General features: G+C 49.0%; 1 protein-coding gene, 1 long non-coding RNA gene and 1 other non-coding gene across 5 annotated transcripts; 2 read left to right on the forward strand and 1 right to left on the reverse strand.

Annotated features, from left to right (window-relative positions):
• Positions 1-43,232: 43,232 nt before the first annotated feature.
• On the forward strand, positions 43,233-89,759 carry WSCD1 (WSC domain containing 1). Of its 3 annotated transcripts, XM_081575815.1 has the most exons (10): positions 44,272-44,561; positions 54,746-55,448; positions 61,999-62,113; positions 62,476-62,660; positions 64,380-64,501; positions 66,562-66,663; positions 78,946-79,105; positions 80,105-80,269; positions 83,607-83,807; positions 85,412-89,759. In XM_081575815.1, the coding sequence occupies exons 2-10, from the start codon at positions 55,022-55,024 to the stop codon at positions 85,762-85,764; spliced, it is 1,830 nt and encodes a 609-aa protein (XP_081431941.1). In that variant the 5' UTR covers positions 44,272-44,561; positions 54,746-55,021; the 3' UTR covers positions 85,765-89,759. The 3 variants fall into 3 exon arrangements, with proteins under 3 accessions (XP_081431943.1, XP_081431942.1, XP_081431941.1); XM_081575817.1 differs by lacking the exons at positions 44,272-44,561; positions 66,562-66,663 and adding an exon at positions 43,233-43,345; XM_081575816.1 differs by lacking the exon at positions 66,562-66,663 and having other exon boundaries at positions 43,728-44,561.
• LOC145540739 (uncharacterized) lies at positions 58,363-64,439 on the reverse strand. Its single transcript, XR_014078527.1, has 2 exons — positions 64,355-64,439; positions 58,363-58,584 (listed from the first exon to the last, which is right to left on the reverse strand). It is a non-coding gene; the product is annotated as an uncharacterized LOC145540739 (long non-coding RNA).
• TRNAW-CCA (transfer RNA tryptophan (anticodon CCA)) lies at positions 78,108-78,180 on the forward strand. The gene has a single exon. It is a non-coding gene; the product is annotated as a tRNA-Trp (tRNA).
• Positions 89,760-143,279: the final 53,520 nt, after the last annotated feature.

The following is a 143,279-nucleotide window of genomic DNA, read 5'->3' on the forward strand; positions in this document are numbered from 1 at the left end:
ATTTGGAGCCCCTGAGAGCTCTGTGGCCAAATACTGAACTCATTTTCATCTCCCTGAACCTGCTCCTCCCCTTAACATCTGTTTTTTTCCCCCCAAAATCAACTTCCCCATCCATCTGTTCATCCAGACAAGAAACTGGGCCACCAGTCCTGACACCTCCTCTTCCCCACTTCCTACCTCACTTCTAGAGGAATTGAGTGGGTGGCTATACCTTGGCACTGCCATTTGCCCCCAGGTTGATACTTGGGGTGACAATTAACTACAACTCTGAAAACAGACCCAAGAAGCCATATAAGGATCAATATATAATATCCACTGTACAATCAACGGAGGAGGATTGATGAACTCATCTTGGTCCGAGCTCAACATATGACATATGAGTTTTTCTTTTCTCTGAATTTCATTTACCCACCTAGTGAGGGCAGGAATACCTAGAGAATCTGAGCCTCCCCTCGGTGACTGACTGTTTAGTGGAGTGGGCACGGGGCAAGAAGCCCTGCCCTGGAGCCTACTGCATGGAGGAAGCACCTGGAGGCGAAAACAGTCAATGAGAAAGACTGGGTAATGCTTGGCCTGTGGTCTTTAATCTCATCTCTCCAATATGATAAGGCTTTCCTCTTTCTGGAGAAAGAGTTGCATGTGTGTGTGTGTGTGTGTGTGTGTGCATGCATGCTCAGTCACGTCCAACTCTTTGCAACCCTATGGACTGTAGCCTGACAGGCTCCTCTGTTCATGGAATTTTCTAAGCCAGGATACTGGAGTGATGAGAAATATTCCTCCAATCCTGCCCCATCCTGGCCGGTGAAATGGAAGCTTCCTTTCTCTATGGAAACTTGAGGAAACGATGATAAGCATCTCATTCCACAAAAGCCCCATGGATCCTTGAAGGAGCTACTGTCCTGCTCTGAGCCTCAGTTTCCCCATCTGCAAATACAGGCCTTTGGAACAAAGGCTATGAAGTTCTTCCAAGCATTCAGATTTGATTAAATCCTATGAATATGGAAAGGCTGTGCTCCTATAGGTTTTCCAGCTGAGAGCCTGCAGGTAATTTGTCATTTAATTACTCCATGAGAAGTTGGCAGCCCAGCCCTCTCTGGGGGCCTAGAGGATGCTCCTGCAAAGATCAGTGTGGGTTGCATCCTACACAGATGAAAAATAAAAGGGGTCAGAGCACAATACCATGCAGTTGCTGACAAAGAGGAAGACTCGAGTTTCATTCATTCTGTCATTTCCCGTGTATATATCGGACATCTACCAAGGATCCTTTATTAGGGGATGGGGTGGCTGGAATCCACACAACTCTGGCTGCTGGCAAGGTCTTAGTAGAGCAAGGGAATTAAAGCATGGATACAACAGCTGTTGACAAAACTACAAAGAGTGTTCAAAACCAGAAGAAAGATCGGGGAAAAAGCCTCCAAACTACAGGGTCAATGCTGGAAGGACAGTGTCACTGCCACCAGGTAGGGGGAGAGCAGGGAATACTTCCTGGAGGAGGGGGATCTTTTTAAAAGTTAAAAAAAATTTTTAATAAAAAAAAATGGGTCTTCATTGTGGTGTGTGGGCTTTCTTTAGTTGAGGTGTGCAGGAACTTCTTTAGTTGTGATATGTGGGCTCGAGAGTTGCACCTCATGGGCTTATTGTCACTTGGCATGAGTTCAGTCTAGTCACTTAGTCCTGTCCAACTCTTGCCATCCAGGATGCCATGTGGTCCGTGATGCCATCCAACCACCTCATCCTCTGTCGTCCTCTCCTCCTCCTGTCTTCAGTCTTTCCCAGCATCAGGGACTTTTCCAATGAGTCAGTTCTTTGCATCAAGTGGCCAAAGTATTGGAGCTTCAGCTTCAGCATCAGTCCTTTCAGTGAATATTCAGGACTGATTTCCATTAGGATGGACTGGTTTGATTTCCTTGCTGTCCAAGGGACTCGCAACAGTCTTCTTCAACTCCAGAGTTCAAAAGTATCAGTTCTTTGGTGCTCAGCTTTCTTTATGTCCCAACTCTCATATTCATATATGACTACTGGAAAAACCATAGCTTTGACTAGACAGAACTTTGAGAAGTAATGTCTCTGCTTTTCAATATGCTGTCTAGGTTGGTCATAGCTTTTCTTCCAAGGAGCAAGTGTCTTAATTTCAAGGCTGCAGTCACCATCTGCAGTGATTTTGGAGCCCCCCAAAATACAATCTGTCACTGTTTCCATTGTTCCCCCATCTATTTGCCATGAAGTGATGGGACCAGATGCCACGAGCTTTGTTTTTTGAACGTTGAGTTTTAAGCCAGCTTTTTCACTCTCTTCTTTCACTTTCATCAAGAGGCTCTTTAGTTCCTCTTCTCTTTCTGCCATAAGGGTGGTGTCATCTGCATATCTGAGGTTATTGATATTTCTTCTGGCAATCTTGATTCCAGCTTGTGCTTCATCCAGTCCAGCATTTCACATGAGGTACTCTGTGTATAAGTTAAATAAGCAAAGTGACAATATACAGCCTTGATGTACCTCTTTGCCAATTTGGAACCAGTCTGTCGTTCCATGTCCAGCTCTAACTGTTGTTTCTTAACCTGCATGCAGACGTCTCAGGAGGCAGGTAAGGTGGTCTGGTATTCCCATCTCTTTAAGAATTTTCCACAGTTTGTTGTGATCCACACAGTCAAAGGCTTTAGTGTAGTCAATGAAGCAGAAGTTTTTCTAGAATTGTCTTGCTTTTTCTATGATCCAACGGGTGTTGGCAATTTGATCCCTGGTTCCTCTGCATTTTCTAAGTCCAGCTTGTACACCTGGAAGTTCTCTGTTCATGTACTGTTGAAGCCTAGCTTCGAGAATTTTCAGCATTACTTTGCTAGCATGTGAGCTGAGTGCAATTGTGCAGTAGTTTGAACATTCTTTGGAATTGCCTTTCTTTGAGATTGGAATGAAAACTGCATATGGGATCTTACTTCCCTGACGGAGGAGTGAACTCATGCTCACCACATTGGGAATTAGATTCTTAACCACTGGACTACCAAAGAAATCCTGAGAAGGGGAGATTTTCACTAGGTCCTGGAGGGTAGAAAGTATCTGTACCTGAACACAATGGCTGAGGACGGGATTTCCAGAAAGAGGGAATGGCATGAGCCCAAAACACAGGACTGAATGCATGGAGACAGGAAATCAATCTGTTTGACTTCAACATGAGGCATGGAGGGGAAGAGATGTGATGGATCCAGGACAGGACATTTTTATCACTGTGGAAACTTCCCTGTGTCCACTCCCAGTCAATCCCCCCACTAGAGAGCAACCTCTGGTCTGATATGTATATACATATTTTTTGCCACACTGTGCAGCTTACAGGATCTCATTTCCCTGACTGGAGATTGAACTCGGGTCTTGGCAGTAAAAGTGCCTAGTCCTAACTGCTAGACCACCCGGTAACACCCTAATCTGATTTTGATCACCATAGGAGAGTTTGCCTGGGGCTTCCCAGGTAGCACTAGTGGTAAAGAACCCACCTGGCAATGCAGGAGATGTGAGAGATGTGGGTTCGATTCCTAGGTTAGGAAGATCCTCTGGCGGAGGGCATGGCAACCCACTCCAGTATTCTTGCCTGGTGACTCCCACAGACAGAGGAGCCTGGTGGGCTACAGTCCATGGGGTCGCAAAGAGTTGGACATGACTGAAGTGACTTAGCATGCACACACAGGTGAGTTTGCCTATCCCAGAGTATCATATAAATGGAATCATACTGTATGTATTCTTCAGTATTTGGCTTCTTTCATTTAGCATATTATTATTTTTTGAGACTTTTCCATGTCACAGCATATCTCGATAGATTTTTAAAACTTATTGCTGAGTAGTATTCCATTGTGCAACTCCACCACAATTCATCCATTCTCTTGATAATGGACGTCTGAGTTGTTTCTGGGTAATCATGAAAAAAGCTATGAATATTCTCATGCTGGGATTTTTGTGGACATTGGTTTTCACTTCTCTTGGAAAAATATCTAGGAGTGAAATATCAGATCCATAAGGTAAATGGACAGGGGAGCTTGGAGTGCTGCAGTCCACGGGGTCGCAATGAGTCGGACACAGCTGAGCGACTGAACAACAACAAAGGTAAATGTATGTTTAGATCTTAAAGAAACTGTTTTCTGGGGCTTCCCTGGAAGTCCAGTGGTTAAAACTTCGCCTTCCAGTGCAGAGGGTGCACGTTTGGTCCTTGGTTGGGGAGCTGGGGTCCCACATGCTTCATGGCCAAAAAATCCCCCAAAAACATAGAACAGAAGTAATACTGTCACAAATTCAATGAAGACCTTAAAAATGGTCCATATAAAAATTTTTTTTAAAAAAGAACATAAAATTTTCCAAAGTGACTCTCGGCCCTTTCTATCTAGGAAGTTTTTTGTGCTTCCAAAGTAACTGGACAGACAGATACACATTTTTTTTGTTTTATTTATTTTTGGCTGTGTTGGGTCTTAGTGGCCACATGGGGGCTCTTCCTTGTGGCATGCAGACTCCCTTTAGTTGTGGCATGCCAGCTTAGTTGCCTGGCACCATGTGGGCTCCTAGTTCCCAGATCAGGGATTAAACCTGCGTCCACTTCCATTGCAAGGTGGATTCTTAACCGCTGGACCACCAGGGAAGCTATGACACACACTCCCTATTTCTGGGCTTCTCTGATCCCAGGCACAAACCCTAGAAAAATGTCAAAACAACTCTAAAATTAGGTCTCATTGCAACCTGCAAGTCCAGCTGCTGTGCTTAGCACAAACCTCCCCTCCCAAATGGATTCTCTTCGTGCATATTAAAAATAACTTGTATTGCATCTTTGAAGACTGCCACAGTACAAGCTTCAGTCCTCCAAAGAGACCTGTTGGGGTGTGAGTTATAGACGGAGTAGTTCAAGTACAGCCAGTTAGTTCTCTAAGGGCTGAAGCCTGAAGCTCCAGTGAACTGGCTGGATTGGAGGAGGCTTTTTCTGCCAACCTGAATTTTCTACTGATCTGATTTTATAACCACATGCTTATTGGGTTCTTCCCAAGTCTCAGAGGCGGAAGTGTTTCAGAGATCATTGCTAGTTTCCAAAGGGAGATTTGCAAGTAGAGGAAATGAATGTTCCACTCTGGACTTGTGCCTTTCCAGAGGCTGGTGTCCAGCTTGGGACCACTTCCCAGGAAAGGAGCATCACTCAAAGGTCTCACCCACTCCTTTCACCTCTGTCCTTCTGCTTCCTTCACCCATCAGGATGGAAATCAGATATTGATCAGGGTAGAAGGTGGGATCCTCCTTTCACCATTGGCATTGTCTTGTCTCCTTCATTCAAGAACTCTGTTCTAGGTCAGTGACTCCCTCGATAACCTCGGGCAAGCTCCAGCCCTACTCTCAGCCCTCAGCTCCACACGATTCCATGTGATTCAGTGGGCTGTGAGAGGTTTCACTGAAGCCAAATGAATGACAGGTGAAACTTCCAACTTTGGGAAGGATCGTTATTGGAGGAAATGGTGGCCAGAACGCTCAGTGGTTAGAGTATGGCATGGATGTTCCCAAGGCCATAAATTGCAGTCATGAAGGGCCAGTTCAATTAAGGACCATCACATGCTGTGATCAGAAAGTGCATCCTGATTCTGGCCACCCTAAGCTTCCACCCGGGCCCCCACTAAACCCTGACCCAGGCCATGGAACCAGCAACTGCAAGTCACAGGGAGGCTGTGCTATTGTCATCAGCGCCAGGGACTCAATCTGAGCTCTCTCTGATCTGCCCAGACCTGAAGGTCCCTGCAGACCAAGTCATATCTGTGACTTCTCAGTGTCAGCCTCCCAAGGTAATTTTATTTCATCCTTTAAGTGAAACCCTGTCATGCATTAGAGTCAGGAAATTATACCCTTCGCTGAGCAACCTCTGTGCTGAAAGGAAGTCAGGTAATGTGATGAACTGGGGCCAAGAGCAGCATTAACGTAACTGTCATGAAAGTCACACGAATGCTGGAGGCTGCCATCTAGGCTCATCCCTGGAGATTCCATGGGTACCTCAGACCCCAAGGGGGGCTCTCCTTCAGCCCGAGGGCTGGTTCAGAGCAGGTACATTCCAAATTCTGGCTTCTCTGTCTTCTGGGGCAGAGTGGAGGATTGTAAAAGGCATCTAGCAAAGGTGGATGCTTGAGCTAGACAACCATGGGTCCTGGACACTTCAGTGACCTCAGGAGTTGGGCAGCCCTTCTTGAGCCAGACAACACTCAGATTTGGGGTTACTCCTCAAGGGGGCTGTGCATTCTCTGGCCATTGACATTGCCAAAGAAATTACAAATCTCTATGGTCAATGGTTAGTTTGGTGGGGTAGGGGGAGGGTTTTTTTTCTAGCTCTAGGACTTGTCCCTATAGCATTCGATACATGAGTTATAGATGAGGAGTGAATGAGGGAGTGAGGGAATAAAGCAGAGGAGTGGCCCCCAGAAGCAGGAAGATGACTTTGGCAGCCCAGGCAGGTGTTGGTGGAGAAGGGGAGGAGCAGACCTTTCAAAGTTCAGACTGATCTGTTCTGCATCACCTTCCATGCATAGAGAAACTCCTGACAGTGCATAGAGGATGGACCTAAAACCATGAGGCCCCGCTGGGGCCCATGCTGAATCTTTGTGCCCCAAAGTTCAAATTACTGAATCCATAACAGGATCAAGACTTTCATCATGGCCTTTTTTTGGTCCTGTGCCCACTTGTTTGCTTCCAAAGAGGCAGGAGGACTCAGAGAACCAGCACCTAAGGCTGAGTAAAGGGAGGTACCAGAGAGATTATCTTGTAAATTGAGGCCAACAACATGACACTTAGCAAAGGCATGTCCAAAGAGGATGCAGGATGGGATTTCCCTGGTGGCCCAGTAGTTAGACTTTGAGCTTCCACTGCAGGGGACACAGGTTCGATCTCTGATCTGGGAACTAAAATCCCCCAGGCAGCGCAATGCAGCCAAGAAAAAAAAAAGAAAGTGAATACAGGAAATAATGGGAAGAGCATGGGCTTCGAGGCAGGAAGCCTACCTCTGTGTGTGTGTGTGTGTGTGTGTGTGTGTGTGTGTGCATGCACATGTGTGCGTGCATATGTTTTGGTATAATGTGGAGAAAGACCCAGCATTTAAACTCCTAGGCAGATGGGACAAAGGTGGAGGTGGGGAAGAAAGTATCCCCAAGTCTATATGCACTCAGTGATTTGTTTCACTTTCCAGATTCCAATTCTAGAAATTATTTCTTGATAGAAAGTCATAAGATCATACTCAATAAACTCAAGTCTTCTATTGATTTTCCTCCTCTCCAACAGGGGCTGTGTTTGGACCACAGTGTGATGAAGCACAAAATAAGAAACAATCTCCTCAACTCCCAAGGCAAGAAAATCATCATCAATTCACTGGGACGCACAGCAAAGAACAAGTTATTAAGGATCTATGGTGAGTACCCATTGGGTAACAGCCTGGCTGACAATTTCATCTCCTTGATTTTAAAGGAAAATGTAGGAGAAACTATAGTCTTTTCCCACCATCTTTTTCTTCCAAGTCTACCAGGAAGACTCCTGGCCTGACTGATAGGTGTGTTTTGCCTCAACCCCATGGTGAATCTAAGACCATCATCTTTCTACTCCTTGCCTGTTTACCTTGCCTCCAGATCAAAATTAAGCATACTATTTTTAATATATTTATTTATATAAAAATACTCTTATAAAACATAGATACACCATCTTATTGGAATACAGCATATATCCTGAAAAGTACACAGAACAGATTGACAGTTAGTTAAAATTTCTCATAGTGGCCACATCCATATAAGCTCTATCCAGATCAAGAGATGGTCTTCCCTGGTGGCTCAGATGGTAAAGAATCCGCCTGCAGTGCAGAAGACCTGGGTTCGATCCTTGAGTTGGGATGATCCCCTTGAGGAGGGCATGGCAACCCACTCCAGTATTCTTGCCTGGAGAATCCCACGAACAGAGGAGCCTGGTGGGCTATAGTCCATGGGGTTGCAGAGTCACACATAACTGAGCAACTAAGCACAGATCAAGAGATAAAACATTATCAGCATCCTAGAATCTCATTTGTGTCCCCCTGTTATCAATCTTCCCTCATGGAAGTCATTATCCTAACTTCCAAGACCTTGGGTTAATTTTGCCTAATTTAGGATTTAACATAAATGGGATTATAGGGAATGCATTTTTCTGTGTCTGGATTTTTGTTCAACACTGTGAGATTCATCCATGCTATTGTGACTCTCAGTTGCTTGGTTATTTTTGTTGTTGTTTAATATCTCATGCTATGAATTTACTGCAATTTATTTGCTCATCCCGGAGAAGGCAATGGCAACCCACTCCAGTACTCTTGCCTGGAAAATCCCATGGATGGAGGAGCCTGGTAGTCTGCAGTCCATGGGGTCGCGAAGAGTCGGACACGACTGAGTGACTTCACTTTCACTTTTCACTTTCACGCATTGGAGAAGGAAATGGCAACCCACTCCAGTGTTCTTGCCTGGAGAATCCCAGGGATGGTGGAGCCTGGTGGGCTGCCGTCTATGGGGTCACACAGAGTCAGACACGACTGAAGCGACTTAGCAGCAGCAGCAGCAGCAGCAGCATTTGTTCATGCTGCCTTAATGGGTATTGGAGGTGTTTCCAATTTTTGCCTATCACAGGTAACATTGCTATGGATACTCTTTTACAGGTTTTTTTTTTTTAAAGACTTTTGTTTTTGATGTGGGCCATTTTTAAAGTCTATATTGAATTTGTAATAATATTGTTTTTGTTTTATGTTTTGTTTTTTTGGTCGTGAGGCATGTGAGATCTTAGCTCCTTGACCAGGGATCAAACCCTTTTCATTGGGACTACCACAGGACCATCAGGAAAGTCCCCACTCTTATACATATCTTTTACAGACATAGATGTATATTCTGTTGGTCCTATGTCCAAGACCGGGTTGCTGGTTATAGGGTATGTATCTTTTCACCTTTGATAGATGTTGCTACTCTTTTATAAAATGGTTGTGCAAAATTATATTCCCACAAGCAGTATAAGAGGACTGCAGTTATTCCACATTTTTGTCAATACTTAAAGTCTTTCTTATTTTAGACTGTCTCTTGACAGTGGTTTTAAAATGCATTTCCCTGATAACCAAAGATTTTTTTTAACACAATTTCAGTTTATTTGTTGTTTAAATATCCTCTTTTGTAAAGCACCTGTTCAAATAATTAGCCCGGTTTTCTATTATCTTTTTCTTTTATTTATTTGTAAGTGTTCTAAATACATTCTCTGTTAGTCCTTTGCTGGTTATACATGTTGAAAATATCTTTTCCTACATTGGCTTGTCTTTTTACTCTCTTAATGGGTCTCTTGATGAATGAAGTTTAATGTAGCCCAACCTGTCATTACAAGGTTCATATAGTCAAAGCTATGGCTTTTCCAGTAGTCATGTATGGATGTGAGTGTCCATAAAAAAGGCTGAGCACCGAAGAACTGATGCTTTGAACTGTGGTGTTGGAGAAGACTCTTAAGAGTCCCTTGCACTGCAAGGAGATCAAACCAGTCAATCCTAAAGGAAATAAACCTTGAATATTCGTTGGAAGAACTGATGCTGAAGCTGAAGCTCCAATACTTTGGCCACCTGGTGCGAAGAGCTGACTTACTGGAAAAGTCCCTGATGCTGGGAAAGATTGAAGGCAGGAGGAGAAGGGGACGACAGAGAATGAGATGGTTGGATGGCATCACCGACTCAATGGACATGAGTTTGAGCAAACTCTGGAAGATAGCGAAGGACAGGGAAGCCAGGAGTGCTGCAGTCCATGGGGTCCAAAGAATTGAACATGACTGAGCGACTGAACAACAAAACCTGTCAATCATTTCACTTAAGGGTATTGCTTTGATGTCCTGTTTGAGAGACCTTGTCTACTCCAAGGTTTTGAAGATGGTTTCCTTTATTGTGTCCTGGTAGCTTTATTGGTGGAGAAGGCAATGGCATCTCACTCCAGTACTCTTGCCTGGAAAATCCCATGGATGGAGGAGCCTGGTAGGCTGCAGTCCATGGGGTCGCAAGAGTCGGACACAACTGAAGCGACTTAGCAGCAGCAGCAGCAGCAGCAGCTTTATTGGTTTAGCTTTTCTATTTGAATCTATGCTCCATCTGGAATTAATTTTTATGTATGTTGTGGGGTAGGTGTCAACATTTTCCCATACAGATATCCAGTAGTTGAGCTATCAGTATTTAATGAGATGATTGATTGTCTTCCCCCCACAGTTGTGCAGTTCTATTGTTGTCATAAATCAGTTGTATATGCATACATACTCATCCATACATGTAGGTGGGCCATTTTGTGTGATCTCTATTTGCTTATTTTTGTGCCATACTATATAAACTACTGTCCCTTTATTTAAAAATATCTTGATATCTGATAGTCTTGAACGTTCTTAGCCCTTTAAATTTTGCATACATTTTAGAATTTTCTCAATTTCTATAGTCACAACAAATGTATAAGGACATGTACCCATCATTATAGTGTCATTCAGAGAGTATTTTCACCTCTCTAAAAATCCTCTGTGCTCCGCCTATTCATCACTCCCCACCTCAAGCCCTGGAATCATGCCTTTATCTTTTTGAACCTGTCATATATCTCTTTAGGATAGACTCCCAAGTGTGAGATCTGCTGACTCCAAGTATGACTTTCTGGAAAGTCTCAATTTTCTCTAACCAACAGTTTATGGAAGCAAGATTCCAGAACATTCTACTAATAGGACTCCAGAGAACCCTGTGCCTAGGTGGAAGAGTAGGAATTCAGGCCTTAGGAAAATGCTAATTTGCATTGCTTAGAGTCTTAGGGATAAGCAGGCCCACTACTTGGGTCAGCACGGTAGAGGGTTAAATAACAGCAGAATGCAAAGTGCCCCCTCCTTCCTTTCATCACAAGCTCCCTAAGTCTAGCTAAGGTACTGAAAACAGAATAAATTCATTTATAGAATAATCAGTTGTCAAATCCAGTTTTGGTGTTTCTGACAGGGCAATTTTTTCTAACTGTATCAGCTTATTTGTTTATTTTAGATGGCTGCCTGGACACAAACACTTAAACTTGTGTTTATGAATAATTTAAAAGGAAAATCCAGCTTGGTGAGCAGTAATCAGCACCTCATCAGACTCCCTAATAATGGGTCTTCCTTTCTCATGCCCTTCCCAGACTCAAGAGAAGTCATCTGCCTTTGGACTTTGACCTCAGCAAGTGATGAGAACCTGAAACCCTCAGTGACTTATGGAGGTAAAATGGGGTCACCTCAGCTGACATTTTCTGCTGATGACTTGCCGTCAGAATCCCTGAGAGCCCAGGATTGACTCAGTGGGACTCCCATACGGTTCTACAAAGGTCTCCTAGCCTCATAATCTGGTCTTTGTTGATGGAATTATCTCTGCCCAGAAGGTCAGGTTGTAGGGTCGCCGTAGGCATAGCTCCAAAGGGCACCATTTATATGTATAATACAACGGAGCTGTGCAACCTGATATAAGACCCCAGAGCATGAGGCCTTGACCAAGCTGCTGGGAACTTCTTGTGACCTTCTGGGGGTGGGAATGCTAAGTCTGTGGGAGAGGGATGCAGAGAGGTCTACCACAGAGGGGTGGGTCTGAACATGTTACCTTCCTGTGCTCTTCTTCTTCTGCCTCCCGAGCATCCCATCTCTTCCAATATCCCTCCCAATGTCTCTCCCAGCTCTCTCTGGCTCAGATGCTTGCCCGACAGAACCCTGCACTGCTCCCCATGTCTGCCCCCTCCCCCAGCTCCCTGCCACCACAGCTCCGTCTCCCCTCACATCTCACCCTCTGAAACAACCACATTTAAGCTGGGTTTTGAAGGAAGAGTAGTTTTCCAAGCCAAAAAGGAGGGAAGGGCATCTTCAGATGTGTGTTCCAGAAAGGTACTGTGAAGGGTGCACTGGAGTGGGAGCCAGAAGGAGTACAGACCCTGGCAAGGGAGCCGATGTGATGGTCCAAGCTGGAGGTGCACTGGGAGATCGGCAGTGAAAAGCACCTGGAAACGGCTGGCGGCCTGGAGCTCCTGGGAAAGGAAGCCTCTGGGAGTCGAGCAAAGGCTGAGCAAGCCCCACCCTGAAGGCTGTGCAGGCAGCCAGAACTTGAAGCTGAGCCAGAGGCCTGCGGCTTCCGCTCTGAACACCAGTGTGGCGGGTGGGGACATTTAGGCCTCGGAAGGAATCAGCTGGCGGGAGGGCACTTTGAACGTGATCGTAAGAGATGAAGTGCACCCTTTATTAAGAGCGATGGGACACCTCTGCCCACTTGCTGTGAGTTTGTTTATCTGAGTCTCCTCTCCTCCCTCAAATGGAACATAACACAGAACTGCAATTATTTCTAAAATCCTAAATTGGCAGCTTTTCTCCAGGAAAATGGTTCTTGATGCAATTAATTCCTATCCTGAACAAGCAGTTAGACATCTGATTGGAAGAGGAGTTAAGGGAAAGATAGCAACTCCCCTTGATCCTTCTGTCATAATCCAGTTAAACCCACATTTATCTAGTGCCCATCACAGGCATAGCTTTGGGCAGGGAGCTGCAGACTCCCTGGTGTGGGAACCCCCTACTCTGTGCCCTCCCAGAGCTCACAATCTAATGGGAAACAGAAGTAAACTGACCAACAAATAGCTTCGGTACTAGGCCAGCTGAGCTGAGTGCTGGGTAAAGGTCAGGCAAGGGCAGACCCAACAGGGGAGGGAGGCCCTCCAGGCAGAGAAAAAGGCATGATTAACAATGCAGGGTTGATAAACAAGAAGCAACATTCGGGAAAGAGTGAGTAGATTGGCGGTACATGGCATAATTAACAACACTCAAAAATCTACTCTTTGTGAGCATTTTCATCAACATACAGTCTTCTTGCCTGGAGAATTCCATGGACAGAGGAGCCTGGTGGGCTATAGTCCATGGGGTTGCAAAAGAGTCAGACATAACTGAGCAATTAACACACACACACACATACACACATGCACACTGTCATTTAATCCTTAGACATCACTGGCTTCATGATATGGATGGAGAGATGGAGACTCAGAGACTCGAGTGGTAGAAATCGCAGCTGTCATTTGTCAAGCACTAATTGTGTATTCTGTTTGCATATGTGTATTGGATTTAATTCCTAAAGGAACCTTATGCATTAGGCATATTATACCCATTTTGCAGATGGGAAAACTGAGACTCAAAGAGGTGAGTCCATAGCAAAGCCAAGGCTCTGACTCGGATCCTTTGGCTCCAAAGTCTGTGTCCCTTTCAAAAGCCCATGTTAGAAGAGCCCAGCCTGGAAGGCAGGTCAAGGCAAATGACCAGGGACTTCTGATGCAACTGGAATGTTTAGATTTCGTTCAGCCTAGAGGTGATCTAGAGCCTCTTTGAAAAGGTATGAACCATGGTCAGAGGTAACCAGATCGCAATGTGACTTCCAGACGAATGAACTCCTGCTTCAAGGTGACACCACTAGTGGAAGTACTCACCTCCCATCTCTTCTCTGCCCAGGGCCATGGCTTTTCTAGGCTGTGGTCCCAGGTCCCACCTCTCCTTTCCTTGTCTTCTGCCTGCATCCTATGTGGTTTCAATGGCCGAGAGGACAAAGCCTCAGAAAGTAGAGACTCTCCTTTCCTGGGTCTACTCCAACCACCTCTCCCTCCCTGCCTGATCATTCCTTAGAAGGGCTCCCCTTTAGGAATATCAAACACCAGGGGGCTCACAATTCCTGACCACAAATTAATTTCTCCCACCTTTCCACCAGAGCCTTCTTTCTCCCTGCCTATCAACTCCAAGTGGCTAATAAATTGAAATCAAATCCCCACTCTCATGCAGTTTACATTTTATTGGTGCAAACAGGCAATTCTCCAGGTAAGTCAAATATCACGGATGCTAAATAGTGGCATTAACTTGTGTTTAAAAGAAAAATTAGAGTAAACAACAAGATCCTACTGTATGGGGCTTCCCCAGTGGCTCAGTGGTAAAGAACCCACCTGCCAATGCACGAGATGCTGATTCGATCCCTGAGTCAAGAAGATCCCCTGGAGAGGGAAATGGCAACCCACTCCAGTATTCTTGCCTTGGAAATCCCATGGACAGAGGAGCCTGGCAGGCTACAGTCCATAGGGTCACAATAGAATTGGACACAACTTGGCGGCTAAACAACAGCAACCCTACTGTAGAGCACAGGGACTATATTCAGTGTCCTGTGGTAAATCATAATGGAAAAGAATATGAAAAAGAATGTATGTATATATATATATATAAACTGAGTCACTTTTCTGTACAGCAGTAATTAACACAACATTGTAATTCAATTTTACTTCAATTAAAAATAAATAAATAAAATAAAAGTTAAATCACAGAAAGGGGATCTGAAATATGGGGAGGTGGGTTGGAGTTTTAGAGAGGGTGTGGCCTTGTGAAGAAGGTGACTTGAGTGAGTCCCTGCAGGAAGTGAGGAGGTGGGTCAGGCAGATGTCAGGCAGGGGAGCAGCCAATGCGGGGACTTAGAGGTGACAGACGGGAGTTTGAAGGAACAGCTGGTGGCTGGCGTGGCCGGAGGGGATAGGAAAAGAGGTGAGAAGGAGAGGTGCCGTGGATTTGTCGCCTGGGAGGCTCTCTTCTCGCTGTATGCCCTGGTCCTTTCCTCCGCTTCACTCTGATGGGAGCCTTCGGAGGGTTTTGAGCAGAAGGGTGACATGATCTGACTTCCTTTTAAAAAGAGGCACTATGACCATGGCGGAAGATAGACTATTCAGGCAAGAACAAGTTCAGAGCCTATGTCAATAATCCAAGGGCAAGATAAGGGGCCAGGAGCAGAGGGGGATGTGAGTGAGCAGATTCTGGATGTAGTTTGAAGGTAGCCTGGAGTGAATTTGCTGATGGGCCAGAGAGAAGATGGAAGAGAAAGAGAGGAGTCAAGGGTGACACGCAGAGGCCTGGCTGAGCACCTGGAGAAGGGGACGGCCCCTAGCAGGAGCTGCCTCCGGGGACACAGAAGGGGCTCAGTTCGGGACGTGTTCAGTGTGAGAAAATTATTAGTCACATAGGGTGTGACTGGATCCATTCCTATTACTTCTTCCAATACCCAGGCCAGAACTCCATTTTACTCAGTGGACCAAAGACCCCCATATGCTGCTCCTTCTGCATAGAATGCATTTCCGTCCTGTTTACCCTCCAGCAGCCAGCTCCACCGCCAGGTCCTCAGCAAGGCAGTGAATCCTCTCCAATTGCCCCAGCCACTTGAAGGCACCATCTCTGACAGCACTTCGTTCACTCTGCGTTGCGCCCACCTCATTGTTCACTAAGTGCTCTCTGCAGGTTTGTCTCCCCTAAGACACTGAGCTCCCGGAGGGAGTCATGCCTCATCCATCTCTGGCTGCTCAGCAAGATGTCAAAGTCAAGAATGAGGACAATAGAGGCAGACAAATCTGAGTTGGAGCCCTAGATCTGCACCTTTGTAGCCGTGGCCCTGCAGCAATGCACTCACTGCTCTAAGCCTCGGAGTCTCCATCTGTAAAATGGGGATGATAGCAGCTTTGTTCCAGGGTTGTTCTCAGGTAAAAGTGAGTTAATGTACGTAAAGTGCTTGGTCCTAGGCTTGCAGTGAAATGATCACTCAGTCATGTCCGATTCTGTGACCCCATGAACTATACCCATGGAATTCTCCAGGCCAGAATACTGGAGTGGGTAGCCATTCCCTTCTCCCCGGAATCTTCCCAATCCAGAGATCGAAGCCAGGTCTCCCATGTTACAGGCAGATTCTTTACCAGCTAAGCCACCAGGGAAGCCCTGGGCTTGGCAGATACTAATCCTTTAGTCAATGCTAAACTAATGATGAGGAGGATGACAATGTCTGTTCTTAGGCAGCTTCTCTTGAGGCCAGTGTAGCGGTGGATGGAGGGCCTGGGAGCTCAGTGAGAAAGGATGCTGAGTGACCCTCCGAGTGAAAATGGTGAGGCCAGAGCTGGGGCTCGGTGGATGGCACAGGGGAGCTGTCCTTGGAATGAGCAGGATGAGGTGACATTGGTCTTAAGTGGTTGAGGAAGGGAGAGTTCTTAGATGATCCAGCCCTGAGCTCTTTCCAGACCAGCTTCACAATTTTAAGCAGCTGTGCTTTCTCACTTGGTCAAAGTCACTCAGTGTTGAGATTTCCCTGCCGCGGGCTGCGGGAGGCCTGACCTTTCAGCAGTATTTACAATATCGACCAGCTAATTTTAGACACTCACATCAGCGGGATAACAGGGGGAACGGCATCCTTGCCAGAGTCGCTGCAATGAAGCCTCCTCAAGACGGCATCGCTCACAGATGAAGCCAGTGTTCATTGGGTGCCTGCTTCGGTCTGGCCAGGGTACTGATAGTGTGGGTATAAATAGCCTGTCCTTGGAGGTCAGCAGAGAGAAAGCACCCCTTCAAAGGCGGTGGCCCTCAGGATTCTGGTCCAGGCTTTCTTCTCGGTGGACATCACCTCCAGGTGACCTTCCCTACTCCCCTGCCCTCAGGATTTTCTATCTCCCGGCTAGCCCCACTCTCCCTTCAGCCGATCCTTCCCTCAGGCTCTGCTAAGGCTGGCTCTGGGCTTAGCAGGGGCTTTCTGGAGGTAGAGAGAGCCAGACATGGGACCACAGCATCCCCGGGATGCAGCCACCAGCTGGGGCCAGGTGGAGTGAGTATGAGAGAGATTGATGCGAAGGTCCAGGAGCTGGCTCCTTCCTTTGTTGGGTCTCATCCGTCAAATGTCCCAACCATCTCTGCTGGGCAGGATTTATATTAGGGAGAGGGTACACAGAGTCTGGGGCTTCCCTGGTGGCTTGGATGGTAAAGAATTCTCCTGAAATCCAGGACACCCGGCTTCAATCCCTGGGTCGGGAAGATCCCCTGGAGAAGGAACTAGCAACCTACTCCAGTACTCTTGCCTGGGGAATCCCATGGACAGAGGAGCCTGGTGGGCTACAGTTCACAGGGTCGCAGAGTCAGACAAGACTGAGCAACTAAGCACATACACTGAGCCTAGCTTAGCAGCTGGAACCTACTGGGCCTTTGGCAAGTGCTTGTTCTATTTTTTTTCTAGCCATCCTCACTCACTCTTTGTCTCTGTTCTGCAGGCAGCCACCCGGCCAAGTCCTGGGCACCAGAAAATGCCCTGGAATGGGCTCAGCTTTGCCAGACCACATGCTGGGCTGTGGAATGGGGGCCATTCAGTGTCTGTGCAGGCGCTAAGCTTGAGGGGGTGAAGGGCAGCATGGCCATTTCCTGGGAACAGTTTACGTCATTGAATGACCACCCCCCCCCCCAGGATTTTCTTTCTCCCTCGATAGCAACAAGATGGAGTGAGTTCTGACATTGTGACTTTGGCATTCACATTCCCTCCTTTGCCCTCCCAGGATAGAGGAGGCTTTCTGTCTGAACCCTGACAGAAGGACACAAAGGGATTCACCCGGAAAGTCAGAGTGGAACCAAACTGTGGGGTCTTCACTGTCAAGATTGCGTGCTTTCCTCCATGAGGAGTGAAGATTTCCTTTTTTTTTTTTTTTTTGGCCATGCAGCATGTGGCCAGACCAGAGATAGAACCCATGACCCTTGCATTGGAAGCACAGAGCCTTAACCACTGGGCTGCCAGGGAAGTCCTGGAGAAGTGAAGACTTTTGAGATGGGGCATGAAGAAGCCAACCTGAGCCGAGCAGGATGGGCAGGAGGTGGTTCGGCAGACTGAGTGGGTGGCATTTTAATTATTAACCACAATAACCGCAATCCATGCACTTAAGAGCACTTCACAGCTTATAATGAACTTCCATAATCATTCCTTCATTTGAGCCTTGCAAGAGACACAGCAAGGAATTAATTAGTTAGATGGTTCATTCGTTCATTCATTCGTCCATCCATCCATCCATTCAGTTATAGAGCACTTATTAGATGCCACACAATAGCTGGGCTGGTAGCTTGGTATCATGGACCCCCTTTACAATGAGGAACCTGGGACCCATGAGGTGAAAAGTCTACCTACAGTCCCATCGCTGGAACACTGAACTTCTCCATCATTAATCCCAGCTTGGCACCCAGGAGCTCAGCCACAGACCTGAATCCACAGGGTCCCTGCCCTGAGGATCCCACAGTCTCTCCCTCCCTCTGATGGATGGAGCAGCTTGAAGGAGACCTGGAGAAATAAAACTAGTCATCAACAAGACTGCCAGATCATCTTGCTGCAATTGTCACATTCACTGGGGGTAAAAATAGACGGTGGTTGTGAGCAACTTGGGGGGAAAAAGTTGTCACTGGAACCAATTTCTAGCCTCTTTCCTGTCAACTTGCATTACTTGATTGGGGAAGGGTTTCTGCCACAAAGACATTTAGCTCCAAGATATAATAAAACCACACTTAAAAATTCAGTGAACTTCAGAGTATCTGAAAGCTGATGGAAAAGAGAACTTTTTGAGAAAGTAACAGTAATCCTACTCAGGAGGCAGTTGCCATGGTTACCCCCAAAGTCTCTGGGGCTGTTTTTTTGTTTGTTTGCTTTCTTTTCATTTTGGCAAGAGGTGTTTGTCCAGGGCGAGCTTGGCTGACCAAAAATAGGGTGAGCTCTGGGTCCAAATACCCTTGTGGCAGCCGGAGCCACCACTCAAAGGATGGGCCAAGGTGGGGAGGGTCTGAGACTCAAACAAGGGCACTAGTCTGCTCCTCAGTGAAAGGGGCACAGCAAACTGAGCCCCACAGGCTGACAATAATTGTACAGAGCCCACGAGGACGGCAGTCACAGTCAGCTCCACTTTCTGGGCACTGGGTGGGGGACTACACTGAACTGTTTGCATCATTGAACGCATACATCAGCCTCAGGAAGGAAATATTCTTCCCATGTTACAGATGAGGCAACTGAGGCTCAAGGAATCTAAGGCACGTGCCAGATCTCACAGCAAATGATGGGGCTGGAATTCCAGCCCAGGTTGCCTGGACTCCAAAGTCCAGGGAGGGCACATGGGCTGCGTTTTCCAACTAAAGGGCCCTAGAACTTTGAGGGCAGCCCCTCCTCTGCCTCCTTCCTTCCCAGGAGCATCCTGCTAGTGCCCTCCTCTTAAAGGGATGCTCAGGATTATTCTCTAGCCAGTGATGTCTCCTTCCCTTACCTGGGCCACTTGGGCACCTCAAGATGCTCTGCCAGATATCTAGGGGGGATCTTGCTGCTCCAAACCTGATGTTCCCAGCCAGTGAGCTGCCACTTGGGAAAGGTGTAATCTCCTTGGTTGGCAACAGAGAGGGGGATATAAACTCAGCTGCAGCTGCCCTGCAGGCTCTCCTGGCTGGTGGACCACCAGGTCTGGCTGTGGGATGAGTGGGGGGCCAAGATGGGAGTTCTGTCTGGCTCACTGCTCACCTGCTTCATCTCACTGGGTCTGGGCATTCCTCACATACTCCCCGGGGAGCAGGGACCATGTATCTTCTGGTCTGTATTTTCTGCATCCTAGGTCTCTAGCACATTAATGCTTTCCAATCATCTATTTATTCAGCAAACAGATATCAAGTCTTTACTGTGTACTGGACCCTGTGATGGCCCTGCCTTCAACATGCCCAAAGTCTGGAGTGGAAATTCACAGGCCATTACGAAACCCCTATGGTTTCTTCTGTGATACAAGGAAGCCACCGAGACCCAGAGACCTTGAACTAGCTTTACCAGGGAGACAAGAAAGGATTTACAAAGAGTGTGACCTTTGATCTGGGAAAAGAAATCTGTAGCAAAGAAGGAACACAGAGAAGTTGCTGCTCTCTTTAGAAGAGTTTGCTTGCAAGGTTGGTCCTTGGCTGATGTCAAGGAACTTGGCTTTTGAAATATTCCTTAACTGATAAAGCTGCTTGGTTGTGACTAAACTCTGCAAACAACATGTTTTAGGTGGAACCCTTGCTTTCCTTCTGGGAGTCTGATGTTTTGGTAGTTTCTTGACTAAGAATGCCCATGTGATCAGCTCCTAATAAAAACACTGAAATTGGAGTCTCAAACAGCTTCCTTGGGCAGAAACATTACACACGTGTGCCTGCATTTATGCTGCTGGGGAAGGAGCCTGTTCAGTGTGGCCCCTCGTGGGAAGGAGAGCAGAAGAAGCCAGACCATTTGATATCTTTCTCCCTCATTGTTCCTGTGCATCTTTTCATGATATTAAACAAAAATAAATGGCCAGGAGGACAACTATACTCTGAGTCCCAAGAGTTCTTTCAGTGAATCAGTGAGCAGGTAGATCGTCTCGGGGATCCCTGACACAGGAAAGATGGAGAGACAGAGAGAGGGCACAGAGACAGGGACCAGCAGATGCTAACTAACAGAAGTGTGAAAGGGCACCACTTGGGCAGAGACCAGTGTGGCTCAGGGGAGATTCGGAGGTAGTGTGATATAAACCTGAAAAATTTCAGGGGAAACAGGCCAAGAGTGATCTGGGTGCCAGGCCCAAGTGTCTTGAATTTAAGAGCAATGAGAAACTACTCTTTGCACTTAAAAAAGGGAAATAACATTCAAGGGTTTTTCTGCATGCCCATCACTCCAGCAGTCAGCAGGTAGGGTTGATCATGGGGGAGGGAGCAGGAGGCTGGGAGGCCATGCAGAAGACATCGGCAGTGATGCAGATGTAAGTTGTGTGACCCAGGTGATCCTCATGGCCTCCTTGCCAACCCTCTCCATGTCTTTCCATCCTTCCTTCTGTCCAAGAACTCTGAACACTTGTCCAGTCCATGCTGATGGGGCTAGCTGTGTTCTCTGCTCTTCTATGTCAGCCTGAAGGAACCTGGTTCAGCGCAGTTGTGTCTTTGTGCCCCTCCCCCACCCCTTAGGCGATGCCCATGATGGTCTACATGATCTGGGCCAGTGGGTCTCAACTGGGGACAGTTTTGTCACCACCACCACCACCACCCAAGGACCAATGTCTGGAGATAATTTGGTTGTCACCCTGGGGGTGGGTTTCTTTAGCATCTAGACAGTAGAGGCCAGAGATGCTGCTAAACATCCCACAATGCATGAGATGACAGCCCCCTACAACCAAGAGTGATTCATCAGCCCGAATGTCAGTAATGATGATGCTGAAAAATCCTTCTGTAAATTAGCTCCATCCGAGGGAAATTTTTGGCTTCTTTACCCAGGTGGTAAAGAATCTTCCTGCATTGCAGGATACCTGGATTCAATCCCGGGTTGGGAAGATCCCCTGGAAAGGGAATGGCAACCCACTCTAGTATTCTTGCTTTGAGAATTCCATGGACAGAGGAGACTGTTGGGCTACAGACCATGGGGTCACAAAGAGTTGGACACGACTGAGCGGCTAACACTTTCTTTTCTTTCTTTCTTCAAGGGAACTTAAAAAAAAAAAATTTATTTATTTGACTGTGCCAGGTCTCAGTTGCAGCACATTCGCTCTTCATTGCAGCATGCAAACCCTTAGTTGTGACATACAAACTCTTAGTTGCAACATGTGGGATCTAATTCCCCAACCAGGAATCAAACCCAGGCCCTCTGCATTGGGAGCGCAGAGCCTTAGCCTCTGGACCACCAGAAAAGTCCCTGAGGGAATTTTTTTACAGTCATGGAGACAGTCTACAATTCTGCACTAGCTAATGTAACCGCTAACCACATGTGGCAACCCAGCCCTTGAAATGTGGCTACATACGACTGAGGAATCAGATTCAATTTTATTTCCATTTAATTAATTTAATTTTAATCTTCAATCACCACAAGGAGCTAGTGGCCACTGTATTGAACAGAGCAGGTCTACATTCTCTGCAGGCTGCGGCGATTCTTCCTCGGTTTCTGAGGATTACCTTCCTAGTTTTCACTCTCCAGCTCCAAGATTTCTCCTAGAGCACATCCTCTGGGAAGAGGGGCTTCAAGTCATGGCCACCATCCGGGTCAGACAGACCCACGGCTCTGAGGTCAAGCCCAGCTCACGGCTTTCCTTCGGAGTGACCTCTGAAGCTTTGATGTCCTTTTCTGCTTGCAGACTGAATCAGGACCCTCTCAGACTGTATCACTGAACTTCAGACGTGAGGAAGAAGTCGGGCTATTGAAATATTTTCCCCAAGAAGCCCCTGATGTACCCACCCTCCTCCCAGTCACCAGCTCTGGAATACTGGGAGGTGCAGCCTTGGTCAAACTTCAGAAAAGACCCCTTTGTTCTGTTCTAGGATTATTTGCACCATACTGGCCCTTGTTCCATGACTAAGGGGGCCTCCTTCATGGATTCTTCCCAGGAAAGAGAAAATCTGCTCCAAGATGACTTAACGTCCCTTCACAGAGAAGTTGAAAAATTCAAACAGCAGCTTCTCTGGCTTTTAAAAATAATAATTTCTTCCTAACCAAGCACAACCCTTAGACAGGGTAGAGCTACCAAGATCTGAATGTAAACCATGGCAGTGGCAAGGCACAGATGCCTGTGATGGGTATTCATAATCGACAGTGGAATGAATAAGGGAGGGAAAACCTCCTGACGAAAGCATTATTCCCATTTCAGAGATGAGGAAAGTGAAGCCCAGAGAGATTGAGTGACTTGCCCAAAGGAACACAGTAAGTACATGATAGAATCAAGATTTGGAGCCAAACCCCAAACTATCAGGCTCCACTCCCACCTTTTAAAAAAATATATGTCTTTTGTTTTGGCTGTGTTGCGTCTTCATTGCTTTGTGTGGCTTTCTCTGGTTGCAGTGAGCAGGGCTACTCTTCATCGTGGTGTGTGGGCTTCTCATTGCAGTGGCTTCTCTGGTTGCGGACCACAGGCTGTAGGCTCACAGACTTCTTAGTTGGGGCGCATGGGATCAGTATTTGTGACCTGTGGGCTTTAGAGCTCTGGCTCAGTAGTTGTGGAGCATTGATTTAGTTGCCACAAGTCATGTGGGATCTTCCCTGCCCAGGGATTGAACCATGTCCGCTGCATTGGCAGGTGGATCCCCAACCACTGGGCCACCAGGGAAGCCCCTCCACCCCCACTTTTTAAACACTACAGCACCTATAGAAAGGTGTGTGCCCAGTGGACGGGCAGGTCACAGACTCCTCAAGTACCTTGTCCAAGGAAGGTGCTCAGATACGACCGGGATGGGGGAGCAGAACATCCCCCCAATATCCAAGAAGGGAATGAGCAGAGGTGCGTCCCCAGTTCTTCATGAGGAGGTAGCCATGCCTCTAATTGGCTGCGGGGATAAAGATGTAGGCTGAGCTTGGAGACAGGCTATTTACTGCACAGTGGGAAACATCCATTTCTATTTGCATGATCAAAACCCAGTCTGGTGCTCAGGGGAAACCGTGGCTGGCAGGGAACTGGGGAGCTGGCAGGGACAGCCACTGGGCTGGGCTGGCCAGGGAACTGCTCAGCTTTGAAGTGTTTGCAGAACCTTCTAATTAAAGGACAGGCCCACAAGAAAACAAGAATGAGTGATGTTTAGGAATTGGAATCTGGGCTGCTTCAAATCTTCATGTTGAAAATTAATCCCTTTTCTGGCTCTAAGACGATGTACTTTGGTATTTTCTTCGATGAATGTGGCTTTACCACTATTATCCATTTGGGCTCTCCAGAGTCAAAATGCACATCCTGGAGCAAGGATGGCATAGATGTGGCAAATGTCTGCCAGCTACTGTCCCGTACCCAGGACAGACATCACTCATCAATCAAAACACCATTCCCACAGAAGCTAAACAAAGCTTTATAATAGAACAGTGCTCTAGGCTGCTGCTGCTGCTGCTAAGTCGCTTCAGTCGTGTCCGATTCTTCGCGACCCCATGGACTGCAGCCTACCAGGCTCCTCCGTCCATGGGATTTTCCAGGCAAGAGTACTGGAGTGGGGTGCCATTGCCTTCTCTGGCGCTCCAGGCAGCCACTACCAATTGAATCAAACTGAAACATAAAATAAAATCTACTTGCCATTCTAACACTTAATGTCAGGTGTGTGCTATAAGCCTCTTAGATGTAGCTTGGAGGACAGGTAGATCACCTTTGAAGTAACCTTGCTAGACCAAAACCACTGTCTCAAAACCCATTATGATATTGGGCTCAATATAAGAGTGGGCAAACCCACAGCCAGAAAACTAGAGACTCTAGTTCAGTCTGTCCTTCCAGCTCTTTTGTGTAGTCTCTCTTGGCTTAACCAAGTGAGTGACCATGTCTCTACTCGACTACCACCAGTGATGGGGAGCTCACTACCTGACAAGACTGCTTACACTTTTTTGTCAGGGGAGGGGGTCCACTCTAAGCAGTGTAGGCTATGGAATCAGCTGGTCTTGAGTTTGCATACTGGTTTATTCTGTTATAACTGTGTGACTTTGAGTGAGCCACATCTTCTTCGCCACATCGTCTCTTGTGTCTGAGTGTGGGGAAACCACGCCTGGTTTAGGAAGATGTGAAATGCAACTGAACGCAGGCTAAACAACTTGCAGATGTCTTGTACGTGATTGGTGCACAAAGCATGTAGGTTCTTTTCATTTTTAAATTGTTCCAAAATCTGCCTTATTAAAACTTCCTCCACTGGTTCCTTGGGGATCCCAGAGTATGTCTGCCTCCTCCTCCCATGACAGCCTGGCAGATGTTTAAAGACATTTGAAGACAGACTGTCACATCTCCAATTCCTTCAACATTTTCAGAAATCTAATGCTCCCTTCCTCTGGACTCGCTGTTAGTGTGTGGCCCTAACTCTTGAGTTAGCACTGACCACTGCTGGACAGGTGGGACCTTAACCTCCCTCACAGCACACCATAGATATCTACCCATTCATTCATTCATTCACTCATTTATACCTTCATTCATTCACATATTTGTTCACTTAGATACTTTACTGAGTCTCTGCCAGGTATCAGGCACTTGGCTAGGAACAAAGGACACAGTGATGAGCCCAACAATATACACCATGTCACCCTTCACTGATTCATTCATGTATTGCTTTGTTAATTCATTGATTCAACAAATCTTTGTGTCAGTCTCCCTGCCCAAAGTTTCAGATGCAACAGAAAAGAAGATGAATGTAGTCCCTACCTTTCATTCATTCGCTCATGTAATGATTATTCATTAATTTATTGAGGACCTAATATGTGCAAGGCAGACAGGAAGACAGATAAAAGGAAGAATTATTGGGATAAATGCTATCAAGAAAAGCACATTTCCCTGAGCACGTGCAACCTTTCTCTATCTTTTCACACACTAACTCATCTGGTGGGTGAACTGGGGAAGAGTAACTAGGCAATCTGCTTGGCTTTAAACTTACTCTTGGGGTCAAGTGGGACTCCAAAGGGCAAAAGCTCTCTTCTGATTATAATGGCCCAAATTCGGAACACATATGCTACCAAATACCAGTGAGGATGTGGAACAATAGAAACTGTCATTCATTGCTGGAAGGAATGCAAAATGGGGCAGCCCACCTTGAAAGACAGTTTGGTGGTTTCTTACAAAAACTAGACATACTCTTAACATGTGAACTAACATTGTGCCCCTTGGTATTTACCCAAAGGAGCTAAAAACTTACACCCACACAAAAACCTGTGCATGGATATTTATAGCAACTTTATTCTAATTGCCCAAACTTAGAAGCAACCAATATGTCCTTCAGTAGGTGAATGGATAAATCAGCTATAGTACATCCGTACAGTGGAAAATTATTGAGGGTCAAAAAAGAAATGATGTAACATACAGCACAGTCACTAGAGTTATTTATGTGTGTGAGTGCGTGCTAGGTTGTGTCTGAGTCTTTGTGACTCCATGGGCTATAACCTGCCAGGATCCTCTGTCCATGGGATTTCCCAGGCAAGAATATTGGAGTGGGTTGCCATTTCCTTCTCCAGGGGATCTTCCTTTCTCCAGGCAGTCTCCTGCATTGCAGGCAGATTCTTTACCACTGAGCTACCAGGGAATAATACTGTATTGCATATTAAAAAGTAGCTAAGGGAGTAGATATTAAAAACTCTCATAACCAGAAAAAATGGTTGTAACTATGTATTCTATGTATGTGTAGTGAAGAATGTCAGCTAGACTTATTGTGGTAGTCGTTTTACAATACATACAATTAAACAATATACAAATATACAATTACCAAATCATTAGTATGTTGCATACCTGAAACTAATATAATTTATTTAAAAGATGTTTTTTTTGATGTGGACCATTTTTTTTAAGTCTTCATTGAATTTGTTACAATATTGCTTCTGTTTTATGATTTGATTTTTGGCTGGGAAGCATGTGGGATCTTAGCTCACCCACCAGGAATCGAACCCACATCACCTGCATTGGAAGGCGAAGTCTTAAGCACTGGACCACCAGGGAAGTCCCTAATATAATGTCATATGCTGATTAGATACCTCAAGTGTTTAAAAAGCAGTTTACACAGAAGGAAAAAAAAAAGAAAAGAAATGAGTTTTCAAGCCATGAAAAGACATAGAGGAAACTTAAATGAATATGACTAAGTGAAAAAAACCAATCTGAAAAGACTACATTCTGTATGATTTCAACTATCTGGCATTCTGAAAGGGGCTTGTTTACTATGGAGGCAGTAAAAAAAGATCAACAGTTGCCAGGGGTTGGGGGAAAGAAGGGAGGAAGTGAAACACAGGGTTTTTTAGGGCAGTGAAAACTACTCTTGTGATACTATAATGGTGGGAGCATGTCATTACACATTTGTCCAAACCCACAGAATGTCCAACGCCAACAGTGAACCCTAATGTGAACTATAGACTCTGGGAGAGGGTGATGTGTTGGTGCAGGTTCCTGGACTGTAAAGAACGTTCTGCTCTGACAGGGCACTGTGATAGTGCGGGAGGCCCTGTGCATGGAGGGGGAAGCGGGTATATGGAAACTCCCTGTGCCTTCTGTGCAATTATGCTGTGAACCTAAGACTCCTCTAAACATTCAAGTCTATTTTAAAAACTGATTTTATTCATGTATTTGACTGTGCCGGATCTTCCTTGCTTTGTACAGGCTTTCTCTAGTTGTGTTGAGCAGGCTTCTCATGGCTTCTTTTGTGGAGCACAGGCTCTAGGGCACACAGGCTTCAGCAGTTGTGGCTCCTGGGCTCTAGGGCACAGGTTCAGCAATTGCAGAGCATGGGCTTAGTTGCTCCATGACATGTGGGATCTTCCTATATCAGGGGTTGAACTCGTGTCTCCTACACTGGCAGGCAGATTCTTTATTACTGAGTCACTAGGGAAGCCCTAAAGTCTATTTTTTTCTTTTAAAAAAAAAGCTCTCTACTGCTCCTTGAAGACCTGAGCCTTGCTCGAGGGACCCTCCGTGTGTGGGAAGCCGGCTCTAGTCTGACACTGCCCGAGTCTGAGTGAACACAACTGCCAGATTTAGGAGTTTAGTACCAGCAAGCCTCTTGCATAATACGCCTAAAGCCACATTTTCCATTTCATCTTTAGCAATAGTAAACCTGTATTTTGGCTCGGAGAAGGCAATGGCACCCCACTCCAGTACTCTTGCCTGGAAAATTCCATGGATGGAGGAGCCTGGTGGGCTGCAGTCCATGGGGTCGCTAGGAGTCGGAGATGACTGAGCAACTTCACTTTCACTTTTCACTTTCATGCATTGGAGAAGGAAATGGCAACCCACTCCAGTGTTCTTGCCTGGAGAATCCCAGGGACCAGGGAGCCTGTTGGGCTGCCGTCTATGGGGTCACGCAGAGTCGGACACGACTGAAACGACTTAGCAGTAGCAGTCTTTTTTTTAAACATGATTCTTTTAAGAGTTGTTTTTTTTTTTTTTGATGTGGATCATTTTTGAAGTCTTTATTGAATTTGTTACAATATTGCCTGTTGTTTTTTGTTCTGGTTTTTGACTTTGAGTCATGTGGGATCTTAGATCCCCAACCAGGCATTGAATCCACACCCTCTGCAATGGAAGGGGAAGTCTTAACCACTGAACTGCCAGGGAAGTCCCTGGCTCCTTCTTTCCTTTTTTTTTCCCTCAACTTGTTCAAAATGTGGGAGGGTACCATTTATCAGAGGTCCCTTCAAAGATCCTCAATCTTTGGTGCAATGGGGAATTATTTTTTAAAAGACTGGAATTTAGGCAGTTCCCTGGTGGTCCAGTGCCTAAGACTCTGCACTCCCAATGCAGGAGACCTGGGTTTAATCCCTGGTCAGGGCACTGAGATCACATACGCAGCAACTAAGAGTTCTCATGTTGCAACTAAAGATCTCACATGCTGCAACTAAGACCCAAAGTAGCCAAATAAATAAATAAAAATGAATATTAAAAAAGAATGGAATTCAGAAAGCCAAATATACACATAGAATGGATTTGGGGCAGTCAGAGCCTGCTATGACCTTGGACCTTTGCATATGGGCAGGGCATTTTGAACTTGGTGATTTCTAGAAGCTTAGATCAGGCCAAATGGGTTTGTCTGTTTATTTGTTCACTTTTATAGTTGTGTGGTATCTCTTAACAGTTCTGGAGTGGGCAGGAAGGTTGTGTCCCAGGCCAAGTGTTTTACTGACTTCCGAAGGTGACCTGATGCATGCAACAAACACTGGAGACTCCAGCCCCCTGTAAGAATTGGTACCACCATTCCCCACCTGGGTTTTGAACAAGGTGAGTCAACAACGAATAAAGATGGAGGCTCACAAATCTTCTGTCTCTCCTCTATCAGCCAGGCTGAAGGGTGTGGCTTCTGGTCTGCTGGCTGGACTGAGGCAAGACGTCCCCCTGCACGGGGAGAGAAGTGCAGTCCTACGCCCAGGGGTGAGCTCACTCCCAAGAGGACGAAGAGACAGAGACAGACCAGGTGGGAGTTCTGGAAAAGTCTTCCATGAGGAAACCAGACCAGGGGAGAAGGCATTTCCTTCTGATACTGTTCTTTGAGACGGGAATCCAGGAAGGGGAGCATGAAGCTGGATTCATAGATAGAACGTACGTTTTATGCTCTGAAAGCCGTGAATTCACCTATCAGTGTGTTGCATTTGCTCAAGCACCGTCTTTTCTTGGGGTATCCTGCTCCAGCACTGTCTTTTCTTTCCTCTGCATCCTCAGCAGTCAGGGAGGGGTCAGTAAAAGTCAGGAGGTGCCTGGTCCAGAGACACCTTAGGTGCAGAGATTTGCTGACCACCATGCCCTGGGCTCATGGACTCACTGGCGTGAAGCAGATTCTCTGTTATTTGCTTTGATAGTAGGACCCAAGTAAAAATTTCAGCAGCATTTCTGCTCTTCCAGCATATCTGACTGCGACAATTAGTGTAGATTCTGCTGGGATTGCCTTGTTTCCCATGTTCTCGACCTCTGACCCCTGTGAATTTAATTCTGCTCCTTTAATAATTTCTGAGAGTATAGAATCTGTTGAGCGAGCAGGTTCCCTCCTGCAGAAATCAACTTAAATCCTGAAGCTGCACACTGCATATTCAAGAAGACCAAGCCCTGCTTTGTTTCGGGTGCAAAGGAGAGAAGTTGCTCTGGATGCAGGCTGGGGAACCAGGCAAGCCTGCCTGGATGTTTGGGACTGGGAGGAGGCGGGCTCTCCAGCACCCCTCGGATGAATAGCCTGCCTGGGATGCTTTTGGTTCCAGGACAGGCTCATTTGCTAAGTCCTGGCAAGGGACGGAACAATTGTGAGAGTGCGTGGTGGTGTTGATGCCGAAAGCTCAGCTTCTCTGTACACTGGTGCTGAATTGAATCTCGGAGACAGAGTTTTGGGTGAAGCAGAAAAGGATCGCTTTATTACTTTGCCACGCAGAGGGGACCACAGGGGGCTGATGCCCTCAAAACCATGGGCCGTGAGAAGTTTTATAGTAATTGTTCAAAGAGGGCATGATCAGCTCATGGACATTCTTCTGATGGGTTAGTGATGAGGTCAGTAGGAGTTAGCGTTAACAACCTTCAGGTCCAACTGGTCTGAGGTCTATCTGCTTGTGGGCAGCCTACCATCATTAATCTTTAACTTATCCCACCTGAAGGGGGTTTCAATCTCTGCAAAATAGCTCAAAATTATTGTCTTGTGTATTCACTGATGGGGAAACACGACCCTGCCCCAAGGCTGCTCTTGACTATTTCTCCCTGGTTTCTCATCCCCTCCCTTCCCTAATTAACAACTGCTTGAATCTGCCCACTGGACCTCAGGGAAGGTCATGGAAGCTGAATGAAAGCTGTTTCCTGTAATCAAAGAAATGGGGGACACAGGAAGGCTTTGTGGAGCCCCATAGGTCCCTGCTCCGTATCAGTGTTTGGGTTGGAAACGCAAGCCTCTCCACTGCCATTTACACCCTGCTTTTTTGTCGTTGTTCAGTCTCCAAGTCCTGTTCGACTCTTCTCCACCCCATGGACTGCAGCACTCCAAGCTTCCCTGCCCCTCACCATCTCCTGGAGTTTGCCCAAATTTATGTCCCTTGAATTGGTAATGCCATCCAACCACATCATCCTCTGATCTCATCACACCTTCCTTTACTCAACAACAATTTAGGCTCCAGGCACCAGACTGGAGGAGGCAAAGCTGAGAAGCATGTGGTCTTTAGGGATCCTTTGTGGCCCTTTAGGGAAAGATACACATGTGCGGTAGACAGGTGTAGAGAGATTAAGCCACTCTGGGGTGTAAAATCATCTTGTAGTTTGGGCTCCATCGATGAGCTTGACCCTGGAGGGGCCAGCTGGGGCTCTGTCCACAGAAGTGTGAAACTGAACCAGTAATGGTCCAGCTTCAGGTGGCTAGAACCATACAGCCAATTTAGATGCTGTCAGGTAATACTTTTCTACCTTGTGGCTAAGTTGAGGAAGATGCTGGTTTGTAGAGAGACGGAGAGACAGAGAGGGATAGAGAGAGAGAAAGAGGCCAATCCTGAGATAAAAGCAAGAGTAAAATGGGAAAAGTGGGTACTTGTTGCATTTTCAAGTTTATATTCCAGGTCTTCCTGAGGCTCAGCTACATTCTTGTCCCTCTTTTACTTACAACTAGCCCGTTTTTTTGCCTAAGCTAGTTTGAGTGAGTTCCTGATGCTTGCAAACAAAAGTGTTTGTAACCATACTGACAAATGGTGATCTAGTGGCCTGCTGGTCCTACAGAAGACAGGAGGCTACAGGAGCTGGGACAGGGGATGTCTCACTCTAGGTAAAGGAGTCAGGCCAGGCAAGGAGGGCTTTGTGAGAGGATCAAAATTCAATCACACTCATGAAGGGACTGGTAACAGTGGTGAACACTGTGCCAGACACTCTTCTAAATGCTCCATGATTATCTCAAAGTTAGTTCTCACAGCAACCTAGGAAGTTGGGACAATGGTAATCCCATTCTTTCAGAAGGGAAAACTCAGACTCAGAGAAGCTAAGTTGCTTGCCCAAGATCACGTAACCCAGAAGTGGCGGAGCTGAGATTGGCACTCTGGTCTCTGGCTTCGTTCAGCTACTAGGCTGTGCTATCTCTGCTATCCAAGGCACTTCCTCAGGGTTAATTTCATGGACAAGGAGCAGGCAGGGCTGGGCTGAAGGCTGATGCCTCAGGTAGAGGAAACAGCTTATACAAGGAAATGTAGAGAGGAGTGGGAGAGGATGATCCTATACCCAATTTGCAGAGCCCAGTACAAAATGAGAATAGGGCGCTCCTTGATCAAAAATTATGAAGAATTTCAAGACAGGACTTCCCTGGTGGTCCAGTGGGTGAGAGTCTGCTTGCCAATGCAGAGGACACAGATTCGGTTCCTGGTCTGGGAGGATCCCACACTTCTCATGGCAACTAGCTCGTGCCCCACAACTACTGAGCCTGTGCTCTAGAGCCCGGGCTCTGAAACAAGAGAAAACACCAAAGTGAGAAGCTCACACACCACAACTAGCGAGTAGCCCCCCACTTGCTGCACCACGTGTGCAGCAATGAAGACCTGGCGCAGCCAAAAATAAATAAAGTTATATACATATATAAATCTTTCTTAAAAGAAAAGGAATTTCAAGACAGCCACAGCAGAGCCTTTAAAGCAGACACAGCCCTTCTGGATGTCAGGTTCTGCATGCTGGCCCAGGCTACGCACTCACCTAGAATTTTCTGCCTGGGGTTCAAAAGGGAGAAGGGTGGGTATTGTGGTGGCAGATGAGGGTAGGGTGGGCCTTTTGTGCAAGATCAGAGGCTTTGGGTTTAATTCTAATTCTATAAGGGTTGGATCACCAGTGAAAGACTGAGAAACCAGTGATTCCATTTAAGTTTGGGCTTACACCTAGCAGATCATTATTGGCCCTACAGTAGAAAAGGGAAAATTATCCTTTCTATAGCTAATTCTGACAGGGGTTTTCTGAACACAGCCTGCTTGGGACCTCTTGACTGTTTGAGAAGATCTGGCCAAGGAAGTTCAGAGGCCGAGGTGGGAAAATACTCATTTAGGGGATGTCAAATCCATTAACACAGTACTTTTTTTAAGTCTCAGCTGGAGGGAAATATTTAAATAGAAGTCATTAGTGAGCATATTTCTGAAGCCAACAGCGCCTAATAAGTCAAAATTGCTTTCCCTAAAAATGCAACCTATTGAAGGTTTTTCAACACCCTCCCTTTCTGAAGTGCTCAATTAGGGTGAAAAAAAAATCCATAGCTCTCCCTGGATTGAAACTGCTGAAAGGCCGGAGTGCTTTCTGGTTAAGCATTGTCCAACCACAGTGATACAAATCAGCCCTTTAAGATAATTTATACCTCGGAGAGGACTTCGGAAATGGGCCTGCTTGGAGCTAAAAGCATCGTAAATAAGCTGGGTTGGGTGGCTGCGCCGACCGTGCTGGCTGCAGTGGGAATTCTGGATGGGTCTCCTAGCTCCCCCGCCCCCCGGAGCCTACCTGGTCCATGTGGGCCCCTCCCAACGTCCTTGTAGAGGACAGAGCCTCAGGAAGGTAGGGGGGAACCCATTTATGGTCCCGCAGAAAGTCCCAGGGCTGTACCTCTGGACCACCTAGTGTGTTCAACTGTGTCTCACTTGGTGCTGCCCTCTCTACTGCCCCAAGGCCAGGAACTGACAGTTAGGAGAGAGGGTCCAGTACAGCAGGCCCAAAGACACCGTGGAAAGAACCAAGTGGCTTCCTTGGTGGCTCAGAGGTAAACAATCTGCCTGCAAACAAAACCCAGGTTTTGTGAAAACCCAGGTTTCTTTCCTGGGTGGGGAAGATCCCCTGGAGAAGGAAATGGCTATCCTTTCCAGTATTCTTGCCTGGAGAATTCCATGGTCAGAGGAGCCTGTTGGGCTATAGTCCATGGGGTCACAAAAAGTCGGAAACGACTGAGCGACTAACATTTTAACTTTCACTTCATCAGTATTAAGATAAAAACAAATACACACACAAAAGCATCTGTGTGTTTGTGTGTGCACTTCCAGCTGTGTGTATGTATGTACTCTCGTGTGCCTGTGTTGCAGTGCACTTTCGTGTTCATGTGTGCAGGTGTGCACTGCTTGCATGTGTATATATCTATGTTTGCACCTGCATGCATGTATAATCAACCCTGAATATTCATTGGAAGGACGGATCCTGAAGCTGAAGCTCCAATACTTTGGCCACCTGATGTGAAGAGCTAACTCAATGGAAAAGGCCCCGATGTTGGGAAAGATTGAGGACAGGAGGAGAAGGGGACAATGGGGGATGAGATGGGGGATGGCATCACTGACTCAATGGACATGATTTTGAGCAAACTCCGGGAGATAGTAAAGGATAGGGAAGCCTGGGTGCCGCAGTTCATGGGGTCGCAAAGAGTCAGACACGACTTAGTGACTGAACCACAACCACACCTGGGGGAGTCAGAAAACTTGATTCAGGGACCGAGGGTCAGGTTTGGAACAAAAGCTGGCAAAATGTGGATGGTGCTTTTGGCTGGGTCAGGACGGGTTGGTGAAGGGGTTCCTGCCTGATCTTGTAGAGCCGAGAAGGATCCTAAGGATGAGCGTGGCTTGACCAGATTTTCATTTTAGAGACTGTAAATGCCTGCATGTAAGAGGTAATTATTGTTCTCCAGTATTTCCCTCAGAAAAAGATCCTTCCAAAGTCTGTCGTGTAACAAACAGGGCATTGTAGAGATTGTTTCAAAAAGCAGAGCTGTCTGGAGAAAGACCTGGTAGCCAGAAATCCCTCAATCTGTTGGTAAAAATAAAAAAAGACCAAGGCATTGAACACAGATGGAGTAATTAATTATTCCTGGGAATAATTGTTATTTTTAGGTAAAAATTATTATTTTACCTAATTATAATAAGAGGTAACAATTATTATTACCATCCCCAGAACTGTGGGATGGTATCATAAGCAAACTTTACAAAGGTTATCTTTATTTTATTTTCGCCCATGCCACGCGGGTTTGCAAGATCTCAATTTCCTGACCAGGGAACGGAGAACGGCAGGCTACGGCAGCAAAAGCCCAGACTTCTAACCAGTAGGCTACCAGGGAACTCCCACAGAGGTTGTCTTTCAAAGGCACAGAGGAAAGTCCTTTCTTTTGAGGAGGCGGTCCTAGTGATGGGTAAAGTTACGCCCACAGCTTGCCGCTGATGGGAAGAACTGACTCATTGGAAAAGACCCTGATGCTGGGAAAGATTGAAGGCGGGAGGAGAAGGGGACGACAGAGGACGAGATGGTTGCCCGGCATCACCAACTCAATGGACATGAGTTTGAGTAAACTCCGGGAGCTGGTGATGGACAGGGATGCTTGTCGTGCTGCAGTCCGTGGGGTCGCAGAGTCGGACACGGCTGAGCGACTGAACTGAACTTGCGGCTTGGTGTGGAGGAGCCAGATCTGTGTCTACGGGGCGGGGCTGGGTCTGCGGATGGACACAAGGGTCCAGGGTCGGGGGTGGAGGGGAGCCGGGAGGCGGGGCTGGGGGAGGGGCAGGGCAGCAGGGGGCGGTGCTAAGGCCCCAGCTTGGCTCAGGTGGTTCCTGCAGGGACAGGAGTGTCTCTGAAGTGCTACCTTCGCTCAGCACCAGCTCCGTCTGTCTTGGAAATCGAGGTGACAGAGACTTGGTGACTCCTGGCATTGGCTGTCACTTCCCATTTCCTTGCTCCTCAGAGCGTGGTCGGGAAGGGGTGGAAGCTGGTCAGATGCACACCTGAGCCCTGCCATCCCTCAGGTGAACAGGGAAGGGGACCAAGAGAGGCCCTGGGGTCACTAGCCAGGCCTTTGCTTGCTGGGAGTGCTGAGTCGGCTTCCTCACCTGGGGACTCTAAGGGAGGCGGGTGGACCCACTGTTTGTCTGAGACTCAGCTTGAGATGCTCAGGGTCGAACTCATACATATAGAAACAGAAAGATCTCTCTCCACGCTCCCCCGCCATTGGTTGCCATGGTAACAGGCAGGCCTGGGGATGACAGTCAGGATGGTCAGGACCCACTGTTCCCTACCCTTTCCCCATATCGCTGATTCTACCCACGGGTGAAAAATTTCCCTGGCTCTTCAGCACCTAGCTCCAGGATAAAGGCCAAATCTCTCCGGTTCTCCTAACACAGTCCCAGCCTCCTACCCCCATCCGCTTGCCAACCACAGAGAATTTCTGCCCTCCCCTTCAGCACTCCAGGTGCGCTGCCCTGGTCTCAGCTCACTTGCACCGGCCCCTCCCCATCCCAAAGTATCCTTTCCCCTCCATCCATCACCATTTATTCTTTGAAGTCTTCTCAGTCTCAACACCTGTTCTTCGAAAATATACTTGCTCTCTTGAGCTGCTCCAACTGGTGAAAGCAGGGTCAGCAGCGACAATCCGAATTAGACACTCTCAGTGTCCTCAGGTCCCCACCAGCATCCAGACCTTACCCACCATCCTCCAGCTCTCTCCCCTCCCAGGCACCGGTGTACACCCCAACCTTAGGTACAATTCCCGAAGGCCTGGATGAAGTCAGAAGTAAGAGGGAGCTCCAAGCATCATTCACTGCTCTCGTCTTTCCCTGCCCCATAGCAGGTGCTGTCCTAGGTTCTGGGAAAGCAGCCTTCATGAACTTTAGAACGACCTCTGCCTTCGGGTTTCAAAGTCTAGTCTCAGAAGTGGAAGTGGAAGTGTTTGTTGCTCAGCTGTGTCCACCTCTTTGCAACCCCATGGACTGTAGCCTCTGTCCCTGGGATTCTCTAGGCAAGAATACTGGAGTGCGTAGCCATGCCTTTCTCCAAGGGATCTCCTCAACCCAGGGATTGAACCCAGATCTCCTGCATTACAGGTGGATTCTTTACACCCCAAAGAAAATATGACTAAAAATTGTGAGAACACATACAAAGGAAAAAAAGTAAGTAACTCGGTGCGTGTAAGGTGGGAAGCACAGGACCAACTCCCCCCTCCCCAAACATACATGTTATCTCCTCTCATTCTTATTATCTCCATTTTACAGATGGGAAAACTGAGGCTCCAAGAGGTGAAGAGCACTGCTCAGGGACACACACCACATGATTAGTGAATGGCAGAATCTGTCTGCTCTTCCAGAGACTGGTGAACTTCTTGCTCCAGTGAATTTCTGTTCCTTCTTAGCACCTCTATCCCTTGGTTCCCCTATCCCTCAGATCCCCTTGGGAAACACACATAAAAGGAAGCAGAAGGAAATGGATGAAACATGCGGGAACACTTTATTTATCCAGCTGACTTTGCTCCCCTCCCGTGTGTGTCCTGTTATAGAATAGTTTCCTCCTGTGGGTGAGCCCACACATCTGGGGTGTCTGGCACAAGGGTGCATGCAGTGCAGGGCTGGGAATTCCATTCCTCAGCAGCTCTTTTCTCTCCTTCTCCCTAGAGGATCCCTTGATCCCACTCAAGGATCTCTAGGAGAGTAGCAGCTCTCCCTCCCTCCTTCCATCCCTCCCCCCTTCCCGTGATCCCCTGGGCTCTAGCCATGACATTGGCTGTGTCCTCTTTTAGTAACAACTCAGCCAGCACCCTTTCCAGAGAATTCCTTCATAATCTGAGATGGAGGACAAGCACATGTGTGTTGGCCTTGGGATGACTGTGCAGGGGCAGGAGGCTGTCCCTGAGTGCCCCCTGGGTGGGTTGGGAGGATGGACAGGTGGGTGGACATGAGTGAACAAGTTAGAGCCCATGGAGGTGGGGCCCTTTGAGGCCAACCAGATCTGAACTCCAACCCAGCTCTTCTGCTTTCTGGGTATGTGATTTTGGCTCAGTCACTTAATTCCTCTGAGCCTCCGTCTTCTCATCTGTAAAACGGGGCTGCTGCTAAGTCGCTTCAGCCGTGTCCGACTCTGTGCGACCCCATAGACGGCAGCCCACCAGGCTCCACCGTCCCTGGATTCTCCAGGCAAGAACACTGGAGTGGGTTGCCATTTCCTTCTCCAATGCACGAAAGTGAAAAGTGAAAGTGAAGTCACTCAGTCATGTCCGACTCTTAGCGACCCCATGGACTGCATCCTACCAGACCCCTCCATCCATGGGATTTTCCAGGCAAGAGTACTGGAGTGGGGTGCCATTGCCTTCTCCAAAATGGGTCTAAAACAGTACATATTTAATAGAGCTGTTAAGAGGATTACATGATCAACATATGTAAAATGCCTAGCTCAGGACCCAGCAAGCCATGATTCTTCCTAAGTGACAGCATCTTCCCCTGTCATGCTCACCTGGGGCAGACAGGTGGTGACAGATATTTCCTCAGGCAGTAAATCTCTGAATGTCTCTACATGCCCCCCGCCAACACACACACATGCCCAAACATCTTCTCCTCCTACTTGGCTTCTGTGTTTCTCCATCCTGGCTTTTATCCCAAGCACAAAGCTGTGGGAACACTGATGAGGGGCGGGGGTGAGAGATTAAATTTGGATGTGCAATCTGGGAAGACTTCAAGGAGGAGGGAGAGTTTGTTCCAGGCCCTGAAAGAGTAACAGATTTCAAGGAGAGGGGCGTTCCAGGCAAAGGAGACAGGGTGAGTGGACTCCAGAGATGGGATGACAAAGGCTGATGGGGGGGAGATGACAAAGAGCTTGGGAAAACCTCGAGGGGGAGGGCCAGAGGAGAATGGAGAGGGGTGGATGGTGACCTGGACAAGATGGGGGCGGGGCTGCCACGTGAAGGGGCTTTGAGTAAATGAGGCTATTCAGGGCAGGGGACAGGAGGGTGCTGGGGTGACAGCCGTGAACTTGAAGACAAATGAGCTCCCTGCGGCCATGGAGCTCAGCATCTATACAATCCAACCTTTCTGCTTACCCTCCACCTCCTGTCTGCCTGCTTCTCCATATGTCCATCTGCACAGCCCTAGCCCTTCCACCCACTTTCCACTCATCCACCTGCTTGTACACCAAAGCTTCCAGAAGGGAGAAACTCAAAATATGCAGGATCTTTAGCGTGCCACTCACTTGGTTTGCAAACTTGTTTATTAGGACTTTGCTGTTCCTATGCTGAATATTGGGGGCTCACAATTTGAAGGATATAAGCGTATAAGCGAGCAGGGTGTGTTTCTATACAAATAGATCTTATTTTTCTAACATGTGTCCACAGGGAAGGGGGTCATCCATTGGTTCACACCTGGGTCTCTTCTGTCTTTGTGCTCTGCCCCACATAGAGGGTTGGCTTGTCATCTCATGGTCTTGAAGTGGCCACTCCACTTTCTGGCATAGCAGCACAGCTGTGTTTAAGCTTCTGTAATAGAAATCCCTACAAAGGGGAGGGAGAGAAAGGGATTGGAAAGAATCAAACATGTTTCTCTTTCTTTTATTAAACTTTTCATTTTGTATTGGGGTATTGCCGATTAATAATGCTGTGATAATTTCAGGTGAACAGCGAAGGGACTAGGCTATATGTACACATGTATCCATTCTCCTCCAAACTCCCTCCCATCCAGGTGGCCACACAACACTGAGCAGATTTCCATGTGCTATACAGTAGGTCCTTGTTGGTTATCCATTTAAATATAGCAGTATGTACATGTCCATCCTAAACTCCCTAACTGTCTCTCCCATTCTTCCCCCTGGCAACCATGGCTTATTCTGTTAAGTCTGTGTGTTTCTTTTTCTAAAGAATACTTTCAAACGAAGGATTAATTTCCCTTGATGAAGATGTTTATGGAGACTTTACTGTGCCTATTACCATCGGTGTGCTGTTTTCAATCAGGTTGAGGTGAGGGGAGGTGGCCAGCTGTGTAAGTGGATGAATATGGGGCCCCATGCGAGTGGGGGGATGGAAGGGGCAAGGCTGGAGTGGGAGTTTCAGGGCAGCAGCTCTCCTTTCCCAGTGACATGTCCTGTGCGGCCAGGACACCCGGATTGAAGAGAAACATAGGTAATGAGCAGACCCTGCATATCAGGTATGGGAATCGGCCAGTATTACATTTGGAACTTGATGTTGTATTTCCTCCAGCCACTAGCCATCTGCCAGCCCCATCCTGTTGAAATTTCTTCCATGGTGGCCTCTCTTCATCTCCTGTCCCTAGAATGCTGACCAGGTTCTCTTGTAATGGACCATAATAGGCTCACACATAGAGATGGTATCAATAGTCACATGAGGGACTTCCCTAGTGGTCCAGTGGTTAAGACTTCACCTTCCAATGCAGGGCATGTGGATTCAATCCCTGGTCAGGGAATTAAGATCTTACATGCATCGTGGCCAAAAAAAAAACAAAACATAAAACAGAGGCAATATTGTAGCAAGTTTAATATAGATTTTTAAAAAAAAATAGCCACCTGATGCCACCAGGTTCAAAAACCCTTCTAGTCTGAGACGTTCTGTTTGAATTGAGCCCCCTGGACATTTCACAGGGTACCTGGCCAGTATTTCTCAGGACTGTCAAGGTCACGAAAGTCAAGGAAAGAATGAGAAACTGTCACAGAACAGAAGAGACTGGGGAGAGGGATAACTACACATAATGTGGTGCCCTGGACCTGGAATAGAATCTGGAACAGAAAGAGGACACAAATGGAAACTGGTGAAACACAAATCAAGTCTGGAGTCTAGTCAATAGCAAGCAGCATGCCAAGCTGAAATTCTCAGCTTTGAGCAAGGTACCCTGGTCACATAAGATATTGTGTTAAGTCACTTTAGTCATGTCTGACTCTGTAATCCCATGAACTATAGCCTGCCAGGCTCCCCTGTCTATGGGATTTTCCAGGCAAGAATACTGGAGTGAGATGCCATTTCCTGTTCCAGGGGATCTTCTCAACCCAGGGATCAAACCCATGTCTCCAGTGTCTCCTGCATTGCAGGTGGATTCTTTACCAGCTGAGCCATAGGGAAAGCCCTATAAGACATTAACAACAGGGAAAACTTAGTGAGGGGTACACCAGAATGCTCTGCTATCTTTGCAACTTTTCTAGAAATCTAAAATTGTTCCCAAATAAGAAGTTCATTAACATGAACCCATCTCCTCTTGAATCACTGCCATCTGCTTGAGGTGCTCCAGCAGCTTTTCTGAAATGACAGCTTCCAAGTTCAAGGCCTTTGATGAATGACTTACAGAGAAGTTCATAAAAATGGAGTAAAGACAGGGTGCTTCCTGTGCTCAGCACTCACGTGCTCACCGGGCAGGAGGAGCAGAGCCAGGGTCCACTCTTCACCCTCTCCACTGGAGCCGACTTCCTGCTCCAGCACCCTTACACCCTCTGGCTGATAATTGAACCCGTAAGCCCTGCATCTAACCTGACAGACCTCTGCCCTTGGCTGGTGATCCTACAGTGCTTTCTGTTCTCCAGCCCCAGCCAGTTGCAGACCGGAAGGGTGGCAGGGTCAGGCAGTTCTAAACTGAATCCAACACACTCTTGGCCAGCACCTGCCACACCACACCACACCACGGCCAGGTAGAGTTGTCATCATACCACCAGTTGGAAGAATCATTCATGTCATCACTTACTGAATATATTACCCTGTGCCAGGAACTCTGCACTAGAAAGGCGACTCTTTCCCCATTTTGCAGATTAAAAAACTACATCTGGGCAAAACAATTTCATTTGCCCAACCAGAGAAGCAGAATTGACTTCAAAGCACTCTCATTTCATTCCCCTGCCTCTCTCAAAGCAAGGCCCTTCGCTTATGAATTAGATGACCGCCCATTTTACAGAAAGGCAAACCAGGACAAAAGAAGGTAGGTTCGGCATGAGGTCACACAGCCTATTCTAGTCTAGTCAGAAAAGGAACTTGGAGGAATACCCTGGTAGTCCAGCAGCTAAGACTCGTGCAGAGGGTCCGGGTTCAATCCCTTGTTGGGGAACTAGATCCCACATGCTGCAGCTAAAAGGTACTGCATGCCCCAACTAAGACCCTGTGCAAGACCCGGTGTATTTATTTATTTATAAAAAAAGAAATAAATAACAAATATTTTTTAAAAAAAGAAAAAAATGGGACTCAGGCTTCCTCCTCATTCTGATCCCAGCTGCCTCTGGATTCCTGAAACTTTCAGGGCACCTCTGGCCCCTACCTGGGAAGTCCAGCTGCTCCCAGACCAGACGTGTCCTCCTTTGCCAGGCGGCGGATACAGATCCCTACCCTTCCCGACCTCACACTCTGATATCTGCAGACATAGCTCAGCAGGGGGTACAATTACCATCTGTGTCGCTGGCAGTCTTCGCAGAGGCGTATTTAAGCCTCTGTGGTGTGCTCACGGGAAACAGCAGGTAAATAGGCAGCGTAGCAAAATGGTGAAGCCAGTTTCATGTCTGAGTGCATGGAGGGGCCACCAGTAAGTCACAGCACCAGGGGGGAATAAAAGCAAAAGAGGAAAGAAGAAACTGCATCCCCATCTTTTCAGATGTTGCCAAAGGTTCTCTGGGTCTCTGAATGATGCTTTTTCCAATGATGCAGGGCTCCACCAGGAGCGAAAGGCAACCTTCACAGGCTACTATGGGACAGCCAAGCCCATGTCACTTGCCAGGGTCCTGATGGAGCAGCAGCCAAGAGCTATGTAGTCAAAGGAGGAGGGTGTTCATATGCAGATGCTGGCAGGTACTGGAGGGGCACCTGCTTCCATAACCCACCATAGGCCCCTGGCAGAGAAGCCACGTGCCATCCACGCTCTCCATCTTGGTCTCCCTGCTGGCCAGTAGTACCCAATGGACCATTATAAAGTGGTTGGACACAAACATGGATCTGTCTGTGACCTGAACGGGAATAAGCAGTCTCTGAGTTCTTGGGAAGACACATGGAGACTATTGGGAAACTGTTTGGATTCCTTAAAAATACGTCATGCTAGGCATATGGCATTTTAAAAAACCAGTTAATTATTTATCTAGTAAATATGTGGTGGGCATGCCTATGTGCCAAGAATTAAGCTATACCTAAGGATATAGTTCTGAATGAGATGGGAATTTTTCTGGCTTTGTGGGGGCTGAAATTCTAGCTGTGGGGGCTGGGAATGTCTGGGAGAAGATAGACGATAAGCAAGTAAATCCACAGGGTGGGGATGGAGTATGCTTTATGCAGCCTGGGATGTCTGGGCAGGCCTCTGGAGAGGTGACATTTGGAGGAAGAGAAGGTACTGTAAGCCCGTGGATCAAGAGACCGTTGCACTGGTGGCATTTCTGGATTGTAGCAAAGCCTTGGGAGAAAGCTCTTCGTATCATGTTTACTAAAAGGCATTATGTGTGTATCCTGTGGCAGACAGTGCTACAAGCTCACCAGGCATTTCCTTTGATCCTCACAAAAGCCCAAGAATGGGTGCATTTTCTCTAATTTGCAGATGAAGATGGTGAAGGCAAGCACCACTTATTTTGAGTTCTAAAGGCGGGGGGGCAAGGGCATGAAAGAGTTAGGGCCAGCTCCACCAGCATGAGACCCGTGCAGGGCACGGGGCCTGAGCTCAGAAGGGCTCCGCACTGTATTTCACATTCTGTAAGTTCTTACCCATTCTTGAACAAAGGCCCACATTTTCATTTTGCGTTGGGTCCCACAAATGATGTAGCTGTCCTTGAGAGGGCTTCAAAAATCAAAACGCACTGCAAAAAAATGTACAGTGGGTTATTGTTGTTGGTAATAATAGCAACAATGGACATGAACTTGAGCCAACTCTGGGAAATAGCGAAGGATAGGGAAGCTTGGCGTGCTGCGGTCCATGGGGTTGCAGAGTCGGACAAGACTGAGTGACTGAACAATGATAGCAACAAACACATTCACACTCCAAAGAGATGTGTTTGGGGGCTTTCCTGCAAGCATCACCCCCTCACTCCCTGTACCTTCCTCCAGGCCCTCCGGGGCTCCAGCAATCCCCACCTTCGTGCCAGGGAGAGGGGCTGACTCTCCTAATTCTGGCACTTGGCCTGACTAGCCATGCTAACCTAAGCGCCTCCCTTTCCCCTCTGGGTGCCACTTGACTGACCCAGGGGCTCTGACTGGTCCCCAGGGTAATCCTCTCCCCGCCTGCCCTCCACCTGTTGAAAACCGGCTCCTCCCAGCCTTGCCAAGCAGCGCTGCCCCTAGCGGGAGTCGGAGGCATGCAACTCCCTTTGAGGAAGACCCGCTTAGAACCATGCCAGTGCCACCTGCTCCTGCAGCCTCTGCTGGTCCCCAGTCTTCGGAGCATCTCAGCAGCCAGTCCCAGGTGAGACAAGGGCCACAGATGTGCCTGGCAGGGCAGGGGCAGCACGGTGCCTTGGGGACTTCTGAGGAGCAGGGGTGGGGCGTGGAGGGAGAATCCTGAAGGTTGGATCCAGTCCTTATTTTAAAACAGGGATGGGTGTGTAGCAGTGTGGTTGTATACCTGTGTGTCTGTATCAGCGCCTATCCACCTCAGGGGGTCTGCGGGCCAATGTATGACTCTCTACACAGCAGTGTGTGTGTCAGTGGACTCCGGTGTGTGGATCACTACACCTCGGGGTGGGTCTATCACTGTAGGTCTATGTGGGGCAGTGCAGTGGTTGGTGGTAGAGCCCTGAGTGTGTGGGCATGGGAGATGGTGTTGGTGTATTTGTCTCTGGGGTAGTGATCTGTGGGTGACTGTCTCAGAGTGCGTGTATGTGTGTGCGTGCGTGCATAAGGATGTGAGTGTCAGGGTCTAGGTCTGCATGGGACAGTGAGTCAACGTGTGTTTGTCTGCCTCTGTGGGTTGGTATCAGAGTGCTACAAACTGGGTGGCTGTCAGTGTCCCAGGACAGAGCCCTGTGTGTGTGTGTGAGTGTGGGTGTCAGAGTATCTGTGAAGCAGTGGTTCAGTGTGTTTGCATCACTGTGTGTCCCCGTGTGTTTGGGCGAGTGTGGGAGCGTGTTCCTCTATGTAGCCGTGCCCAGTGTGTTTGTGTAGATGTGTGTTGGTGTGAGCGCTAATGCATTAGCCTAGTGTGTATTACTGCAAGGGAGGCTCTTTATGTGTGTATGGGAGTGAGTGCCGGTGACTCTGCTTCCCAGCAGCGAGTGTGGCTGCTCTGGATGAGCTGGTCCCCAGGACCTGGGCGACCCCTCCCACGGGCGGCTGGAGAACGGTCGCCTCTAGGACCCGGCGGCGGCCGGCCGCTGTCCCCGGGCCGCGCGAGTGAGCATGTGCAGAGCCGGGCTCCCGCTCGCCCGCTCGCCCCGCTGCCCACTCGGTGCCCGCTCGCTCTGCCGCCGCGGCTCAGCCCGGACGTCCGCAGCCCGGGGAGCCAGGCGGCGGCGCCCTGTGCCCGAGGCGTATCGGGCCGCTCCTTGCCGCGGGCCACTCGAGGGCGTGCGGGCGCCCAGGGCGCCTAGGCTCCGGGCACTGCGGGGCTGCGGGCTCAGCGCCCCGGGGAGGCGGGCGCGTGGCAGCCTGAGCGGGCGCCCCAGCCGGCCGCGATCGCGTGGGTGAGTGCGGTCTCCGGGTGCTCCAGCTGGGACCCCCGCGCGGGCTGCGGGCAGGGTTCCCCCAGCCGCGGGCCAACAAGTTTGTGTAGACGCGGCCGGGAGCGCGGCGGGGCTGCACCTGCTCCGGCTCCGGGCGCGCTGGCGGTGGGTGCCTCTCGCGGGGTCGGGGCGGCTTCGCCCGGGAGTGTGTGCGCTTGGGTGGAGGGAGGCTTCGGATGAGCGGGATGGGGCGGGGGTGCTCAAGGCAGTTTCCCAAGCCGCGTACCCGCCTTGGAACCCTCAAAGACTGTCCGTTTTCCGGGATGGAGCCGTGGATCCGGGCCCGGGGAAGGGGTGAGGACAGGATTTGGGGTGCGCACTGCCTTTGCTAAGAGGAGACGTTTACCTAGCGGCAGCTCCCTCTCGTTCTGCTAGCACGCCAGGTTTCTGGTCAGCGGAGGTTTTTCTCCGTCTCTTGGTGAACTTGAACGGAGGCATGGGCAAAGGCGAAACGTATGTATTTTGTCCGGAAAATTACCCTAGGTAGAGCTTTTGCATCTTCCTAAGTGTAGAAGGAGACTCATGACTGGAGGCTGCTAATTGCGGTTTTTCGTTTCTCATGAGCAGCCTCCGGGGGTCCTCTGCTCCGGATAATCTCCTGGGTGTCTGTTTTCCCGGAGCATCTGTGCCCACGAATGATGCCTGCTTGGTGCCGGCTCGCCCAGTGGGGAGATAGGGGCAGGGAGGGAGACTTCTGACCCCTCTGTGAGCACTGGGAAGGCTGGACGTGAGGGTTCCAGCAGCACAGCCCTGCCCTGGGATCCCGCTCCTGCCCTCACTCGCCTGGTCCCCAGCAGTACCCAAGGTGGACAGACTCGGAACTCCACTTCACTTTTCTAACAACATTAGACGCCGTCGTCTCCTTGTCGCTGGAAGGGCCGGCTTCAGTTTATGGAGCGCTTGGCTTATCCCATGTCAGAACGCCATGGTTGGGATCAGATGGGGAGAGGGGGTGACTTTTTCTTTTTCTCCTCTGAATCGCCTAGGTTTTCAGGCACAGGAAGTGAGGGCTGATGGAGAGAGGAATACAGGCAGCAGAGGGCTGGCTTGCTGCGCTCTGCCTGCAGCAACCTCGACCTGGCAGTTGCAAGTGCTGGAGAGAGGGCAAGGTGGGGGGAGGTTCTCTCAAGTATTCCCCTCACCGCCCCTACCCTCCCCATACACTTAGCTCTGGCCTCACAAGTCCCTTGGAAATGATGCACCCGTGGGCCCATTGGTTGCCCCCAGAGCCCAGCGGTTCCATGGGGGAAGAGCAGCTGTGTTCATCTCCTGCGCACACTCGCTCAAGGAAGCTTGGCAGACAGCTAGGCTGGTGGGGTTAGCCTGGCAGCCCTCATCTTCCCCGTAGAGAAGCCCCCTGGCCCTCCCCTGCCACAGCATCCTCCGGTCTTCAGCAGGACCATTTCCACAGCTCCTCTGGAAGCATGCTTTATTTTGGGGTGAGAGGTTCCCTTATTTCACATGGAGCCCTGTGGGGTGCTGTCCTGTGCCCTACAGCGTGTCTGGCTAGAAGTGAAGAGATGCCTGGATTAAGCAGATGGCCGGCGCCCTACCCCTTCCCTCCTGTCTGCCTAGCCAGGCAGAAGTGGATATTGTGGGCCACCAGTTGGCTGCTAAAGCCTGAGCCCTCAGAGCACTGGGGAGTGAGTTGCAGAGCTGCTTTCCTGTAGAGTCTGCCTCAACAGGCAGCCCAGAGCCTCCAGGCTGGGACTGAACTGTGTCTGAGCAGTGCTTCTTGGGAAGGTGTGTTTCTCTGTAGACACACCTGGCTTGTGCTCCCATCCGCCTCAGACCCCAGTCAGCCTTGGTGAGGCCAGTCCCCTGGATTCTCCATCTGGAGCTTCACTGAGGCCAGGGCAAAGGACTCTGGGGCAGCTCTGTGTTTATTTTTTAATTTTTCAACCAGTTTTTATTGGAGTATGGTTGCTTTACAATGTCACGTTAGTTCTGCTGTACAGTAAAGTGAATCAGCTATACATATATCTCCCCTCTTTTTTGGATTTCCTTCCCATTTTGGTCACCACAAAGCACTGAGTAGAGTTCCCTGAGCTCTATAGTAGGTTCTCATTAGTTAGCTGTTGTATACGTAGTATCAGTCATGTCTATATGTCCATTCCAATCTCCCAATTTATCTCACCTCGCTTCCCCACTTGGCTTCCGTAAGTTTGTTCTCTGTGTCTATAGATGATCTTATTTGCAAAGCAGAAATACAGCCCAGTGTTTAGACCTTTATCCATAGGATGTGAGTGATGATCAGACCCATCAGCAGGGGCAGAACTGGGCTGGAGGCTGGCCCTGCTCATCTGAGGAGTGAGAGCTGGAACTTGGCCTTGGACCATCTTCTCTCTGGGCCTCTTTTCACTCTGCTGCTTTAAATCTCTCCTCCTCTCGGCTTTAATAATCAGTATGTGGACATATCAGGTGGTGGAGTGGTAAAGAACCTGCCTGCCAATGCAGGAGATACTAGAGACACTGGATTCGATTCCTGGGTCAGGAAGATCCCTTGGAGATGGAAATGGCAAACCACTCCAGTATTCTTGCCTGGAAAATTTCATGAACAGAAGAACCTGGCGGGCTACAGTCTATGGGGTCACAAAGAGTCAGACGTGACTGAGCACAACACACATGTTGACATGTCACCTGGAAAGTTGTTGGAAGGGTGGCTCTTTTGGAGAACACAGTTAGGGAGGAACTGTATTTCCTAGGGTGGATGTGAGAGTGGTTGGAAGAATGGGCTGGATTAACCATGTGCGGCTTCAAATACTGCGAGCCTCTTGGTAGCTATTAAAGCTTTCCTCCTCCACTTTGATTCTCTGTCTCTTACTGCTGAAAACTCATGAGGGGGCCAGGAGAGTTCTGAGGACAGGAGGGTCCAAGGTGTTCCCCGCTAGCATAAGTCCCCCATCTCAGTGACTTAAGGCACAGAGCCAGAGGAGGGCGAGGCTAACTTTGGCTGGGTGCTCTACCCACTTGCCCAGATTTATCCAAATCACTCAGTGAGGTTTGGACAACCCTCAAGAGTTTGCCAATCAGTGGAAGAAACATCCAAGCACATGAACAAAATAGGGTTCTACCAAAGAGGTGGCCCAGAGACAGCCTAAAAGAGTCTGTAATTGGCTCTTGCAAGAGTGGGTTGGGCTCCAGACCAACCAACTAAAAAGGGGAGATGCCACCTCCCATGGAGGTGTTCTGTCTTTCTTTGCAGCCCTGGCCCCTAGCTGAGTGTCTGGAGGAATAGATGGAGTTGAATGGATGAAGGCCACGTGATATGGTAGATGATATCACAAATCTGGAATCTGAAAACTTGAGTTCAGTCTAGCAATAACTTTGTCTTTGGTCAAGTTAATTTGGCCTCTCTCTCTGTCTCAAATTCTGCCTGTCCATGATGGAGATGGTAATGATTCTGACTTCACAAGTTTATGGGAAGATCACTCATTCATTTGATGATCTGTTGATTCTTTCAGCACACTTGAGAGTGTGTGAAAGTACCTTCAAGTCTCTAATGTGGTACATACAGATTTAGTCTTTTATCTGAACCATTCCCATCTCCAGGGGATCTTCCCAATCCAGAGCACTGAGTTTACTGGAGGAATCCTCCCTCCCCCTACCTCCTTTGCTTTGACTGGAGTTTTGACCTTAGTATTATGTTTTATACCTTGCAAGTAGCACTTCTTAATTTGGAACTTTTCCCTTAAGTTCTGAAGTTCAGAAGATCAAAAGATTTGCCTCTTCAAAGGCAGGGACCCCACCGCATTCCCATTTCCCAAACCTTGTGCCATCCCAGGGCCCAGCAGATCTCTGTTTAGTGGGTCCTTTGTTCTCTTTCTGAGCCACCAAGACCCAGAGCCTTGGGACCTGGGGGTGAGGACATCATGGCCCTGAGCACTGGGGGGAGGGTGACCCATGGGCACAGATTTCTGGGGTCTGCCCTGTACCCCATCAGGCACTGCCTGTGTCTATGAGGGGCCCATGGGCTGGGAGGAGAAGAGGGCAGTGTACCTAGGACTCAAGGCAGGACATGTCACCCGAGCATCCAGCCTCACCATTGAACTCTGGGAGCAGCTCTGCTCTGGAGATCAGGAAGTCTTCATGGAGGAGGTGGCATTGAGCAGAGCATTTCTGAGCCACAAGACAGGGCACCCATTAGCATTCTTGGCCGACAGAAGAGTTTGTGTAAGGGAGCTTGAAGCATCACATGCTGGCCAGTGGGGCATCAAGTTCTGGAAGGAATATTGAAAGGAATTTGCTGGGAGACTGACCCAGGAAGGGCCAGTGAATACCAGGCTGAGGGGCTTAAACTTAAACTCAGGTCATCTGAGTCCTGGGGAGCCATTGCAGCCTGGAGCTTTGCTCATTCTTGGTGTTAGAAAGATCTCTTTGTGAGGCTGCTGGGAGGGGACAGCCTCTTGGAGAGGAAGGCAGTGTCCAGATGACAGGCATTAAGCCTGGGCAGGGCAGCGGCAGGGGTTGAAGGTAGGAAGAAATGGTGGGGGGAGGAGGGCCTAATTCAGAGCACCGAGCCCAGCTGGAGGCTCTCATTGGGGCTTTGCTGAGGTTTCGAGGCTGAGACCCCTCCTGCCAATCATGGAGGCTGGGGCTCCGAGCTGCTGGACCACAAATGCCCATCTCCTTGTCTGCGGGAGCAACATGTGGGTCCCTGTTTCTTGTGTTTGGGGCTCACCCAGCTAAGAGTGCATGGCTCTGGATTCCCAGATGGTCACAGCCCACACGGCACTGGCCGTGGCGTTCCTAAGGCTACTGGTGTTCTCTCCTTCCCCGTCTATCCTCCCTGGTGGGGGTGAGGGGGCGGTGGTAGAGTCATGTGACTGAACCCCAGTGGCTACTGGTCAGGCCTAGGCCCTCTCTGAGCTCTTTCTCCAGCCCTCAGGCCCCAGTGGCTGCCTTCTCTCCTCTCCTGGCTGTCACACTGCTCCCCTGTTCAGTCCCTCGGAAATCTCAGCCTGGTGCCATCTGCCCAGCGCCCCCCACCCCCTTCAGACTGAGCCATGGCTGCCACCTGCGATCCAGATGACATCAGAGTAACAGCTCAAGTTGTCTGTGTTCCCACCTGTGCTAGGCTCTTGCTCCCTCCCAGAAACCACCCCCAGAAGCCTCCCTCTCCCAATGATCTCTTCTCATTCCTTGGAAGAAGCTGAGGGTCTCCCTCCCCTGGGCCCTGGTCTCCTCTGGGGTGGCTCTTGGGCCTCTGGCAGACCCCCAGGCAGGGCAGCTGGTGTCCACCTTGTCCAGCCTGAGACTATGCCTCCCTGGTGCCCCTTCCTTCCTGAGAAACCTGGAGTCTCAGGCAGGGGTGGGGGTCCCCTGCCCCCTCATCATTCCCCTGAGGCACTTTGCATGGTTCCCAGATGGGAGGTGTCACATGGGAAGTGTGCCTTGGGGAAAAATGGCCCAGACCTGCAGAGGAGGGGTGGAGGCAGGAGGCTGGGACAGTCACCACATGGTAGTGTTGGGGAGGTCTGGCTGGGGGGGGTGCTCTGTGTGTGGCACTGTGTCTGGGAGCTTCATTCTGGCATGTTTTCAAAGAGATCTGATGGAGGCATACCAACCCCCTTTCAGGATTTCATCTTGCCTCCTTTAAAGCTGGGGTGGGGAGAGAGGCAGGCAGCTGAGTGGACACAGGGTAGGTTCCGGGAGCAGGGAGCTAGGGTCTGAATCCTGGCCCTGGTTTGTCTGGCCTTGACCAGCTGAGCTTTAGAGACCCAGGCTCTTAAATGAGGGTGATCAGGTTAGCCCCCTTGACAGGAGATATGGAGTAAATGAGATGGTGCAGGTGAAACACAAAACCCAGTGTAGCCTAATTACTAGATGCTGCAAAAGAAGAGGGATGGAAGTGTTAATCGCTTAGTCATGTCTGATTCTTTGCGAGCCCATGGAGTATAGCCTCCAGGCTCCTCTGTTCATGGGGTTCTCCAGGCAAGAATACTGGAGTGGGTTGCCATTTCCTTCTCCAGGGAATCTTCCTGACCTAGGGATCAAACCCAGGTCCCCTGCATTACAGGCAGATTCTTCGGCATTGAAAAAGCAAGCATAGACTTCTCTGGCAGTCCAGTGGTTAAGACTCCATGCTTCCAGTACAAGAAGCACAGGTTCAATCCCTTAGTAGCGAACTAAGATCCCACGTGCCTCATGGTGCAGCAAATAAATAAATATTCAAGAAGAAAGAAATAAAAAGCAGGCAGTCGCTGACACCTATCTTAGCATGGAGGCAGCTGCAGGTAAGAATCAGATACTGGTACCACCCTAGGGAGTTGGAGGCTAAGAGGAGGTGAGGGTGGCTGATGTCCCCTACAGCTCACTGCTGCAAGCCTCTCCTCCAAGGAGTTTCCAAGTTTGCTTCCTTTGCCACTGGCTGTAGGTAAGAGGTTTCCTCCCTCATTTGGGCCCATGACAATGCTGATTTACCCCCATTTCATGGATGGGAAGCCTGAGGTGCCGCTCTGTGCCGTGACTTGCTTAAAGTGGATTTGCTCTCATGGAGGGCCTCCTGGCTTTGGGGTGCCGTGGGCACAGCTGATGGGCAGTGGCTAGATATACCAGCTCCCCCACACACAGGTGTTGGCTGCTTCTGTTCTCCAGCTGCCTCGTGGTTTGGCTCTGAGTCCTTGTGCAGATACTGCACTTGGCTCAGCGCCCCCTCCCCCCACCCTCCAGACCATTTTCCCATACAGTCACTCAACAAACATTTACAGGCACTGTCCTGCAGGCTGCGTGCTAGGATCTGGGGATTTGATGATAAATCAGGTGTCATCTGTGCCCTGGGGGAGAGGTGAGCATGGCAGAGAGTGGGCGACGATTGCAGAGCAGAAGGCTGGGCCAGGGGACAGGTTGCTAATGCTGTGAGTTTACAGGGCCCCACTCCCCACCCCCATCCAGCCAGCGGTAGGTATTCTGGGCAGGGAATCAGCTTTGCAATGTGAAAAGTTCAGAGTAGCAGCCCGTCTTATTGGAAGCAGGGGTCGTGGAGCTCTGGCCTGAAAGCAGCTGTCCCCTGCCCCCTTGCCCAGTGTCCAGCTTCCCAGACTAGGGGAGGGCCCCCATGGGAAGGGGTGGCTCCATAGAGAACTTGGTGGGGGGAAGGGTGCCTTGGCGAACCCAGATGTGATCACTCAATTCCGGAATGATCAGCACTGACCACACCTCACCCTGCTGCACCCTTTGTAGCATGTTCGCAGCTCCTCTATACAAACGTATATGGAATTCGGGCTGCATCTTGCCTTCAAAATTCTGAACTGTTGACCCATTGCCTGCCTTTTGCCTCCATCTCATCAGAACCTTTCTTCCCACAGCAGGGGTCCTCACTTCCCTTTTATTTTAGTTTTATAGGACTTTTCACTGATAACGTCCCAATCTTGTAACCAGAAGCCTTTTGCAAGCAGATCTGGAAGCCCCTCTTCCTAAAATGACAGCACAGGAAAGATCACATATAAAGCTCAGGTACCCTTGTTAACTTCCACGTATCTCTAAGGCCTCAACTAGTGAAGCTGTGTCCTTTGTGTTTGTGTATCGCTCCACCTCCCACCTTTCCAGGGAGGCCCCCACAGCTCTGGATAAGCGGAATTTGAGATTTCATTGCCCTAAGATCCCCCACTGTGGTGCTGGAGAAGACTCTTGAGAATCCCTCGGACAGCAAGGAGATTAAACCAGTCAGTCCTAAGGAAATCAACCCTGAATATGCATTGGAAGGACTGATGCTGGAGCTGAAGCTCCAATACTTTGGCCACCTGATGCAAAGAGCCGACACTGGCTGGGAAAGATTGAGGGCGAGAGAAGAAGGGCGCGACAGGATGAGATGGTTGGATGGCATCACTGACTCAATGGATACGAGTTTGAGCAAACACTGGGAGATGGCGAAGGACAGGGAAGCCTGGAGTGCTGTGTCCATGGGGTCACAAAGAGTCAGACACAACTTAGTGACTGAACAACAAGACCCCCATAGGAGCAGGTTTCTGATATCAGGATCCACCTATCAGTGTATCTTCTCATTCATTTAAAAAATGTATTCAGACACAGAGAGGGCAGAGCATTTATTCTGCTGGGACTCGTGTTGTGAGCTGGGGTTACCAAAATGCGTACATAGCGTATGACCTCTAGCCTGGAGTTAGTCGCAGTCCTGCAAGGATGGTTGACAAGTACGAGGAAAATTAAAATCATCCCAGGATGGCAAATGCTGGGATGAGGGTCAGCATGGGGAGACAGAGAAATCTACACCAGTGGGTGGTGGTCAGGGAGAGCTTCTCGGAGGAAGTGACACCTGGGCTGAGTCTTGGAGATACAGAGGGATTCACCAGGCAAAGAAGGAGGAAAGATACCAAGTGAAGTATGTACAAAGGCACCAGGGCAGACGTGCTCTGGTTGTTTTGCCGGGCCTTGGTGTGTGTGTGTTTACACACACATGTGCACGCCATGAGGAAGCAGAATGAAAGGGCCCAGCAAGAGACGAGCTGGTTGGGCTGGATCAGGAAGGGGGCTTGTATGTCATGCTAAGGAGCTTGGAGTTTATCCCAAAGCCACAGGGAGCTATTGAAAGGGGTTTTAAGCAGGGGAGCGCTGTGATCAGATTTGCGTGTTAGGAGGATCAGCTTGGCAGCCTTGCAGAGGATGGATTGGAGGGGCCAAAACTGGAGGCAGGGGGATCAGCCCGGATTTCTTGGGATTTTCTCTGTGGTTTTACAAATCTGACGAGGCTGGCTGGGGTGGGCCTGGCACACACCAGCTTAGAGAGAAAATAAAAGCTCTGGAGACCCGTCTGAAATGGCTCCCAGACTCAGCATTTAATTCCACCTTCATTTGCTGACTCCCTACCCTGCCACCCCTGCCCCAGCCTAAAGGACCCACTGGACCCCCATAATTCTCAGATCCTGCCCTCCCCAGAAGCATCAGAACCTGGTGGCTTTCAGCATTGAATCAGAAAGGGTCATGCTGGTCTGACACCACCCCCTCCCAGGCCCTGGAATGCCAGGCCACAAGAGCCCAAACGTTGTCTTTCCTTTCACACCCGGCCGCTGTCCCCAGGGTACAGAGCAGCCATTGAGGGGCCGCGGGGTCCTGGCGGGGGTCCCGGGCCTTGTTAGTTACAGGCAGCGGCTTAGTCACGCTCCTCGGAGCCTTTCACCCTGGGACAAGCCTGTCCTTGTGTTCCGGGCTGTCCTTATCCAGCAGCCCAGCTCGCAGCAGCTGCAGGCCCCTTTGCCAACCCCCGACAGTGCACTTCAGAGGCGCCGCCAAAGGAAACCAAAGCCCAGTGTGAGAGCTGAGTCCTGGGGAGCAGAGGGGCACCCCAGGAAGGCTGCTCTGAGAGCCCTCCCCACTTCCCTACCCCAGGGGCCCAGCCTCTGCTGACAGGTGCACGGCCCCTGGGGCTATCCTGCTCTGGTGTCCTCCCTTCAGGAAGCAAGGAAGACTATGTAAGCCTACTCCCTCCTCTGTGCCCTCTCCTGGGTTAAAACCAATCCCCCTCTGCAGAAGCATTTCCAAAAGACAGTTTGCAGCCCCAGTACACACATGCATCGAGCACCTGCTGTATACTCATGCCCTGGCCTGAGTGTACATATAGGTAGTGGAGTCTCATTACAGGCTGGGCCACATGGGGGTTCACAGTCCAGGCTCTGAATTCAGGCTCTTCCAAACCTTGGCTCCTCTTCTCCCCAGTTGTGTGACTTTGGGAAATTTACTTTGTCTCCCTTTGCCACAGTTTCCTCATCTGTAAAATGGGGGTAATGCTGTATGTATCTCTCTCTCTGGGTTGAGGTGAGGATTAAATGAGATGCTACATAAAGCATCTAGCTCAGAGACTGGCACATAGTTTAAGGATTCATACAAGGTCGCTGCTGCTGTTTTTCCTCCTTCCTGTTATCATTAGTGGATCGTCCTACTGCTCCAGGGTAGAGCGGTAGTCCCATTTTACAGATGAGGAGACTGAGGCCCCATAAGGTGAAATAGCCCACCTGCCATCACACAGTCGTCCAGTGGCAGAGCTGGGATTGGAGCCAGTCTCTCTGTCCCTCATTTCTGCAGCATAGCCAGCCCCTTTGGCAGACAGAGCACAGAGGCATGGGCTCCTGACCCTGGGGCAGTGGGAGAGATGGACCCTCCTATTGTCTCTAAGTGCCCTTTCTCTTTTCTAGGTTTCGGAGCTGGGACATGAAGTTCGCTAGAACCCAGGGATGGCGAAGTTCCTGACACTTGGGCAGAAGCTACAGCTGCAGGGCCCGGGGCTGGAGCTCAGTGATGGTGCTATCTGAGCACCTGCTGGCAACGGGGCAGGAGGAATAGTAACCCCAGGAGAGAACAGGCTGGTGCCGGCATGCGGGGATGACACCTCCGGAGGCTTCGGCCTCCTTCCCGCCTGGGTGCTAGGAGCCACCCCCAGGCTCCAGCCGGGAGCCCTGCCGCCCAGGGGCATGGCCAAACCTTTCTTCCGACTCCAGAAGTTTCTCCGCCGGACGCAGTTCCTGCTCTTCTTCCTCACGGCCGCCTACCTGATGACCGGCAGCCTGCTGCTGCTACAGCGGGCTCGCGTGGGCCTCCCGACGGGCCCCCGGGCCCCTGGCCCGCTGCAGGCCCTGCCCGTGGCCGCCGTGGCGCTGGGCGTGGGCCTACTGGACAGCCGAGCCCTGCACGACGCCCGGGTCAGCCCGGAGCTGCTGCTTGGCGTGGACGTGCTGCGGGGCCCCCTGGCCCGGCCCCGGCCCGGCCCCCGCTGGCTCCGCAGCCGCAATTCAGAGCTGCGCCAGCTGCGGCGTCGCTGGTTCCACCACTTCATGGGGGACCCCCCGGGGCCGCCTGCGCTGAGCCCTGAAGCCCCCCAGCCAGCCACCAGCAGCCGAGGTAGGTACTTAGCCTGGGTCCCTTTACACATATGGGAGCTCTTCCTGAGAGCCCCATTTGGGGGCATAGGACTGGTGTCCCCTCTCCCTGGCTGCAGCCTGAGAAGTGGGAACTGAGGGCCCGTGGCCTTCCCATGCCCTGCTTCCCCCAGCCCCACCATAGACAGGAGGGGCCTGGGAGGGGAAGCCCTTGGGAGCTTTGCTCACTCCCTAGCTGGACTGCATGTGGCTGGGGGTTGAGATGTGTAAGCATCTTAGAGCTGAGACAGACCCAAGCTTAAATCCTGGCTCATTCCCCAAACTTATTGGGTGACTACGTCTCTTAATTTCTCCACGTCCCTTGGAAATGGAGGTTGAGATGCCTGCCCCAGGGCTGTGGTGAGGATGAAACGTGATAATGTAGAGAAGCAGTTCAGTAAGTGGGGTCCCAGGCCAGCAACCCCAGCACCACCCAGGAGCTTGTTGCAAATGCAGGTTCTCAGGTTCTCTCAGACTCCCCAAATCTCGAACTCTGGGGTGAGGGCTGCAGTCTGGAGCAGCGTGGTCTCCAGGTGGTTTGCATGTGCACTGAGGCTGAGGACCACTGGACTAGGGGGCCTATTGTATGCACTGACAGTCAGGAATTATTATTATTATTTAATAACAATAGCTGACTCGTGCAGCGGTGACCACACACCTGTAAGTTTTGTATTTACAGGTGCTATTATTATTGTTATAGGGCTTCCCAGGTGGTGCTAGTAGTAAAGAAGCTACCTACCAATGCAGGAGATGTAAGAGACACGGGTTTAATTCCTGGGTCGGGAAGATCCCCTGGAGGAGGGCATGGCAATCCACTCCAGTATTCTTGCTTGAAGAATCCTATGGACAGAAGAGCCTGGCAGGCTATGGGCCATAGGGTCACAAAGAGTTGGACACGACTGAAGCGACTTTAGCATGCACGCACTATTATTATAACTCAGTTTTGCAGGTGAAGAGGCATGGAGATTGTTGTTCTCCAAGATCATTCTGTTAGTTTTGGTTCCTTGGAAGCAAACCCTGAAACTAGGATTCACATGGATGTGGTTTGTTTTGGGTGTGACCCCAGGAACACTGGTAGGGAGTGGGAAGTGAGACAGGGGAGGAGGTGGCCAGTACAGGGTATGTTATGGAGCAGATGGGGACTTGGAATGAGGGTAGAACCTGCATCTTAGGGTGCAGTCTGGAGACAGCAAGGCCAGGGGACACAGGCAGGGCACTGACCAGAACTGCTGTTGTCATGCCACTGGGACTCCATCACGGGGTCAGCCTGGCTCCAGCTCGGAGCTCTTAACACCGAGTTATCCAGACTGTGCAGGGCCTAGAAACTGAACCTGTGTGAAGTGAGCACCCAGGGAGTGTTAGAGCCATTGTCGAGTGGTGACTGATCTCAGTCAGTGTTTAAGCATCTCTGTCACCCCTTTATTTGATCCTGTAGCACTAATCACAGGAAAACTACTTTCCTGAGTGTAAGAAGTATGGATGGAGCTTAGAATCCTCAGTGCCAAGATATAGAAGAAGATGGTGGCCTGATACAGTGAAGACTGCAGGACTATGCCTTCTATAGAAGAAACTTCCATAGAAGGAAGTTTCATCTGAAATCCTCTAGGTCATAGCCCTTGTGTGGGGTTCCTCAGCAAGGCTTCCATGTAAGAATGAGGGAGAATCAAGGAACCACTTCTGTAGCTCATTTCATATAGGTATAATTTCTATAAACTCCCCCCAACACATCCAGAAGCTGAGTCTCTATGAAGGCAATGCCAGCGTAGCTCATTTAGACTAAAGTATAAAGGACTGACCAAAGTCACCATGGATTTCTTAAAAAGAAGGCATGGAAAGAGCACAGGTTTTGAAAACAGATCTGGATTTATGTCTTAGTATTGCCAGTTATTAACTCTATGACCTTGGCAAATTAGCCATGATTCATCTTTTTATTTTTCTCAGTCCACACTTAGCACATATGCATCTCCATGTGTGCTATTCACTTTACACGTGAGGAGCTCCGTCTGTGATGGTGGAATCAGACATGCATCAAAATGATTACCACCTAGCGTGACTGAGGCATAAGAGAGGCATGTGCAAAAGGCTTGGGGCTCATTACACAGAAGTGACAAGTTGTTAGTAACCTGGCTTCAGGGTGACTGGCCAGAAGAGAGGACTTGGGGTGACCAGGTTACAGCCCTGTGTGTAGAATATCTACATCCAGGAGAACCAGCAGGCACTCAAAGTCATGTTTTAAAGAAGCGATGGAAGAGCCTGTAGTGAAAGCTGAAGGGATGGTGGTGAGATCCAAACAGGACAGACTGTCACCTATTTTACACCAGGGTTTCTGCCCTGAGTCTCTGAGTATCTTCTGCACTCTGGCTGACTCTCCCTGGTGACCCCCAAACCTGGCAAGGGAAGGGTTAATGCCTAGTTCAGCAGGAACAGTCAGGCTCTGGTGTTGAATGGTGACATTTCAGACCAGTCCATGCCTCCCATCAGTTATTCAATATTTTGAATATCCCTCAGGATTGGAGGAAGAATTCGCCCTGGGACAGGCGGTGGTGTCACACAGCTAAAGATCTTCAGAGAAAGTGGGGAGAGGCGGGCACTGGCCCTAGAAGCCTCTGGGAGCCCCCTTCCTCTCTTGGGGCTCTGTGGGGCCCTGCATAGCCAGGCTGGCCTCCCTGCTGGAGGCCCGCCCTCGGGACAGCTGCTGGAGCTGCAGACAAAGAGGGCGTCTCTTCACAGCCGGCCGGCCGGGCAGCCCGCCATCCTCCTGTAAGGGGATCCGGCAAGCCTTGGAAGCCGCAGGAGGCCCCATCAATCACTGAGCATTTCATTATACCTTGGACAACATCCATAATGGAATAAAATGTCAGTAAGTTTACTAGGGGAAAAATAGTAACTTCTCCATAGCCAGTTTGTTTTTTATTGATAGTAATTTCCAAAGACATTCCAATATCTCCGAAGCCATCGTTAATAGCCTCACGGCATGTCCATTTTGATGTGCAAATGAACAGATGCAGAGTCACAGACAATAATGCATCGCCTCCGTTTCAGCCGAAAGTAATAAATCCGCCTCAGAATGTGTCCCAGTGCATCCCTGGGAAGTCCTTTCTTTCTACACATTCTTGCCTCTGTCAGGGAGTTAGAAAAGCCATTCATTATTTTTCCAGGAAAAAAGGCTCACCTCCTCCTCACGAATGGGAGGAGGTATCTGGGTCTTGCTACAAACAGAGACGGGGCCAGCTGGGCGTGGGTGTTCCTCCAAACTGGTCAGTTCCACCCACCGGCCAACTGGGAGCTTGCTAGCCTCTCCTTGTTTTTGAAGAACCCGACCCTGACTGCTCGAAACACTTTCTTTCTCTTTTATTAATGTGCTCTGCTAATATTTATGGAGCCATCGGCACACCCGGCCCCAGGTTACAGTGTAGGATGAGAATAATAATAGCTGTCGCTTATCGGAGCATCTGTTGTGTGCCAACCATTGTTCTGCCTAGATGGACATCTGTTATCTCATTTAATTTAATCTTCAAACAGCCTTATGATGTCAGCAGTGCTATCACCATTTTAATGATGAAGGGTTTGCATTTCGGGGAAGTAAAGTAATCTAAAAGTGTTTATTATTAACAATGACACATTACAACAGTAACAATCACCCCTGAGCTAGTACTACATGCCACGCCTGCATTAGAATAACTTTCCATGTTATCTCGTGGAATTCTCACAAGCACCCCATGAATTCCGTTGGACCATGTGTGCGTTTTACAGATGGGGAAGTAGAGGCTGCACATGCCAGGTCACACAGCCAGATAGAGCAGAGTCTGGATTTGAATCTAAAGCAGCCCATTCCCAAGAGCTGTTTCTTCCCACCCCACCCCCCACCCCCGCCCCACAAATGTGTATGTGCCAGTCTCAGCCTCCAGGGGTCTTGAGCCCAGTCACCTTTAGAACCTTCTGGTTAATTTCCCATCAGCAGTGATAAATGTTTAACAATATCTGAGCTTGTGTTTTTGATGTTTACTTAAAAGCTATAATAGAATTTCTTCTTTGCTGAGCAACACATGTCAGAAATTTCTCAAATATTAGTTTTCTTTTACTAAGTAGGCAGGCTAAGGAGAACGATTGATTCTCGCTGACCTGGGTGAAAGCTTTCTGGTCTCGGTAGTCCTGAGATTTATATGAAGAGAGAGCAGCTTGCAGGGCTTGGGTGTCTGGAGCCCCGAGTAGAGGAGTGGAGCCTGTATCCATGGATGGACACTGGGTGTGGCCATGTGTGTGCTGGTGGGCATCCTGGTGAAGGTGGCCACAAGAAGGTCATAGCCTGGAAGGGGACAAGACCCTGTCACAGACATTGAAGATCTTTGCTTTCGCTGCAGCCCAGTGTTCTCTAACCTGAGGTTTTTGGGTCTTCAACCATTTCTGGCATGACAGAGAGTCCTGTCTCCCACTATCTTGGCCATCTTCCCCTGCCTGGCCTTTTTCTAACCAGGGGCCCTGGGAACTGCACATTGGTGTAGCCAATGGGACCAGCCCCTCCTTGCATTTGGGCTCCCTGCTTTCCCTCTTGCACCCTCACAGGATGTCAGTGTGGGTTTTAGGAGCTCTGAGCCGTATCATGTCTGACCTTGGTAGCCAGTCACCAGCTAAGGGGAAGTTGTGGTCCCTGCCCTCAACGAGCATGGTGCAGAGATGAGACACACAGGTGTACACGATTTTTAACAACAGTTAATGATCAGGATTTGCGTGACAGCAAGTTTTTCAGACACTCAGTGTGATGGTGCAGGGAAAGGAGAGGCTGCAGAAGACGAGTGGTCAGGGCTGCAAGCCATACCGTCAAGGATGAGTAGGAAGCAAAGAGTGGATGTGCAGGAAGGAGCAGGGACATGACCAGATGTGGGCGGGAGAAATGAGCAAGGGGAGTAGGAGGAGTTCCTTTATCCATTTGACAGTTGAGGAAACTGAGGCACAGAATGTTGAAATGATTTAGTCAAGGTCAGAGACAGATTTAAGCGTGCTGTTCATACCCAGGCAAGTCACCCCCTGATTCAGGTCCCCAGGAATGTGGGCTGGCAGACTCACTCCTTCAAACCACTCAGCTGGTGGCCCTGAGCTTCTGTTTTGGGCCAGCTTCTTGGCAGGAGTAATCAGCACCAGTCTCGCCTGATCTGGGAGCTCCAGGACTGGTGGACGAGATGGTCACTCCTCCCCGCAAAGCCGCCTGGCAGCTGGCCGGCTGTGGGGAGGCCTTGGGCACAGTGCTTCCCGGAGACGCCCAACTTCCAGAGGCTGCAGTGTGCTGCTCAGGCACCACTTGAGACATCCCTGAGCTGAGTGCCAACATTTCCCTGGAGACGGGCAGCATCTTCATTATGGGTGTCCGATCCAGATCTGGGCGCAACTCTTGTGGGTGTGCGTTCACAGTTCGGATGGTGTGATGGTGTGTTTGCAAACTCCTAATGCATGCAAACTCCTTCAATGTGCTGCGGTGCACGTGACATTTACACACCTAATGCACTTGTTAGCGTTCAAGTTCTCCAGGCTTCGCTGTGCGTTCCTGGGAGGCAGCTCCCCGTCTTGGGGTGTGGCAGGGCAGGACTATTTCCCACTGACATGTGCACCATCGGGTCAACACTGTCACTGCTTTGTGGAGCCTTGCCCCTCAATGTCCCCTCCCACGGATGAGCTGGAGATGCCTGACCTGGTGAGGGCTCAGGGTCCCGTGGTCCTAAGGATTCCCACACAGAATAGCCCTCTTACATGTTAATAGATGCCGCTTATACACCTCCAGTGATGGGGGCTTCCACACTCCTGCGATGGCTGATATTTTCTTTTCTTTTCTTTCTTTCTTTTTTTTTTTTTGATGTGAAGCATTTTTACAGCCTTGATTGAATTTGTTAACAATATTGCTTCGGTTTATTTATTTATTTATTGGCAGCGTAATGTGTGGGATCTTAGCTTCCGACCAGGGATCAAACCCACCTCCCCTGCATTGGAAGGCGAAATCTTAACCCCTGGACCATAAGGGATGTCCCAGCAAATTTTTTTTTCTCTTGGACTAGCTCTCTCTGTTTGCAAGATCTCTATACTAGCTAAGATCAGACTTTGCGTAACTCATTTCTTCCTTCTGGATCACAAGAAGGCAACAGAATCTGCCTATCAGGACGTTCATGGAGGCAGACAGGTCTCTCCTGGCCTAGGAAGGGTAGGGATGAAAAGGAGAGGGGTCCAGGTGAAGCAATTAAACCAGCCAGACTTAATTAAACCAGGTGAGGGCTGGCGTAAGAAAGTTGTGTTTTGGCTGATGCCAGGCTCCTGGCAGGGTGTCTTCGGGGCTGTTGGCCATTAACTAAGAAAGAGGGCAGGAAGGGAACAAGTTGGAAGTGTCCAGAAGCACTGTGGGGAAGGTTGGGCCGCAACCTTGTCTCCTGGGCTCCCCTGAGAAGTGTCATAGCCAGGAAGGGCAATGCCAAGGGTGGGTTCAGGAATTAAGACCCTCCTGCTCTCCGGATGTCTGAGTCTCTGCTGTGGTTCTCCCTCAACCCCTGCAGGCACCTATGTGGGATGCTTCAGTGACGACGGCCAGGAGCGAACTCTGAAGGGGGCTGTGTTTTTTGACTTGAGAAAGATGACCGTCTCCCACTGCCAGGACGCATGTGCTGAGCGGTAAGTGGGGGGCCCTAATGGGCCCTAATTGTCAGCTCCACTGGAAATAAGGCTAAGAGGCAATCCCAGCGAGTGGGAGTGGTGTCCCTGAGGTGGTGCTTCTGCTGCCAGTTGGCTGTTGGAGCGCTATTAGAGCTTGACCGATCAGATGCAGTTGTCCAAAACAAAGAAGGTTTACTGATGAGACGGCAGGGGATTGTGGAAAGAGCTCTGGGCTCAGTGTCAGGAGACCTGGGGTTCCTGTCCTGAGATTCCAAGACTCACCCTTATCCTGGCCCCAGACCCAGTGGCCATTCCTGGATCCAGACCTCAGTGCCCCAGGCCAGGCTTGGGACTCACCCCAGGCCCCACTCTGCCTGCAGGTCCTACGTCTACGCTGGCTTGGAGGCCGGGACCGAGTGCTACTGTGGAAACCGGCTCCCAGTGATGAGCGTCAGGCCGGAGGAGTGTAACCACGAGTGCAAAGGGGAGAAGAGCTCCGTGTGTGGGGGTGTGGGCCGGCTCTCCGTGTACCGCGTGGAGGAGCTGCAGCCTGGCTCCAGGAAGCGTGAGTGCTCCAGCCTCTCCCTGAGCTCTGTCTGCCCCTGCTCTCCGCCACCTCTGCATCCACAGCCCTTCATCTAAACTCTGTGGGATGGAAACTGTGCTCTTCCTTCCCCACCACCTTCCCTGGACAGGCTCATGGCAGGGGGCATGGGGTTAGGGTCTGCCAAAGATTGCTTGAGTTCATGACCAAACCACATCTTTCCTTGTCCTCTGCAGGAGAGAAAAACTGATCAGGAGGCCCAGAGTCTCGGTCTAGGTGTTTCTCAGACATGCTGTGCGGCCTCTCATCTTTGGGTTCCAGTCTATTTTGTCAAGTGCAGAGGCAGACTTTGATTACCTGTGGCGGACCAGATATTAGGAATGTTTCCTAGCTATACAACACCTAGGAGTGCTGGGTGAAAGTGAAAGTTGCTCTGTCATGTCTGACTCTGCGACCCCATGGACTGTACAGTCCATGTAATTCTCCAGACCAGAATACTGAGTGGGTAGCCTTTCCCTTCTCCAGGGGATCTTTCCAACCCAGGGATCGAACCCAGGTCTCCCACATTGCAGGCGGATTCTTTACCAACTGAGCTATAAGGGAAGCCCATGAAGTGCTGGGTAAAACTGAACAAGTGTTGTTGTAAATGCAAAGCTGAACTATCAAGAAAGTAAGGAAATCCCTGGCTCCAGCAGGAACTAGGAATCATGGCGGTGAGATGAAGACAGTAGACGCTGTGCAGCACTGGGTCTCCACAGGGGAAGCTGCTGGTCTTGGTGGCCACACGGCTTGGGTTTTAGTGTCCACGGAGGACAGAAAAGGAGGTTTTGAGTCCACCAGGGTAGGGACCTGGATTGAAACTTCTTTGTGAAGTTGGATTCAATTTCACTGAAGTATGTACATCAGTGAAATTTTAGGTTAAAAAAAAAAAAACACCTGCCAGAAACAGAAAAACTTGTCTGTTTGACCTGAGTTTCAGGTTGGGATCAGAGGACGGTGCAGAGCAGGTCATCTGTGGCTCCTTCTTGGAGGTACCCTCTTGTCCTAAGTGGCCTGGGTCTCTCACCTGGGGAGCGGGGGAGAGAAGGGTGTGGAAAGGGAGTGACAGCCTGTGCCACACCTGAAGTCTAGAGGCAGCCGAGGTTCTACCAGCAGCATCTTATATCACTGTCTTCTCACAGCTCTTGCCGCATCCTTACCTCTCAGCATGTATAGGACACCTGCTGTATGTCAGGGTCAGGACTGGGTATGGGGTGCAAAAGGGTGACCCAGATGCCACCTCCCCCTAGGCTGCAGGGAGGTACTCACAGTGGAGCATGGGTTCAATCCCTGATCAGGGAACTAGGATCTACATGCTGCACAGCATGGCAAAAAAGAAAAAAAAAAAATCAACAGATTTGTGGAAGGAAGGGAGAAAGAAAGAGGGAAGAAAGGAGGGAGGGAGGAAGGATGGACACTGTCCCTCGAGGGCTGGCGGGAGTAGCAAGTCATGAGTTCAGCAGCTTCAGCCAAGTGGTCCCTTGTCAATGACCCTGGTGAACAAGTTTCTAGGGTCTGGTTTCTCTCAGGAGCCTGGCTTGACCACAGCCTGTCTGGGCAGTTTACCCTTTCCGATTTGGAATCTGCTCCTCCTGAGTGTGATTCTACCTATTTCAGGATGTGAAGCTGCCACTTCCCCTGGGTCAGGCCCCAAGAAGGGCAGCACTGCTTCTCACCAGATCCTTGTTTCCTTCCCTGCAGGGAGGACCGTCACGTACCGGGGCTGCTTCCGACTGCCAGAGAACATCACGCATGCCTTCCCTGACTCCCTGGTACAGGCCAACGTGACCGTGGAGACGTGCTCCGGATTCTGCTCCCAGAAAGTAAGAGGAATTATGACTTCACAGCTCTGTCCTTTAACCATCCAGCCAGAGTGGTGGTCTCAGGGAGGGGCAGGTGGGGGGACTGCAGCTATCTGTCCTCCTTGGAGCCTGGGTGGGAGCTGAGGAGGGAGGGAGGCAGACTTTGCAGCAGAGTCACTGAGGACGCCAGCAGGGAGCCTGCTGATGCTGAGATCCGAGCCTGGGTGGGGGATTGTCAGTGAAGGTTGTAAAACTGAAAGGCTCGTACCTTTCCCGACGTGAGCTCTTGGCACAAGTGTCAGATGTTAAATTGACTTGGTTTGGAAGCCGGAAGATGCTGGCTCGGGACTTAGGGAGTGCTGATGGATTTTCTGTTATTGGCACTGACAGCATTGGGCCAAGAATCCGACTTCAGGGGCTGTAGTCGCTTAAGTCCCTTTGGTCCCTCAGCCAGGGCTGAGGCGTGGAGTGTGGCTCTGTGCAAGGGCTGGGCTGGGTACCAAAGGCCATGTGCCTGCACCGCGTGTCGGCTCTGGGGTGGGAGACATCGATCAAGGCCAGATGGGGTTTACACATGGCACGATTGGGGTGGGGTGTGAAGCAGGACTGGTGAGACCTGCAGGCTGCCCAAAGAGCTTGGAGATCTGAGGCTGGAGACCCGAGATCTCCAGACTGGGCCAGATGCTATGGCCCTGGAAATGGCCCTGAGTGGCAGTAGGCTAGGGCTTTGGGCTGCTCCAAATCCTGGGGTCCACTAGCTTTGATGGGACTGTAACACGTGGCAGTGTAACTGAGTGGGGCTAGGAGACAGGCGGGTCCTGGCCATGATGGGGATGACAATGGTTATCAACAGTCCTAACCAGTATTCATCATTTATTCCATGCCAGTTTCTGTTCCAACTTCACATGGGTTGACCCATATAATCCTCTTGACAACCGTATGGGATAGGTGTTCTGAGTAACTGCATTCTGCAGGTGAGGAAACAGAAAGCTTAAGCATTCTGCCTGAAGTTACATAGCCAGGAAGGGGGAGAGCCAGGAATTGAACTCTGCCTAGTTCCACAGCCTTCTGGTGCTTTGAAGGGTGCAGGGCGTAGACTTCAATGAAAGCACATGGAGTTAAACACAAAGAAACATGCCCTCCATGGGCCCCCCCCCACCAGGAGCTGCCTTCCCTCTCCCCTGTGCTCTCAGCCCTCTTGAGATGCTTCCCTTGGAGATGGAGGGAGACAAAGCCTTTTTCCTACATGCTTTCCTCTTGCACCAGCACAGCCTTTGAAGTGGCTCTCTTCCATCTCCAGCATTTCCAAAGCCACTGCCAAGGGTGTCTTGGTGTCAGGGCTCATGAGACCCAATGCTGGGATCCGAGAAGACCATCTTGTTGATTCACAGACACCTGGACTGGGGCCCTCCTTCTTCCCCTCTCCCGTTGATGGGACCAGAGCCAGTAGAGGTGGTAAGGACACCTGCTTGCACAGCAGGGAAGCAAACCTCCCACTCTGGGCTTCCTTCACACCTGCGGTTCAGAGCGGCTCCCTGGAAAGACCCCCACTGTAATCAGAGGAACTCAACTGGTCCAGACCTGCTGGCCTCCCGGGTCAACAGATGTACAGGCATCTTCTTGTGTGCTGGGTGCTGGGTTGCAGCCTTCCCCCTGCTGGTCAGCTCTGATCCTCCCAGTACTCTGTGAAGGTGGATAGTCTGACCCCTGCTTGCTGCAGAGCCAGCGCAGGTTTGCAGGAGTGAGAGTTCTCACACACAAGCATGGAGGGACCGGCTTTACATCCCACTCTTATCTGTCTGTTAGTCGCTCAGTCATGCCCCACTCTTTGCAACCCCATGGACTGCAGCCCCCACCCCTGCCCCAGGCTCCTCGGTCCATGGGATTTTCCAGGCACGGATACAAGAGTGGTTTGCCATTTCCTTCTCATATATATATAAAATTTAACTAATTAAGTTATTTATCTTTAACTGTACTGGGTCTTCGTTGCTGTGTGCAGGCTTTCCCTAGTTGCGACAAGCAGGGGCTACTCTTCACTGTGGTTCGAGGCCTTCTCATTGCCGTGGCTTCTCTTGTTGCAGAGCACAGGCTCTAGGTGTGCAGGCTCCATAGTTGTGGCACACGGGCTTAGTTGCTCCACAGCATGTGGGATCTTCCTGGACCCGTGTCTCCTGCATTGGCAGGTGAGTTCTTAACCACTGGACCACAGGGAAGTCCCCCTACATCCCACTCTTGACCCCACGGCCCGTGCTTTACATGCTGCTGCCTCTCAGTGTGACATCGGAGGAGGAAGAGGACAAGCGGGTGGGCTGTTGAGGAGGAGGCAAGAAAAGAAACAAGAGGAAGGGAGCCGGCAGCGCCACAGCTGTGCGTCTTTGGTGCTTTAAATTATTTTCCATAGATAAGACGCTCACGTGGAACACAGTGAAAGGACACCCAAGGGTGTCCAGGGGAGTCTTCCTCTCACCCTCTGCGTCGTCCACTCTGTCCTTCCTTGGATGCAGGCGATGGGCCTAACCTCTCCCTTCCACTCTCAGAGAAATTCTATGAATATTCAGGCAGTTGTTCCTTTACAGAGTCAGGATGGCGTTACAAACCCCACAGATGGTGATGAGCCGCACGCCCTACCCTGCCCCGCTCTCCTTCCCTGTGTCTTACAGATTGCTCCAAATTGGCACAGGAAGTGCTTCCTCACTCTTCTATGCCATTACATGGATGTCCTATAATTTATTTAACCAACACCCCACCGTTAAGCATTTAGGTTGTTTCCAATCTTTTGCTTTTACAAACAAGGTTGCGATGGCTATCCTTATGGGGGGTAGTTCTGTGTTGGTGGTGGGTCTGCCGGACACAATTCCTAGGAGGGGCTAGGTCCTTGTTCTGTGAGTAAACTTTGCTGTACTGCCCTGGTCAAAGGCTGTATTCATTTTACGCAGCCCTCCCCACCCCAGCTCTGAGTGAGAGAGAAGCAAGGTACCCCTGAGACTCTGCTGTTGGAGAGGATGATTTCAAAGCCTCATCCCAGGTGGATGCCCTGGTATTTGGGGGCACCTTCCCTGGGGCAGCCCATAAGGGACCCTAACACAGAACTCGAAGCTTTTAAACTCTTCAACACCTATTTCCAGCCTTTCTTCAGATGTACTGACACAAATCCAGGTCGCTGCAGTCTCACATTGGAGCAAGTGCCAAAAGAGACCTGCAGGCTCTTGGTACCTTATGCCATTTTGCACCTTAACACTTCATACTTCTCCCCTTGAGATGCGTTTCATGGATGGGTTACCTGCTCAGCTCTGGGCAGCGATGCTGCGAATTATTCAGACAGAACAAGACTGAAGGGGCACCCAGGGTTCTCATAAATGGCCTTTGCCCTCCAGGCGTCAGGATCTGTGCTGACGGCTTGGCTCCTATCCTCACCTCCCCTGTATCATCGGATGCGGGGTGGGAGCTGTTTTCTTGGGTCCCATTGTTTAGATCCACAGAATGTTGCAGCTGTGAGGAGTAGTCACTATTTCCAGCTTTCAAGTTGAAAGCAGGTCTCGGCAGGACACATTTAGTGGGACAGGGGCCAAACGCATACGCTGACACTTACCGGGTGTGGGGGGGTGCCAATCCCCACTGAAGAGAGGCTAAGACAGGAAGCAGGGACTCTGGCATACATCAGAGTAAGGTCAGTGCCTGATGGAGATGAAGGAGACTGGGAGGAAGGCTTAGGGAAGAGGACTGCAACTTTTTGGAAGGGTTGTTAGTTGCTCAGTCTTGTCTGACTCTTTATGACCCCATGGACTGTAGTTTGCCAGGCTCCTCTGTCCATGGGATTTCCCAGGCAAGAATACTGGAGTGGGTATCTCCAGGGGACCTTCCCAACCCAGGGACTGAACCCAGGTCTCCTGCATTGCAGGCAGATTCTTTACTGTCTGAGCCACCAGGGAAGCCTTAGAACTAGCAGATGCTGGGCAGTGTCAAAAGGCAAACTACGGGTGTGAGGAATGCACATAAAACTAGGCAACAACTGAGCAAGGGTGAGGGGGTTGGGAAAGCAGCCAGCCTGCCCACCCAGTGTGCAGGGCTCCATGGCACCATGTGAAAGGTAGGGCGGGGACAGATTGCAATGGGCCTCAGAGGCCTGTCTCCAAGTCCAGATGTTTTTCAGTTGGTAAGAGGGAGCTATGGATGGTGTGGTGGGGAGAGGGCAGTATAGCTGGTGTGGGCTTCATAGCTGTGGGTAGGCTGCTCCCAGGTGGGAAGTGTTTGTGGATCCCTTTGGGAGGCAGTAGTCCTCAGAACCACCCCCAGAGATGCCTTGGCAATACTATGACCTAAGTTTGCCTGTGACCTGGCTCTGGAATTAGGGATTCCAGGTAGGGCAAGGATGATGCTACAGATGTGCTTGCAGGTAAAACCACCACCTATCTGAGACAGTGAGCCTTTGGTCCCCAGAATGTCTGTTCCTCCCTGTGGTCCTGCCCTGTGGTTGTGAATGTGACTTGGACTCAAGCCTTCTGGATGGTCCCCATCAGCTCTCAATGGGGGCTGGGCTGGGACTCCAATCTGACTCTATGGCAGGGTTGCTCATCCTTGCAACTGTTATCAGTTGGGTCAGATAACTTTGTGTGGGGATCTGTCTGTACATTGTAGGACATTTAGCATCCCTATACCCTGCTACAGACCAATAGCACCTCCACGCTTAGATGTGACAATCCAGACTGTCCCCAGACATAACCAGGGGTCCCCTGTGGTGCCCCCATTGAGAACCACTGTCCAGCAGACCACCTGGAACCTGTTGGCTCAGCCATGCCAAGACCCAGCTCACATTTGCCATGCATCTGAATACTGGTGATCGATTATCTTCTACAGGTATTTAGGGAGGATGAAGGAGGAAATTTCACCTCCAGCCCTGAGGTCTGGTGGATGCAGGACCAGTCAGAAGTTGAGCTGACCCAGGCCTGCAGAGGTCACAGTTCTATTTGTCGGAAGGGTTTTCTTTGTCCTCTCCTGGATGTGGAGGGTGAGGGAGAGAGGTGAATTTGGGGATTTCTGGCTGTACTTTCCAGCCTGGAGTGCCAAGCACTTCCTCTCCGGAAAGGCCAGCAGCAACCAAGGCTGCAGAGACGTCCCAGTGGCAGCTTCATCTCATCCTAACTTGGCTTCAAGACAAGCTCAGATATACTGCAATGTGGGAATGGTTACGTGATGCCACGGCCATACAGTGGACTATAATACAGCCATTGAAAATGTTTTCAAAGTCCTTTATGATGGAAATGCTCACAGAAGAATGTTAAATGGGGCACAGCTAAATCGGGGAGTGGGGGCTACAGGCTTAATTAGGGCTGACTGGGCAGGGGCACCAGGAGCAGCAGATGCCAGAGGTGGGGCACAAAAGCAGGAAAAGAGGGGGCGCCTTCCTTGTGCCATGCCCCAGTTTCAAGCACCATCTGAGGTTTATTTGTGGCTCCTGATAAAAATCTCTGCTGTTTTTTTTTTCTTTGCTAGTTAGTTACAATGGATTTGGGGAGCTCCCAGAGTGTAGTTTGACAAGGAAAGAACATTTTGGGCCACATCAGCATCTTAATGATCTGACTGTCTGCCAACAAGAGCAACTTGACCTATGTAAATGTGTTTTTAAACACAGTAAAATGATCTTGTCTAATTTTCTGAGATCGTGTTGGAGCTAGAAGAAAACCTGCTCATTCTCAGTCCTCCAGATCCTGTCACCTCCTTCATTTGGACAGAAGGTGAGAATGAGCTTAGCTGTTTGCAGTGCTGCCCATTCAGGTGAGGGGTCATTAATTTTGAAGCCCCATATTGGTGCACAAGTAGGCAGGCCCTTTATGGGAGTGTGTGTGCCACGGCAGGGCTGATGTGTGAAATACAGCACCATCTGTAAATAGGTTACTAACGTGTGAAGCTTCAGCTATTAAGCCTTGTGATCTGAGGCTTGTTCTCTCAGCAACTGCTAGTGGTTCTACTGAGAAAGGCATCGCAGGGAGAGGTGTTATCCTTTCCGCCTGCCCCCTTTTAGCCTCTTTTGGGGTGTGTGAGTTCTGCATACAGAGTAGTAACCACCTGGATGTTTTCCCATCGATGTATCTTCTGAGGTTTTTTTCCTTTGTCCATTTAATGGAGGTGCTAACCCAGCTGCCCGTGCGACGGAAAGGCACAGATTAACTCCGAGCTTGCTTGTTCTCTGCTGGGCGGTGGCCTGACCAAATCCCCTTGGATCTTGATAGATGCAGTCCATCCTGTGTGGCCCCATTCCCTCCACTGGGCATGAAATTTCATGTCTCTGCCAAGGATTGGGTCTGTAAGGGTCTGGGTTTTGTGAATTAGTACCTCTGTCTGCTGTCTGGGGCTCCAGTCTGTGGAGAGCCATTGCCCAAGGGGACGTTCCCTAGGGGACACTCTGACGTTTGCCCCAAGCTATCTTGAGGTGGCACCTTTGAGGCTGGAGACATGGAAGGGGACTAGTGAGTCAGTGCTTCCAGTGAAGAAGAGTGGATACAGAGAGATGGCCCAGCGCCCCCACCCCCACCCCATCTGTTAGCCTCCCCCAGACTCAGATCAACCAATCTGCCGAGAATCTACTCTCTGAAAGACACCTTAATAGTATGGTTGTTTCTGGAAGAACACAGTTTGAACTGCACTTGTCCACTGATACATAGATTTTTTTCAATGAAAAGGTACCACAGTTTACGTCATCAGCCACTGATTAAATCTGCGGACATAGAACCACAGATTTGAGGAGCCGAGGATTTTGTTATCAGCAGTGGGTTCTGGAACCCATTCCTTGCAGATACCAAGAGATGACTGTATTTCATTCCATCCTCAAATCCCCTTATAGCTGAAGAAGTCAAGACTCCATCCGTCTGAATTTAAACTCATACCAGAAGCCTTAATCATTAAGCTATGCCCCCCTTTTACAGATGATAAAAGCAAAGCTCACACTGCCCAACAGTTTGTTGACAGTCATGTAAATGGGATTCAAAGCCTGGGATTCCTGGGGCTTCCAAGTGGCACTAGTGGTAAAGAACATGCCTGCCGATGCAGGAGACATAAGAGACATGGGTTCTATCCCTGGGTCTGGAAGATCCCCTGGAGGAGGGCATGGCAAAGCCCTGGATTCCTTTTGACAAGCCTTGAACTGGGTCCACTTCCCATAACTGCCTCTCCAAACCACACAGCTCCGCACCTGCACTCAGGTCAGAGGAAAACATGCTTCAGTTCCAGGATCAGTGGGTTTACATTTGCCTGAAAACAAGAGTCAACCCCCTCACACCCCATCACCCTCCATGGGCATCTCCTCTCCTTTTTGTGTCTTGAATGTTACCCAATTCTGCCTCCGGAGGCAAGAGACTGGTCAAAGCCAACCTCCATGCTGGTTCACGGATTTCATCATAAATCTACCGCCTTCACATGTTTGCCTCCCAGAGGTCAAGTGTGGTGTGTGGCAAAGCACCAGACTAGGAGTCTGGAAGGCTGGCCTCTGCTCCCACTCACATACCCTGATGGTCTGAGGTTGTCATGGGCTTCCTTCGGCCTGCCTCCAAGCCTCAGTTTCCCCTTCTGAAACCTGAAGCTCTTGTCTCTGAAGTTTGCGGTGGTGCTGTGTAATCCTAGAGATCCTGAGAAAGGTACCTAGAGAGGAGCAAGGATGGAGGAGAGGAGATCTCAGAAGGATTGCTGCTCGAGGCCTCACTCCACACCTGGTGGAATATCCACTCCTTGACCCCTTGGCCATGGCCAAGCCTTTGCATATGGATCCCCACCCCACACAGGGATTCCCGGGTGGCGCAGTGGTAAAGAACCCACCTGCCAACGCAAGAGACACAAGAGACCTGGGTTCGATCCCTGGGTGCAGAAGATCCCCTGGAGGAGGAAATGGCAACCCATTCCAATATTCGTGCCTGGAGAATCCCATGGATAGAGGAGCCTGATCGGCTACAGTCTATAGAGTTGCAAAGAGTCAGACAGGACTGAGCATGCATGCATGTACACGCCCCACCACTTGGAGAGCCCGGCCCTGGCCATGTCATGACCTGGCTCCAGGCTGAATGCCCACCCACACCTCAGCCCCAGCCTGCACCTAAGCTCCCATCCTGGTCACCCAGCCTCAACCTGTAGAGGAAGTACCAGGATAAGAATGTATATCCCCCCCTACCCTCAGACACAGGCTGAGCCAGCTCCCTTTTGAACCCCTCATCTGTTTGAAACAACGCCACATCTGTGCTCCCATTTTTTCTGCCTTGCTTTTTTGGTTCATTTTCTCCTCTTCTTTCTCTCTGGGCATGCGTTCCCTCTGTCTCTCTGTCTCTGTCTCTTACTGGAGCTTGGGGTGGAGGTACAGGAAGCAAGGAGGTCGGCAGAGAGATAAGATTCATCAATATTTAATTTTTATGGAAATCCTGTCTTAGCAGTCCCCAAGGGGCTGAAAATTGTTCTGTGTTTTCAGAATCCAGTGATGTTGCTGAAGAGGTTATGTTGTAAATAAAACCACATTACTGTCTGCAGCTCTCCCGTTGCCCTGCAAACACCCGGAAACTTGACAGTTTAATCCACTCAAGGAAGCAAAAAGGTTCGGGTCACTGGTGGGGGCAGCCCAGGAATACAGGCTCCTGAGGCCTCAACATCCTCCAGGGAGGGAGACAGAGCTAGCCCAGCGAGCAGACTTTTTGGTTTTTTTACCATGTGGCTGAGATTCTTGTCTGAACAGGATTCACAGGATGGCAGAGCCCCCTGGGGTTCCTGTTGTCAGAGAGGGTTTGCTTAGATGGAGCAAACTTTCTTCTCTTTACTCATGCCCAGAGCACAAGTGACCAACAGAAGGCTCATGTCCAAGTGCATTGCCAACAACTTTGGGGGTAGTTGAGATCTGGAAAGGACGTTCATTCATTCATTCCTTGGTTCCTCCATCCAACACTCATTAAGCATCCACCATGTTGTTAATACTGTTCTAAGTACTGAAAATGCAGCAAAGCACACCAGACACTCAAAAATCTCAGCTTACATTCTCGTGGGTAGAGGCAGACAGTGCGTGTGTGTGTTAGTCATTCAGTTGTGTCTGACTCTTTGTGATCCCATGTGTAGCCTTGCCAGCCTCCTCTGTCCATGGAATTCTCCAGGCAAGAATACTGGAGTGGGTAGCCATTCCCTTCTCCAGGGGACCTTCCTGACCCAGGAATTGAACCTGAGTCTCCCACATTGAAGACAGAGTCTTCACCATCTGAGCCACCAGGGAAACCCCAAAGACAGATAGTAAACCAGGTAAAATAAGTGAAATAGTATATTGAATGATGACAAGCGCTGTGGAGAAGAAGAAAGCGGAAACCTTACGTCCTTATGTATTTTCCCGTGGGGAATGAAGATGTGTATCCACTGAAATTCTTGTCCAGGAATGTTTATAGCAGCAAGATTCGTAATAGGTAAAACTGGAAGCAGCCCAGGGGTCCATCAAGTGAATGAATCCACAAACTGTTATGTCCACACACAGAATAATACTCAGTGATATAAAGGAACAATCTACCGCCAGATAAAACAACATGCGTGGACTTAACAAATATTTTTTTCTGAAAGGAACCAGACTCACAAACATATGCGCTGAGGGATTCTATTTATAGGCCATTCTAGAATAGATAAAACTCATCTGTGGTGATGGAAATCAGACTAGGAGGAGGGAGGGAGAGATGAGTGGGAAGGGGCTGAGGAAACTAGTGGGAGGGAGGTGGGTCCTGATAACCATTCATCAAACAGACTGGGTGGTACATCAAGGTCAGAGCATTCTTCTTTTTTTTTTTCATTGACAAACTTTTATTTTTAGTATTTACCGTTGATTTCTTTTTCAATTGGAGTATAATTGCCTTACCGTGCTGTGTTAATTTCTGCTGCACAACAACATGGATCAGCTATATGTATACATATATCCCCTCCCTCTTGAACCTCCTTCCCACCCCACTCCCATTCCACCGCTCTAGGCCATCACAGAGCACAGAGCTGAGCCCCCTGTGCTATAGGACTTCCCACTAACTATCTGTTTAACACATGATAGTGTATATATGTCAATGCTACTCTTTCAAATCATGATGGACCTACTTACAGGGCAGGAATAGAGACACAGATGCAGAGAAAGGACTTGTGGACATGGGGCGGGGTGGGAGAAGGAGAGGGTAGGATGAACTGAGAGAAGGTCAGAGCATTCTGCTGAGGCAAGTTACATGCATGAAACAAAAGCAGACACCACAGGGAGGGGTTATGGCATGTCTCAGTGATGGCAGGAGGGATTTGCAACTTGAAACGGGGTGGCCCTGGAAGGCCTCACAGGAGAGGTCTTACAGAAAGCGAGGGAGAAAACCGTGAGGGTATCTGGGAAAGGACAGTCCAGGCAGAGGGCACAGGAAGTGAGCTGCTTGGCTGCCATAACTGAGTTCCACAGACTGCCAAGTGGCTTAAACGATGGAAATTTATTTTCTCTGAGTTCTGAAGGCTAGAAGGCCAAGATCAAGGTGTTGGCAGAGTTGACATCTTCCGAGCCCTGTCTCTCTGGCCTGCCGATGGCCTTTATTTCCCTGTGTCATCACTCCGTCTGTGTGTGTCTGGGTCCTAATCCCTTCTTATAACGACATCAGTCAGACTGGATGGGGGCCCACCCTAATGGCCCCATTTTAACTTCATTGCCTCTTGAAGGGCCCTGTCTCCACATCCAGTCATATTCTGAAGTATTGGGGGTGAGGGCATCAATATGGGAAGTTTAGAGGACACGATCCAGCCAGTGTCTGTAGAAGAGCAGGAACACAGATGCAGAGAGTGGTGTGCACTCTGCTGCCATGTGGTACCCAGGCTGCTGGTTTCCGCCTCTCGCTGTGATGAAAGTGTCAGTCTGGGACGAGGTGGGATGAGGGCTTTGCAGGAGAGGATGAATGGCAGTGGGAGAGGCCGGAGGTCGCAGTTCTGGTGATGGCTTTTCACTAACTCACAGCATCAGGAGAGCTGGCTTCCAGAAAGCCAGCAGCCTTCTGATTGAGGGTCAGGACATAGATTCGCTTTCTGTTGAAAAATGACACGGGGCCCTCAGGGCGTGTGGAGTCTAGTCACAGATACTTATGGGGCTTGTCAGGCTATTGTCCACTCTCTGCAAGCCCAGCGGCCCCAGGTGCTGGGGCTGGATGTCACTGCAGCTCTGACAGCTGTGGCCAAGGGTGTCCTGGTTCCGGGGTTAGGGCCCTGTTGGGGCCACTGAGTCCTCAAAGCGGTTCTTTTCTTTATGTGACTGATCAAGAGAAATGGGACAGATGAAACTATTTGCAGGGCAGGAATAGAGATGCAGACGTAGAGAACGGACTTGTGGATACAGCGGGGGAAGATGGGGGTGGGACGAATTGGGAGATGGGGATTGACATATATACAATACCATGTGTAAAACAGATAGCTAGTGGGAGCTTGTTATAAAGCACAGGAAGCTCCGCTTGGTGCTCTGTGATGACCTAGATGGGTGGGATGGAGTGTGGGAAGGAGGAAGGTCCAAGAGGGAGGGGTATGTATATACATGTAGCAGGTTCGCTTTGTTGTACAGCAGAAACTAACACAACATTGTAAAGCAATCACATTCCAAAAAAAAAGAAAATGACTAAGGACCACAAGTGCTACTTGGAAGAGGGTCTTCCAACCTTTGCCTGATCCTGAGCTTTCGGGGCCTTGGAGGGGGAGCCAAAGTGGGAATTTTAGGAACCAGACTCTCACATGCTCTGAGTGTCCAGAAGGTGGTCTGCGGCCTACCTCTATGATGAAAGTTCTTAAGAGCTAGGAGTAGGCGAGCACCTACTATATGCTGGGTCCTTTTTATGCATCATCTTCCCTCCATCTCCCTACACTTTATGGCATTAATATTATTGCCCTCTGATGACCCATGAGAAAACCGAAACTTGAATGGGCCCGGTTACTGGCCCAAGGTCACATAGATACTCAACTGTAGCCCTGGGATTTGAGTCCAGGTCTGTTGGATTGCAAACATGGTGTTTTCTCTCCTACCTGGTGCCTCCTCCTCGCTGGTGCCCCTGGACGTGAACTCGTGGACACCCAGAGTGACTGCTTGCCCCCAGCCTCCCATCCAGGAAAAAATCCTCAACTCATGTCTCGTCCAGAAAAAGCATGGGGGGATAGATGTCCGAGTCACATTGGTCGTTGTGGTGGATCAGAGGGAGAGAAATGAGATCCTCTGACTCTTCCAGGCAGGACAACTCAAGGAATGTGTCCATTTTACAGATGGAGAAGCTAAGGTTTCAAAAAGGGAGGTGATTTGCTTACAATCTCAGAATGTTGAAGAGCTTTTCTAATGCACGAGGGAGCACTGAATTCTGGAAGCAGGCTGTGTGAGTGTGTGTGTGTGTGTGTGTGTGTGTGTGTGCAGGGGTGTGTAAGAATAGTCAAAGCATCCTGTCTCCTGTCCCCATGTGGCAGGCACCCTAAGAAGGAGATGTGGGCCTGGCTCCCCGTGAAATTCTGGGCACATTCTCTCAGAGGCAAAGCCTCCCCTGAGGCTTGACAGAGGAGGTGGGAGATGGGGAGGGGCCTTCATGGGGGCTGCAAGGCACCTGAGGGAACAACCCCCCCTGTTTCCAGGACAACACCCTCCACTGCAGGCAACCTGCCCTCCCCTTTTCCCCTAAGGGACTGCCCCACTCCCAGGCTCCGTATCACCCTCCCAGGCTGGGACACCATCCATTGTCTTTTCTGAGTGTTGAGATCCTTGGCTCTGCCAAGCCACGCTCAGAAAACGCTATTGATTTTCCTTTATTTATTTATTTATGAAATTTTTGCTGTGGGCAAAAAATAAAAAGGTTTGTTCAGCGTTTCCCCGAGCAGTGAGAAGTTTTCTCTGCCCACTGCCTCCTTTGCACACACTCAATAGACTCTTCTCATCTCTCTGCCTGGGGGAGGGGCAGGGACTCAAATCGCTCATTGTTTGCAAGAGGCATCAGAGAAGCAGCGTGGAAATGGGGCTGAGTGTCCTGGTACGTGGTGCCCCGTACACAGTAGGTGTTCAAGTAATAGGTGTGGGAGAGATGGGTGGAAGAATTGTTGAGCGAGCCTTGGCTGATGCCCACAGAGGGAAGGAGGCAGAGGATGGCCCATTCCTCTGTGAGAATACCTACTGTGTGCCAGGCCCAGTGTTGGGCAATTTGGACCTTTCTCATCTAGTTTTTGGGCTTCCCAGGTGGCTCAGTGGGTAAAGAATCCGCCTGCAATGCAAGAGACTCAGGAGATTCAGGTTCAATCCCTGGGTTGGGAAAATCCCCTGGAAGGGGGAATGGCGACCCACTCCAGTATTCTTGCCTGGAGAAATCTCATGGACAGAGGACCCTGGCAGGCTACAGTCCATAGTGTTGCAGAGGCGAACACGACTGAATCTACTGAGCACACACACACATCTAGTTTTTACAACGGATGTGCAAGGTGGGTTTTATTACCTTTGTTCAATGGTGACATTCAGAGAGGTTCAAGGTTATCCAGACTGTGAACCTGAATTCACATTCAGGCTTTCCGGAGACTAGCGCCCCAGCTGTCACCACTGTATGGTGGGTGCAGCCTCCTCTCCAGAGGGAACCAAAAAAATGTATGTAAAAGACTTCCCGGTGGGAGTTCCCTGGTGGTCCAGTGGCTAAGACTCCATGCTCCCAATGCAGGAGGCCCAGGTTCAATCCCTGGTCAGGGAACTAGATCCCACATGCTGCAACTAAAGATCCCACATATGGCAACTAAGACCCGGTGCAGCCAAATACATAAATATTAAAAAATAAATAAAGACTGCGAGGAGCGACTTGTCCTTCTCCTAACTCTGGTAGATTTCAGGAAATCCCCATCGAGTGGATCAGCTCAGAGCAATCAAGGCCTGCCCTTGTCCACCCCTCCCGTCCTGAAGAGATGCTGTGTGGGAAACTGTCATCCACCCTGCCCACCACCCCAAAGCAGGACTGCAGAAACAGGGGTTAGGTTGTCTCTTTCCTGGGAGGGCTGGCAGGAGTTCCACAGTCTGTTGGTTAAAGATGCTGAGTACCTCACTGAGCTGCCCTTGGGTGGGCTTCCCTGTCCCATTCTCACCCTTGCACACATGCGTTCCTGTGACTCCCTGACCTGGAGTGCCGTTCCCTCCCTGGCACTCCTGACGTCTCCAAGATCTCAGATCCAGTCTCCCCACTGGAGTTACCCCTCCTAGAAGCATCCTTTGCACTCTGGTGTTAACCATAGGCTTGTCACTGGCCAGCAGTGAGCTGCTGGAGGGCAGAGTCCCTTCTTGTTGAGCTTTGTCTCCCCGGGTTTGGGCTCAGTGCCTGGCCTTGGAAGGATGGACAGACACCCATGTTGATCCCAAGCAGCTGGCAGGACATCTGCAGAGATCGCCCTAGTGCCTGAGCAGTGGGGGCATGGCCCCTGCTTTCACCATTCACTGGAGACACATCTCTTTTTCTCCTCCCCGGCAGGAGTTCCCCTTGGCCATCCTCCGGGGCTGGGAGTGCTACTGCGCTTACTCCACCCCCCAGTTCAACCTGCGGGATGCGGTGGACAGTTCGCTGTGTGACCAGGAGTCTGAGGCCCAGAGGCTGGCGGAGTACTGCGAGGTCTACCAGACCCCTGTGCAGGGTGAGTTCTGCCCCAGAGGTAAACTGGCATGCAGGGCTCTCCTTCTGTACTTGGTCTGGGAGTTTGGACTGAGTATATGGTCCTGGGATGGGGAAGACATCTTGGTGGGTGGTCCTATCTTGGGATAATGTGAACGGGGAGGCCTCCGCCATCCCTGGAGGCTGGACAGAGGTTGCAGGGATCGGTGTGAAGAGCACCTGACTTTTATCTGAATCTGGGGATGAAGGTGGTTTGAGGAAGAGCAGACAGGCAGGGTCCAGAGGGATAACATGGCAAGGTGGTGGGGCTGGGTGACATGGGAGCCCAGTGGCTGCTGGGACATCCCTGAGCCAGCCCGCACCTGGGGACCGGTGAGTCACCCAGGCTGTGCCCAGACCCCAGCATCTTCCTTGTCTGAGAAGCAGGTCTGCCTCAGCTGACCGTAGGGGCTGATAAGAAGAGCAGGTGGGGAAGGTCATTGTCACCTTTATCAAACACCTACGGTGACCCAGCACAGCCCTGGGGTTTTGGGAGACTTTCACCTGAGAGTTCCATGTGCCCCTGACACAGCCCTGGAGGGCCTCCCAGAAAGAGGGGTCACAGAGACTAACACCGGAAGTTCTGAATCCTGATTCCTTGCTGCTCTACCTGGTGTGTGACATTGTTCTGCCTGGCCACGACCCCCAACCCACCTCCCCTGCAGAGTCTGGAATGATCTGAGCTGGGCCAGGAGGGTTTGGCTGTGACCACTTGAAAGACAAGGTGGGGCACCCACAGGGCACTGATTCCCACTAGACTCGTCCAGTGGGAGGTCTCTCATCACTGGGGCTCTCTCTGGCCAGCCACAGACCCGTGCAGCCAAGGTCCAGGTGGCAAATCCCTTCCCATCTTTGAGCCTCAGTTTTCCCATTCCATTAAATGGGAGGCTTGGGTCTGCACTTCCTGCCAAGAGGAGTTGGGCAGTGAGTCTGGGAGTCACAGTGGAAATGGGGAACCCTGAGATGACTTCTGGACTTTCAGACACTCGATGCACAGACCGGAGGTTCCTGCCCACCAAATCCAAGGTGTTTGTGGCTCTGTCGAGCTTCCCCGGAGCTGGGAACACATGGGCGCGGCACCTCATTGAGCATGCCACTGGCTTCTATACAGGGAGCTACTACTTCGACGGAACACTCTACAACAAAGGTGAGCGAGGGCTGCCGGGAAGGGAGGAGGCAGCTCTCAGGCCCAGACCCCCGCCTCTGCAGCCCAGGTCCTCCTTGGAGCACCAGAGCTGTGCTTCTCACTCCTGAGCATGTGTCAGCATCACTTTGTGTGTGCATGCTCAGTTGCTAAGTCACATCCGACTCTGCGACCCCAGGGACTGTTGCCTGCCAGGCCTCTCTGTCCATGGAATTTTCCAGGCAAGAATACTGGAGTGGGTAGCCATTTCCTCCTCCAGGGTATCTTCCCAACCCAGGGATTGAACTGGCATTCGATCCTATATCTCCTCATTGGCAGGCAGATTCTGTACCACTGAGCCACCTGGGAAGCCCTAAGCAATACCATGATGGCTTATTAATTCAACACAGATTCCTGGTTTGTACCCACCCCACCACCAAGAGAGTATGACTTGATTAATCTGAGATGGGGCCTAGGAACTGGCATTTCTAACAAGCTCCTGTGTGATGCTGAAGCAGTCAGCTCTAGGACCACACTTTGAGAGGAAATTCACAAGATCTGTTCTGGATTCAAAGGGAAAGCCTAGTTGCTTAGATTCCCTCTCAATAAACATTTTTAAATTTTTCCTTAATTTTTACAGCCCTCAATAATTAGGGGAAACTGATTTCATCTGTTCATTTTTATTTTTTCTGAGGTAAATGTAGCTTATCAAAATACTGTTTCTTAAAACTAGGTCCAAAAATCTTCAAGAGTTTAATGATTTCTAATATTTCTCTTGTAGAAATAAGGGGCCTCATTATGTCAAGTAAATGAACTTTAAAACGGCTCAAATCTGTGCACTGTTTAAGACTAAGCACCTCAGATAAGCCAAATGGGATACATATTTGGTGAAATAGATTTCTCTGTTGTCAGGTGTTACAACAGTTTCTCTGGGATTCTTAGCTCAGAGTTTGGTTTAGGAAAAGAGGATCCTATCAGTAACATCCTAGAGAAAATAGAAAGTTCCTAAGGTTCTGTGATTACCCACAGCAGTCTTGATCTGGTTGGTAAAAAAGCCAAGGGTGTTCATATAACCCAGTCTCATCATAGTTGGGAGTCTTTTTAAAAATTTTTTTTGAAATCATGTTTATTTATTAGTATTATGTAGCACAAAGCTTGATGGTTAGTTTTCTTTTTATGTATTTATTTATTTGTTTATTTTTGGTCGTACTGGGTCTTTGTTGTTGCACACTAGTGGCAAGCAGGGGCTACTCTCTATTTGTGGTGCAAGGACTTCTTATCGCAGTGGCTTCTCTTGTTGCAGGGCACAGGCTCTAGGGCACTCAGGCTCAGTGGTTGTGGCTCAAGGGCTTAGTTGCTCCACGGCACTTGGAATCTTCCCAAACTGGGGATCAAACCTGTGTCTCCTGCATTGGCAGGCGGATTCTTTACCACTGAGCCACCAGGGAAGCTCATCTTTGGGAGCCTTGAGTGTTACAGCACCTATAGGCAAAGTAGCCAGATGAAGACTGTAGTCCTGCTCACTCTGGTCTAGTCCCCTGGGAACCACCTACTGTGTACAGGCTGTAGCTGCCCACCATATTCATCTAGAAGGCCTTTACCTTAGTCAAACAGCTAGCTGTCTTGGTCGACACATGGCTAAGTGACCCAGTGGCTCGACAGCCAGCTATCAAGGGTTTCAGTGACACTGTCTCTGAATGGTTCTAGAGATACCTAGATGCATCTTTGAGCCTTACGGGACTGGTTAGGTATAGCCACAGGTCACAGAGCACTGTCAGAGCAATGAACACACATATGCATGTGCACACACACGTGCACACGTGAAATTCGCAAGGCAACTCCAGTGCCCAGACACCAAACCTGTCATAGGTGAGCTTGGTCTGAGTTATAAGGAAAAGTGGTCACTGCTGAATTAGGCTAAGACAGTACAAAAGACACCCTGGGTCTCAGGGTGTCAAAGACCAGATCGCATGCTTCCTCGGCCCATGGATTGACTCATTCTTTCCTGGAACTTCCCAGCTGTTTGACAGAATGAATCAAAGCAAAGACTTTTGGTGTTTGGCCCATGGCAAAGATGAGTTTGAAAACATATGTTGAGTTTCAGCTGGTGACCCCAGACTTCCAGATTCAAAAGAGACTTGCATTTTCCAGGCATCAAAGACTCCCTCGCTGCTGGCTGTAGATATAGATGCTTCCCAGCCATTCATGGGGGTGTGGGTGGGACTCCTTTACGTTTCCAAGAGCTGAAGACCAACTCATGTACATTTATGGAGCGTGTCCCCAGAGCTGATGGCATGGGCTACATTGGGATGTGGCCAGGAGATTAGCTTCAGGGGACATCTTTGCAGGAAGCCTTCTATTACCTCCCACCACACTCCCAAGCTGGTCCCCCTACTCTTTGTCCCCATAAGCCCTTATCCTCTGTATTACATACATTTGGGCTGTCCTCCAAATAGCTGTTGTTGTTTTTTCTCTAACTTGTGTCCAGCTCTTTATGACCCCATGGACTGTAGTCTGCCAGGCTCCGCTGTCCATGGGATTCTCCAGGCAAGACTACTGGAGCGGGTTGCTATTTCCTTCTCTGGCGGATCTTCCCATCCCAGGGGTCAAACCCGAGTCTCCTGCACTGGAGGTAGATTCTTTACCACTGAACCACCTGCCCTCCTCCCCCAATAGACTATAAGCTTAAAGACAGGCTCTGAGTCTTACCCCTTTATCCATGACATAAAGTTCAGCACAGCATGGGCACACGATGATCTTTGTTGATAAATGCATGACGCTACGTAGGGCTCAGGAGAGTCTCCGTGGATGCAAGACTGGAGCTCAGTTACAGGACATAAGGTCAGAGGGTGGGGCTAAAGTTGCTGACCGCCCTTGAGCCTGTTGATGGGGATCCCGCCCACTCCGTGGGAAGTGGGGTAGAAGGCCAAGGCCTCCCAGGGACACACAAAGCCACAAGGAGAGATCCCTGGCTCTGATGCTGTGGTGCCGTGTGATCTTGAGCAAGTCACATACCCACTCTGAGCCTCCAGCTACGGTTCATTCACCAGACTCTCTGCAAAGCTCTTGTGAAATAGCCATGAAGGTGCCCGAATGGATGCATCATCAGGCCTCTGTGTCCTGACTTCCGGAACCCACAGGAAATGCCTGATCTGCTTTCTCTTGCAGACGCCATCTTTCCCCACTTAGGTGCCTCCCTCGCTCACTGTCTCTCGGGCAGGCTCAGGCCCTGTGGTTAGAGGCCGCCCCCGTGGCCCCTCAGTGCCCACCAGTGTTGGCTCTCCCTGGGGGCACAGGTTAGCGTTCACACCTGTCTGGCGCTGTGGCAGTGGGGTCTCCACGATGCCTTTCTCATGGGCAGGGTTCAAGGGCGAGAAGGACCACTGGCGCAGCCGGCGTACCATCTGCGTGAAGACTCACGAGAGCGGCAGGAGGGAGATTGAGATGTTCGACTCGGCCATCCTGCTCATCCGGAACCCGTACAGGTCCCTGGTGGCTGAGTTCAACAGGAAATGCGCCGGGCACCTGGGCTACGCGGCTGACCGCAACTGGAAGAGCAAAGGTGAGCCGAAGGGGCCGGCAGGGCAGGGGACGAGCTGCCTCTTTATTCCTGGAGTCATCTGCTGACACATACTAACCGAAGTCCTACTGTGTGCTAGGTGCTGGGCGAGGCATCAGGGGTTGGCTAAAGGGGTCACGATTGCTACCCTCAAGGTGGGCGCACAGTCTAACCTTTGGGTAATGGATTAGAGAGACACAAGTCAGGGCGTTGAGTGACACAAAATGAAGCTGTCAGAAATACAGCTGTGTCCAGCAGAGTGGGTGGCGTGATGAGACACGAGGCTGGGCAGGCTCCTGCTTCCGTCCCTGTGTGATCAGCTGAGGCTGGTGGGTGTTCTCCCCATTCCCTGACACCCTCCCCCTAGGCCACTCTCTTCCCCAGCCATCCCTGCCTCCCACTGACTCCCCTTGAGCCAGCAGGCAGGCTGAACTCTGATCCCTCCTGGGCCTCTTACCAGCCCAGTGACCCCAGGAAAGCTGCAGACCTTGTCTTCTGAGCCTTGCTTTTCTCACCTTAAAATCCTATGGCCCCTACCTCTTAGGGTTGTTAAGGTCAGAGAAAGCAAATGCTTCCCACAGCATTGGAGAGTGGCACTAGCGGTAAAGAATCCACCTGCCAATGCAGGAGACGCAAGAGATGAGGGTTCGATCCCTGGGTCGGGAAGATCCCCTGGAGGAGGAAATGGCAACCCACTCCAGTATTCTTGTCTGGAAAATTCCATGGACAGAGGAGCCTGGTGGGCTATAGTCCATGGGGTTGCAAGGGTCAAATACAGCTGAGTGACTGAGCACATCACAATAGCCCAGTTATGGAAGCTTATTTTGTTGGGGGTGATTCTTGATATTGGCACCCTTCTCTCCACTGATCGGGGGGTGGGGAACACTGACTTTCTAAATTTGCTGGAGAAAAAAAAATCTCATGGACCAGATCATCTGTCCAAGATTGCAGCTGCCTCAACCCTTGCCCTGTTGAACATCACTGGTTAAACCGGCGATCACACCCATGTGTCAATAAGCATCAATCAGGCACCCCATTCATGTAGCTGTGTAGGAGCACCTGGGACAGGAAACCTTGTTAGCATCTTTATGTCCTTGGGAGGCCCAGCATCTGCCCCCACACACAGTTCGGCCCCCATCACCCAGACTGGATGATGTGCACAGTTGCCAAGGCAACATCAAGGTGAACTGAGGGTCATCTCAACAGAGAGGCCCAGCCTTGCTTGTCTAATTCCGCTGTGTCCCATAGGCCTGAGACCCTGGAATCTTCCTGCCCAGGGATGGTCCCAGAGGTCAAGGTCCATCAGAGGGAGAACCAGTTCTTGGAACACTCAGACCCCATGTGTCTTGGTGTGTTTCCAAGGAAATTGCTAAGGGAAGGTGGACCCAAGATCACATCTTTCAGGCAGGCTTGGGGCTCTTCAGAGCCCAGCCTGATAGTAACTGTCCCCCTCACAAGGTCACCCCTCACGAGATCCTCCCTTGGTTGGGGGATCTGGGAAGGTTGGTCCCAGGCAGTGGGTGATGGAACATCCTGGCCCCCAGGAGGTGAGGCCCCAGGCCTGCCAGACCGGACTGTGACATGGCGCCCCTTCTTTTCCCCCACAGAGTGGCCGGACTTTGTCAACAGCTACGCGTCGTGGTGGTCCTCACACGTGCTAGACTGGCTTAAGTACGGCAAGCGACTGCTGGTGGTTCACTACGAGGAGCTGAGGCGCAGCCTGGTGCCCACGCTGCGGGAGATGGTGGCCTTCCTCAATGTGTCCGTGAGCGAGGAGCGCCTGCTCTGCGTGGAGAACAACAAGGAGGGCAGCTTCCGGCGGCGCGGCCGGCGCCCACACGACCCCGAGCCCTTCACCCCGGAGATGAAGGACTTGATCAACGGCTACATCCGGACGGTGGATCAGGCCCTGCGCGACCACAACTGGGCCGGGCTGCCCCGGGAGTACGTGCCCAGATGATAGGCTCCAGGCCTGCTCTGCCCGCCCCACCGGGAGCCAGCCACCTCCATGGGGCTGCGCATGTGCTCGCTGGGACGCTCGCCTGCCGCTGCCTCCCTGGGATGCTCAGGGGAGGGGGCTGTGCCAACTGCACAGAGGCCCGCCCTGGGGCTGCGTCCCTGCAGCACAGGGACGCCTGGGCCTAAGTCCCGGCCAGCAGACCTGATGTCACAGGACAGATGCAAGGGGACACACACTCCTCACCAGACGTGCTTAGACCTGCCACTCTCCGCTCACGGTGTCCCGTTAATGCACCTAAGCCACCATCCTGGGCGTGCCTGACACTCTCGGACTAGCAAACACAAACGTCAGTGCAGGCACGCAGATGCCAGGTTATGTGTTCCCAGGGGCTGCCTGTCTGTCTCTCTGACACACTGACACACACGTGCACCCCAAGTTCTCAGGGACCTGGGGTTTCCTGTTGCCAGCCCAGTGCAGGCTTGCTGGCCAGGGGCTTTGACTGCAGGATGCTAGGCTGGGTGGGCTTAGTGCCCCGAGGAGCCAGGACCCTGGCCTGGAGACAGGCTCACAGTCTATGGCTGCTGGGCCAGGCAGCCCTGAGCGCATGTCTGCATCCCCCAGTGTGTGTGGTGTGATGACCAGCTCTGTAGCCCCGCCTCTCCCTTCTCTGTGGATGGGCTGGTGGCAATACGGGCAGAGCAGAGCTGCCCACAGCCACCCCCACCTCAGGACCGGCTGCAAGCTCTGTGCACCCCCCCCCCCATCCAATATCAGCACTCCTTGAATTGGCACCTCCTTGCCTGGCTTCTTTCTCTGACTCTCTCAATAAAGCTGGGGACTCACACCTTATCCCAGACACAGGGTGTAGGGGTGATAAGACCGGGGGTGGTGGGCGGGTTGGGTGGGAAGGGGCTGGGCCTCCACAAGAGGGCCTATATGCCAGCAGTGCCAGTAGAGGGGGGCGCTTGGGCTGGGCAGACCCAGGAGAGATGAGTCTTGGGGGCCACTGGGCTGGTTGCCCCACCCATCTTGACAGCTCTCCACAGGATCTCCCCGCTCCTAGTCATGAGGAAGTCAGGGGCAGCATGGCCCATCAAGACCCTGGGGGAGAGAATGCATTGCAGCAGCTTTGAACTGGTTCTGAGGAATCTCTAGGAATTATTCCAGTGGAGCGAAGGGGAAGGGGAATTGAAGCAGAGGGGACAGCATGTACGAAGGCTCAGAGGCTTGGAAAAACCCTTGTGTTTTGAGAACAGGTGAGTGGGTGTGGGCGCATGCCTCTGAATCTGTGCAAGAGGAAGGTGGGAGTGGGTGGGTGAGGACAGAGGAAGGGACAGAGAAAAGGACTCTCCTTACTGCCAGCTAGTGCTCAGCTTGGGAGGGGTAGGGGTGCTGATGCTAATTACCTTTTTGGGTCACCCTTCACTATACGTCTTGGGCTCAGAAATGGGGCTGTAGAGACCAGGGGGCTGAAGTCTAGAGGGTGAGGTGAAGCTGGGAGCACAGCCCAGAACAAGTGGGACCTAGGGAGGGCTGTCAGGAGCTTGGCCACACATAGACGCCTGTGAAGGAGAAAGGCGGATGGGCTTGAACTTGGGCAGCCCCTGAGTCCCTCTGCAGCTTCTGCAGGCCTGGGCTGGGCCTGCTGGTCTGACCTCTGCATCAGCAGGAGAAAGCAGGGTGAGGGGCTTGGGAAAGCCGGGCATGGGAATGTGGGACCATCTGCTCCCTGGCTGGAGATCAGGAACTGACAGCACCCCAGTGGGGGCAGGCAGAGCTGAGGGCCCTGGAGGAGAGGCCCTTCCTCAGAGGGAAGCCTCCCTAGCCTTCAATTTTTAATGAGTGGCCTTGAGTATCCGTTCCTACTGGCCTCCAAGTTCTTTCTGAGTCTCCCCCAAGCCCACACTGACGCTGAGGCCATTTTAGCTGGGGTTCAGCTCAAGGCTGGAAACTCCAGGGTCTTGATAAGCAATTATTGATACAGCATGGCTTGAGGATCAAGTATGCAATGAGCCTTGATGAGGCCGATTCTCCTGAGTAGCAGGAGCAGTTGAAATCCACTAGGAGTTTCCACCCTGCCTTGGAAGGGGGCCCAGGGAATACCTGCATCCCAGAGTGAACCTAGAATCTCAAAGGAGACTGCAGCCCTGAGTGATGGAGGAGAGGGAAGCCAGTCCAGAGACTGGCTCCCTGGCAGTGACTCTCACTCCCCTGGCCACCCAGTCTCTGGGGAGAAGACTCAAATGTCAAGGAGTCTGCAAAGGGCAGTGGAGTGGCTGGAGGACCGACTAGGACTGCAGCCCCAGGGCTCAGGAGAGCAGCAGTCCCAGCCTGTTCCTCCTGGTAGATGATGAATCTGTTCCCTGCTGGCAGGTACCCAGAGACCCTCGCTCCTTCCAGGTGGAGGGCCACTTGCTCAGATGGCCTTGGAGTTTACTGTGCACCTTAGCCAGGCATGCAGATAAGTGGAATGATGGGATCCGGGTGCATTGTGTTGAGTCAGTCCACCTCGGCACCTGATCCTGGACACTAGATGAGTAAGATGTTAAGGCCCCATGTGCTGATGGTTCTCAGCAGTCATCCCCCAGCTCCTGAGAAGCACAGGAAGGGGATGTATCTGTTCTTTTGGGAAAGTCTGTTTGTCCTTCTCCAAGTAAGGTCTCATCTCTAGCTCTCAGCTTCTCCATAAAGAGGACTCTGTCCCAGGCAGCCAAGGAGTAGAGTAATACAGGCTTGAATTTAGGAGGGAAGCATGGCAGATGTAGCTAATCAGACCAGAACAGAGAACTCCTGTTTACAGATTCCAATTTTAATAGCAAGGCTGTGGGGTTGCACAAACCTGTGTTAAAACATGTAATTTTCATGGATTTCATCTCCCGTTGTGGATCAATTTGGAAAAACCAAAATATATAATTTGAAAAAACTAAAACTCATTCTTGATAATCCCAGTGATGTGTTAATGAGAGAGAAGAATAGACAGGCTTCCAAACCCTGGGAAGAAAACTGCTTAATTATGTGAGCGTCTTATAATGAAGTCTCTTGCAGCTAAAATTAGATTTGGAGTGCATGAATATGCTAGAATGTTTGCACACCAGAATGCATTTTTTCTCCTTAAAAGTAGCAGGAGCCGTTTGGTTCTTAGGGGGCCCCAAGAGGGGAGATGGAAGTGCTGGGGTTGATTTTTGTGGTTGCAAGAATTCCTGGGACTGAGGTTTGTTTTCTTTTGGCTGGAAATTGTTGGAGGTGTTTAAAATGTGATGCTTCCAAAGTAGTTCATTAAGGTTTCGGGAGAAATTGATTGGTCTGAACCCACGTTGATGACCACTCAATATTTCCCAAGTTGGCCTGAACAAGGTCGAATTAGAGTAGAGTGGAAATAGGATCAAGTCTGCAGAATAAAGGGGTGGGTCATGGTCCCAGTTCTTCTCTGCTGTGATCTTAGAACAAGCCTTTTCTCTCTCTGGTCTCAGTTCCCCGTCTGTAAAATGAGAGATGAGTTGGAGGCTGTTGGTTGCATCCCTGATATTCATTTCCCCATTTCCTTTCCCAGCAGCCCCTGATGTATCTTGGCAGGGGCGGGTTATGCTCTGCTGGAGCTGTCTCTGTCATCATTTCTGGGGTAGGATGCATGACCTGGACTAAGCCCACACCTCATCCCATCTCTCTGGCTACAGTGATGGTCATGTTTCCTAAGGCAACGGAGCCAGAGGGAATTCCAAGACTGTTTCTGGAAATGTTGAGTAAAGACTCTTTTTATTCACCTTGCTAGATGTGAACGAAGAAGTAGGTAACCTTGGGTCTTGACAGTGGCTGTCTTGGGAATCCTGGAGGGGACCCCTCCCAGCATGAAGCTGACAACTGAAGGGAGAGTCAGGAGGCAGAAGGAAACCAGGTCATTGGTGATGCTATTAAGTATAGGATCTATCTTTGCCTGTGACTGGCCCTGCCTGTGGATGGTTTTGTTACCTGAGCCAATAAATTCCCTTTATTGTTTATGTTGGGTTGAGTTTGGTTTCTGTTACTTACAGCCCAGAGGGTTTTGACAAAGGGCTTGGATTGAGAGGCCCTGGGATTCTGATATTCTCTATCTCTTGTGGCAGAACTAGATGAAGACAGAGACACAAACAAGAATGAGCTGTCGGATTAAAAAGTTGCTTTTTACAGGAATGGGAGTGGATGCGAGATGCTCAGTAGGAAGCTGTGCTCTGTCAGCCAGGACAGGTAGCATTTTTAAGTTGGTACATAATGAGGTCACCTGGGTTTCCTTAGAAAAATCAATCCTCTTGATTGACTAACCCAAACCATAAATTGTCTCATTCAATCCTTACCAAATTTAATTTCTGAGACTGAGTTGCCCAAAGTTCAAATCCTTTATTTTACAGATGAGAAAAATGAGATTGGGAACGGGGGTGGGTTTCCTATGAAGCTTTGAGAATGAGGTGTGGGGGTGGCTAGGGCCAGAATATGGGCTCCTTCCCTGAAACCACCTGATTGCCTCTGTATTGCATCCCTATAACTCTTCCAGAAGTTTTTGGAATTGAGGCAATTGTGCACATTCAGCTTGTTTGGAAGTGACCCCATTCATTTCACTGCTAATTCTTTGCCAAGATATTTTTGGTGGGCACCTGAGTTCAATGTTGAGGGCCATTTATCAAGCATCCCCAGCACTTGAAAACTTCCTCAGAGGGAGGAGGGCTTTTCAAAGGACTAAAGTTAGAGACAGGGACCATAACTGCCTGTTGGAAGGAAAGCTATGACAAACCTAGACAGCATATTAAAGAGCAGAGTCATTACTTTGCGGACAAAGGTTCGTGCAGTCAAAGCTATGGGGCTTCCCTGGTGGCTCAGCTGGTAAAGAATCTGCCTGCAATGCAGAAGACCTGGCTTCAATCCCTGGGTTGGGAAGATCCCCTGGAGAAGGGAAAGGCTACCCACTCCAGTATTCTGGCCTGGAGAATCCCATAGACTGTATAGTCCATGGGGTCGCAGAGTCGGACATGACTGAGCGACTTGCACTTCACTTCACTTCATGGTTTTTTCAGTAGTCATGTACAGATGTGAGAGTTGGACCATAAAGAAGGCTGAGTGCCAAAGAATTAATGCTTTTGAATTGTGGTGCTGGAGAAGACTCTTGAGAGTCCCTTGGACTGCAAGGAGATCAAACCAGTTAATCCTAAAGGAAATCAACACTGAATATTCATTGGAAGGGCCGATGCTGAAGCTGGCTGGTACTTTGGCCACCTGATGGGAAGAGCTGACTCATTGGGAAAGACCTTGATGCTGGGAAAGATTGAAGGCAGGAGGAGAAGGGGGTGGCAGAGGATAAGGTGGTTATATAGCATCACTGACTCAATGGACGTGAATTTAAGCAAACCATGGGAAATAGTGAAGGACAGGGAAGCCTGGCGTGTTGCCATCCATGGGGTTGCAGAGTTGGACATGATTTAGTGACTGAACAGTCAATCAAATCAAGAGCTCAGAGTTTTCATTCCTAAGTCATAAGCATTCCAGGCAACAGAAAGGCCCTGCTCCTCCAAAGTATTATTAGATAAGTATCTTTGGTGGATCTGAGCCCAGCAGTCTGTGTGTGTTTATGTGTATGTGCAGGTGTGGGCTCTGGCTGCTGAAGACAGCTGTCCCTTTAAATCACACGCCAGCCATCCTGACCACTACAAGCGACAAGAGTCTGGATACTGAAAAAGCCAGTCTTTGTCAGGTCTCCTCCAGAATGGATAGTGCCTTAGGAGAAATAAAATCCTCTTAACATAAAAATGACTTTTGTTTATTCCTTCTCTTCTTCCTCTTCATTTTTTTAATTCGATAATCAATTCAATGGGCTTCCCTGGTGGCTCAGACTGTAAAGAATCTGCCTGCAATGCAGGAGACCTGGGTTTGATCCCTGGATGGGGAAGATCCCCTGGAGAAGGAAATGACTACCCACTTCAGTGTTTTTGTCTGGAGAATCCCACGGACAGAGGAGCCTGGTGGGCTACAGTCCATGGGGTTTCAAAGAGTTGGGCATGACTGAGCGACTAACACAGCAACAATCAATTCAACAACACTTTTCATTCACTAGTAAAGCTATATTTACTTACTTGTTTCACCGGCTTTGAAACCAGTGAAGACAGGAACAGTGTTGTATTTTTTTATATATATTTTGCTTATCTATTTGGCTGCACTGGGTCTTAGTTTAGGCACACGGGATCTTTGATCTTCCTTGTGGCACGCAGGATCCTTAGTTTCAGCTTGCAAACTCTTAGCTGTGGCACACCGGATCTAGTTCTCTGACAGGAGATCGAACCCAGGCCCCTGAATTGGGAGCACCGAGTCTTAGACACTGGACCAGCAGGGAAGTTCCATCAGGCATCGCTTCTTGATACCAAGGAGAACTGTCCTGGCCCCCCCATTCAGCCTGGCAGGGAACCAGCAAGGCAGGAAAAGCCTGGCCCGACATCCTAACAGGATGGTCCACTCCCTGGGGTTACCATTGAAACCAGCTCTTAGCATAATCCATTATTTCCTGTTATACTCAGGCTTCCCCTGTTCCATAGCCACATTAACCTCCATCAGATAATTAAGGGTTTGGCTTTCCATGAGAGACCTTAAATGTCACCTCTCTGCTACCCGATACGTCTTTGAATGACACAGGCTCTAATGAGATGTTCAAATATAGAAAACTGAGTGACTCCTTGCTTTGGTCATGACATTTATTCAGCCAGAGTGATGTGACTACACCACTACATTACTTATAATTTCCAGCTGACCTTGGGTGGTGGAGTGTAATCTTTAAGGAAACTATCCATTTAATCTCCCTCACCTTATTAGCATTAAATTACCATGACAAATTTTCAGATGTACAAAAGATGTTAGGATTATAATTCAATTTTCCCTTCAAACGGCCCAGTAGCCAAGGACAGTGGGACCATCTCTGACACCAGTGAGTTCTGACTGAGGAAGCATCCTGGGCCTGACTTGGTTTCCGGCCCCTTGGAGCAGCAAGCAGGGCTTATCCCAACCATAGCTGCCCTGTCCGGGGACCCTGTGCCCAAACCTTCTCTCTCTTTCTCTTTCTCATCACTGGGCTAAGCTTTGTTTTGCTGTTCAGGGTAAGGCCAAGTCATGGGACCGGGAAGAGGACATATGATGCAAAGGATGTCAGCTCAGATCTGACGGCTGCGCTGGACAGTGGAGCCCATAAGTGAATTGTTTTTTAAACTTTTACTTATTTACTTATTTTATATTTGGCTGCACTGGGTCTTCGTTGCTTCTCGAGGGCTCTCTCTAGTGTCGGCGAGCAGGGGTTACTCTCTAGTTGCAGTGCATGGGCTTCACATTGCTGGGGCCTCTCTTGTGGAGGAGCACAGGCTCTAGGCACACGAGCTTCAGTGGCAGCCCTCAGGCTCAGCAGTTGTGGAACATGGGCTTAGTTTCTCCATGGCACATGGAATCTGCAATGCGGGAGACCCGGTTTCTATCCTTGGGTTGGGAAGATCCCCTAGAGGAGGAAATGGCAACCCACTCCAGTATTCTTGCCTGGAAAATTCCATGGACAGAGGAGCCTGGCGGGCTACAGTCCATGGGGTTGTAAAGAGTCGGACTGAGCAACTTTCAATTTCATATTAGGAATATTTTCCCATTTTGCTATAGTCTTTTTAAAGATCTTCCCCCCTCCCCAAATTTCCTTTCTTTTCTAACTTTCCTGTCCTGCCCTCAATAGAGTCCCAGTAGTGACAGCCTGGTATAATCCATTCATACTGCTCTCTATAGTCATGAATATGTAAAACCATGTGTGTGTGAGTGTGACTATATCTATATCCATGAATGATAGTGCATCAGTTAGTGGAAGATAAAAAGGCATAACAATCTGCATTGTACAATCATATTTTTGCAAAATCATATGATGGTCCCCAATATTTGATTTCACTCATTTAGGAAGGTAGCATGATATTCTCTAGTAACCTCCCAAACAGGGAGCCTGCACCCCACTGCCACAAAGAAAAAAAATATTTAAAGTTCTATCTCTTTATTTTTAATCTCATCTCTAAAATTTCTATCTTGTATTTGTTTACCCTACACTTAAGATATTCACACATGCAAATAAATATCCATGTTCTGGAACTACATGCTATCATTAAATGAGCAATGAATTACACTTAGAGACCACCAGTCTACAGATTCAGGGGCCGCTTTATTCACAGTTCCCTTTGGATGAATATCTAGGCAGTTTCTAGCTAGGGCCACTACAAACTAGGCTGTAAAAAGCATCACTCTACATATGCATTTCTGCATGAGTGCTTTTAGATCTATAGGACAGATTCCCAAAAGTGAAACTGCTGATTCAAAGGGTATGTGTACTTACAATTTTTAAAAATTTTCTTTATTTTTGGCTGTGTTGGGTCTTCGTTGTTGTGCATGGGCTTTCTCTAGTTGTAGTGAACAGGGTCTACTCTCCAGTTGTGGTACATGGGTTTCTCATTGCAGTGGCTTCTCTTATTCCGGAGCACAGACTGTAGGGTACAGGGGCTTCAGTAGTTGGGGCACAGGGGCTTCACTGCCCCAAGGCCTGTGGAATCTTCCCAGACCAGAGATGGAACCAATGTCCCCTGCATTGGTTGGTGGATTCTTAACCACTGGACCACCAGGGAAGTCCTGTACTTACACTTTTAATCAATTCTGATGGCCTGCTCTCAAAAAATTTGTAATGATTCATATTCTCATTACCAATGTATACAGTGTTTATCTCCCTGCATCTTTACAGGTTTTAGGAATTATCACTCTTTTCCAGGTTTACCAATCCAGCAGATGGGTTGAGAAATGGCATCCAGTCTTTAAGGGCACTGTCATGTCATGGACTTCCCTGGTGGCTCAGATGGTAAAGCGTCTGCCTACAATGCAGGAGACCGGGGTTCAATCCCTGGGACGGGAAGATCTCCTGGAGAAAGAAATGGCAACCCACTCCAGTATTCTTGCCTGGAAAATCCCATGGATGGAGAAGCCTGGTAGGCTATAGTCCATGGGGTCGAAAAGAGTAGGGCACGACTGAGCGACTTCACTTTTCTTTCGTGGCATGTACAGGTGAGGGCATTAGACATTGGTAAGGGCAAGATGACCTCGAAGCTCCTTCCACTTCGTGTCCATGCTTTTCTAATTATCTGTTTTCAGAGCTCACCTGTTCCAGGTGTGCCTCTAGTCTCCATTCACTAGTCATTTCTGAATCCCAGAGATGTCTATGGAACAGTTGCCAGAAACCAACAAACCAAGGACTGGAAAGAAAGCGAGCTGAATGCCATCCAGAGGATCATCTTGCCAGTACTGCTCAGCTTGTAAAAACCATCTTGGCCAAACCCCTGCAATTTCTTCCAGAACAAATAATAAAAAGCAGTGTGCAATATTTCTAGGATGAGCATATTCATAGTAAATATTTTAAGATCAATGGCTGCACAAAATGCATTTTCCTTGGAGTTTCACTTTTCAAATGGCTTTGTATTAAAAGTGCAATTTCAATAAATATTCATGGGGAAATTCATTGATGTGTTTTACCATTTACAGCTAAAATTTGTAAGGTTCTGAGGGGAAAGAAAGACGTACAATGCGAATTTTACCCTCTTAGGAGAAAATTGGTGAAAAATGCATATGATACGCTTTTGTTTTTTCTGACAATAAACCCTCTGAGGCGGGGAGCTATCTTTGTACTCCTGCTCCTCTCCAGCCAGTTCCGGGGCTGTTGGCAGTGTGGGCAGAGTGGAACTGCAAGAAGATCTGACAGAGGAAGGTGTGGGAGGTGAGGAAGGCCTGTGTGCAGAACCTTTTAAAGTCCCCAGAGCCCCTTTTATTTTATTATTTTAATTAATTAATTAATCTTTGGCTGTGCTGGGTCTTTGTTGCTGCATCTGGGCTTACTCTAGTTGCGGTGAGCAGGGGCTACTCTAATTGCAGTGCTCAGGCTTCTCGTTGCAGTGGCTTCTCTTGCTTCAGAACACAGGCTCCAGTTGTGGCACATGGGCTTAGTTGCCCAGTGGCATGTGGGATCTTAGTTCCCAGACCAGGGGTCAAACCCATGTCTCCTGCATTGGCAGGCAGATTCTTAACCACTGGGACACCAGGGGAGTCCCAGAGTCCCTTTTAACATCCCTTTGGGCTCAGTTGGTGAAGAATCTGCCTGCAATGTGGGAGACATGGGTTCGATCCCTGGGTTGGGAAGATCCCCTGGAGAAGGGAAAGGCTACCTACTCCAGTATTCTAGCCTGGAGAATTCCATGGACTGTATAGTCCATGGGGTTGCAAAGAGTCAGACACAACTGAGCAACTTAAAAAAGAATCATCCACATCACCTGCTCTAACATGAGCACTTGGAGAAGGCAATGGCAGCCCACTCCAGTAATCTTGCCTGGAAAATCCCATGGACGGCGGAGCCTGGTAGGCTGCAGTCCATGGGGTTGCTGCAAGTCAGACACGACTGAGCAACTTCACTTTCACTTTTCACTTTCATGCATTGGAGAAGGAAATGGCAACCCACTCCAGTGTTCTTGCCTGGATGATCCCAGAGACGGGGGAGTCTGGTGGGCTTCCGTCTATGGGGTTGCACAGAGTCGGCCATGACTGAAGCGACTTAGCAGCAGCAGCAGCAGCAACATGAGCACTTACTGAATATCTGGTGTTATGCTTAAACCTTCTCAGTGGGAGAAGGTACAGGAAGAAGAAGTCACTACAATTCCCATTTTACAGATGAGGAAACTGAGCCTCGGGACGTTTAAATAATTGGTCCTCATGATCACCCAGCTAATTCAGTGGCAGAATGAGGATTCAGACTCGGGTGTATCTGGCTCTAATGTGCTTTGTTACTGGTCCCTCCAGGCCTCAGCGTCCCAGCTATAATTTCCCCAGATTGCCAGCTATAATTTTCCCAGATTGCCAGGAGTCGGCTGGGGCTGCAGGGATCAGAGGAAGTGAGCTGTTGTGCTAAATGCCTTCCTGTTTACCTCCTCGGCCTCACAGTGCCTGCTAGGTGCAATTTGGCCACCTGCTCTGCACACGAGGCATCCCACGGCCCCCGTGACATCATTCTTCTTGGCCCCTTTGCCTGTGGCAGGAAGCTAACTCACATAGGCAAAGCACTGAAAATCTGGCTGCTTATTCCTGCCAATTTCCTCAGAGTCTCGGGTGAATGTATTTATTTTTATAATGGCAGGTTGTACCCTTGGCAACAATCAGATCCTATTGTTCCCTTGCTTAAGGTGCTGGAAGCACTGCCCAAGGCCAATAGAATAAAACCCAAACGCCCCCTCCCACCCCTGCCTTGGCTTGGTATTCAAAGCCCTCTGTAATCTGGCCACATGACCATCCTCTTCCTTGTTGTCATCTTCATGTGATGCTCAGCTACTATAGATGGTTAGCTGTCCTTTGCCCGAGTTCATGGTCTTCTATTTCCTTGAAATGTCATTCTTTCCCATCTCTGACTATTAGAATCTTAAATACTATTCAAGACCCACTTGAATGGACCTGCCTCCTCTGAGGAGCCTTCTCTGTTCCCCCAGGTGGGGTTCACAGGTCTCTCCTCTGTAATCCCCACAGTCCATTTCCATGGTTCTGCCACTAACCCTCAATGGCCCTTGTCATATCTGTATCTGCCTTTGCAGTTGGACTGTGAGTTTTCTTAGGGCAGAGGCCATGCTATTTATCTCTGCTTCCTGAGCACCCCCCAGACACTTGGCTAAAAGTAATAGTAACAACCTCAGATAGGCAGATGACACCATCCTTATGGCAGAAAGCAAAGAAGAACTAAAGAGCCTTTTGACAGTGAAAGAGGAGAATGAAAAAGTTGGCTTAAAGCTCAACATTCAGAAAACTAAGATCATGGCATCTGGTCCCATCACTTCATGGTAAATAGATGGGGAAGCAATGGAAACAGTGACAGACTTTATTTTTTTGGGCTCCCAAATCACTGCAGATGGTGACTGCAGCCATGAAATTAAAAGATGCTTGCTCCTTGGAAGAAAAGTTATGACCAACCTAGACAGCATATTAAAAAGCAGAGACATTACTTTACTGACAAAGGTCCGTCTAGTCAAAGCTATGGGTTTTCCAGTAATCATGTATGGATGCGAGAATTGGACTAGAAACAAAGCTGAACGCCAAAGAATTGATGCTTTTGAACTGTGGTGTTGGAGAAGACACTTGAGAGTCCCTTGGACTGCAAGGAGATCCAACCAGTCCATCCTAAAGGAAATCAGTCCTGAATATTCATTGGAAGGACTAATGTTGAAGCTGAAACTCCAATACTTTGGCCACCTGATGCGAAGAACTGACTCATTAGAAAAGACCCTGATGCTGGGAAAGATTGAGGGCAGGAGGAGAAGGGGATGACAGAGGATGAGATGGTTGGATGGCATCACCAACTCAATGGACATGAGTTTGAGTAAACTCCGGGAGTTGGTGATGGACAGGGAGGCCTGGTGTGCTTCAGTCCATGGGGTTGCAAAGAGTCGGATGCTACGGAGTGAGTGAACTGAACTGAACTGAACAATGACAGCATCAGCGACAGTAATAGTAGTGGACTTTTATGGAGGATTTAAAAGGTGATTTTACTGAATCCTTCAGAACAATAAAATGACGCAGACACTATATCTAATTATATTTCACAGATAAGGAATTGGGGGCTTGAGAAAACTGCATGGAAATGAGGGAGCTGAGAATTGAACCTAGGGTGCCCAGTTGCCAGCTAACTGCTCTTACCCAGTGGTTCCATTCGGTGCTTGTGAAATATTTGTTGAGTGAATAATCAAACACATCAATGAGCAAATGAGTAATGAGGGGGAAAATCACACAAATATAGAAAAATTATCCACTCCATTGACTAAAGCATGGCGTTTCCTAGAATTTAAGTAATGATCATAAACATTTTCCTCCATCATCCAACGGTGGACCCCTCACCACTCAGGAAAATTCCATGGACACGCTTATTATAGAAGCCACACCAGTGGGTGTCATTCCAGATATGTTCCTAAGGGATACAGAGAAGCATGTCTCATCCTTTTGGGTCCAGGACAATTCTCTGATGACCCTCAGGAGGACAGGAACTTAGCGCTGCAACCAGGCCAGCAGGGATGGGTGCTTCTGGCTCATTTTCACAGCCCCTCCCATGATCCTCCAGGGACAAATACTGGTTTGAAAGCTGCTGCACAGTGTCAGAGAGCAGTGCAGGCAGGAAATGTCTGGAGAGTCCAAGGAAGCCAAATGGATGCAGGAAATGAAGAGAAGGGCAGATGGAGAGCCACCATGGCAGAGCGGGCGCCAGGCTGCAGCTGGGCTTTGCTTGTGGGGAACCACAGGTACTGACAAAACGGAGGTCACTGGTGCAGGAATGTGGAAAGAGTAACCTGTGTCTCAGTCCCAGAGACACCTAGCGTGCTGGATAAGCACTTGCCAGACAAGCTTAGCTCAGGGAGGGGCAGTATTTACCTGCAGTTCAGCCAGGAGCAAATATACAGACTGCGGCCTGGTCCGCTGGCCTACTGGCAGCCACCCAGTCCTGCCTGATGCTCAGGAGGGGAGCAAGTCCTAGAGTGTTCTCCATTCTTCCTTCTCCCACCTTCCCCCTCACAGGGAGAATTCTAGAAACATGGGCTCATACAGACTTTCACTCGCACACGCACACACACACACACACACACACACACACACACACACACACACACACGCTGAGAAATTTGGTCAGGCTTCCAGCACTTCAAAGTATGAGTCAATTGGTGGATCTTGTTTCTGGAGAGAAACCAACATGTCCTGAAGGCTGCTGAGCTGGGTTCCAGCCTCTGACTGGCTGCCAATTGACTCTTCAATCTCTATTGTCAGCCTTGGCACTTTTCTGGCCTTGCACATGGTAGGAAAGTGAACCTAGATGCCAAGGGTCCAACAGGGGCCACAAAACAAAGTTGCACAGCCAAACAGAACAAGAAGGAAAAGAAAACGCATTTCATAGGGACGACTGAATTTCTACTTAGGAAGATTGAAATAATTTCCTAAGGTGTTTTTGAAGACACACAAAAGTGTTTTCCTTTCTGAACTTGAGAGGCAGATCCAGGGATTGTAACTAGCTCCCTGGGAGTTCAAGAATCTGGTACTCTTTCCATATGAGCTAGGAACTAATGGCAGTGAGATAAACAGTCTCTGCCAGAACCATAAGAAATAGGATATGGGAAGTCCCATCCATTTCAACAGAATCCATCCATCCATCCCTCCACCCTTCCATCTATCCATCCATCCATCCATCCATCCATCCATCTTTCTATCCCTCCATCTACCCATCCAACTAACATTCATTCATCCAGCTATCCAGCCTAGGGTCATTCACTCATATAGTTAACATTTATTATCACCTGTCTCAGGTCCAATGCAGGAGACATGGGTTTGATTCCTGGGTCAGAAAGCTTCCCTGGAAAAGGAAATGGCAACCCACTCCAGTATTCTTGCCTGGGGAATCCCATAGACAGAGGAGCCGGGTGGGTTACAATCCATGGGGTCCAAAAGAGTCGAACATGATTCAGCAACTAAACAACAAAAGCAAGCCTTGGGTTTACCTTTGGCCTGGCTGGAGTACATGTACCCTGAATGGACCAGGAGCTCTCTCTTGATTATCTATGGAAAGGCAGGAGTACTAGTCATAAGGACTCATCCAGTTCTAATTCAAATGCAAAACAGAGGTTAAACCCTCTCAGGTGTGAAAAGTCTCTTGGCTTGAGGACAAGGCAGTAGTTTGTCTGTGGCCTGGCCTAGGCCACATTCTGGGGAAAGACCTGCTAAATCAGGATAACTTGTACCACCATTGTTTAAATCCCCTCACTGAACTCCACACTTTCCGTCTTTGAAAATCTTTCATTAAGGTTTCATGATGGAAGGAGGCTGAACGATTATGTAAGAGGTTTTGTTTTTTTTTGCAACAATTTTACGGAGATATTTTGAAGGAAGCAAACATATGCCTATTAAGCAGGGGGAGAATTATCAGTGAATGTTTTTAAATGACCAATAAAAAGGAAATGATCATTGCTCATTGTTTTTTATGGATCATAATGTGGCTTTTTTTTTCTGATGGAAATATCCACCAAACTCCCCTCCTTAGATGCTGGCCGCTAATTACACAGTTAACACACAGTAATGCAGGCAAGTGGGTTCTCGCCTGTCGTAATTCATCTTCATAAACGTAATTGGCCCAATGAATGAGACCACAAAATAATTCTGCAAACAGGAGACAGATTCAATAAAAACTGATTTTACTCTTCTCTCTGTCGAACCTACAGGCTTGAGAAGGGAGTTTTTAACAGCATATCAGATTTCTCCCCAGATGGCCACTCCCACCCTCATTTGTTTATTACTGACCGATTTATTGAGGACCTTCTCTATTCACATCATTAGCTAAATACTAGCGAAAAGCACAACTTGATACAAATTTCCCATGACAAGGAACCGGCCATTAGGTAAGGAAATATGTAAGCAGTAGACAAAAGAAACAGTGACAAAAGGTGGAGAGTAAAAAAAAAAAAAAAAGAATGCTCCAGAAGAGATGCAGAGAGAGGGCTGTGGGAGTTTAGAGGCAAAGCAGGTGTTTCCTGATGGAAAACCAGTGAAGGCTTCAAGGAAGAAGTGGCATTTGAACTGAACTGTGAATGAAGAGGGCTTCTCAGGTGGCGCTAGTGGTAAAGAAACTGCCAGCCAATGCAGGAGACGCTGGAGATGCAGGTTTGATCCCTGAGTGGGGAAGATCCCTTGGAGGAGGGCATGGCAACCCACTCCAGTGTTCTTGCCTGGAGAATCCCATGGACAGAGGAGCCTGGCAAGCTACAGTCCATAGAATTGCAAAGAATCTGACACAACTGAAGCTACTTAGCATGCACATATGTGAATGAAGAAAAGGTAGGAGAGAGTGGGGAGGTGGATGGCAACTCAGACAGACTACTGAAAGTGAAAGCTGCTCAGTCAAGCCAACTCTTTGTGACTCCATGGACTGTAGCCTGCCAGGCTCCTCTGTCCATGCAAGAGGACAAGAATACTGGAGTAGGTTGCCATGCCCTCCTCCAGGGGATCTTCTCCACCCAGGGATAGAACCTGGGTCCCCTTCATTGCAGTCAGATTCTTTACCGTCTGAGCCACCAGGAAACACAGTGGAGCACAAATGGGTGAAGGGTGGAGAGATGGAATGGAAAGATGGGTTAAAAGTGGTCGTGAAGTGGGAGAAGCCGATTTCTAGCTTTTTAACTCATGGCTGTGCCCTTTCCGCTCTGCATGCATGACACATGCTAACTTGACACCATCAATAGAGCACGCCTACTGTGTGCCAGGCCCCATCCTAGGGCTGTGTGGGAGACCCAGATGATTCAGCTTCAAAATCTCCCTCCAGAAACTCAGAAAGGAGTTATAAATGTTGATGTGGCCAATACTGGCTGTATTTATTACTGGAGGCGGTAGGAGGTGGGGGGGGGCAGTGGGGTCACTGTTCAAACAAGCAGTATAAGTCCCAGATGAACTCACCATCCATCCAATTCCACATCACAGCAGGCATTGTTAGCATCAGGCTCTAGCTGTTTCCAAGGCAAAAGATTTTTGGACCATTTACTGCCAACTACTTCTCTTCTCTATCTCTGTCGCCAACATTTTCCTCCTTAGAAATTCAAAAGAGCCAGGGGAAAAAAAGACAGTGAGAAAAAATTGTTCAGGGAGATAGGAGGGTGTTGCAAATGAAAATCACAAAGAAGAATCCCAGGGAATGGGAATTTCAAGATGGGAGTGGTTGACAGTGTCCCACGGTAGAGAGAATTAAAAGGAGAGGTGGCAGGTGTCCATTGGATTTAGCATGGAGAAAATGACTGTTGAGCTGGTGAGAGTCATGTCAGAAGAGTGGGGCCCAGAGAGGAGCAAAGGCCAGGGGGCAGGTAGGTGAGGGGTGAGTTGATCGGCTGGGGAAGGAGTCCCGCAGTTGATACTGGGTGGGTTAGCTACATGCCCACCGTCTTACCTCCAACCTTGCTTTTTGTTCTCTATTCTCATCAATAGACTTAAGACCTCAGGAAATTACAATATTACAGAATAAGTTTTATGCCACGATGATATCACTACATTGGAAGGTCTCTGAGATGCCTTAGGAAGTGTCCTGAGTTCAGGAATGCCCAGCCTACAGTAGTAGTTCTTATCTTTTCAGGGGACTAAAGTCTTGGCTTGATAACCTAGATGTACCTTAGATTTCCCCTGCCTCTTCCCACTTACATTCCATATGTTCCCACCTTCTATTTATTGTTTCTGCCTATCATCCCATTTATCTGTTCTCCTCTGTACTCCTGTGACTTCCTTCATGGTAGTCTGCATTTTTGGTTCTAATGCTTCACTGCTTCCTAATAAATTTTACTTGCCTGCCCTTTCTATGGCCTCATGTTATTCCTCACTCCTTGACTTTTGGGTGGACCATATGACTTGTCAATAAGATGTTAGTATTTGTGAAGCAATCAGAGGCTTGAAATGTTCTTGTGCAATGAGTTTGGTTCTTTTATACTCCAGTGATCCACCTGAGAAGATTATGTATCAGGCAGATGCTGCCACTTCTGACTGGGCCCCAGAAAAAAACACAAGTGAAAAAGACCCGAGTCTACCCTGTAGGTTGGAGCTGAGCCCACCTAGATCAAAATCATACTATAATCAACTTTCAGATCCAAGACTGTGAAAACAATCACTTAATATTTTAAGCCACTGAGTTTGGGGGGTGGTTTGTTATGCAGCATGACTATAGCAATAACTGACTGATACAGCCCTGCTAGTTCAAGTCCTCTACTCTCATTCCCTAAGTCCATCTGCCATACAAGCTGTTAGAGCACCTCAATCACTACAAGCAAGAAACATTTCCCTATTAGAGTTTTTAGTTTTTCTTCCAGAAGGTTTATTCCTTTATGCATTTTGTTCATACATTCAATAAATGAAGACTTGTGTTAAGCCTTAGCAAGGGCAATGGGGGGCAAGTAAGGGTGGCTATAAATTGGAATGGGATGCTTTCTATTAATAGTTCTTGAAGTGAGAGAGAGAGACGTGAAAGCAAATAATTACATCCTAAGGTGTTAGCCATATTTCTTATCTTAAAGCAGACCAAGTGGAGATAAAATAATCATTCTGGCAAATGCCCTTTTTTATACTTGAAAGCAATTATCTGTGCGTATTTTAAAAAGTAAAATCTATAGTAATTATGAGTTTGCCTTTTTTCTTTTTCACATATCACATGAGCCAGTAGCCAGTCTTACCATATGTCAATATCAAATACATTTTCCTTTAAAGTTTGTTTTGCACATCCTTCTGGAAGATGGGGAGAGAGATGTACTTGTAAACAGACAGAAATGATTCACAGGATCATGACTGCTTTCCATCAGCTGCATCAATTATATACAGCAATGGGACTTGGTGAAATACGTTTACAACTTGTTAAAAACACTTCTTGAAACAATTCAGACCTTGTTAAGTCCTGGTGTGCTCGGCCAAGCATGGGCTGGCAGTCAGCATAACTTACTTTTCACAATCAAATCCAAGATGACCTTGGCCTGGAGGAAGGCAGGCCAGGTTGGAGTTTCCTTCCGATCTTTCTTTCTGTTGTCATGAAACAGAAAACAGGAAAGCCAGCTAAGAAATGAGTACAGACTTTTATCAGGTTGTCAGTAAAGAGTCCAGTCAGTCATCAAGCCAATTAATACTCTGTCAAGTGATGGAGATATAGCAATGCAAGTAAAAGAATCAATACATGGTCATACCCTCAGGTTACTTATGGTCTCATACAGCTTTGCATGCATACTCAGTCACTCAGTCATGTCAGACTCTTTGCGACCCCATGGACTGTAGCCCACCAGGCTCTTCTGTCCGTAGGATTCCTCCAGCCAAGAATACTGCCATTTCCTTCTTCAGAGGGTCTTCCCAATCTGGGGACCAAACCCAAGTCTCCTGAGTATCCTTGCATTTGCAGGTGCATTCCACTGAGCCACCTGGGAAACCCCCTCAAAGGAGATTACAGATAGTTAAACATGTCATTTCCAGCTCCTCCATCTACTAACTATGTAATCTTTTTAAAAATTCACCTAACTTCCCAGTCCCTCAATTTATTCATCCATAAAATTTCAAAACTAATAGAGTTCATAATCAAAAACAATAAAATTACAAAAATTGCATCATGGAATTGTGAGAATTAAGTTAGTATATGTTACAGCAGACACAACCAGTTGCCTACTCAATATCCATAGTCCCCCCAGTTTTTTTTTTACTAAGAGAACCCTAATTTTGTTGGAATGGCAATGTATCCTGCCAAAATATTCGTTTCCCAGCCTCCCTTGCAGCTATGGTGGCAGTTGCTTCAGTTCTGGCCAGTGACAAATAGATAGAAGTCTTGGCAAGGGCAAGACCTAATAAAAAGACAACATTTTACAGGATATACTTTTCATTCATCTTCTTGTCAGAAACACACATGTAGAACATCCAACCACTACCTTGAGACCATGAAGATGATACCACACACTTGGAATGGTGGAGCAGAAAACTGGAAGGAATTTGGCTTTCAAATGATATCTTTGGACACCTGCATAAACTCTATTCTATATCTCACTTCCAGACTCATCATGGGAGGAATAGTTCTTGCTTAAGGCACTTGCTTGCTTAAGCCACTCTTTGAGGGGGGTGGTGTCTGTTCTACACAGGTGAATAAATTCCTAACTGAAAACGAAATGCCTGGCATATGGGAAGCATTCAGTAAATGCCATTAGTCTTATTCACGTTATGACCACACCGTGTGATGGTGACATGGTGCTGTCAGACCACTTGTCAGTTTTCCCTGGGGGTCCAGGGGTTAAGACATCATGCTCCTAATGCCGTGGGTGTGGGTTTAATCCTAGGTGGGGGAACTAAAGATCCCACATGCCATGTATGCACACAGCCAAATAAAAGGAAAAAAAAAATCTGGGTCACTCAGAGAACACAGGAAGCTGTCAGACCACTTAGGAGGGCCTCTAATCCAGACTGGATGTTAAAATTTTTGGAGAAAGAGACATCCAAGCCAGATCTGAAAACTTGGATAAGAGTGCTGTCAACTGTAAGTCTGAAAGGTCTTTCCAAGTAGACCCCTCTTCTCATCCCCATTGTCCTTGCATTCAAGAAGCCTCTACTTAGGGCATCCCAACAGGCTCTCAATGGGACCCCCTTCCAGTCTTGCCCAGACCACTTCCACAGCAGTTTACAGAGAAATTTTTCTAAATGGGTTTGGTTATACCACACCCCCAGATGAAAACCTCTTGAGAGCAACCCCTCACCTACACAGAGCTTCTCAAAGTTTCCATCAAAGGGCGCCGAAACAGGCCATAACCTCCCTGGAGGCTTTGGCAAGACCTGAAAAGCTAGAAAATTTATTTGAACTTTTCTAATTCCATCCTTAAAAAAATTATGTAGTTTTTGCATTTTCATTTTGTAATATATTGTTGTTGGCTTTAATATGAAAATGTTTTAGCTTGCTTCCTAATGGGCTTCATCTGTATTCTAGAAATATGCACTATTTTTAGCCAGTGGTTCTGAGTACCCCCTCATATACCACTCTATACCTCAGAGGGGGCTTCCCTGGTGCCTCAGTCAGTAAAGAATCCACCTGCAATGTGGGAAACCTGAGTTCAATCCCCGGCTTGGGAAGATGCCCTGGAGGAGGGCATGGCAGCCCACTCCAATATTCTTGCCTGGAGAATCCCCAAGGACAGAGGAGCCTGGTGAGCTACAGTCCACGGGGTTGCAGAGTTGGAAACGACTGAGGACTAAGCACATACCTCAAAGGGTGTGCCAGAGCCACCCATCCTGGCATCAAGATGGCACCTGTTTGGCCTCTTGGGATGACTTCTTGCCTTTCCACATGCCATCCTGTCCTCACTGAATGTCCTTCCTCCCTCCATGCATGCTCAGTCACTAAGTCATGTCCAATTCTTTGCGACCCCATGGACTGTACCCCACCAGGCTCCTCTGTCCATGGTATTTTCCCAGGCAAGAATATAGGAGTGAGTTGCCATTTTCTCCTCCAGGGGATCTTCCCAACCCAGGGATCAAACCTGTGTCTCTTGCATCTCCTGCATTGGCAGGCAGATTCTCTACCACTGAGCCACCTTGAAAGCCCCCTTCCTCCCTGACTGCCTGGCAAATTCCGATGTGTACAGGTGTGTTAAAGCACCCACCGTGCCATAGTTGGGACAGTGATTACTGAGTCTCCAATCTCTAATAAAATTGTGAATCTGTCAAGCACAAGCGCTGAATTTTATTCATCCTTGAAAGTTTTCCATTGGCTATGTAATAAATATTCCCAAACCTAGAGGCTCACAACAATCATTTTATTTTGCTCACACTTTTGTGGGTCAAAAATTCCAGAAGGGCTCAGCTGGGAAGTTTTTGCTTGGAGTCTCTCAGGCAGTTTGCAGTCATGTAGCAGCTTGGGGCCACAGTCCTGTGAAGGCATGACTAAGCTGGAAAGTCCAAGATGGTCCTCTCTCATGGTGGACAGTTCATACCGGCTGTGGGCTGAGGGCTCAGATGGTGGTGTCGACTGGGGGGGGTCTGTGTGTCACTCTCCAAGGTGGCCGGCTTCCCCCGGAGAGAGTATCCCAAGAGACCAGGAGGAAGCTGCATGCCGCTGTGCTTAGTCGCTCAGTCATATCTGACTCTTTGAGACCCCATGGACTGTAGCCTGTCAGGTTCCTCTGTCCAGGGGATTCTCCAGGCAAGAATACTGGAGTGGGCTGCCATGCCCTCCTCCAGGGGATCTTGCCAACCCAGAGATCGAACCTGGGTCTCCCACATTGCAGGCAGATTCTTTACCATCTGAGCCACCAGGGAAGCCCACATATGGCCTCACAAATCATGCAACATCATGGCCAACCACATCCTACTGGTTACAAGTGAGTCATATGCCAGTAGAGATTCAAGGAGTGGGGAATTAGGCTAGAGCTCTTGATGAGGCCTCATTACAGAAGCCATTGGTACAGTCATCTTTGAAAACACTGTCTGGCATAATAGCCATTTCAGCATTGAGCCCAATTTATGGTGAATGAATGAACGAGTGGAATAGGGATCTAAGTGTTCTGAGAACTGCCACCATTCCCGGGGTCACATTTTGATATGGAAGAGAAGTGAAATCTCTCTCTACTTTCCTGTTCAAAACCTTCTTTTGTCTAGGACACCCTCTGCCTCTCCCTACCTGGGGATGAGCACTGAGGCCAGGAGATGAAGAAAGAGCAACAGAGGAAGAGAGAGAGAGAGAGAGTTGGGGGGGAACAGAAAAGAAGGGAAGAAAGGAAGAGGACGTGAGATTTCCAACTCTTGGGAAGGGTGAGAAGTGAATCCCCCTCCCGTGATATTTCCTGCTCAAACCAGCTTCCGTTTTTCCAGCCTTCCCCAAATAAAAAATGTAAGAATTGGGATTCATTTTGAACCTAGATCATGGGTTTCCTTGGTGGCTTAGATGGTAAAGAATCTGCCTGCCAATGCAGGAGACGCAGGTTCAATCCCTGGGTTGGGAAGATCCCTGGAGAAGGAAATGGCAACCCACTCCAGTACTCTTGCCTGAAAAATCCCATGGACGGAGGAGCCTGGTAGGCTATAGTCCGTGGGGTCTCAAAGAGTCAGACATGACTGAGCGACTTCACTTCACTTTGAACCTAGATCAATGATTGAGAAGAACTTGACTATAAATCAAGCTTGATATTCCATGTGTCCCCGTAGGAATCGTTTCTGCCCTCCTGCCTCCGGGCCTCGGCTTCCCTGTCTTCCAGTTAGAACAAAGAAGGCTTTCCGCCAGCTTATCTCCTAGAAACTTTCCTGCTTAAGCCCTGTGATTCCACACCAGCCGCCCCCAACCGTCCTAGCAGGGCATCAGCCTCCCAGGGAGAGGCAGCCTGTCATTCAGAGAACTCTCCTTCTCCAAAATCTAATATCCCCTCATCTCCCATTACGAGTTCAGTTATGGGAGCCTTCATAGCAGCATAGCAGGTATCATTAAATAGACATTAAGACCCAACAGGGCATGTTTTACAGGACCATTACCATATGCCTGATGTTTGCTGTGACAAATGGAGATCCAGCCAACCACGCCATGTGATAATGGGCGGGAAACACCCCCTGGGGTGAGGTAATGTGACTAGGAGATGAGGCACTATTGTTTAATGCCATACATCCCCTCGGAAGAAGACTGCTTCCTCACGGCTGCTCTGTCTGAAAGTCAGGCCTCATCTTTGTCTTCCTGGGTCCATCAGGCACTCAGGCCAGGAGAGGTGGGGGCCACTGTCCGGCCATCATGGCCAGCCTCAGTATGTTCCAAGGAAGTTTGCCTCCTGACTTAAAAAGAGTGGATTGCCCTGGTGATCCAGGCAGGTTAAGAATCTGCCTGTCAATGCAGGGGACTTGGTTTGATTCCTGGTCCGGGAAGATCCTACATGCCACGGGGCAACTAAGCTCATGTGCCAAAACTACTGAAGTCCACACCTAGAACCTGTGCTCTGCAACAAGAGAAGTCACTGCAGTGAGAAGCCCGTGCACCGCAGCTAGAGAGTAGTCCCTGCTCACTGCAACTAGAGAAAGCCTGTGTGCAGCAATGAAGACTGCAGCCAAATGAAGCAATGTAGCCAAAAAGAAAAAAACAAAACAAAACAAAACCCTACACTTAAAAAAAAAAAAAAGTAAAGAGAAAGGACTATGGTGTCTCTCTTTCCTTCAAGCTGATTGGTCTTTGGAAACCAGAGGATCAAAGGTAAAAGTGAGATGAGCTCATTTATCATATGTTCATCTGAAGTCAAGCTTGTCCAGGTGTGGAGAACTCATGTTTATTTAAACATCACCTCATTACAGGTGACTAAGCGTTGCTGACATGCTCTCTAAGCTGGAGCCTCTGTGACCCAGAGGCAGCACAACGTGGGGAGTGAGCCTGAGCTTTAGGTTCTGACTTCCCGGGCATGAACCCAGCTCTGCTGTTTGGTCTCTCATAGACTCCCCTTTCCCATCTCCCAGGCAGAAAGGCAATGAGAATAACTCGGGAAGACTCATCTGAAGCATTCAGCAAGCTTAGTTTTTCTAACCCTCCATTTCTTTTCACTCTGGGTCTCCCACCCTTAGTCTTTCAGAGAATTCAGAGGCTGGGATCCTGGAGTCTAAGACATGCTTGTGTCTGCTGCTCCCTGGCAACTGGGAGTACTCAAAGCCCAACGCTCTCAGTCGACGACTCTGAGAACCTCATTTCCCACACTGGGCAGACTCTTGACTGTCTCCTCTGGACCACACCTCAGTGACACAGCTTTGCTGGGGACAGTCCTCAAACCTACCAGGCCACTGGCTGATCAGACCTCTCACTCCCCCACTAACATGTCCACCTCCCAGCCACAGCCTGGCAATATTCTCGGAGATGACCTTCCTGACCCCAAAGCCCTTGACACTTTGATAGGTATTGTTTGATATCCCCATGCCCACCGTGTGTCTAGCCCCTTCCTTGGCATTTCCTTGGCCCCCTGCCCTCCTGCCTGCTCTACTGTCTTCTCCCCTCATATATCCTCACTCCACTCCCACCCCTACTCTAGCTCTCACCCTGGCGGCCTCCTCCCAGTGGCCATCACACTCAGATTCCCTCCATCCCAAAGGGAGCCTTTATGAACCACCTGCCATGCCATCCTGCAGAATGTCTACCCTCACTGCCACCACTTCCTCTCACCGTATTTCCTCAACTCCTTGAAACCTTAGTTCCAACCCCACCACTGCACTAAAATGACTGTCTCCATCTTGTGTTCCAACGCTAGCAAGTTTAAGTGTCTTTTTCCCACCCTCATGCACCCTCATGCCTGGACAACATCTGAGAGCAGCAGTCACCTCCGTTGCTTTTGGATTCTGGGTCACTGATGACTGGTCTCCTTCCTAGCTCTCTTCATGGGCTGCCTGTTTTCTTCACCAGCTCCCTTTTCTCCCTAGGCACCCTAAGCCTAGTTGCTCACCAAACTGCTATTTCAGAGCTTTTTGCTCCTTTCTCTAAGCTCTCTCTCCTCTCTGTTGCCTCCATTCCACAACCTCACCATCATTCTAGGCTGCCGACCTCTCCACTCTCATGCCATCCTTGACTTCTTTCTCTAAGTCCAGTCTCACATTCCAGTGGTCTGAGGAACCAGGTGTCCCCCAGGATGTCCTTCTTGATGTCCCACACTGAGGTCATCTCATTTCTTCTCCAATTCTGTTCCTTCTCCTGGACTTCATTTGGACAGATGATGCCTCCTGTTCCACCAAGAGGGAGATGCCAAGATGGCTTCTTCGCTTCCCCATCTCTTCTTTCTTCCCCTTTATTCTTCCACTGAGACCTCTATTATGAAGGTCTCTCTCCACGGGGCCCCATCCCGAGTGTCTCCATGTGGTGATGATGGTACAGGGGAACCAGTGCCTTCCAGGAGGATGGACTCAGGTGCTCTGGGTTGCCTTCAGGCAGGTGAGGTGACTCTGAACTCAGGGGAGTCCGTGTGCCTCCTCTGGGGTCCTAGAACCACTCACAGGATTGAGGGGAGCTGGCCTGGGGCAGACATGAGTAGGTAGAAGGCCAGGCCAAGGCAAAGATGAAGAAAAACCACAGTTCTAAGATCAGACACTCAGCCTGATGCAACAGACCACAAACAGAATGAAATAACCAGGACCCAAAGCAATGAATAAATCAGGAGGAATTCTGCCACTTCCGCAGGACAGAGTGTAGCTGTACCATTCCTGCAATTTCTTCCACAGCTACTCACCAAGTCCTGAGCACACACCAAGTCCCCTGCCTCCTAGAGTCATCTAAGATTTCCTATCTCCAGGACTTGATGCTTTAACATTTATATTCCCTTTTGATGATGTAGGCATCAGATCTGTAGCGGGTTGAATAGTGACCCCCAAAAAGATGTGTCTATGTCCTAACCTCCAGAACCTGTGACTGTAACCTTGTGTGCACGCGTGCTCAGTTGCTTCAGTCGTGTCTGACTCTTTGCGACCCCATGGATTCCTCTGCCCATGGGATTCTCTAGGCAAGAATATGAGAGTGGATTGCCATGCCCTCCTCAAGGGGATCAAACCCTAGTCTCCTGCATCGAAGGTGGATTCTTTACTGCTGAGCCACTGGGGAAGCCCCGAATGTAAACTTACTGGAGGGGAAAAGGGGTCTTGGCAGATGTAATTAAATTAAGGATCTCAACATGAGATCATCCTGGATTATCCCTAAATCCAGTGGTAAGTGTTCTTATAAGAGATAGAAGAGAGACACAGATGCATAGAGGGTGAGTTCATGGAAAACAATGGCAGACATTGGAGTGATGCAGCCACAAGCCAAGGAACACCTAGAGACACCTGAAGCTGAAAGAGACAAATAGGGATGCTAAAATAACCGTTTCCAGGGCTTCCCTGGTGGCTCAGTGGAAAAGAACTTGCCTGCTAATGCAGGAGACATAGGTTTGACCCCTGATGCTGGAAGATCCCACATGCCCTGAAGAAACCAAGCCCGTGTACCACAACTACTGAGCCTAGATGTGCTCTAGAGCCCAGGAGTTGAAACTATTGAGCCCACGTGGTGAAGCCCGTGTGCCTAGAGTCTGTGCTCTGCAGCTAGAGAAGCCACTGCAATGAGAAGCCTGTGCTCCGCAACTAGGGAGCAGCCCCTGCTCACTGCAACTAGAGAAAACCCAGGCAGCAGCAAAGACCCAGCACAGCCACAAATAAATAAGTAAATAAAAATTTAAACAACTTTCCTCCCGGAGTTGTTTTGAAAGTGAAAGGACTGGGTGCGTGGACCTATGAAAAGTACTCAGAGCCCTGTCTAGAACGCAGAGAACACCAGGAAACTCCTGTTACAACTGTCTGGCAGACCATTTGGTTGCCTCTGTTTCCCTAATCACAGACTCTGTCTCCATTCCTGCCCCCAGGCCAGGGCTCCCCAAGTGCAGGACTACTGATGTTGGGGAATCCATGAATGTTGTGAGGGCTGTCCTCTGCACTGCAGGGTTTGAGCAGCTTCCCTGGCCTCGTCCCACCAGAGTGCCATAGCATCCCTTTGCCCCAAGTCATAAAAACAAAAATTGTCTCCTTCTTGCCAGGTCTGGGAGACAAAATCACCTTTGGTTGAGAACCACTGCCTTTCCAACTTGTATCTCTTGAGGAGCGCCCAATGCCTGCAGCTGGGTTTTGGATACAGGTCTGGTCTTAAGGCCTGAGACTGCTGCAGGGCTGTCAGGCAGGTGACCCTCAGCGAAGGGCTCCGAGACTCCCAGTCCCCAGAGAAAGAGAGGAAGCACATTAAGCAAATGGACCTTTGGTGTTGGCGAGCTCACCCTGGAATCCTGGCTCTATCACTGAACTCTTCTGAGCTTCTATTTCCACACCTATAAAATGGGGATAATAATAATAACAGCCTCACGTAGTGATTATAGGCATGGAATGAAATACTCAATATAAAAAGATTAGTAGAATGCTGGGCACAGAGTCAGCATTTGGTCAATTTCAGTCATTACTATTTGCACTATTATTATTATTATCCCAGTCTGGGAGCTGACCCACAAAGGGATACAAGAGGAAAGCATCTATGCCTAATGTCTGCAAAGGCCCCTGATCAGATTGGAGCATTGGAGGCCTCCGTCAAATAAAACATACGCGCTCAGGATGAAGGGGGAAGCTGGTGTGTAATGTAATTTAAAGCAACGTCTTTCCAGGGCAGAAGGAAACTGTGAGAGATTTACATTGATGTGACAAAGGTTCCCAAAAGCAGCAGTTCTCCCACGGCCTGAAATGATGATATTTGCTGCTGGCAGACGTAGCTGAATTGGAAAAAGAGAGACTGCACCCGCCGATTGTCACTTCATTTTATTCTCCCATGGCTGTCATCCAAAGGGCTGAAGTGGGAGCCCCTCCATGGGGTTGGCTCCCAGGATCCTTCCCCTTATAAATTGTGATTTATAAGAAATATATATATATTTGGTCATTTCGATGACCGAAGTGCATTTCTCATATGTATTCGGTCTTCATCCACATTTCCTGGCTCAGAGCCCCAGAACTCTGCTTGGAGTTTCCTAAGTGAGGCGAGTGATCAAGGTTTCTTTTGTTATGTTAATGGAGCGGCTTTTGGAACTCACCTAAGGATGCAGGCTGGTTGCCAGGGCAACCAACCATCTATTTAGAGTCTCACCTGCTGACCTCCTGGGAGGGGAGGGGAGAGGTTGGAGGTTGAATCAATCACCAATGGCCCATGATTTAATCAATTGTGCCTCTGTAAAAACCCAAAAGGAAGAATTCTGGAGCTTCTAGGTTGGTGGACATTGCAGCGTTCTGGGGAGAGCGATGCCCAGAGAGAGCATGGAAGCTCCACACCCTTTCCCACACATTGCCCAGTCCTCTCTTCTGTCTGGTGTTCCTGAGTTATAGCCTTTTATCATAAGCTGGTGCTCTAGTAAGCAAAATGTTTCTTCAAGTTCTGTGAGCCGCTCTAGCAAATCAATCAAACCCGAGGTTAGTAGGTCATGGGAATCTTGGATTTATAGCCAGTCAGTCAGAAGCACAGATAACAGTCTAGACTTGCGTGTCCGAAGCTGGGGACAGAGGGGTGAGGATGGAGACTGGCAGTCCTGCAGAAATAAGCTCTTAACGTGCTGAGCCCTTAACCTATGGGATGTGATTCGACCTCCAGATCCATAGTGTGTGAATTGAGTTGAATTCTCAGACACCAGTAGGGTCTTGTTGGCGTGGAGGAGCCACCTGCCACACTAGAAATTGGATCTCAGAAAACCAAAAGACCTCCTCTTCTATATAAAAGCCTAACGAAGATGTAGAGGAAAGGGATCGGGCCTTGGATTCATGAGGTCTGAGTTTGAGCTCATCTCAGGCTAATCCTTCAACTCTGCCTCCAAAGTGCCTTCACCCCAGACTGAGTACCAACCCCTCTCCCAGGCTGAGCCTAGATGTGTTCCCAATGGTCTTCCAACCTAATTCAGCCCATAAATGTATATTTCTTGGTTTAAATAGGAAACCTGGCAGAGAAAGTGAATGGTGTGGATCAGGCCCCTGCAGTTCAGGAGTTCAGCTTCCAATGTTATGTGCCTGGTGGGTCAGCTTATCAAGAGCATTGGGATCACAATAGAAAGACCACCTCCTTGGGTCTGAGTTCAAGCTTTGTCACCAGCTAGGTAAAGTTCTAGGAGGCAATTTTCTAGTCTCAATTTCCTTTTTTCATCACAAAGGGATATTGAAGGGGCTCTGCACCCTAGTGCCTGGGTGTTTTTTGGAAACTGTGGAGGAACAGAGGGCTTCGCACTTTCTTTGTTCCAGATTCAGGAGTTTTCCGAAACTGATCTTTACACTGCTCCCCAGCTAGAAAGGGCTTCCCAGGTGGCACTAGTGATAACGAACCTGTCTGCCAATGCAGGAGATGTAAGAGACACAAGTTTGATCTATGGATCTGGAAGATCCCCTAGAGAAGGAAACCACAACCCACTCCAGCATTCTTTCCTGGAGGATCCCATGGACAGAGGAACCAGGTGGGCTACAGTCCATGGGATCGCAAAGAGTCAGACACGACTGAAGCAACTGAGCACCATCCAGAAAGACTGGTCAGTCCTTCTCCTACCAGGGCAAGCAGGCACACTGGGCCTTCCGCCAACCCTGGACCTGCTGACAATATGTTCAAATGAGGCTCCTACAAGCCCTGGCCTTGCTGCCAGCAGCCGACCTAGTTTCATTTCAGCTCCCTTAGAAGACAGCCTTATCCCAGCTCACCCTGTGTAGTCTGACAAATGTGTCTCTTTATTAGGGTGAAGCCGGCCCTTGGAGGCAGAGGAGCAGGTCATGTGCCGGCAAGGTTGCCATGGAAATTATTCACTTTTATTGAATTATTCATTTGTACGGTCCACCTCGAATGTCCACCCTGGATCACAGATGTGACAGACAGACACTTGGACAGAGAGGTGGGTCCCCTCGAGCCCCTCCAGGTATTGCACTGCCTGAGATCTGCCTAATGACAGGACAAAGCAGAGAACTGGGGTCTGAGACCCTGGCTCCCCTCCCTCCACTCCGTTCCAGGGGACAGCCATCCCTCAGTGACTTGCTGTACGGACTCTCCCTCCAGACTGCCAGGATTTGGGTTCCTTTTCTCTTGCTTTCCCTGTTTTTGCAACTTAGAAAAATGGGAATAAAAATATGCCTATCTCCAAGGGGTGTTATTACATTCTAGACTTAAAATATATATAAAACACTAAGTATAACTTTAGCTTTTATTATTTTCTTGCAAATTGCATGATTATGGGCCTCAGTTTTCCCATCTGTAAGATGAAGACAGATTGAATAATCTCTAAGGAAGCTTCCCTCTCTGATAGTCCCTGAAATTGACAATGGAACCAAACAGTGATTTCTTGCCTGTATTGATAAGAGTCTCAGGGACACAAAATCCATTTCCCTCAGTAGACTTTGTCCTCTTCTCAGCAGTAGCCACAGGTCAGAGTTGTGAAGTGAGAGTGTGCTGAAGACCTAGATGAGCCCAGTTCCAATGTCAAAGACAGGGGGAGGGGGACTTCCCTGGTGGTCCAGTGGCTAAGACTGCACTCCCAATGCAGGGGGCCTGGGTCCGATTCCTGGTCAAGAAACTAGATCCCATATGCTGCAACTAAGACCCAGTGCAGCCAAATAAATAAAGCTTTTTTTTTTTTTTTTAAAAAAAATAAAAGGCAGGGAAATGACTGGTTCTGCATTTCCTTGACTCTTCCAGGCTAAGAAGTGTTGTCTCTGAGAGGCTGTTGTACCATCATCAGCTTAATGAACCAGGTCATTTTTACTAACATCAACCACCACCTTCTGCAACCTGCAGAGATCATCTGGGTTCCCTAGTAATGCCTTCAAATAACTGATTCTTAGTAAAATGGAAAAAAATCAACAATAGGATATGTCTTTTGGTATTCTAACCTGAGACCATATTTTTTTTAAGTAGCCACCGCAACGGATGTGTAAAGATGTAAATTGAGGGATGTTATCACAGAAGTATTGGAAATCACCTAAATGCCGATCAATAAGGGGGTGGCTACACACACACTGCTAGTTTCTCTCCAATAATTTTCCCTCTGGGCATTCCAAAGAGTGAGTTACATACTTATTGACAAGCCAGGATGCATAAGACACAGGACTGAGTTTGGAAAAAGATACAAAACAGCAAGTGCAAAAATAATCCCATTTAAAGAAAACCTATAAACATAAATATATATCCCAGTTGTCTAGGGCCAGCCTACAGCTTCACATCTAGAGAAGGTTGGCTGGAACACCCAGCCACAGATTGGAGAAGCCCTGATGCCAGTATGTCTGTGAATGCATGAAGGATGTGTGTTCATATGGTCACACAGGGATTCTCCATCCCTCCCTCCCCACTCCTACCTCATCCTTCTGCTGAATTAGCTCAAGGCTGGGATTGTCTTACTGTCCCATGTCCCAGTTTTGGTTCCAAAGTGTGATGATTCAGATGCGGATTCAACCCCTTCCTGAATGTCCTCCCTCCCCTCCAATCAATCACATGAGAACCACGTATGTAGCCAAGACTCATAGAAGCTCCTCGAAGGCTTTTCATAGCAACAAAGCCAGCAACTGAAATTCAGTTATAAGGTGTCCCTCTTTTTCAAAAGCACCTTGGCTACTCCCAGACTCAGGGCTCCAGCCTCCCGCTGGGTTGGGCTTTGCTCCTTTATTTTTCTATTTTCAGCTCCATCGCTCTCTCTAGCTCTTGATGGGTCCTGGGAGCACCAAGCTCTCCTCACTTTAGGAAGCAGAGCAGCTCGGTCTTTACTGCCCCCACTCTCAGATTCATATCTAGGCCACCCTTGCACGTATCCAAACCCATTAAGAGGCAGCTCAGAATGAGCCTTTCACTAAACAAAACCCACTGCCCTTAGAAAGCAGTTGGGGCTGTAGATAGCAAAGTTTCACACACACAAACACACACACACAAATAAAGAAAGATTAGCCTGAAACCATATCTGCCCAAATGTTAACTATGGTCATTTGGGGGTAACTTTTACTGGCCTGTTTTTCTATACATATTTTTATATTATTTTAACTTCCTAAAATGAGCATATATGAGTTTCACAGTCTGAGCAGGGAACAGGAAATGCAATTTTCCTTCAGGGTAAACCATGTCCTCCGTGACACAGAAGGTCTGTTCCCCAGACCCCCACACATTCATTTAGCATCTCACCTCCCAAAGCCCTGGGCTAATTATCCAGCCACTACTTAGACCTCATCCCTGACTCCTGATCAGGCTCCTCTCAGCCCCCTCTGATCTGTCTCGGCCTGTGGCCTTATGGCCAAAGCCAATCCCAGACCTGCCAGGAGGCCAGGAGTTCTGTTAATACTGACCCCCACCCCAGAAGCTTTCTAAGAACCCCCGCCATGGAAGAATTCTAAGAACAACCAAGGGCCCCAGTGCACCAGTGAGAGCACCACAGAAGCTCTTGAACTGAGCTGCGCACAGAACTGAATTTCTCAGGAGCAGGGCTCATTATGGGACATCTCGGGAGCAGAGCCCCAACCCCTGGCAAAGCAGTAAGGATCTGAAGGGACATTCTGGAGATTTGGAGATCACACTGGGTCTCTGATACGATGATACATGTGGAATTCCTGCTGTTACTAGGGTCTTATAGAGCAGGGGTCCCCAATCCCCAGGTCACGGGCTGGTCTGTGGACGGTTATAAACCAGGTCGCACAGCAGGAGGTGAGTGGCTGGCAAGCAAAAGAAGCTTCATCTGTATTTACAGCCACTTTCCATCTCTCACGTCACCTGTCAGATCAGCCATGGAATTAGATTCTCCTAAGAGCTTGAACCCTACTGTGAATTGTGCATGTGAGGGATCTAGGTTACGTGCTCCTTAGGAGAATCTAATTCCTGATGATCTGATTCTGCATTATGGTGAGTTGTATAATTATTTCATTATACATCACAATGTAATAATAATAATAGAAATAAAGTGCACAATAAATGTAATGTGCTTTGTTGTTCAGTCCCTCAGTCGTGCCCGACTCTTTGCGACCCTACGGACTGCAGCACGCCAGGCTTCCTTGTCCTTCACCATCTCCCGGAATTTGCTCAAACTCATGTCCATTGAGTCGGTGATGTCATCTAGCCGTCTCAGCCTCTGTCACCCCCTTCTCCTCCTCAAACCATCCCCTCCCCAGGTCCATGGAAAAGTCATCTTCCACAAAACCAGTCCCTGATGCCAAAAAGGTTGGGGATCGCTGTATAGATGAAATGTCACAACTGCTCTCTAGCTGAAGCCACAGGAAGTTGGGAAAGTTGCCAAGATACTCATGAAAGAAAAAGTCAACCCGCGGTCAAGAAGGCAAGATGTAGGTTTAATGATTAGGTGTGAAGTTTGAGATCTAGAGGAGATTTCAGACTCCTCTCGGGCCCATCCCTAACCTGGCTGAAGATCCATCTGAGACTAGGTGAGTCACGTAAGAAAAACAGGACTTAAAATCCATCCCCCATGGTGCCCGGCCCTGAGCCATCAGCAGTGGGCACTTGAAACCCTTTTGTTGAACCAAGCTCTTATAGAATGACCCTGTCCTTTTTTTAAAATCACTGTTTATCCAGACCCTTCTATGGATCAGGCACCACGCTATGTGCTTTATCCATGCCATAGCCCAGTAAAACACCACACAGGGCAAGTGTTACTGCCCATTTTTTTTTTAATAGCGGAGGAAACTGCATCCCACGGAGATTAACACAAGTAACCCAGCCAAAGGTCCCATAGCCCATTAGTCAACTATTGTGGCAATCATGCTATGTAACAAATAACCCAAAAACTCAATCAACAAGCATTTTCTTCTCTTTGACAGCTGCGGCTCTGCTGGGCTTGGCTCCAGATTGTGGGTTGGTCTGTTTTCAGAATCTCCTCATTCTCCCGGGATCTGTGGTCACCCACAATACACACCCCTCATGGCAATGGTAGCAAAGCAACATGCCAAGACAAGACATGCAAAAACACAACAACCTGTTGATGAAACAAAGCATCATGGCCAACCCCCACATCATGGGAAAAGGAAATCTATTCCATCTCTTCTACCGGGAGCTTGATCAAGGTTTCATTGCAAAGGGCATGGATACATAGTTTTAGTGGCAGGGATAGAGGAATTGAAACAATAATAAAATGATGCAGACATAGAGAACAGTCTTGTGGATATAGCAGGGGAAGGAGAGGGTGGGATGAATTGTTAATTGCTCAGTTGTGTCAGACTCTTTGCGAACCCATATACTGTAGCTCACCAGGCTCCTCTGTCCATGGGATTTTCCAGGTAAGAATACTGGAGTGGGTAGCCAGTTCCTTCTCCAGCAGATCTTCCCAACCCAGGAATCGAACCTGGGTCTCCTGCATTGCAGGCAGATTCTCTACTGTCTGAGCCACGAATTGAGAGAGTAGCACTGAAACATACACTATCATACATAAAATAGATAGCTAATGGGAAGTTGCCGTATGACACAGGGAGCTCTGTGACAACCTAGAGGGGTAAGATGGGGTGGGGAATGGGAGGGAGGTTTAAGAAGGAGGGGACATATATGTATACTTAAGGCTGATTCACGCTGTTGTATGGCAGAAACCAATGAAATATTGTCAAGTAATTATCCTCCATTTAAAAATAAATTTAAAAAAATCTACCTACAGGGCTAGTTCAGAGGTTTAGCCAGGATCAAACCCAGATCCTTCTGATGCAAAAACCCATTGTCAACCCGCTTCTGTCCTTGGTCCCCTCCATGGATGTGGGTGGTATGGAGGCTGAAGCATGAAAAAGTGAGCAGCCCTCAGGAAGAATGTGGGCAGGATGCCTGGTTCATCTTGCTGTGCAATTGGCTGCCCTCAGTGAAGAGGGCGGTAGACCGTGGACTTGATCTGGCAGGGAGCCAGGGAGTGGGAACCAATGTCCCCCAGCCAGAGTCAGGTTCGGCAGCAGCACCTGCTCCCTGCCCACCATGAGGCCACTGAAACTGATCGCTCACCCCCAGCCTCTAGGTAAGAGTGTGTCCCCACATCTAAGGCAGTGCTCCTTCTATATTTGGAGGCAACGTCCCTCATAATATTTCATGCAATATTCCAATATCTGGAACATTACTGGGGGGAACAATACCACCCCAGAACTCCTGAACCAGAATCTGCATATAACAAGATCTCCAGGTGATTTGTGTGTGCGTTACAGCTTGAGAAACACCCATGTAGCAGCGCCCAGAGCTGGTCTTATCTGCTCAGGTCCCTGTACCAGTTTTCACACTCACTGGCTTCTTCAGTGCCTGCATCCCATCAGCCCACACCTGTCTCTGCTGGAGGGCTGCCCTCGGGGATGCTCCAGGCCCCTTTGCCTGCGGCCCAGAGAGCCAAAAGGGCCTGGAAATTTACATCCTCCCTGGAGCAACCCCTTAACCCAGAGGTTCTGGAACTTTCACAGTTCATGGAGCCCTTGATGTCTCAGTAATTTTTTTTCACAGCACTTACTCTAAGGCCAAAAGAACGACCTAACAGTTCCGTGAGATCCAGACAAGTATTTATATCCTAACGGTTTAGCAGCTGTTTAAAAATACAACGTAAAATGGATAGCTGGTGAGAAGTTGCTGTGTAGCAGAGGGAGCCCAGTCTGGCACTCTGTGATGACCTCGAGGGGTGCGATGGGGGAGGGGAGGGAGGCTCCAGAGGGAGGAGGTGTATGTATAATTGCGGCTGATTCGTGTATGGCAGAAACCAACACAACACTGTAAAAACTAAAAAACAAAAAAAATTCAATGTATACAAGTTCAAATAAAAAATAATATTTTTGTTTCACTCATCAATAACCACATATTCATATTAAAGCGGCATTCATGCTTGTTGGGTACTGCACAACTTTGCAATTGTTAGAATCAGATTGGACATGATCCTTGTTTGCTTTCCCACATTGATTTTCCCACAGTACTTGCTTCTTATCGCAGTTGCCACAGAGTCACCTAAGAGCCAGTTTCACAAAGATATGACATCATCCAAAAGAATGTAGGGTGATCTAATATTGAAATCATGAACTAAGTCAAGTGTGGTGTCTAACAGCTGTAGCTCAGTTGTCCTCAAAATTAAAATATCCCAAGATACCCTGGGTTCCTTGGCACAGTTCGGGAACCATGGCCTAACCTTTGATGGTGGGTATTGGGGTATAAATACCCCAGCTCCCTCACGTTGACTTTGAGGCATGACCTGCAGTCAGCTGCTAGACTGAACTGACTCACCCTCTGCAGGACTTTGTCTTCTTCCCTTTCTTTCTCTTCCTTTCCTGATCTCACTTCTGCACTCCACTCTTTTTCTCCTGGGAGAACTTCCTAAGTACAACTCTTTCGCATGAATCTTCACCTTGAGACCTGCCTCTGTAGAACCCAGCCTAAGCAAAATGGTGACCATGAAGAAGCAAGTTGGGGCGTTGCTGCTGTTTAGTTGCTAAGTTGTGTCGGACTCTCTGCGACCCCATAGCCCTCCAGGCTCCTCTATCCATGGGATTTCCCAGGCAAGAATACTGGAGTGGTTTGCCGTTTTCTTCTCCAGGGGATCTGGCAAGAGGGTGGCAATTAGGAAGAGGTGTTGTCATCAAGGAGACTGAGGGTACCTCACCTTGCTCGGTGAAGAGAGATGGGAAGGTCAAGTCAAAGGAAGCAAATGTGGTGAAATTAGCAGCCTTGGTCACTCACCAGATAGGGATGGTGAGAAGATCTTGACCACTCTGGGTTCGCCCTCACATGGAGATGCCATTAACAGTCATCTGGAGATTGAAGGTTATGATGGGCTGGGGGCGATGGCAGAGAGTGTATTTTTCCCCATGTTTAGTTCAAAGCCTGAAATCCCAATTCTAAAAAAAAAAAGGAGAAAGTAGAACAGGCAAACTTCTCCACCCACTTTCTAAAAAGGCTCTGTTTAAATGTGCACTTGATGTGCTGTTCTCGGCTTCATTAACCCCCTAATAATCATACTAATTACCGCACACTCTCTGTGTAAAGATGTGCTCAGAAGCCCCAGCTCGTGCTTGGCTTCAGATGCAGACAGTGGGTTCCTCTGGTGGAGTGTTGCTGGTACGCCCTGAACTGCTGTCGGCAAACAGAGCTGCACCTGTTGAAGGCCATTGCTGGGGGCGGGGGAGAAGGCGACGCTCTTTGAACAGGTGGCAAGCGATCACAGAAGCAGAGCTCCATGTAACTGAGCCCAGACACCCAAGACCGTGTTCCTCAAAGCTTTTGTTCTCTTAGGTGGCCAGCAAGGGGGTAGGAGGGTCATCTGCCAATGGCCCATTCAGAGACTGGAGCTGTGCTAGCTACCTTGCCATCTAACAACTCGTTTATTTCCAACGATCTTGAGATGTGGTCACTGTTGGCCCCATTTTACAAGCAAGAAATTGGAGGCTCAGTTACATCATTTTATTCATTCCGCACGTATATCCCCTGATGGCATTGACCTCTCTGCATCATCCCTTACTCACCTTTATAAATTCAGAACCAAACACAGAACACAGCTCCTTTAATTCTGGAAGGAAAACACCAGAGATGGCTCCTCTGCAAAGGGGCCAATAGCCCCAAATGGAAAGGGGAAAGGGATGCCCTCCTGGCAGAGAGGGGACCCAGAGGAAGACAAAGCAGACACAAGCTGTGATTCATGGGCAGGGCCAGGCCAGTGATTGGGCTGGAACTGGATCCACAGATGTGACTAAGGAGGTGTGCTCCTGTACTTAGATGTTAAGAGGGCAAACTGAGAGCCACATGGCGTGAGATTTTTGATTCTTCCCCATATTTGGGCCAAGCCAATTTAAACAGGGCCTTGATCCTGCCAGTCACATCAGCTGGGGAGCCCCGAACAGCGCAGGGAATCCTAGTGAGCTGGTTGAAAGTGCCTGCATCTGGGCTTGGCAGGAATGCCCTGGTCTTGAAGACAGCTGTCTGAACCCCGGAACACCACCCAGAGTGGGGTTGAGGAAGTGTTTCCGGCTGAGTCAACCTAGGGCAGGCAAAGGCAGGGTGCTTTTCTCAACTGGAAATAAGGAAAGATTAGAAAAAGCTGCCCCGGGGCTTCCCTGGTGGCTTAGTGGTAAAGTGTTCGCCTGGCAATGAAGAAGACAAGGGTTCCACCCCTGATCCGGTAAGATCCCACATGCTGCGGAGCAACTAAGCCCATGCACAACTACTAAGCCTGCGCTCTAGAGCCCAGGAGCCACAACTACTGAGTCCACTTGCCACAACTATTGAAGTTGATGGATGCACCCTAGGGCCCGTGCTCTGCAACAGGAGAAGCCACTGCAATGAGAAGCCTGAACACCAAAATCAGAGAGTAGCCCCCACTTGCCGCAGCTAGAGAAAAGCCCACACAGTAACTAAGACCCAGCACAGCCAAAAATAAATAAATAAAATTATTCATTAAAAAAAGAAAAACTGCCCCTATGGGCAGACACAGCCTCTTAAGGGCAATATTTGACAAGGTGCTTGAAGACAAAGAGCAGGTAGCCCTTCCTCCCGCAGACATACAGCTCAGCTGTTGGGCAGGGTGCCTTCCTGACGACAGCTTCCTCTGGCCCTCGGCAGGTCACCTCTAAGATGCTGACAGTAGGACTGCTGGGGGCAGAATTGTCTCTGCCCTCAAGGAACTGGCATTCTATGGACTGAAGTGGAAACAAAAAAGTGGCTCTGAGTGTAGAGATGAGAGACAGCATCTCAGAAAAGGAGCTGAGCTAAGTCTTAGCAAATGAGGAGGAATCTGACAAGGCTATGGCAAAAGAGCACTCCTGGCCAAGGGAACTGCTCGAGCCAAGGCTCAGAGGTGGGCAAGTGTGGGAAAGGTGGGCAAGGCTCAGAGGTGGCAGGTTGGGAAATTTGGATCAGCGTGTGACAGGGTCTGGGAAGAGTGGTGGGAAACTCTTTTCAGCTCTTTAGTACGTTGCCCTCTTTCTATATTTTGGAGGGATTTCCTGGTGGCTCAGCCAGTAAAGAATCTGCCTGCAATGCAGGAGACCTAGGGTTAAATTTCTGTGTTGGGAAGATGCCCTGGAGAAGGAAATGGCAACCCTCTCCAGTATTCTTGCCTGAGAAATCCCATGGATAAAGGAGCCTGGTGGGCTACAGTTCATGGGGTCATGAAGAGTTGGATACAACCGAGAGACTAACACACATATCTTGGTTTATCTCCCTCATTAGAATTAAAGCCTCCAGGGATCAGGACCTCTTACCTCCAAAAAAAGCCAATATACTGCACCCTTCCACCGAGCTCCACCCTTACTCCCAAGGAGTTAAGAAACAGGTCTGTGGCATAGGCAGGCATCCAGTCCCATCATTTCGTGGCATATAGATGGGGAAACAATGGAAACAGTGAAAGACTTTATTTTATTGGGCTCCAAAATCATTGTGGATGGTGACTGCAGCCATGAAATTAAAAGATGCTTGCTCCTTGGAAGAAAAGCCATGACAAACCTAGACAGTGTATTAAAAAGCAGAGACATTACTTTGTCAACAAAGGTCCATCTAGTCAAAGCTATGGTTTTTCCAGTAGTCATGTATGGATGTGAAAGTTGGATCATAAAGAAGGCTGAGCGCTGAAGAATTGATGCTTTTGAACTGTGGTGCAGGAGAAGACTTTTGAGAGTCCCTTGGGCTGCAAGGAGATCAAACCAGTCAATCCTAAAGGAAATCAGCCCTGAATATTCATTGAAAGGACTGATGATGAAGCTGAAGTGCTGATACTTTGGCCACCTGATGGGAAGAGCCGACTCATTGGAAAAGACCCTGATGCTGGAGAAGATTGAGGGCAGGAGGAGAAGGGTATGACAGAGGATGAGATGGTTAGATGGTATCTCTGACTCAATGAGATGGTTGGATGGCATCACCAACTCAATGGACATGAGTTTGACTAAACTCCGGGAGTTGGTGATGGACAGGGAGGCCTGGCGTGCTGCAGTCCGTGGGGTCGCAAAGAGTCGGGCATATTCACCTCCATCTCCAGTTCCCCAGGTCCCCTTTCTTCAGGAAGCCATCCAGGACCTAAACTTGAAGCTGCTGAGAATTGTGGAAAGCCCTCGAGAAACTTCTGGCAAATTCTGGACTGTACTCCATTCCTCAGCAGACTGCAGACCGCTAGGGGCGGGGCGAGGAGTCCGGCTGGCTCTCACCCTCTCTGTGATGCCCTTGATGATGAATTCCACGCCAGAATAAATAAATAAATCAGTGGGCGTATTTTCCCTCAAGGCTCAGCGACAGCAAAATTGTAATAAATGTGAATGTTTCTGGGTTATGTGTTGGAAAATTAGCGTGGGCTTGCATTAATTGAAATTCAGTCCTTTATGTATATCAATTCTTTTTTATCCTTCTGGGATTCGCAGCCAGGACAAAGATGCTGAGCAACAGATTAATCCAAGTGCTGTCAGTGACAATGATAAATGGAGGTTTAAAAGCCTACATTGAGATAAATTACTATTAAAACTCAGGCCTCCCCTCTCAGATATGTCTGCAGAAGCAAGAATTTGTGAAAGTACTAGGTTGCCTCTTAGGCTCACTCTTAGACTTTGGATGGTGGTGCCTGCATCAGTAGAGGACTTTGCTTTCAGTATTACTATTCCTTTCAGGTCGATCTGGCTTTTTCCGTATTACCTTCCACTGTTACCAATCAGTCTGTTTTTTTTTTCCTTTTGGCCACATGGCATGAGGGATCTTAGTTCCCCAACCAGGAATCTGCCCGCTGCAATGGAAGCACAGATTCTTAACCACTGGACAACCAGGGAAGTCCCTCGATCTGGCTTCTTAACGCTCCCTGCACTCCCCTGGGTCAGTGGATACCTTCTTCTCACAAGGCCTCAACAACTAAATCTGTCTCAACCACTTGTACACCTATGCCTGTCCTTTGAGCATCTGTGCCCCAAACCCAGTTGCCCTGGGCACCTCCCAGGACCTCAGACAGCACAGCTGAGAATGACCATGCTGCTTCCTCCTGAACCTGCTTCTGAGTCTGTGTTCCCCCATCACCCACTTGGCACTGCCACCCACTCTGCTACCCAAGTCAGAGACAACATCCCAGGCTCCTTCCCCTCTCTCGATCCCCTGCCCAATCACTCATTCCTCCATCCTGGCCCTCTTCTCCTCATCCCAGCCCACGTTCCTGGATCAGCTCCTTAGCAGCTCACCCTGGGTGTTGTAACTGCCTGGCTGGAGTCCCCTTCCAACAACCTCCCCAACCTCCAAGTTTATGTTCTGCCTGTGACACCTCTCTGCCTCCATTGCTCTCTGCTGCAGTCTTTCTGGGGATGCTCCCATGGTGCTCAGGGCAAAGTCTAAACTCTGAGGCTCTTCTGGGTCTGGTCATCAGTTTCAAGTCTCCTGCTGGGAGTCCACCTACTATCCATCAAGATTCTTGATGTCTCAGGAACACACCTCCCTGTTTTTTGTGTCCCTGACTTCCCACTTTTTCCTAGGAGTATCTTATCCACCTGTCTCTGCCAGTTGACCTCATGCTAATCCTTAAAGCCCACACTCAAATGGGATGGGGCTCTGGTTCTTGCCTCTGGGCACTTGGCCCAGTTCTTCTGCAGCGCGTGTCACACTGGCTTGTGTGTTCACCACCACTTTCCTAATTGTCTTGCCCACCTGTGCATCTTGGGCATCAGGGCGTATGTGCCAGAGGTACATGCATGGGCACACACCTTGTGCCCAGTCCTGTCTGTGATTGAGGCATGAAGGGCAAAGAGGAAATCAGCTTGCTGTCAGAAAGACACACAGGCAACAGAGAAGGAAAACTGCCCCCTCCCCCAGATGCTCGGGGCTTTCCACCTTGTGACAGCCGAGAACAGCAGAGCCCCCAGACCCTCAAGCCCCATGCTCTCCCGTCTCAGCTCCAGCTGAATTCCCAGGATCCCACTCTCTCCCTCAGAAGCCTCAGGAACTCCCCAAGCAGCATTAGGAGCCTGTTCTGATAGTACCTCGCGGCTGCCGTGGGGAGGGTGACAGCGCGAAGAGGAATGAATTCATATTAGTTTATTCCCAAGATTAACATACTGAAAGCTTCCTTCATTAAAATTGCAGCACTGCAAACACGTCCTGGTAAACTTGGACAGAAAAGCTCCTCTCCAAGGGATAAGAAGTTGCTTCGAGATGAAGGCGTTATCTAGCTTGTCGCATCTGATTTTTCAGGCAAAAAAAAAGGCACCTTCATCCCTTTTTCTGTCCCTGTCTCGTTCTCCTTCCTTTTTCTTCCTCTCTCTGTCTCCCCTCATCTACCCCTCTCCCTTCTCCTCCCCGTCTTCCACTGTGCCCCAACCCCAGCTGCAATTTCCCAGGTAACAGAGAAAAACATGGTGTTATAAGTAATCAGCTGCTGCAATTTGGGGGTGAATATTCAATTAGTTCCAGGCCAGGGACTCCTGATCAATATTGCCTTCTTGAAGCAAAACAGTATAACAAACCCTCTTATTAAGCAATTCTAAGCCCTGGTGCTGATACCCATGACTGGCAGCTAATCTGTGCTTTAATTAATACCTGCCCCCTGGTTAGCTAGAGCCAAGACTCACTCAGGGATGGTTTTCAGCCTTCTACTCCCCCTGCCACGAGGCTGGTAGGAGTGTGGTTATTGTATGAAGTTGTGATCAAGTCAGATGCCCAGCCTAACCCAGCCTTTTGGTGTCCAGCCCCAGGGGCTGAGAAACAGAACAATGAACCCTCCAGAATGGAGTGGTCCATGCAGCCCAGATTGGGGAAGAAAACTGCCCATTCCCCTACACACTCATTCACACACTCACATTTCACTTCTCTACCAAGTGACTGTCCATTCTCTACTTGCATACCTCCAGTGACGGGGAACTCACTATCCCCACAAGAGACCCTGCTCTCTCTCTCTGGCCAGCTATGATTATGAGTCAACTCCTCCTGAGATAGTCTCTGACTCCACTGGTCCTGGTTTTGGACTTCAAGACTGCCAGGCTCCTTCTCCCTTCAAATATGCCAGTCACTCCCTGCCCCAGTGATTCCAGTAGCTGCTTTGGCCTATGAAAGATCCCATTGTATCTGGCATTGAAAAGCCTCTGTAGTAAGAACAAAAACATCAACAATCATAATTTGTTGCGTGTTTAGTCTGTGCCAGCCCTCGGCCAAGTACTTTATGTTTTGTTTTGTTTTTTAATTCTTACAACACTGTGAGTACGATGCTGTTACTATTCCCTGTTTCACAGCCAGAGAAACTGAGTCAAGGTGAACTTAGGTAACTTGTTAATAACCAAGCCACAGATCTAACAACGGTCCTAGGTAAGCCTTCTCTGACTGTCTAGACAGCATGTCTATCCCTGGGCTCCTGCCACACCTCATATGTGAACTGTCACTGCCTTCATTTCTGGGTGTTCACTTGTGTATACATCTTTTGCATATCTGGCCCATGTATCCCACTCAGGCAGGGGCTGGTTGTACCTCATTCATTTGGGAATGCTCCACACCTAGTACCGAGCCCAGCTCTTAGATTGCGCTTGTATCTGTGGAAAGAATGAATGAGCTAAACTTCTATGGAGGCTACTGTGGGCCAGACCAAAATGCTCCCAACTAAGATATCAATCAAAGGAGAAGCTAAATGTCAGGGGACCTCTGCAAAGACAACCTGGATATACATACAGAAGAAAAGGCAAAGCACAGTGGTAGAAAGACTCCAGGCCAGAGGAGTCAGGAGCCCTGGGTTCTCCGCCCAGTTCTGCCAGGCTCTTCATGGTATACTGGCACATTCCTCCTTCTTGTTGGGCCTGGGTTCCCCACCTGCAAGTTTTGGTTTGCTCTGATGGCTTCTAGACCCTCGGCATTGTCAGCCCGAGGGTCGCACTTTGACCAGGGCTCCTCAGCTGCAGTTTGGGCAGAATCTGGTCAGCAGCTCCGCAGTTGGCCCCACTGCTATCACTTCAGACTGCTGAGCACTGCCTGCCTGCCCCACCCCCACTGCTTCCCCTTCTCCTGGCTGAAGGATGCCCAGTGGAGCAGTTGGAGCAACAGTAATAGCAACAACGGCCACAGTTAATCCTCAGACAGCACTTACTGTTCCTCAGGCATGGTTCTAAGCACTTTACAAGCCCAGCCCCCACAAGGGAGGATGCCCTGAAGGACCTATTAGGGGTGGGCCTTATGATGCTGTTGGCCTGAGGCTGGGATTCCCCTGGCCCCCCTATCTGGGCCCGGAACACACTGTCAGCTGATGACCTTGCTTTCTGATTCACTGAGAAAATAAAAACAACCAGACAAGACTGCATCCTCCTCCTCCCTCCCAAACCTTTTAACCAACCTGCTTTTACACCCACACTCTGAAAGCTATAAATGGGACCATGTCCCGTGGCTGTGGTCATCAGCCGTGCTGTGCCCGTGGGCGGTGATGGTAAGAATAGAAATTGGACCCTGAGGGGTGCACGTGAGAGTTAACAAGAGACTCTCCAAACACGCACATGGCCCAAGGTCTGGCGCAGAGGAGGGCTGAGTGGTGGGCTAGCCTGGTGGGAATGACATTCCAATAATAATGATCACCATGCATCCACCAATCACACTGTGCCAGGTGCTGGAGTAAGTGCTTTCTGGACACTTAGCTCCCAACACCCTTTGCAAATGAGGAAACAAAGAGCTCAGAGATGTCAAGTCAGGCAGTGGGGAGGTGACCAGTTATACACCAGAACCACCATGTAACCACTGCACTAGACTGCTGCTGACTGGGGCTGTCCTTCCTTCTCTGACTCATGATGGCGCTTACTGCTTTACTGATGGAGAACTCAGGTCTCCTCACTCCTAATCCATCACTCTTGCCCTTGTTAACCCACAAGGCTTTTCTGCCTTTTTTTTCTTCTCAATACTTGGGCATCATTAACATCTGACACCAAGCATTCAGGCATTCCCTTGGTGACTGAGGCTTAGAGTAATGACTGTAACAGAATGCTTTTTCACAATGCTTTATAAGTCACAGGTTGGTGGGAGACCAATTCCAGTGGAACATTCCCGTGCAAAGAGTCTGGGTACTTAGAAAGGGACAGAAGGGGATGTCTGGGTCATTTACTGCCTCTTTGGGACTTGAAGGTAAATAGCTGTGAGTTACCCTGGTAACAGAACCTCCAACCTCCAAGATGGGTCCCAGTGATCTATGCCTTCTGGCTTCATGCCGTTATGTGTGTATGCAAAAGTGTGTACGTATGTGTGTATGTATGTGTGTGCATGCGTATGCATATATGTGTATGTTCATGTGTGTATGCATATGTGTGTATGCATGAGTGTGTGCATGTATGTTGTATCTACCAATAGACCTTACAGAAGTAAAGGTGTGTGACTTCTAAGCTCGGGTCACAAAAGGCATTGCTTCCGCCTTCCTCTTTTCAATCATGCTGGCAGGGGAGGGAGGGAGGAAGGGAGGAGCTGCCATGTTGTGAGGACACTCAAGCAGCTCTGTGGTGAGACCCACATGAAAAGCGACAGAAGCCTCCTGTCAACAGCCAGCATCAACCTGCCAACCATGGGACTGAGTCACCTTAGAAACAGGACATCCAGCTCCAGTGGAGCCTTCAGATGTGAGACCCTGATCCAGCACCCCCCAGCCAAGCTTCTCCTAAGCCCTGACCCACAGAAACTATGACAGATCATAAGTGCTTATTGTTGAGTAAGCCATTAATTTGTGAGTAGTCTGTTATACAGCAGTTGGCAACAGACTTGGCAGGAAATCTCCCCACTTGCATCCCCAGATCAACCCTGTAAATAGGCCTGAGCTGCATTTACATTCTGAAGAATTGTTTATCCAAGCACATGCTTGCAGGAGTGACTTCCCTGCCCACTGAGAAGGAAGCTCCTTCAATGACCAAGGTCTGAGGGTACCACTTTCTATGGACCATTTTGATGGCACAGTAAGGCAGGGAATGCTTCCACTGTGAAAGGGGATTTTGGGTTTCTCTTGGTTCTGGGGCTAAGAAAAACGAAACTTTGATCATGACAAACCTTTCCATGTATACATACATTCGTAAATATAGTCAGCACTTCTTAGTGTGAGACGTAACATACATTTGAGGGGGAGGGGTCAGGGAGGTCCCCTGGAGAAGGGAATGACAATCCACTCCAGTATTCTTGCCTGGAGAATTCCATGGATAGAGGAGCCTGGCGGGCTACCATCCATGGGGTCTCAAAGAGTCAGACACGACTGAGCGACTAACGGTTACTTACTTTTGCTTAGAATAAACATTAACAAATTTACTGGAGCAGAGGTTCACATACTCCTTCAAGAAATCAGCTTCTTAGCCAGGATGGGGCCTGCTGATGTCCGACCCACTGCAGCAGGAGGACATTGAGATCTGACCTCACTTTCGACTTGAGCTTTGGGTTGTGGAGTCCCCGGCTACATGCGAGTCAGAGATGCAGCCTCCAGGTACAGGCCAAAGGGTGCTCTGACTTCTGAGACCTCCTAGCCTTGGATCCCATACAACGCTTTGGTTGTCTTACATTCCTCAAATCTCAAGCTGCATTTCACCAAGTACAAGCGTATATTTTTAAGTGGAAAGCAATGCATTATGTTTCTGATTCATTTTACATGGAAACGATCCAAATACTGTAGGTCTGAAGTAAAGTCATATCCAGAAAAGGCTTTGGGTGGTTTTGCCAGGTTTTAATAAATCTCTTTTCAAGATTGGGTTCTGGCCTCACTGTCTGCTGGAGTCTCACCAATTGGTACCAACACTGCCTCCTCCAGGAAGTCTTCCCTGGTGCCCCAGCAACCTGGAGCCACCTCTCCTCAGCCTGTGGAACTCTTATTGCTCCCCGGGTCACAATCCTCCCAACCAGACTGTGAGTCGCCCCAGGGTAGGGGCCGGACATGCTACCCCTGGGATGTGCCAAGACGCACCTGTGCAGGCTCAAGAGGTGTGTGTCAGGAGATGAGGACCCCCAAGGGAAGCTGGACTGGGAGGTGAGGTGAGGAGGCGGCCAGGGCATTAGAGCTTGCCTGCTCTCAGGCAACCCCACCCCAATGTCTCAGTGGGTCAGTCTTACGGTTTCTCTTGACCTAGGTGGGGCTAGTCATAACGGCACTGCCTCTTTCCTTTTTCTGAGGCGCCTTCCTGTTATTCCCTACACAAAAAAGAAGAAGAAAAAAAAAAAAAAAGGTCATTTCCTGAGTGACAACAGCCCACGACCAGAGTCCTGTGTTTTCCTTCCAAAATCCATGGAAGTGCTCTAGTTAAGCACGTAAATCGAGCCTTCCGTGCTGCGACATCCAAGGTGGTCAAAAGCACAATGTCTGGGCAAGAGGACAATGCCCTGGAATGTCCTCTCCAGAAACAGAGAAATGTTGCTCCCCCAAACCTAGTGGAGTTCTAGGGAGAAGATGCAGCCTGAGAGGTCAGGGAGAGAACTTTCAGAAAGGCGTTTCCTTAGCCAGGCGGCTGCCTTCCACACACCCATGAGCAGCCTCAGAGAATCCGCTTCCTGTTTGGAAAGACTAAGGAAGCTACCCTTGAAGAAACATCACGAAACTCACGCTACACTCTGGGAACCACAGATCTCCTTGGCTGCATCCAAGAGCTCAGAGGACAGCACGCGGATTTTCTGCGTGACTGCGTGTGCATGTGTTGAGGGGAGGGGAACCAGATATGCGTGTTTACAGTAGGAGACATGGAAAACACTGAAAAAAATTAAGAAAGACTCGTAACCCTCACACATAGTCAACCCAATCCTTTTCCTCCACGTTTCCATAGCGGGCATCACAGGCTCAAAACATTTTTCTTCTGCTTTTCTCATCTCATGTCATCATAAAATCATCATTTTCTGCCATCAGGAAGTGCCCGTTGGAAAAACCATTTGATGGCAATGTTCCATGGGGCTTTCCTGGTGCCTCAGTGGTAAAGAATCTGCCTGCTCATGCAGGAGACATGGGTTTAATCCCTGGGTCAGGAAGATCCCCTGGAGAACGAAATGGCAACTCTAGTAATCTTGCCTGGGAAATCCCATGGACAGAGGAACCTGGTGGGCTATCATCCATGGGGTCTCAGAAGAGTCAGACATGACTTATCAGCTAAGCAACAACAACGTTCCACGGGCTGGTTATACCACTGCTAAATTGAATTTTTCCCTATTTTAAAAAAATTGAAAATTTTTTTGGCCACACCACGTGGCATGTGGAATCTTAGTTCTCCGACCAAGGATTAAACCCTCGCCCCTTGTATTGGAAGGATGGAAACCTAACCACTGGACCACCAGAGAAGTCTCTTGAATTTTCCCTTATTAATGAGCAAGAGTTGCTCTTTGTAAATGCTGGAATTCATCTTTGTGTGGAAGTCTTTGTTCAGATTTCAGATTATCTTCTTATTCAAACCCTAAAGTGATATCATAAATTATGACTACTTCAAGACTTCTGATCCCTATTTCTGAATCCTATTCCAAAATTTGGACCCTTATTCAAATCTCCTATCCACTACTCTTCCTTCAGGCAAACCTGAAGTTTATGCAGACCAACCCTTTGATTGGCGGAAGGGGAAACTGAGACCCATGGAAGAGAGGGCTGAAACCTCGCTCTGGTTAGTCAGAGCCTGTTTTCTCCTCAGCACCTGTGTGCAGCTGTGCCCTGGAGGAAGAAGCAGGTGTAGAGGAAGGTGTCACACACCTTCCACAGGGCCTGTCCTCCTGGAACCCTCATTTCTTCCAGAGTACAAGACATGCACTGACAAAGCACAAGCCATAAAAATTAGGCTGTGAGCATCTGGGTGAGTATGAGGAGAGACTGTGCACATATACAAAGGGTCAGCCAGAGCCTCTGCTTACCCACGTCCCAAGCGGCATCTCCAGAGAAGATCTGATCACCTGGGATTTGGGGCTGTGAGACCCCGTCTATTGCTCAGGTCTGATTTCTGGGGTGGTAGGCAAGGGTTTGCCCAGAGAACATAGCCAACAGAGGAAGGGAAGGAAGATCTATCCTCTGGGAGAGATTTAAGAGGCTGTGCAGGCTTGGTCCAGAAACAGCAATGCAGACTGATGCAATCTAAGAAGGCTTCAGCGAGGAGGTGATACATGGCCTTTTAGGAGCTGGGACTGGAGACTGGAGGAAAATTTCAGAGGAGGGTGTTTGGGGCTCAGGCTGTAAATTTTTAAATGCAATTCTTGATAGATACGAGTTTAGGTTACTGATTTATTTTTAAATGGCACAGTGCTGAAGCCAGTCTAATAAACAGAATCAAAGATGCACCATGCCTACATGCATGCTAAGTTGCTTCAGTCGTGTCTGACTCTTTGGGACCCCATGGACTGTAGCCCACCAGGCTCCTCTGTCCATGGGATTCTCCAGGCAAGAACACTGGAGTGGGTTTGCCATGCCCTCCTCTGGGGCTCTTCCTGACCCACGGATTGAACCTGCATCTCCTGCATTGCAGGCAGATTCTTTACCACTGAGCCACTGGGAGGGTGGGGTGGGGGGAGAGGAAGCCCCAAAGACACACCACCGCAAGGTAATTCAATGAGCCTCTTTTCTTTCTTTCTTTTTTTTTTTTTTTAGCATTTTATGCAGCAAAAAACTCCTTGATCATAATCTATAACACAATCACCCCATCTAATATGCAGGAGGCCATGGGAACCCCTGATGAGAGCGGGGGTGCAACCCAGTGGGGGAGGGGGCAGTCTGGGATGATGGGCAGAATTCCCTTTGAAGGGCAGGGTGGGTGGGAGGTTGGGAGAGAAGAAACCCACAACCATAGGTTGCTTCCCAGCCTCCAGCTCAGCCACCCACCAGGACACCCTCCTCTCCCAGCCTGGTCTGGAGCTGTGCCTTCTGCATCACTCTTTTTCTCGGTAGTGCCAGCAGCCTTGATTGTTGAAAACGGCTGTATCTGGCTTTAATCAGAGCCCTTGTCAAGCACCCGCCCCCTCCTTTTGTACTTCATTGTCCTCAGAGGGGAAATTTTATTACAAGCGTCATTTTACACAAACTTCCTGACGTGCTGGGATTCCACAATTCCCGACACCACTGACTTGGTTTCTGCTCCTCACCCAGGGTCACAAAAGACAGAACTGGAGAATGCCCACTTCTCCCTGAGCTGCTACTTCAATTCCTGATTGGTTAACGACTTGCTGTGTGACCTTGAGCCCCTTGCTACTCCTCTTTGGGCCTCGAGTTCCCATCTCTGCAACCAGTGGGTTGGAGACAGTCTCCAGGGATCATTTCATTGCAACCTGCTATAATTTTGAGGTTCATAAGAATAACTGGGATCACCCAGTTGTCTACATTGGGTCCCCGGCTCTGGCCATCTTTATCTTCTAAGGCTGATGGAGCTTCCTTACTGCACTTCTGAAAACAGCTATCCTCAACTCTCAACCTCTGATGCCTCCTTGTTTCCTGACCTGACATTCAAAGCTCTTCCTAGCTTGGCTTCCTCTTCCCCTTCCTGCCTCATCTCCTGTGCCTGGCACCTCACCCCATTGCTGACACCAGCAAGCAGTCTGCACTTGAAAGTTTTCTTTATGCTTCTTTGATTTTGTGTGAAAGTCTTTGCTTAGATCTCAGATTTGTTTCTTATTCAAACCCTAAAGTGATGTATCGATTATGAATATTTAAGGCTTCTGATTCCTATTTCTGAACTATACTCCAAAATGCTAATTTGGACCTCTATTCAAACCTCCTTTTCCCTAGAGTGACTTTTCCCCTTTTCCCTTTACCTGTCTGGCTCCAACTTTACCTTCAAAACCTAGTTCAAACACTAAAGTCTCAAGGAGGTGCCTGGTAGAATCAGTCTGCCCCTCCTTTGGACTTCCAGCCTCAAGACAGAAAATTCCTACTAGAATGGTAGCATTAGGTGATTGGTTAAGATGCTATAGGATGGTTAATAGGGAGGGTATATTACCTAAACAGGGTCAGAGAACTGGCCAGTTTAGATCCAGAAGCTCATGGCAACAGTTTCTATTGGGGTTGGTCAGTTTCAGAGATTTTTGTCCTGTGGCCTTGGCATAGGGCTCCATACTTCTCTGATCTCTGGATATCCTCTAAGCCCAGAACTCCCCTTGGTATGGCCAGCTTCTCTCCATTCCAGTCCACAGACTTTTCCAGGGTGGAGACCCTGATCACAGTCATCTCTATGTTCTGGAGCTTGGCGTGTCACCTGACGTGGAGGGCATACAGATGCCAGTTGGCTGCATCACAGAGACACACAGGGAAGACCAGAATTCATCTAGACAGGGCTTGTGAATCCGTCTTAGCTCTGGTCCTATAAGAACATTATGGCCTAGTGGGAAGGACAAGATTCTGGAGGTACTTGTCTCTGGATTCAAATGCCAGTGCTGTCACTCTCTGGGAATGTGAACTTAGGCAAGTCACAAAACTGCACTTCTCTGCCTATAAAATGGGAATAATAAGGGCTACTTTTCAGGTTTGCTATAAGCAACAGATAAGAGGCATATGCAGTGCCCAGCACAACAGAATGCATGCACGTGTGCTAAGTCGCTTCAGCTGTGTCTGACTCCTTGCAACCCTATAGACTGTGGCCTGCCAGTCTCTTCTGTCCATGGGGATTCTCCAGGCAAGAATACTGGAGTGGGTTGCCATGCCCTCTTCCAGGGGATCTTCCTGACCCAGGGATCGAACTCACATCTCTCATGTCTCCGGCATTGGCAGGCGGGTTCTTTACCACTAGCGCCACCTGGGAAGCCCCCAGCACATAGTAATCACTCGATCAACAGTAGCCCTGGGGTCTACCCATCATTCCATCCATCCATCCATCCATCCATCCATCATTCCATCCATCCATCCACCCAACCATCCATCCATCCACCCATCCAACCATCCACCCATCCATCCATCTATCCATCCATCCATCATTCCATCTATCCATCCATCATTTCATGAATCCATGGATCCATGCATCCATCCATCCAATATTGATGAAGTGCTTTCTGTTTGCCAGGGGCAGTTTAGGCTGGGAATATACAGTGAGAAAGCAGGATGAGAGCTCTCTGATGTCTTCTCCCCTCTCCCTTTCCTGCTCTGGTGTTTGAGCTTGTGCCCTTTGGTTTCCTCCTGACCCCCAACCCCTGCTCTGACACTCTGGCGTGGCTCAGGCCACCTGGAAGAGGAGCACCGGCTACCTCTGCACCTGCCTTCCTGGTGCCCTGTGGGCCCGGGCTGCCCTGGGGAGGCCCTCGGGGATGGCTGAGCAGTCTCAAGAGGATGCTGAGGCCCCAACATCAGTGCTGTCCACTAAGGCACACAGAGGCTCCCTCAGCATCCGTCATGGCCCTGCCAAGGTCTGGCCCCCACCAACCTGACCAAACCCACCTTCACCGTCAGGTTGCTACCCAGTCACCTCTTCACTCTTCCACCCACCCTCCCCTAGGGCTGTTATGAGGATTAAACGAACAGATATAGGTGAAGTTCTGGAAAGTTTCTGCACATAACAAACACTGCAGGAATGCTTGCTTTCACTGTTTTATCATTTAGTGCTCAAGGCAACCTGTGCAGGGGCATCATAGCCCTCCACTTACAGTTGAGGAGAAAGGCTGAGTGAGAGGACAAGGGGCGCCTGAGGATGGGGGCTGAGAGGAGGGGAGGGGCCAGGAGCCAAGCCCAAGGGGCTGGCAGAGCCTCTCCCTTTTGTGCACCAAAGTGAAGGGCTAGGTCAGGCTCTGGTGATAAAAATGGGTTATTACTGCATTGAGCCATTTAGAGCTCCTCCAATTGTGGGCAGGCCAGCATGGGGAGGGAGAGAGGTGCTGGAGACAATGTCACGACCCTTTGCGGAGGGTTGAGTCCAACACACACACACACACACACACACACACACACACACAGACTCCTGAGAAATTATTCCCAGCCAGCTCCTAGCTAGACCCCACTGTGAACGTGCACCCAAACTCAGCCATCAGGCAGCTCCTGGATGCAGGGGGTGGGGTGGAGGGTTCAAAAACACATCGTAGCAGCCCAGGCGGTTCACACGCTCTGGTGCCTCCCTCCCAGACACTGAGCGAGAGGATTTACAAACATCTCTCACCCCAGCAGCTCAGGGCTCAGTGTTGCTCTGCCCATAACGCAGACAAGGGGACTCTGGCTCAGAGACAGGGCTTGTTTAGGGGGCAAGTGGCCCTGCCAGGATGAGAACCAAGTGTCCCGGGCCCTCAGCTGGCTCAGCCTCACTTCCAAGTTCTCAGTGACTCAGCCATCTTGGGAGCTCCCTACAGCCATGGTCCCTGAGTACTAATAATGAGCAAGACAAGGCACCCCCAGCTCTTTTTTTTGGACTGTCTTCTCCATCCCTAGCCCCTTTCTGGACTCACTCCATTCTCCCATCATGCATTCCTTCACTCAGGACCCTTGGTAGCCTTTCCTGATGCTTCACCACCAGGCAAACACCCCTCCCCCATCCCCGCCAGCAGCCCCTTGCATCTCCACTGAGACCTCCCCTTTCACATGCTTATCATTCCCTCCAAAGGTGGCTCGATGACACTGTTCAATGCGGACCCACCTCAAGCTTCAGTTATTTGTGATTTAATGAGGATCCTTTTAATTATAACATCTGTTGTTTTAATTACCAAAGGAATTATAAATGAGGTTACTGGAGGAAGCCGCTGCTGGAGCAGAAGCTGGAGAAGAATTCTCAACATCCCGGGCCCGCTGGGGTCCTTGGCACAGTCACTGCCACGGAGTGTGACCCGTCATGGAGAGCACTTCATCTTCATTTTAATTAAGCGTTCGGGGTGAGGCGGGCAGCCTTGGGATCCAAGGGGGCCGAGCAGCCCAGATCCTGGAAGATATTCTGCAGTGAGGAAGGCTCTGCCTCTGTGCACGGGAAGAAAGCAAAAGACAGACCAGCCAGTTTGACCAATGCTCTCGAGGTACAACATATGTCATTCAAAAACAGAGTGGAGACAGGGGCTGGTCCTCCTCACTGCCCAGCTGTGTGACCTTCGCCAGATGAGCTGACCTTTCTGGATTCCAGTTTCTTCCTATAGAAAGTGGAACTGATGTCTTTCCCTCTTCTCTCAAGGAAATGGCTCATCCCTGACATTCAGCTGTGGGTGTAGAGTTGGTGAGACACGTTCACAGCCACTGAAAGAGCTAGGTGTGCTGTAGGATGGCCACATGGACTGAAGGTTTGAGATGGAGGAGAGGATGCAGGCAATGGTGACAATGATGCTGGAGTTCATGATAGCGGTGACAGTGATAACCTGCCTTTCCCCCAGTTTCTTACCTCTGCTGTATCCATGCCCTTTGCAGTTCCTCCCCATGAAGAGGATGGGCCTCTTTGCCCCAGTGAATTCAGACAGGCCTTGTGATTTGCTGTATTCAGTAGATGGCAGCACAAATGACATGATTGTTCCAGACCTACTTCTCTGCCAACCTTGCATGTTGCTGCCTTCTCTCTTGCTCCTCCACCATGACCTAGAGAATGTACTTGGACTTGGCTACAGGGGATGAGTCACATGAAAAAGAGCCAAGTCTCTTTAGTGCTCCAGCCAAGGCCATTTGAGATCGGCCAACAGCCCACTGGTTCCCACTGCTCTTCCTACATTTCCCAGTAAGAGCGCACGTCACACTCTACTGATATCTGGTCTACCCACCTTCCCCTCCAGACACTTGAGAGCTAAGAGTACATCTCACCCATCAGTGGATACTTCATGCTCCACCTGGGACCACTGTAGCACGTGTTTCATAAATGCTTGTTGTATTGATTCAGCCCCTTTCCGACCAAGCACAGATGGAAAAGGAAGGGGGTGAGCTCTTGGGAACAGCTTCAGGTGTGAATGTGGAGGACAGCGAGGTCTGGAATATGAATAAAGATGTGGGTTGGGGGGTTCAGTGACACTGACTCATCAACCAGCCCTTATATTTTTCTAAGAACTACTGTTTTTTTAAACAAAAGGTTATTTTAACATAAAGAAGCAGGCAGGTCTCACTTGACAGGAGACTGACTTCCTGCAGCACCTTTTATTAAGCCTCATCAGGGCTGGTGTTCTCTGCATCCTCTGAGCGGGCAGTGTGTTGAGGAGGCAGAGTGATAGGGAAATTAAACGCAGCAGCTGCATCCTTTGAAGCTGTTTTGAGCAGCAAGGCCAGCCAATTCCACAGTGGACGTGACTGGAGAAAACCCACATTGCTCGCATTCTAGCTTTCCATCCAAGCAGGAAGAGAGCTCTTCTAATTAGCCCAGTTAGATAAATATTCTTCCACCCAAGCCCCTGTTTAGAGAACAGATGGTTGCTCATAAACATGGCCAGGGAGTGAATTTGAGTAAAACTACTCTTCTGCTTGAAGTGACTTCCTGTATTTAAACACACAGATGCACACGTGTGCACAAGCGTGGTGGTGCACACACACAGAGCTAGGATGCCAGGCAACAGAGTAAGTTAAAAAGGGCTTAGAATAGCAAAAAAAGAAAAGGAGAGATTTTAGGTGGTGGCACGATCCACGATATAGTGGGAGATCAGGACCTACAAATGTTTTCTCCCCTGGGATTCCCCCCACCATGGCTGACCTTCACATATCCCTCCCTTTCACTAGATGATGCCCCATTTTATTCAGGTCCCAACTCAAAAGCCTTTGGTGTCTCCTTGGCACATCTAGAATGAAGCGGCACCTTCAAAATCTGACTTGAACCTGCCTTTCATCTTCATCCTCCCACCTTCCTCTTCTAGCCCATCATCTTGTGCTGCTTCACTGCTGTAATCAGTACTGATAATCATTGTCATCACCACCTCCACTTGCATTTATTGAGTGCTCTTTAACAAGCCGTGGACCAGAAGCTTCACATCCCTTATCTTATTTCCTCTTTGCAGTTCACGACATAAGCACTATGATGACCCTCAGCTTGAAGATGGACCCAGATTGGTTAAGAGACTTGCTCCAAGTTGCACAGTTAGTAAGTAGCCAACAGCCACCCACACCAGCCTCATTGCTTTGGTGAACATGATTGGATCCTCAAAGGGTGGAATGTAAGTGGCATCAAGAAGCGTCCTCCAGGGACTTCCCCAGTGGTCCAGTGGCTAAGACTCTGTGATCCCAATGAAGAGGGCCCAGGTTTGATTCCTGGCCTGGGAACTAGATCCCACATGCCAAAACTGGATGATCCCACATGCTGCAACTAATACTTGGCATAGTCAAATAAATAAATAATATAAGAAAAAAAGCATCCTCCAGAATTTCCCACTAATCAGCACCTGGTAATCTGTGGTGATCTTCCAAGGTCAAAAATCTCTATCTGTACACATTTCCTCTTTTCATTCTGAATACTGTTCATTTATGTCTTCTTATTTACTGGATCAGTCATACCAAGGTTTGTTAAAGTATTAGTCTTTCCAAAAAACTCACTTTTAGTTTGTGGATGTCTTTATTTTTGTGGATGTTCCATCATTTGCTTTATTGTTTTTTCATTCCTATCATTACCTTTATTATTTCCTTCTTTCTAGTTTCCCTTATTTCTTTGTAGATTCTTGAGTTGATTGCTTGGGTTGTAAGTTACATGCAGCTGTTCTAATTTCCTAATAAATGCATTCAAGAGTATAAATCACCCCTCTAAAAACCAGTTAAACTGCATCAGACAGGCTTGATTATGTAGTGTCTTCTTTATTTTCAGTTCCAAATGCTTCTTAATTTCTGTTGTAAATTTCTTTTTGAACCCATGGATAATTTAGAAGTGTGTTTTTCATTTTCAAACATATACACAGATCATCTCTTTGCTGTTGATTACTAATTTTATTTCATGCTGGATAAAGGATCTGTTGATAATGAAGGTTCTTTGAAATTTATGGAGACTTCTTTCATGATCTAACACATAGCCTTTCCCCACATGTATTTGCTATTTGTGGGATTCACATTTACACTTCTATACATACATGAGTTGAGTTTATGTGCTCATTCGTGCCCAATTGTTTGCGACCTCATGGATTGTAGCCCATCAGGCTCCTCTGTCTGGGGGATTTTCCAGGCAAGAATACTGGAGTGGGTTGTCATTTCCTTCTCCAGCAGATCTTCCCAACCCAGGGATCAAACCCATGTCTCCTGCATTGCAGACAGATTCTTTACCTGCTGAGCCATTGGATAAGAGACTAGATACATAGATGAGCACACATGGTTTTTAGATGAGCACATACGGTTTTTAATCTATCAGCTCCGGAGAAAGATGTGCTAAATTCACCCACCATGCTTATTGTTTTGTCAACCTTCCCCTGTAATCATTTCAGATTTTGCTTCATATATTTCAGGGTTAATGTTCGAATCACACTATGAAATACCTGTCATTGTTACTTTTAATATCTTACACTTTCAGTTCAATTTTATTGGGCAGTAATTTCTTTTGCAGATCTATTATTGTTTTATCTCTTTGTTTTTAATACCTTGGTATCATTTGGTTTTAGCCATTTTGCTCTTAAAAAGCAGGCAGCTGACTGTTTACAACCAAATTTAAGAATCTCTTAATTGGTTAGTTTAATATGCTTGCAATTATTATAATTGATGATATATTTACACTTACTTCTGCCGTCTTACTTTGTTTTC

Source organism: Giraffa tippelskirchi, chromosome 3 (genome assembly GCF_054371585.1).
Source record: "Giraffa tippelskirchi isolate mGirTip1 chromosome 3, T2T-mGirTip1v1.2.pri, whole genome shotgun sequence".
Taxonomy (NCBI): Eukaryota; Metazoa; Chordata; class Mammalia; order Artiodactyla; family Giraffidae; genus Giraffa; species Giraffa tippelskirchi.

What these genes read in the sequence shown, in the direction of transcription:
- WSCD1 (XM_081575815.1), top strand. Translation starts at nt 55,022, where the DNA reads ATGGCCAAACCTTTCTTCCGACTCCAGAAGTTTCTCCGCCGGACGCAG. An exon ending in GCCAGCCACCAGCAGCCGAG is followed by an intron (nt 55,449 to 61,998) that starts GTAGGTACTTAG and finishes CAACCCCTGCAG; the next exon opens with GCACCTATGTGGGATGCTTC. An exon ending in CCGGATTCTGCTCCCAGAAA is followed by an intron (nt 64,502 to 66,561) that starts GTAAGAGGAATT and finishes CTCTTGTTGCAG; the next exon opens with AGCACAGGCTCTAGGTGTGC.